The sequence below is a fragment of the Peromyscus maniculatus genome, chromosome 3, assembly GCF_049852395.1.
Source record: "Peromyscus maniculatus bairdii isolate BWxNUB_F1_BW_parent chromosome 3, HU_Pman_BW_mat_3.1, whole genome shotgun sequence".
Taxonomy (NCBI): domain Eukaryota; kingdom Metazoa; phylum Chordata; class Mammalia; order Rodentia; family Cricetidae; genus Peromyscus; species Peromyscus maniculatus.
The window spans coordinates 21,565,557-21,697,765 of NC_134854.1; the positions used below are offsets into that span (position 1 = coordinate 21,565,557).

The window sequence follows — 132,209 nt, forward strand, 5'->3', positions numbered from 1 at the left end:
TTCTTCAGAAAGATGGGAATCTACCTCAATATCTAGCTATACCACTCTTGGGCATATACCCAAAAGATGCTTCATCCTACCACGTAGACACTGGCTCAACCATGTTCATTGCTGCTCTATTCATAATAGCCAGAAACCGGAAACTATCTAGATATTCCTCAATATAAAAATGGATAAAGAATTGGTACATTTACACAATGGAGTACTATTCAGGTGTTTAGAAAAGGATAAAATCATGAAAATCATGTACATAAATGGATGAAACTAGAAAAAGTATCATCCTGAGTGTAGTAACCCAGACCCAGGAAGATTAATATGGCATGCTGTAGTGAGCTTTCTTGTAGGGCAATCTTTGGACTGGCAGCCTACAAATAATGACCCAGACTTTTATTATTATTTATGAGACTTATTATTATGAAAGTTTGGCCTTAGCTTATTCTTTTTTGCAACTAACTAGCTCATAACTTAATTAACCCATTTTTTAAAATCTACTTTCTTCTTCATGGCTCGGTTACCTCCTCTTAGTATGATACATCCAATTTATTCCGAGTCTACTGGCAAAATTGTGCACTTAGATACCTCTTCCCCATTTTTCTCTCTCTTCTGCCTAGATATTGGCCATTTAGCTCTTTATTTAACTAATCAGAAGGTACCTGAGACAGAGACACATTTTTTACAGTATAAACACGTATTCTAAAACTATTTATTCACTTAAATGTGAAGATTAGCTGTTAAATTAATGATAACCAAGCTACAATCCACAGAACCACAAATGTTAGGTATAGAGTAAGGGACTTGGGGTGGGGATATAAATCTCCCTAGGAAATGTTATAGGATAGATAATTATGGATGTATGGAAGGATAGAACTGGAACAGGAGGATCAAGTAGAGAGAAGGCAAGAGTAGGACAAGGGCAGGAATATGGGGAGATACAGTTAAAATTCAGAGCTGTTTGAGAGATAGTGTGGAAAAATAATACAGCATAAGCTTCCATATATATATATATATATATATATATATATATATATATATATATATATAAAATGTGATCTAAAGGAAATTGACAAATAATGGGGGAGACAAGAGCTCCAACTGGACATGTCTTGTGACCAAATGTAGCTTCCAGTACCTAGGATTGGGTTACCTCTAATTGGGTTGTTTCATGAGACACATCCAAAAGTGTCTCATGAAAACCTCTAAACAACTCAGGCTATTGACAAATCTGTAAGTTTCTCTCCACAAACTGACAACAAGGACCCATTGCTGAAGACAACACCTATACACCTCATTGAACATGGAGAAGTACAGCCAGTGCTTCCAGAGAGCCTTCACCCCTATGTTTTAGAATCTTTGGTAGAGAAAGGTACCCTGCATGCTACCAAAGGAAAAGCATAAACATCAACCCAGCCACAAACCTTTGATCTACAATGGTGTCCTGCCTGCAAGATATTCTAGGGCAATGATGGCACAAAGCTTATTGTAGTAACCAATGAATATCTAATTTGGCTTAAGGCATACTCCATAAGACAGAACCCATATCCAACAGTGCTTGGGTAATCAAGAACCTGAGGCTAGATAGTTCAGGGACCTAGGTTAAAACCAAAAACTACTGTACTTAAAAGAAAAAAAAAAAAACCAAAACAAAGCAAACAGAAAGAACATAGCAATAAAATGAGTCCCAATGACATTGTGTTATACTCATAGGTCAGCCATCATCAGAGAAGCTTCCCTCTGCAGCAGATGGGAACAAACACAGAGACCACAGCCAGATACTTTGCAAAGTGTAATTGACTTTGGAACGCTCAGCCCTACACAGGATGTCTCCATCAAATTTCTCCCCTCAGAGCTTAGGGAATGATATGGAAATAGAGGCAGAAATAATCTAAGAGCCAGAGCAGATGAAGAAGACCAAGAAAACAAGGCCCTCTACATCAACAGTATTGGCACACATCTGAACTCACAGAGACTGAGGCAGCATGCACAGGAACTGCACTGATTTGTACAAAATGGAGTTTTAGAGCTGAAAGGAAAAGTGGACATATGCTCCCATTCCTAACCCAGAAACAATCTCCAGTTGATAATCACTTGCAAATGATTGATAACCATTTGCAAATGAAATCTTAATTTCCTCCAAGGGAGTCTCATTGGGGAAACAAACTCTTTAGGGCATGCCCAAAAGTAGATGGCCAGGCCAACAGAAAACAAACTCAATGGCATCTTTGGAAGTGCCTTGTCTCGTAATGTCATGTCAGGGATTTTCCTTTTTTTTTTTTTTTTAATATCTTGTTATTTTTAAATTTTATTTCACATACACACACACACACACACACACACACACACACACACACACACACAAATAAACATATGTATTTACCCTATATGTCCTTTGCACAGTGAGTGTTTTTATGGGATTCCTGAGTGTGAAGATGAGTTGTTCTTCAGCTGTTTTCCTTCTGTTTGCTTTGTCCAAGTCTCGTGTGTTAGTTTATCTTATTATATTATAGTAATTATATTATAGTATATTATATATTATACCTTAGAAGTCTGTTTCTTTTCTAATAAGAAAATGAAAGGGGATAGATCCAGATGAGAGGGGAGGTGGGGAGAAACAGGTAATAGTAGAAGCAAGAGAAAAAAAAACAAAGTCTTTAGAGAGAAAATAAAAATAATTTAAAAATAAGCCATGTAAAGATAAAAGTCACACACAGAGTCTGGATTATATTCTCTTTCAGTTTTTTAACTGCAGAGAGACATTTGATTGTAAAAGCTGCTGAGTTAAATATATATATATATATATATATATATATATATATATATATATATATATATATATATACTTTAAAGGTATCTTGATTTCAAAATTTATGTCTAAGGATATGTTGCTTTAGAAAAGAGGTTCTGCATTTGTTTCCACAGAAGATGAGAACCTAAGGATTGCTTCCTGGCTAATATGGTTTGATCAAGGAAGACCCCCTGAGAGGTCTCCAGATGATCCAACATCCAGAACAGCTTCAAGGCAACTGGCTCAGAGAATACAGCATCACAGACTACTCCAGTCAGGAATTGATCATCATCCTAAAATTTTCTTTGTGTTTCCATAAGACTACCAGCACCCACAATCAGTGGGAAGTAGCCTAGAAAACTACACCCATATTCCCAAAAACTGGATTATGGATATTTGTCTTTGTTTAGGACATTGATTACAAATTGTTATTCGTCATAGTCAATCTCTTTCTAAAAGAACAAAGGGGGATATGATATAGAAATGTAGGATATAGATGTGATAGGATAAAAGGGTAGATTATTGAATCTACTTTTAAATAGCAACAACTTGTTTGAAATATTTTACATTGCTATGGATTTTAGTTTATTAATAAAAATTTAAAGTTAATTTTGTTACACTATATGTATATTTCTACTCTTGTTTAAGGTATTATGTTTGTGCAGCTCATTTAAAATTGTAATGTATAATTAAGAAATACAGATTAATAATTAGTCATCTATGATAATCAAACTTCTAGTCATGTTAGTTAAGTTTTCTAGATGTACATAGATATATTTCAATTAGGTAAATAATCTTCAAATACTTTAAATATCTACAGAATGTGGCATTTGAAATGTTTTAAAAACTTAGACTTTTTGGACAGTGAGACATGTCTGCTCCTTGGCAGCACCAATTTACTTCAAAGAAGGTGGGCATTGAAGACACATCATATGGAGTTTATCTTCTTCTTGGCAGAACTGGCCATTTGGGCAAGAAACTGTTCTTATCTGTACTGTTTAATGAAATGTTGTATAAACTGGACATTCAGGAACCATAGGAAAATGACCACTGAATTTGCCAAAACAAGGTGAAATGGTCCTTCAGGTTCCTGCTTTGCATAGGAGACTGCCAGACAGTCTTCAGGACACAGGGAGAAGCAACTGAGAGACTCTAGGCCTATAGGCTGAAGATGCATCCATCCCCAACACTGCAGAGGAACTTTGAATGACTGTCCAGGAAGCCAGCTGTCTCTGTCACTTCTAGATTTTTGGAAGTTGCTTACAATACTCTTCCTGTTTACTTAGGTAATATTATATCCTTCTGAGGTCTTTGATGAAGTTGAAGACTAGATAGTTATAATTATAATTTTCCTTGGTTATGATAAAAGACAAGTTGGATATGAATCCTTAGACTCACAAATAAAAGATACATAGAATATTTTTTTTAATTTTGCCAAATACAAATAGACTAGATGTTGTAACTGTAATTCTTGCTTGATAACTGTTCTATTATATGTAATTTTACTAGGTTAAAGTTAAAACCTTCCTTTTGTTTAGACAGAAAAGGGAAAGTGCTGTGGAATGTTTTTTATGCTGTGAATATGTGCTGCTCTGATTGGTTGATAAGTAAAGCCATTTGGCATATGGCAAGGCAGCTTAGAGGCAGGAGGGAAATCCAACCAGAGAGACAGGAAGAAGGTGGAGGGAGATGCCAGCCATCACTGAAGAAACAACATGCCAACAGACTGGTAAGCCACAACCACGAGACAACTTATAGATTAATAGAAATGGGTTAATTTAAGATAAGAGCTAGCTATCAAGAAGCCTGCCATGACCATAGTTTAAAAATAATATAAGCCTCTGTGTGTTTACTTGGGTCTGAGTGGCCTTGGAACTGGGCAGGACACAGGAAAACTTCCAACTATAAGGGTGCCTTGTCCAATTATCATCAGAAAGGTTTCTTCCAGCAGCAAATGGGAGTAGAGACCCACAGTCAGACATTATGTGGAGAGAAAGAGTCTGAATTGGAGGTCTCCATTTGGTCTCTCCTCTCTGAGATCAGGAACCCCATGGAAGAGGGGAGGAAAGACTGTAGGCATCAGAGCAGATGGAAGACACCAGGAGAACACAGCCCACTGAACCAACTAAGCAGGGCTCACGTGGACTCACGAAGACTAAAGCAGCAAGCACGGGTCTACAGCAGGCACTTTGCATACATGTAATGGCTAACAGTGGGAGTGAGTTTGCCTCTGATGCCTTTGCCTGCTCTTGAGACGTTTCCTCCTTTTGTGTTGCCTTGTCCAGCCTCAGTATGAGGGCTTTTGCCTTGTCTTGTGTGTAGCAGGATTCTTAAAGGTACTTATTAATAAAATCAAACCCGAGGCGAGTTATTGGGGTCCATGCTGGTAGATCAGAGAGGCAGAACAAGCGACAGCTATCTCACCTCGCTGGATCCTCAGCTGGTCTTGCTTCCTCCGACTGGAAGCTTCTGTGTCCTCATCCCAATGGCTCTCAGCTGAACTACTGCTCAAAAGCCTGAAAGCTTAACCAGCCAAAATCTTCTAGTTTCTGGTCCTCACGCCTTATATATCTTTCTGCTTTCTACCACCACTCCCTGGGATTAAAGGCTGGCTTTCTGGGATTAAAGGCGTGTGTCACCATGCTTGGCTATTTCCAATGTGGCCTTGAACTCACAGAGATCCAGAGGGATTTCTATCTCTGGAATGTTAGGATTAAAGGTGTGAGTGCCACCATTTTCTAGCCTTTGTATCTAGTGGCTGTCTGTTCTCTGACCCCAGATAAATTTATTAGAGTACACAATATTTTGGGGAACACAATACCACCACATTTCCTCTCTTTTTGTCTAAAATTAAAGAAAGCTTATAACTAATACAAGAAAAACTATCTTCAATAAGTATATGCAATATACAGTCAAGATTACATTAACAATGTCTAGTCCATTAACATTTGACAGATCCAGATAAAAACTCCATTATATATATTAACAATGTCCAGTCCAGTAACATCTGATAAACTCAGACTAAAAAATTTTCATTACTTATCTTTTTTTTTTTTTTTTTTTTTTTTTTTTTGGTTTTTCGAGACAGGGTTTCTCTGTGTAGCTTTGCGCCTTTCCTGGGACTCACTTGGTAGTCCAGGCTGGCCTCGAACTCACAGAGATCCGCCTGGCTCTGCCTCCCGAGTGCTGGGATTAAAGGCGTGCGCCACCACCGCCCTCATTACTTATCTTATTTAAAACAAGTAGTTGCTTTTTAAAAGTAGATTCCATAATCTCCCTTTTTATCTTATCACTTGTATTTTGTTTTGTCCTGTTTAGCTGTTGTCTCTTGGAGGCCTGATCTCTTCTTAAGAGGAAATGGAGGGGGAGTTGATCTGGGGGAGTAGAGGAGTTGGGGCCAGGGGCTGAGGAGTGGAGGAAGGGGAAAATGTGGTCAGGATGTATTGTATGAGAGACAAATCTATTTTCAATAAAAGCAAAACAAAACAGTACTATACAAACTATTCCATATGATGGAAAATGGACTGTTTGGGTTATTTTTCTATTACTATAAGACACCATGACTAAGGCAGTTTATAGAAGAAAGAGTTTATTTGGGGTTCATCTGTTAAGAGGGTTAGAGTCCATGACCATCATGGTGAGGAACATGGGAATATGGCATCAAGTAGACACAGCACAGTATTAGTGCAGTAGCTGAGAGCTTGCAACTTGAGTCACAACCACAAAGCAGATAGCTAACAAGGAGTGAAGTAGACTTTGGAAGCCTCAATGCCTGCTCCCCTCACTCCCACCCCGTGACACATCTCCTCCAATAAGGCCACACATCCTAATTCTTCCCATGCAGTTTCATCAAATGGGGACCAAGTATTCAAATATATGAGCCTATGGGGGTATTCTCATGCAAACCATCACATTATACTCCTTGACTCCCATAGGCTTGTGGCCATATCATAACGCAAAATACATTTAGTCCAAATTCAAATGTCCCCATAGTCTTTCACAGCCTCAAGGAGTTTTTAAATTCCAAGGTCCAATGTTTCTTCTGATACTCAAAGCAATGTTTTAATGGTAAGCCTCTGTAAAATCAAAAAGCAATTATATACTTCCAACATACAATGTCACAGAATATACACTACCATTCCAAAAGGAGGAAAGGGGACATAAGGAGAAAACACTGGACCAAACCAAGACCAAAGCCCAGCAGGGGAAATTTTGAATTCTGTAGCTCCGTGTCTGATGTCAAAGGGCTTAGATGGCTTACCCCTGGCAGCTTTGAGAACTACAATTCACTTCTCTCTCTCTTAGGCTGGTTCCATTCTCCATCTGCAGCTCTCTTTGGCACACATCCCATGGCTCTGGCACCTCTAATATCTTGGGGTCTACAATCCAGGTTTCACTTTAACAACTTCATGCAATAGCCTCTCGGGGCCTCCATGCAATAACTCGCCTACTACATGCCTGGCCTGAACAGCTTTCCTTAAGTGCAGAGGAAGAGTCCACAATCCCTTTGCTTGTGTATCTTTCATGACTCTAGAGCAGTGGTTCTCAACCCTCCTAATGCTGTGACCCTTTAGTACAGTTCCTCATGTTATAGTGACCCCCCCACCACAAAATTATTTTGTTACTACTTCACAACTGTAATTTTGCCACTGTTATGAATCATGAAGTAAATATCCGATATGCAGGATATACAAACCCCACGGGGGTCATGACCCACAGGCTGAGAACCACTGCCCTAAAGCGGGAACCATGCAGACAACACTGCCAAGTATCACTGCCTGCTTGGGAGTGAGTCTGCATACTCCTTGAATCACATTTGCATAAACTTTCCTTTGTCGCTGCTTTTTTGTATCATAACTCTTAGGCATTTCCTTTCTACTAGCTGCAAGGTTAGCTGGGTAGAATTCGTCCCCATATTCCATCTCACATCAGACTTTTCCTTATCTCTTTCAATTCAAGCCTTGGCTTTAACCTTAAATCTCCTGGTGCTCCTTTTCACTTCAAACTGTAAATTTTGTTTTTCTTTTTGCCCCACTTGCTCCCTTTCATTACAGAACTTAATGAGAATAATTACTAATAACCCTGGGACACAATCAATATTCAATTATCTTGAAATCCCCTTTGCCAACAAAATTAGTCCAAAACTTTTCAATTTAGCCTCAGGCAGATGCTTAGGACCAGGGCAAAAAGTAATCATATTCTTACCCAAGGATCACAATGGTCTCTAGCCCAGTTGCTAGTATTGTTCTCAGTGAAACCTCTAAAGCTGGGTATGGTGGTTTGAATAATAAAGGTCTACCGTAGGCTCATATCTATAAATGCTTGGCCAGCAGCTGGTGGAACTGTTTGGGAAGGATTAGGAGGCATGGCCTTATTGAAGGGGGTATGCCACCGGGTATGAGTTTGAGGTTTCAAAAGCCCATGCCAGCCAGATCCAGTCTTGTTCTCAACTACTACTCTAGTGCTATGCCTGCCTGCTGCCATGCTGCCCGTATGAGCAAGTATCATTATGTGAATGACAGTGAGAAGCACTGACATTTAAAAATTGTTGATTGGCAGAAAAATGAGTTTCCTTGCTAGTTTCCCATATCCCCACTGCTCTTAATGTTTTTTTCTTCCTCACTATTATTTTATATATTTTGTTAGTAAATCACAAATTTCTAAGTAAAATTGATATTAAAGATCAAAGTTGTAACAGAAGACTATTAATTGGTGGCTACTTTCTGAGTTTCAGTGTTGCAGCTGATTTTCTGGGGTATTCTGGGTGGATGACACTGGTTTAGTGATGTGTGTTGTGGTAGTTTGAATGAAAATGGCCTCCATAGGCCCATAGGGAGTGACACTATTAGATGTGGCCTTGTTGAAGTAGGCGTGGCTTTTTGGAGGAAGTGTGTCATTGGGGATGGGCTTTGTGGTTTCAGAAGCTTAAGCCAGGGCTAGTGTCACTGTGTCTTCCTGCTGCCTGTGGATCCAGATGCAGAACTCTCAGCTACCTCTCTAGCACCATGTCTGCCTACTGCTACCATGCTTCCCACCATAATAATAATGGACTAAACCTCTGAACTGTAAACCAGCTCCAATTAAATGTTTTCCTTTATAGGATTTGCTGTGGTCATGGCATCTCTTTACAGCAATACAAACTATAACTAAAATAAAAGTGGGTACAAGGGACTGGGATATTGTTGTTATAGGCCAGACCATGCTTTCATTTGGAGGAATATGGAGCACTTTGGGACTTTAGACTAGAAAAGTGGTTGACTACTTTAAGAGCGGCTTAATGGGCCATACTAGTAGGAACATCGAAGACAGTGGTACTGAGGGTGATTTGAACTGTGGGGGCCTAGCTCAAGGGGTTTCAGAGGAAAAGGATTTTAATATGTGGCCTAGAGACTGTTCTTGTTTTTTGGTGTGTGTGTGTGTGTGTGTGTGTGTGTGTGTGTGTGTGTGTGTGAATAATATGGCTACTTTCTGCCTTTGTCCAAAAAATCTGCCTGAGGCTAAATTGAAGAGTTTTAGATTAATTGTATTTGCAGTTGAGATTTCAAAACTGCTTAGTGTGGACTGTGTCATGTTATTAGTGGCCAAGCTTATGCATAGCTATGATGAAAAGGAGCAAGCTGAGCAAGGAAAAATACAAAATGTATAGTTTGAAGAGAAAAGGGACACCAGGGAGTGTAAACAGATTTTTAAAAGCTTGATGCTAAGTTCAATAAAGGGAGTGGTGACCTCAGATCAAGACCCCATCCAACTAAGCTTCCAACTTTGTGAAAGGGAGTTAAAGAAAAGTTGAAAGGAATTAAAGAAAAGCTTAGGATTTGGTGTGGTAGTGAACTCAGTTAATTCCAGCACTCAGAAGGGAGAGGCTGGTGGATCTCTGAGCTCAAGGCCAGCCTGGTCTACAGAGCAAATTCCAGGACAGCTAAGCTTAGGCAGTGAAGGAAACCACTGAAAACAGAAAGTTGTTGAAGATGTAATCAAATGAGGGGGCCATGTTCCAGTCCCAGCAAGCAGCAGAACTTGGCAGCTTTGGCCACATGGTTCTGCCTTTAGAGTTAAGGATTGAAGAAAGGGGTTATGGAATCTCCTCCCACAGCTAAAGAAAGCTGCTGACACCCAGGTATGTGTCTGGGGTGTCCCTGCATGGAGGCCTAGAGAGGTCATTGTGTGAATCTGTGAAGGTAAAGCCTAATTGCCTCGAAGACCCCAAGATGTTGGAGATGCCAGAGCTACAGGATACCTGCCAAGGAGAGCTGCTAATAGGGGGTGGAACCAGTCCAGGAGAAGGAAGTGTGTTGCAGTAACAAAGCTGAAAGGAGTTGGTGATCTGGAGAGTTTTGACATCGGACATGGAGATGCAGAATTTGGAGTTTCCCAGCTGGTTTTCAGTTTTGCTTTGTGGTCCAGTATATTTTCACTATGCTCCCTTTCCTCCCTTTTAGAATGGATATATATATATATATCCTGTGCCATTGTATGTTGGACACATGTGATCTGGTTTTTTATTTTGATTACAGGGTTTTACAGTTAAGAAAGAGACTAAATGAGTCTCAGAAGAGACTGTGAACTTTGAAACATTGTTGAGACTATGATAGACTGTGGGGACTTCCAAAGTCGGACTAAATGCATTCTGCATTATGATATGGCTACAAGCCTATGGGTGCCAGGGAATGGAATGTGGTAGGTTCACAGAGAGTCACACTATTAGGAGGTGTGGCCTTGTTGAAGTAGGTGTGGCCTTGTTGAAGGAAGTATGGGGGTGGGCTTTGAGGTTTCAGAAGCCCAAGACAGGCCTAGTGCCTCACTGTCTCTTCCTGCTAGAGGTTCCAAATGTAGAACTCTCAACTTCCTCTCTAGTACCATGTCTGCCTGTGTGCCACCATAATTTCTGCCATGATAATAATGGACTAAACCTCTGAACTTTAATCCAGCCCCAATTAAATGTTTTCCTTTATAAGAGTTGCCATAGTCACAGTGTCTCTTCATAGCAGTAGAAACCCTACCTAAGACAGGTGTCTTCTTTATACTACCTCACCCTCCCCACCTCACCCACTGGTTAATCCTACATTGGACTTCTCCTATCTCTTCACCTTCCACTTTCTCTTCATTGCCTTTTTCTCTTAATTGATGTTCTCAAATCTGAATTATTCTAGGCAAAATTCATATTAAAAATAAAGCTTGTTATATGGCTAGAGTCACTATTAATTGATGACTGACTTTATATTATAAAGTTTTGAAGCTGGGATAAATCAATCAGTTTATTGGGGGCAGTCTGAGAATGGTATTTATACTGGGTTGTAGCTGACCTCATCACATCGTCAATTCATTTCAATTCCTCACCGTCCTCGCTCTCTCCATTTCCGTATACTCCTTAGTCTCCTGTGCTTCCTATCTTCCATGATCCTTGTACTTACTGGCTCATCTTCTTAAACTCTATTAATAAATCTTAAAATTTGCAAGCAAAATTGTCATTGCCTAATGAATTTTACTTAATTATGTCATTAGAGTCACATGTGGCTTTAACTTTTATGTTAAATTTTTGGCAGGTAGAATATATAGGCTGCATGATCGATGTGTTCATAAATTACTCCCATCCAAAATTCTTCCCACTCACTCACTCACTATCTTGTCCCATTCCTCATCCCCTAAGTTTTACCTGCTTACACCCCCTATTACCCTTCCCTCTCAACCTGTTACTAAACTTCCAGGAAATATTTATATTAAGTACAAACTTTTTATGTCACTTACTGGAGTCAATTACTGTTAATCAATTTTATGTCAACTTTATAAAAAAAATCTAGGGTGTGTATGTGTGAGATGTGTTTGTGTGTGAGTTTGGGCACATACATTCTGGGGATTTGAACTTATGTCCTCATGATTCCAGAGTAAGGTCTTTACCCTTTCCATCATCTGTCCAGTCCCTGTGTTGATTTTTTGTTATCCTGGAGTATCCTGAGTGTTTTACTGTGTATGGCTGATGTAGCCTTTATACATTACCCATCCTAAATTCAATCTTCTCTTGCTTTTCCCCCATCTTCTAGCTTTTGTTGTTGTTGTTATTTTTTTTTCCAGATAGGGTTTCCCTGTGTAGCTTTGGAGCCTGTCCTGGAACTCACTCTGTAGACCAGGCTGTCCTCAAACTCAGAGATCTGCCTACCTCTGTCTCCCAAGTGCTGGGATTAAAGGTGTGAGCCATCATTGTCTGGCTGCCTCTCCCCCATCTTCCTGTGATGCCCCTACTCTGTCTCTCCAGTGAAAAGATCAATAATTTTTTTCTTACATCACTGAAGTTTATTACTAGGTTTATTATTACATATTAATATTATACTGCTGGAATATATTGGTTTTTGGGGCATTCTGGTACATGATTGATACTGCATTGTGTGTAACTGATATCTTCTTTATGTACCACCCCTCATCTCACACTCGTCCCTTGCTACATATCCCATCCCCCCTTTATGTGTATCTACCCCCCCATCACATATCTACCCCCCCATCACATATCTACCCCCCCATCACATTCTCCACTGTCCTGCTGTCTTTTACTATTGAGAAAACTGAAGTATTCAAAGGAAATTGATATTAAAATGAATTTACTGTTTCATTAGTTACTATTTTTGATAGATTTATTGTTGTATGTTGTTTTTCAGATGTCATAGATTGAGTCATTCGTCCTTGGTTGTGTGATTGTCATATTTGTTATGCATCCCCATCCTCTTCCCACCGCCCACCTTTCCAATTCTCATTTTTCCCACCCCTACACTCCTTCCTCTCTTCCACTTATTAATTATTTAAAAGTATCAAGTTATATTAATATTAAATATGAAGTCATTATTGATGACTATTGTTAATATGTTAATAGTTTACAACTGCAATATACTTATTTTTTTTGGAGGTTGTGAGTATATAATTGATCTGGACTGTGATTGATGTGTTCTTTATGCCCTCACATCTTAAAGTCACACCCAGCCCCACCTTTCCCATCCAATCCCATCTCACTTTCTCCACTCTCTTCTTTCTTTCCCTCCCCCACCTCCCCTCCCTTCCCCCCATTATACTATCCTCTTCACTCTAATCAATAAGCCTCAACTATTCTAAGTAATATTGAGACAAAAGATAAAAATTTATTATGTCACAGGAGAAACTATGATGTTTTTTTTATTCATGCTTGATAATGTATAATAATCCCAATCAGTTAAAATTCTGGGGTATTCTGGGTGTATCTTGATCCTGGGTTGTGCGATTGACATTTTCTTAACTATAACGACCCTCTCCTCAACTCACCCCATTCTTCATCTTCTCTCATTACTTCACTACTCCCCTCTACTCTCCTCAGTGTCCCTCCATCTCCACTCTATTCCATTTAATAGTGTTTTATGATTACCAATTCACTATTAATTGCTGGCCTCATTATATCTGCTAATATTTTGCAGCTGGAATACAGTTGATGATCCCTTGGGTGTTCCCAGCATGTAAGTGATAGTGAGTTATGTGATTGATATTCTTTATGCACCATCCCAAACCACACCCAACCCCAATCTCTCTTCTTCCCCTTTAATCTCCCTCATTCACCCTTTCCCCTGCCCCCAAATGTTCCCCTATCCTCCCTCCCTCTCCATTTATTTTGTATGGGGAGGGAGGAACACCACTGTCCGGCTCTGAGCTTATGGGGGTCAAAGGTCAACTTGTAGTCACTGGTCTTCTCCTTCCACCTCGTGAGTTCCAGAGATCCAATTCAGGTTGTCTGGCTTGGCAGCAAGGACCTTTATCAGCAGATCCATCTTACTGGCCCCCCAATTCCACTTAAATAAGTAAATCCTAATTATTTCAAATACTATTAGTACTGAGGTTTACTGTGTCTATGGACTATTATTTGGTGACTTTATTACTATGGATACTAATGTTTTGCATCTGGAACACATTAGTTGATTTCTTGGGTTATTCTGGGCATATCATTGCTACAGAGTTGTGTGTGCATGACTGATGTGTTCCCTGTATACCACCCCTCTGTTTATACACCACCCCTTCCTACTGGACTACTAACCCTACACCTTGACTCTTCCTTCAGTTCCTCCTCCCCCACCCCAATGAACAAATCTCAAGAACTCCAATCATATTGAATTACACCAGTGTTATGTCACTGGAGTTATCATTAATTGGTGGGTTTATATGTTAGCCTTTTGCAGCTAGAATATATTTATCTGCTGGGGTATTCTTTGTGTATTATTAGATCCTGTGATTGATGCATTCTTCATACAAAACCCCATCCCAAATTGATTCAACTTGTACCCCTCTTGCCCCCACTTCCCATCGCCCACTCTGCCTTGTGATCCTATTTGCCCACCCCCACCCCTGCCACTTGTAAATCTCAGCCCACCCCCCGCCACTTGTAAATCTCAGCCGTTCCAAGAAATACTAAGGTTGTTGTGTTCCTGTAATCACTATCAATTGCTTGCTTCCTTACATATGTATTTTATAAGTGGAATAAATTGGTTTCCTGTGGTAGTCTGGGAATATCATTGATAAGAGTCTATGTGATTGGTATGATGCGTTCCACCATGTAAACCTTAACCTTCCTGCTCCATCTTCCATTCTTCTTCCCTTTCATTCTCCCAGGTCCCTCCCTCTATGATATATTAATAAATCTCAAGTATTTCAAGTCATACATGCATACATGATTATGTCATTGGAGTTGCTGTGAGGTGATTACTTTATTTGGCTAATGTCACAGCTGGAATGAATTAGTTGATATCCTGGGGTATTCTGGGTATATCACTGATGATGAACTGTGTGACTGGTGTGTTGTTTATATGCCACCCCCATCCCCAACTTTTTCCCCAACCCCCATCCCCCACCCTGTCTTTTCCCATTTGACCCCTCCCCAACCCCTTCACTTCCTAGCTCCCACCTCTGTCACTTGGACCCATCCACCACTCCTCCCTCCATTCTTGATGATGGTGGGCGCTGAAATGATCAGGACACAATTTGCCTTAACCACTAAGTCTTTATTGAATTTTTATTGTAACATCAATACAGAGAAATATAGTAAAGCGATTACAGTAATATTGTGTGAGGGGTGGGATTGGGAAGGGGAAGGGAAGAAGGGGTGGGCTAGGGAGGGGAGGGGAGGGGAGGAGGGCTACTGACAGGGAAAGAACAAGCACTTTTATTCATCACATTCTTACAAGTTCCATGAATATTTATCATTCAGCATTACAAGTTTTATTCCAACAACAGATTCAATGATACCTATCATCTGGTAACTCTCAAGATGTTACTCACAATCTACCCCTGGAGTTAATTCCTATGGCTTTGAACTTTCACTAGAATGTTATCCATGTCCAATTCACTTACAAATGTTGATTTCCCTGTAGTTCCCTCTGAGCAGAATCTTAAAGGTATAATTGTAGGGAGGGGTAAGAGTGACAAATAAGTACACGTGTCCACTTGTTGTTGTATCTTATCCTATCTTATCTTATCCTATCTTATCTTATCCTAACTTATCCTAACTTATCTTATCCTAACTTATCCTAACTTATCTTATCCTAACTTATCCTAACTTATCTTATCCTAACTTATCCTAACTTATCTTATCCTAACTTATCCTAACTTACCCACCCACCTAAAATTACTTAATAGTCCCTCCCAACCCCAAATTCTTAATGATTATGTATCCCCAATTACTTAACTGTCTATAGAAAAAAAAGAAAAACAATGCAATGTTCAAAACCAACTCAGAAATGTTCTACAATCTGAAACAATCAAAAGCGTCCATTCCCATCAGATGCGTGTTCCCTCTCCAGCTGAATATGTAGCATGGTTCCTGCAGACTCTTCTCTTCCGCAGGTGGTCCTTCATGACTTCTCAGGCCTCTCCAACAGGGTGCTCTCTGTTGCCAATCTCGGTACTGTGTGGGATGCGGGATGTCAATGACGTGTGACAGCCAGATCAGTTCAGGAGTCCAAGAGGTACCTGCAGACTTAAACACAACTCTGGACTGCACCATACAGATGCCCATGTCAAATCAGTATCTCAGCCAAATGCCTCCTGGTTCAAACTAAACTGACCCTTCATGATGACCTTCATGACCAGCAATAGGAACTCTCACATCCCCTTCATCATTAATTAATGAAAAATAAAAATTTGGGCCCACAGCCAATTAGTCAATTTTGTCTGCTTGTATGCTCCTCCTTTTCCAACTTATCTTCCCTTCCTAATAAATGAATAAAGGCATTTTTGTTGGAAATGCCAAATAAAAGGGAAAAAAAGGAACAATTAATGTAAATTTGATCAACAGAAGCAAAATAAAAGGAAACTTAACAACTTAACTAAATAAAAGGAAACTTAACAACCTAAGAAAATAAAAGGAAACTTAACAAAATTTCAGTATTATAGAGTAAATTGAAGATTACTTATCCTTAATGCCTAACACCTATAGATAGTATATACTGGAATAGAGCATAGAACACACCGCCGAAAAGTCATTGGCAAGCTTTAAAAAACACTCCAATGTGTGTCAGGGATGTTGTCTGTGAGCTGTGAGCCCACACCAGCATGCTCTCCCTGACTGTCGTGGTCAACTTCCAGATGTCTGCTTGCACTAGCGGCTAATGTCCGTGTGTCTATGCCAGGGCTGCAGATGATGACCCATTTCTAGGCACTCTGCAGCTTGAAGATCAAATCAATTAAAATGGATGAAGGATGGAACTGAGTTCTGAGGTAAACTGAAGTGACGCTTCACAAAAATCAGAAGCACAAATGCACCATTTAAAAGTAATTACTGTAAAACACAATGATTGACAAGCTTTCTGATCCAATTGAACAAGAATCAATAGCCAATTAGGTTTCTTCTTAGAGTTTGTGAATTTTAAAGGCCCAATTGATAGAATTTTCTGAAAGCACAGTCAATACTTGAGAATAACATACTTAAAAAAACAACAACTACTAAACTAAGCATGCAAGGGTAAGGGTGAGAGGATGATGATGCAAAACTTCACCATGAAGAAAAAAAAAAAAAGTGTCCCACTGCTCAAACTGTGTTTGGCCCTGGAGACTGGGCTGGAACATGCGCTCCTTCAGGCCTGCCTCTTTCATCTCCTCGCATGGAAGCAAAATGGAGTCTCAGCAGGCAGGGGGGCCTGACAGATCGTGCAGCAGGGTTAATGGCAGTGGTAGAAAATCACACACAAAGAGTTAAGACAAATAGTTCAAGGGCGGTGCAGCAGGAGAATCACGGAAGCCTTTCCACACTGCACCAGAAAGTTCGGCTTCCTTCATAAGGCGCTCTAGGGTATGGGCAAGTCGTGTCCTGTTCCTCTTCCTCCTCCTCTTCTTCTCCCCCTCTGTAAGAAATCAGTTTGTCCTGTGTCAGCCCTGTGTGCCTTTCTTTGTGCCTCAGGTGGCCTGAAGATCCAGCAGCACACAGTCACTGAGAAGCTGCACAGGATGAATTTGAGGGTAGAGACTCCAAGGGACACGACAGGTTATTTACAAGGAACTGTAGGATGGAGGTGGTGGAGGTGGCGGCGGCGGCGGTGGCGGCGGCTGCGGGGGAGGATACTGAGGTACCGGATGAATGTGATGGTGGTGCCAATGTGGGCACCAGGTGATCACCACAGGCACGAGGATCATTCTTCCGTGTATATCTCGCCCCACTGGGTACCATGCAAATGTCACGTGATGACCTGCGAGGGTAGCATAGGCAGGAATCGGGTGGTATCCAGGAATATGAGGGACAAATTCACCGTAGCTTGCCAGGTGTGCGTGGTCCCCCAAGTTTGGAAGAGTCATGCGGTGGTACTGATTTTGGATCATGCAGTTGTGTTGTGGAGCCGCGCCGTCGTGTTGCGCCGCGCCGTTGTCGTCGTCGTCTTCTTCGTCGTCATGTTGGGTTGCACTGTCATGTTGGGCCGCGCTGTTGTGCTGAGCCGCGCAGCTCTGGTGTTGAGCTCTGCAATTGCTGTAGGTGACTTGGAGTTTCCACCCTCTCTTCACTTGCAGGACCTGGGCTCCATTGGGAGCGACGGTGGGAGTCATGAGGCCATTCTTCACGTTCCTGTCCACGAATTCTCGCAGGGCAGCCATTTCAGGTTCAGACAATGAGTACACGTGTCCGCTGGGGATGCTGTGCGCTCCAGGGATCATCTCGATGTGGGGGTCAACCAGCCGGTGACCAGGGTAGACATGCTCATCCACAGGCGTGTACACGTTATGGACGTAGTAATACCTCACCGGGTAGAGGACGTGGAACACTCGGTATCCATCCGTGTGGTAGAAGAACGGTGGGTGCGGTGGGTAGATGACTGGTAGCAGCACAGCAGGAGGGATCTGAGAGTACATCCGGCATCGAAATCGGCAGTAATCAGAGTTGAAGACAATGGAGCGCGTGCTCCAGGTAATGTGAGGGTCGTGTGTGCTCAGCCAACGAACTCCCAGTACAATCGGAAAGAACGGGGACTGAGTCACATCGAAAGACAGTATTTCTCTGTGGTCACCCAGGTCCACAATCAGGTGGTGCGTTTCCAGAACAATTGGGCCCGAGGCTATAGGATGCCCATCAATCGCTTCCACCATGATTGGCCATTCTTTGATCCTCAGAGGAATGCCGTGTTGGATGACGTAGTCTTGATCGATGAAGTTTCCTGATGCTCCAGAATCAATCATAGCCCGGACAAACAGGGTATGTCTCCCCGGGATATGGATCTGGAGCATCACTTGAAAGTGGGTCGTCACAGCCTCGGGGGGTGGGGACCTTGTTCGCTGCGGCCCGGTCGCTGAAGGTCCCTCTACAGCGGGGCCGGGGAGTTTCCCTGCGGCGCATTCTTGGAGGCCTTCGCAGGACAGTTATCCGCGTAGTGGCCTCCGCTGCCGCAATACAGGCATAAGTTCAGTTTGCGCCGTCTTTCTTTTTCCTCCTGGGACAGGCGCATGCGGGCGCCGCCCACGGGCTCAGTGGGATCGGTCTGCTCGGCTTGAGCTGTGGCCCCCTCCTCGCACGAGGCGGCTCCGGCCTGGGCGTCGTCATCATCTTCATCTTCAGTGTCGTCATCAAATTCCCCGTCAGCGGCGGCTGAGGCGGCGGCTGCGACGGCGGCGGCAGCGGCGGCGGCGGCGGCGGCGTCACGGGCCATTCTTCTCTCGATGTAAATGCAGAGGTTGATCAGCTCGGTCAGGGTGTCTGGGATCTCCTCGTGGGCGAGCTCCTCGTGCATGGCGTCGCTGAGGCCCTCGAGGAACTGGTCGATGAGGGCAGGCTCAGTCCAGTCCAGCTCCAGGGCAAGCATGTGGAATTCGTTGCCGTAGTCGGCCACCGAGTCCGGGCCCTGGCGCAGACGTCTGATCCGGCGTTTGGCAGCTTCACGCCTCTCAGGGTCTTCAAAGACAAGCTTCAGCTCCAGCATGAAGGCCTCGTAGTTGTGCATCAGGTAAGTGTACCTGTCCAGCTTGGCAGTGGCCCAGCGGGCGGCGCGGCCGATCAGCATGCTTGTCACGAAGCACACCCGGCTTCGATCGTCGGCCAGAGCTCTGGTGCCCTTCTCCAGGAAGGCCCGGCACTGGGACAGGAACTGGTTCAGCATTTCGGCGTTGCCATCGAACTTGAAGGGGAGGTCGTCGAGGCAGTCGTCGCCGAACAGCAGTGCCGGGGAAGGGGCTGCGGTAGCACCCTGGAGCTCTTCTTCTTCTTCTTCGCCCTCTCCGGGCACCTGGATCTGAACTTGCTCCGGCTCCGGCTCTGGCTCCTCCTCCTCCTGGGGCAGGTAGCGGAGTCTGTTGTTGGCCGACGGGAGCCAGTACACGTGGTACCGGCGGCGGTCCTCCCACTGGTCCTCGCCGTTGCCGTTGTCTCCATTGTGCTGTGCGCGGCGGCGGCGGCGGCGGCCCAGGATGGACACAGGGCTGCTGGGTCTGTTGTTGTTGTTGTTGTCGTTGGGGGGAGGGGGGGGAGGGGGGGGCGGGCAGTCGGAACCACCTGCCGCAGCCATGGTGGCGGGAGGGGACCTCCCAGGTGTCGCTTCACTCTGGGGAGGAAGCCCAGGACCCTGGGCCCCTCGCTGTTGTCGGCGTCTCCTCCTGTTCCTGTAAATGACAACAAAAGCATACACTCAACATACACATTCACAGCAGTCTCTAGAAACAAGGGTTTAACTTTTCAAATATCCCTTGATAATTATCAGTTGATAATTAGTCGACAACACACGCCCTCCAAAGAGGATGAAGTAATCGTTCACGAAATAATCAAAAGCACACTACTTCTTGATGTCCAGACATCCAAATGACCCTTCTCCTAAAAAAAAAGTCACCTGCTCCTCATAATTACTACATGACCTTCATCAACAGCACCCTCATCTTCATAAACTATAAAGGAAAGGGGATAACAGTAAACAAGTCCTTTTATATTGGAGGGTCCAAGTCAAAGATAAATAGGACATGAATTATGCAAAATAACTTCTAAATTATGCAAAATGATCCCAACACCATCCGTTTTACTAATAAGGATGTTAGGGAAAAGTAACTAATACGTAATCAATAAGAAAGGACACACACAAGAGGTGGGTATTAGAACCAGTGTGTGTACTCATCAGCTCTGAAAAACATCAAGTAGACTTGGCCACATGTCACAACAGAGGTCACCCTTAACATTAAAGGTCTAATTATCAAGTCAAACAACCAACCACCATCACAAAGCCAAGACTGTCTAATTGCTTTTGTGACCACAAGTTAACTTCCTCAGAATCCTCTCTGGGGCAGAAATGGCATTGAACAGTACATGGGGATGTCAGTTTACCTTATTAGGCAATCATTAAACAAATATTAATTGATGCCTCCTAGGAAGAAATGGGCTATACAATAGGACATCTTTTTTAATGATGCCTGATAATAGTACAATTCAAATTTGTTGTGCCTTAATTAAATAAATCACTGAATTATAACCATTAACTGATTATTAATAAGGTTATTAATTAAAAAACAAAACAAAAAGGGCCCACCCAAGGGCTTGTAAAATGAAGGTGGGATGGGCCTGGACTCCTAGGGGAGTGGATGGGGCGGGGGAGGGGTTTAAATGTTTTCATTATGAGTGCAGTGATAACTATAGCACAGTATCTGCCTGTGTACTTCCTAAAAAAGGGTTAAATGCAATCAGAGTGATTAATAATCATGTATTTGTAAGGATCTCAAATTTGGAAAATTAAAATAATTGTAGTAAAGAATAAGACATTAAAGTTTTACAAACTTTGTAATTGGACAGTCTAGTAAACTTTTTTTTTTTTTTGGTTTTTCGAGACAGGGTTTCTCTGTGTAGCTTTGCGCCTTTCCTGGAGCTCACTTGGTAGCCCAGGCTGGCCTCGAACTCACAGAGATCCGCCTGCCTCCGCCTCCCGAGTGCTGGGATTAAAGGCGTGCGCCACCAACGCCCGGCTAGTAAACTTTTTAAAAAGTTTAACTAAGTTTATTAAAGTTAAAAAAACTTTTAAAAAGTTTGGACTTACAGACAACTTCTAAGTTTAAAGGCTAAAACTTAAGAAAGTTTTAAAAAACTTTGTAATTGGACAGTCTATCAAACTTTTTAAAAAGTTTAAGTTTACTGGAGTTTAAAAAACTTTTTTTAAAAGTTTGAACTTACTAACAACTTTTGAGTTTAAAGCTTAAAACTTTAGAAAGTTTTAAAGTTCTGTTTTTGAAAGTTTAAACTTTCAAAAAGTTTAAAACTTATTAATAGTTACAAACTTTTAATTTAAAAAGTTCAATAAAAGTTTAAGGACATAAAGTTTAAAACTTTTGAACAAACAAAAGTTTAAAAATAAGTTGTTCTTCTCTGACCAATCAAGGCACAAATGGGCCCTCATTAAATTCCATGAAACAAAAAAAGATAAAAATTTGTTAATTAGAAAATTAGATGGAAAGCAGCTAATATTTCAATCAACAGACTTTTAAAAAATGGAGGAAAACTGTCATCCCACATGGCACCTGTTCATTACCCTTGTCCAGTCCCCCTGCTTTACTACCCCACCCCCACCTCCCACCCCACCCCACCCCTTTTTCCCCACCCCGCCCCCCACCCCGCCCATCTTTCAGGCCCCTCCCTTGCCATAACCCCCGCAGCCATTTCCCTTTGCTGTTCCTGTGGCCTCTCCAATGAGGAGAGCACACAGGGTTCTTAAAGGGCAGGGATTAGTGTGCCATTTTAATAGTTTTAACACTTCTTCTTAATCACTTTAATAACAGGCTACCAAAGCTAACAATAACTGATAATAGTCAAGTTTTTAAAAAGTTAGAAGATGCCTTGACTTCTTTAGAGACAAGTGTACTGGTAACAAAGACCATAGTCAAAACAATGCAATATTTTTTAATTAAATTGTTTTAATCTCTCATTAAAAATCAATTAATAAGCACTAGTCAGATGACTAAAGTGTGACTTCTGTCATCTAGAAAATAATCATTTCAAAACAGAAATTAAAAACTTCCATAAAATGGTCTCAGCATGGCTTGGTGCAGCCTGACCCAGGTCAGGAAGGTACACAATCTATCAGGGTGGGCTTTACTGAAGCCAGGTCTGGTGGGCAGTAACACCTATAAAAGGCAATTACAGGACAGCAATTGCATTAGGAAATGAGCAATCAATACATTGTTTGTATTGATATTTTATAAACAATATAATATTTTGCAATATAAGTAAGATAATTTAGAGACTGGAGTTAAGGAAATGGGGGTGGGGCTGTGCCCATGTAAGTTGGGGAAGCGTGCCCCTCCCACCTGGATTTTCAGGGGTTTGCTTTTGTTTTTTAATAAGACAGTACTGATTAAACACATTAAAGGCCCCATGTGGCCTGTGAGGTCACCATTTTAAGATTTGTGACCACAATTGATGGGAGGGTAAGAAGCATGTGGACTTCCTTTTAATTTGACTTAAAACTGTGGCTCCCCCAATTCCCTCTTAAGGGGGGGGGGATTAGGAGTGGGGGTTGCTGAGACTCCCATTCCTGAAAACTGAAAGGTCACACTGCATAAGCCAAGCTACCTGAGGTGCCATCTTCATAGGATAAATAAGTACATCTGATTAATTATTAACTCTTAACAATGACTTCTTCAAACCTCTTTTTTAATTCCCCCAATACATCAAAGGACAATAATAGTAAATAAAATCATATAAAGTGTCTCATTAGGAAATGAAACACAATTAAGCAACTTAGTTGCTTTAAATTTTTAAATGTCCTTTTCTTAGTATCATATGAATTATGTGAAATGCAAATTCTAATTTGCATATATTTATTTCCAATGGTTTGAACCTCTTTAATATGCAAATAAAATTCCCAAAGCAAAGCAAATTTCAAGCTGTAATTATAAGCACCTATTTCCCATGGACAGTTATACTTTAGGGGAGGGGCACTAAGAAGGTGAGAGTTTCGGGGAGCAAGAGTCCCCCCCATTTCTCCCCCTTAAAACATCCTGGCTCATAGTTTGTAATGTATGGAACCAGTTTTTTCTTTTTTTAATTTCTTCATTAATTAAGAGATTTCTATTTGGCTTTTCTGTAAATTACAGATGTTTAATTAAGCCAGTTGAAATAATCTATGTTTTGCAATGTAACCACTCTGTGACATCACACAAATTTTAAATGTCAATATGTAGCATTAATAATCCACTTGTCCCAAATTTAAACTAGCTTTTTATGAAAAAAGCTAATTACTTGGGACAGCAAATAATTAGCTTTTTATGAAAAAAGCTAATTACTTGGAATAACAAATAATTAGCTTTTTATGAAAAAAGCTAATTACTTGGAATAACAAATAATTAGCTTTTTATGAAAAAAGCTAATTATTTGGAAACTATAATTTTGTTTCACATTATAATTACAGCTTACTTTGCTGGAGTTCAAAAATACACTTAAAAAAAAGTTTTAAATGTAAGAGAGAGGTGGGCAACAGCCCAGCTCAGGCCAGTAAAGCACCACAGGAGAAAGGACCACAAACTCAAAAAAGCCTGAAGGCCAGCAGCAAGACAATGAACAATTTACTCTGGCCAAGAGCACACCTTTAATGAATGCCTACTAAGTGCCAAGCACCACTTATTATATGTAGGCAGGCCAGCCAGAGCTAATCACCTAGAATTTTTAAGGAAAAAACAACTCAGAAAACAACTGTCTCCTCCCTTAGAGGCTCATCCAAAACAACAATGCCACTTCAAACTCCTAAGAAACACAGTTCAAGCTGCTTCTGTTTTTATATCCAATCATTTCCAGTAAGTCCAAGGGTGTCTTGGGCCAATAATTAAATATGAAAATATTTTAAATTTAATTTTTAATAAAATAAATAATTGGCTTAAATGCTTCAAGGCATCAGCCAAGGTCTTCTTAGAAGTTCTCATATCCCACTATCAGATTTAATTGTGGGATCATTTTATTTAATAATGCAAGGCACTTATTAAAAGTGCTTATGCATGCCAGGTATATTTATTATTGTTGTTAATTATTCTTATTATTCTTATATTTACTAGACACCTGTGGACAAAAAGCAAAACCGCGCAACAGAGAACCCGCAGGGAGGCGGGGCTGTACAGCCAGGCTCAGACTGTGTGGCGCAGTTGCGCAGTGGAGGCAAACCTGAAGGGAGGGGCTGGGGGCCATACTGCGCAGGCGCAGGCTGGCTGAGGGGAGGCGGGGCTCTGGGGCTCTTCAGTGGAGAAGCTCTGGGAGGGGCTGAGCATTAAGAGAGGCGGGCCTGGGGCGGGGCCTGGGCAGGCCACCTCAGAGGAGGTAGGCCTTGGGGGTGGGGCCTGGGGCGGGGCTGGGCAGGCCACGTCAGAGGAGGCGGGCCTGGGGCAGGGCTGGGCAGGTCACCGCAGAGGAGGCGGGCCTTGGGCGGGGCCTTGGGCGGGGCTGGGCAGGCCACGTCAGAGGAGGCGGGCCTTGGGCGGGGCTGGGCAGGCCACGTCAGAGGAGGCAGGCCTTGGGCGGGGCCTTGGGCGGGGCTGGGCAGGCCACGTCAGAGGAGGCGGGCCTTGGGCAGGGCTGGGCAGGCCACCTCAGAGGAGGCGGGCCTTGGGCGGGGCTGGGCAGGCCACGTCAGAGGAGGCGGGCCTTGGGCGGGGCTAAGCAGGCTGGCTCTAAGGCGTCAGCACTTGGGAGGTTGGGCCTGTGGAAGCATGTTCTGGAAAGGCGCGCGCCACGCGGGGCGCGGGCGAGGCGCTAGGCCTCCGAGTGGACACTGCAGAGAAGGCAGGCTAGATGGGAGGGGCAGGTCTGAGACTGGCTGCTACAGGGCTGCAGAGTGACTGCACTCCTCCCCCCGCCTCCCCCACCTCCCCCCACCTCCCCAGACCCCTCCCACCAGCTTCCAACAACCAGATTCCTTCCATGCAGCAGGAGCAAGCCTCCCCCTCCCCTCGGCCTCGTACCCACCCCGCAAATCAGACAGTTTCCACAAACTGTTGCTGGGCACCAATCTGCGCCACCAAGTCAATTGCACCGTCACGTCAATCAATCACCACTAGACAAGGCAGTCCGTTCTGCCATCTTCAAAATCCACCCCCCACCCCCCCACCACTCAACTGCCCGAGCAGGAATGGCGTCAACACTAATTTTTGCCGCCCAGGGCTCCATTTTGTCTAATACCACCATCATGCAGCTAGCCGTCCTTCGGGAAAACGGAACGGAGCCGTTCCAAAAGGCGCAAGGGTTTTGTCCCCCCACCCTCCGAGGAGAGAGTTGTACTTTCTCGTCCTTCCAAAGCCACTTTTTCTGGAGCTCAAGGGTCTGGCTTTTTTGGCTCTGCGGCAGTTTGTAGCGCATTTCTAAATTCATTTTTCTTGCGCTTTTGCATTTGGTTACTCTCCTGCACTCAGAATTTAGTGCGTGAAGCACGGATCAGTTCGCGGATCGCCGTATTTCGGCCGCGTTTGCCGCGCTTGAAGCGCCCGTTTCGTACAGAAGCGCATGAAGCGCCCATTAGTACAGCAGAGGCGCATGAAGCGCCCATTAGTACAGCGAGGCGCATGAAGCGCCTCTTAGTACAGTGAAGCGCATTAAGCGCCTATTAGTAATACCGAAGCGCATGAAGCGCCCATCAGTTGGTAGCGCATGAAGCGCCTATTAGTATTTCGCGGCGCATGAAGCGCCCGTCTGCAGCAGCGCAACTGAAGCGCTTCTCCGTTTGCAGCGCAGTGAAGCGCCCAAGAGTTGCAGAGCCGTCACTTTGCAGCGCGTTTGAGGAGCACATCGCAGTTCGGTCCGTAGCTCATGTGCGTCTGCAGCTCATCGCTGTCCGCAGCTCATGCGTCTACTGACCAATTCGGGACGCGAGTCGTGCAAAGCGAAGCCGTGAAGACTTGCTTTCCACGCTCGCGTCTCGGGATCCGGCCACTGAAGGCGTGAAAAAAAAAGATTTGCGAGGAGATATTCCGGGGCGCTACTTCATCTCCCGCAGCTCCCGAGTATACGGGGGGTATGCGTGTGATCGTTTTTTAAAAAAAAAAAAATCCTCACCGCATACTCACCACGCGAGGACTCCTCTGCGAAGACGGGAAGGGCGATGGGGTCTCACACCTGGCCGGGCGAAGGTCCACTGGTGACCGCGGTCCGGAGATTCTCCGGACCGCGGACCGCGCAGCGGACCTCGGCGACGCTCGGTGGACCTTCTCCGGTGGTTGGCTTCCTCGGGTCGGAGTCGGGATTCTTCTTCTTCTCCTCCTTCGACACACACCAACCGAAGTTGGAAACGCGTGTGCCGAGAGCCCGGACCGCTCGCCTTATATAGTCTGTTCCGAAGAGGGGGGCGCCAAATCCCAGCGTGCTCCGCGGGCTTGCGGGGGCGGAGGGGGTGCGTGGGCGGGCGCCCGGGGGGATGGGTGGGGGGTGCAGCCCGCGCTGCGCTGGCCCGCCGCTAGGGGGAGCATGGGCCCGGGTGGGGGGTGCATGAATCCGATGCTGAACTGGCCAAGCTGGGAGGAAAGAAGAAAGGGAGGGGAGGGGAGAAGCCGGCCTAGGCAGGCCAAGAATGCTATTATTCTGGTGGTGGGCGCTGGGAGACCCCTGTGCTTGGACGGGAAAGGGTCGGGGGACACGCAGGATGAGCCCCGCGACCAGTGGCACGTTCTTACTGACAGGTTAGTGGTCTGCGCGCGACACTGGAGGTTCGGGGGCCCACAGGCCGCCGCCTCCCCCTCCCCCACTCGGGTTCCGGGGTACCAGGGCGTGCCCAGAGGGTGCGAGCCCCTCTCTCTGCACGATGCCCCCACAGCACCCCTCTCTCGGGGCACCCCGAAGCCCACCTCCTGGCACCGGTGGGTCCCTCCCCAGGCTTGACCTCTGGCCTTTTCTTTCTTTCTGCACCCCCACGGCCCCTCCCTGTCCTGCAGGGCAGGAATTCATCTCCAGTTTCCACTGCGGGCACCCCTCCCTGCCCCCACCCTGGTGGAGGACACATCTTCTGATCCCTGAAGCAGAGACCTGGGGGTCATCGCCCCTTGGGGTGGGGGGCTTTACCCCACAATTGAGACTCCTTGGCCTAGATGCGAGCCAAAGGACATGGCTGACCAGCTGCTTTCTCTCGCACACAAAGATGTACAAATCTTTTCTCCCTTTCTGGGATCTGATTGAGAGAGAGAGACCACCAAAATATGACATTTAAAAGGCTGAATCCCCCCTTCTTTTTAAGCATATTTCCCGGGGGCGCAAACCTGGTTTTTCTTGGGTTTTACCAAACAGGGAAGTAGAATCATGAAATGCTGGGAGCCAAACGGTATTCGGGCCGGGGTCAACCATGGCTGGGGGCCAGGGAGGCTGCACACAGCACCCATTGCCCTACTAAATGCAGTCTGAGGGGAAAGCAGGAACAATTGAAAACAGCTGGGGATGCTTCCCGCGTTCTTGGCGGGCTTTGGCGGTTTCAGCTACGGACTGATGGTGGTGATTACAAGGTTTACGGGGAGACCTCGGCTTTCTCCCCGCGTCGCGTCGTTACATTTTTCTAAATCTTGTGCGTGAATGACTGTTTTGGGGTGCGGTAACTGCACGCTTAAACCTTTGAAACAGGTTGCTGAGACTGGGCTCCAAACATTTGCTTGACTTGGTTACATATAAACCTGTGATTTTTCTTTAACGTAGGGAAATTCGCAAAGGGAGAAAACACTCAAATACTGAAGAGAAAGGAGGCGCAATAAAACCTTAATGTGGATTCCCACCTAAGCTGCGCAAAATGTTAGGCGCGGAGAAAATGGACAATCTGTTGCTAATCTTTGTCCAAAGTTAAAGTTAAAAGAAAAATCCGATTGTCTACAACTGAGTTGGATTTATTCACCACAGATGAAACGTATTTGTCTTTCAAGACTAAAACTCGGCGTATTTCAGGAAGAGTCCTGCAGCTTTTTTCCTTAAAGGAAAAAGCGAGACTTTGACCCATTGTGTACCACAAGATGGAAGGGACCCTGCGCTATACAAAGCATTAATGTTTTTAGCATTAAGCAAAAATTCATTCATTTACTGGGAACCTACTTATTAGAAATTAAGTGTTGAGCCCCAGCAACAGAAATGAATTAGTGCGGATTTCCAGCAGGGAAAGGTTTTTTTTTTTTCTTTTTAGGAAGTTAGGTGAACACAATCGTGTTTTTTTGAATTTAAAAATGTTTATCCTCTTCTGTAAGACAGACTAATTCCAGGATTTAAAAAAAATGTTTATTTAACAGTCGCTGTTCTGTTGACGACGGGACTGTCAGATTCTTAGCAATTGTTTCTCATCCAAAGTTAATTTACCTAGCTGTTCACTGATAACACTGCTTTTTAAAAAGTGAGATTTATAGCAAGCATAGGTAAAAAAAAAAAATAAAGAAAGAAAGAAAACTCAAGTGAAAAAAAATCACCTAAGTCTTTCAAGGCTTGAACTAATTTGATTTTTCATTTCAAAATTTGAACCCGGTGTTTTTGGCTTAAAAAGTAAAAAAGGCTTTGTATTTTTATAATAATAGTAAGTCTGCTCATTGTCCAAATTCCAGAGAGAGCCTCAATAAAGGCAATCAAGATCACCTGTGACTCCGTCGCCTGGCTGTGGTGCGGCAGACTACCTCTGTGCTTACAGACGTATCTAAAGAATACATTTTTATCTACAGGGTTGCGTATATTTTTTTCTCAAAATTAAATATTGGATCAAATTAATTTTCTCCATGTTTTCTTTCCAAGCAAGTAAGTTTTGAGCATCAAATAACATTCATTTTACAGTTTTCTTTAAAAGAAATAATATTAAATTAATATTTTCTGATTGATGCATATGAACAGCCATAACACCCGAGCACTTCAAACCAACAAGCCAAGCAGAGACTCCCCGACCTCAGGATTCTCACATGTAGCTGTAATTCTGTTCAATATCCTTGAGGCTTTTATGTTCTACATATGAAAAAAATTTCACTTTGCTTCAAATCATAATTTTCCCAGGGAAAAAGCAATAACAGATGTTTAGGTAAAACTTTCTTGCTATCTGAAGGAACAAAACAATAGTGGACTGAACAGACATAAAAAAAATAGATACTTTAGATTTTTGTTGTTGTTGTTGTTGTTACCAAAACAAACTTGAAAAACCAGCCTGTCCTAATTCTGATAGAAAGACTCGTAAACACTCTTGATGTGTACTATTCAGGTGCATTTTAGATTTTCTAAGATGTTTTTCCCCCGTGTGGGTTATCTCGTGCCAGCTTGTCGCAAGGGTCAGTGTGAAGCGTGTGCCGTGTTACTATGCATTATTTACTTCACTAGGTACTGGCTGTCCTTTGTATCTGAACAGTTGATCCATTTTTCTAAGAGTTTCCTCTGGAGCTATCAATCTCTTGCCTTACCACCGTGTTTAGTTTTCAGCGGGGTGGGTAAAGTCCTTTAGCACCACGTAGGATTTTGACATCGCACATAATATTTCTTCTGTTTGTACATTTTACCTATTTTATGGCAATTTGCCCTGTATCTGTGAAGCTGTTGATTTATATCTTATATTTAGAGTAAGTTCTAGAGGAGTGAGGAATTTCTGTTTCAAAGCAAAGGGAGAATTTTCACCAGTCAAATAGTAGACTTCCTATTTGGACATTTTACCCTTTTTAATGAGAAATTGATATGGATGCGAACTTGTGGATTTGCTGCCCGTAGTTGGCTTAGCTTCTAGGATAGTAGGAGAAAATTATTTTTAAACAAGATGAAATTTTCATTTGTCTAAAGAGTGACTAGGTTTTGAATTGCTCATTTTATTGTTATTGCCATAAATCTAGCAGCTATTGGTTTACTTTTGTAGCATATTTTCTAGTCAGGGGAGAAAATTATATTTCTAAGCCAAATGGAATTTTCACTTGTCTCACAGACTTTGCAAACAGCAATGATCAGCACCATAAGAACGGGCTGGATATAAGCTGAGAGAGAAAGATCGCCTATGTCCAGCTTTTCACACTAGTGTTCATTGATGAAAGTCACCCCCCAAAGACAAGGTTGAAACAGGGAAGAAATCCTGGCTTGTGGAAAATGTTTCAAGTCAAATACTGAGATTGTTTGTGGATCTAAGTGCAGTATTTACACATCCTGTTTTTCTCTACAATTAGTCCACAATTATTGTTTCTTTTCTTTTTTCCTAACTAATTGTCCATAGGCTCATACCCTACCGGATCCTTTTTCTTCAAGCTTACCCCTCCACAGTCTCTATTCTAAATATCTAAATGTATATTCCATTTATTTATCTTATTTCCTAGTCTGAGTGTGGAACAGGACCCTAGGTAATCAGATGATACCGGTTTGTCTGTCCGGGCTCTTGGGCTGGAAAGAATCTTTACACTTTGCTCTGTTTTAGTCTCTATACTGTTTTCCCATATTTCTTAACTTTTCTAACAGGCAGGCAGGCAGGCAGGCAGAGGGATGGATGGGCACACACACACACACACACACACACACACACACACACACACACATGTTCACCCGTGTGCGCATATCATCCAGACTTTTTTCTAAACTTCAGAATTCAGTTTTCTAGTCTGCTCTTTTCCTTATTATCAGACTATTAAGTCTAAATAGCAATGCAATATTGAAAAGGAAAGAAGACGGGGAGAAAGAGAGAAAGCGAGGAAGCTAGGCTGATGTTTTTAGGTATCAACAAGTCCTATCAGAGACTGTTTTTTCTGCTTAGAGTTTTCCGGTTGGAAAGAGATTCTCAATGGTCTAAAGCCATTTCACATGGACTGCTTCCAAGCCAAATTCTCTGTACATGATTTTCATTGGTAATTTTTTTAAAAAGACATGTAACTGTAGTAAAGACAGCAATGAATTAAGCAATAATAACAATAAACCCCAAACAATCTCCACAGCCTGTCATAAACGTTTTCACTGGTATTCTTTCCTTCCTGGGTTTTACTCGGTGTGTATGCGTTTTTTCACAGACTTGTACTTTAAAGCTGTGTGGATCCTTTACACTTTATTTTGAAAGATAAATGAATCTTGCTTTAAGGGAAGCAGTTTGCAGGCTGTAGGCTGATGTGAGAGATGGTGTTCAGATTAATTAGCAGGATTGGTGTGTGAGCCGGAGACTAGCTGGGACCAGCGCCGGCCAGATGTGTATAGGTGACTGGGTCTGAAGAAGAGAGGAACCCAGGTAGGGTCATAAACCCTTGCCCTGGATCTGCACTGGTTTAACATTGGCACAAATGATTTTGACAGAGATCTAGAAGGCTTGCTTTACAGTTCATGGATGGCTGGAAAAGGGATAGCTGTTGCAATAGATAACAGAATTTAGAGTTAAATAGCATTTAAGTCCAGCCCGGTGCTGTGCTGCAGGCAACCAGTGCACCTTAATTCACTGATGTGGCGACAAGCGGGGAAGATCAGCATGAAGCGACGGCATGATGTGACTTACAGAAATAAAAATCCAAGTTAGACCGTGGGATTAACTGTAATGTCCGTACATCATAAAAATTAATAGGACCCTGCTCTAATCAAGCACATCTGGAGTATTGTGTTCATTTCTGGCTGTCAGTTTGAAGAGAGATGTTGACACATTAGACAACTTGCAGAGCAGTCTGTGGGGTTGGTGAGGATCTGGCAGCTCTGTCCTAGAGGGTATCCTCAAAGGGTCTGGAAATGTTAAGTTGGAGTAGAGGAAAAATAGAAATAAACTCCCTTCTGTTTGCTTCAGAGAGCGGAACCAGCATCAGTGAAAGAAAGGGCAGCTAGAGTCAGCTCAAGACCCTCCTAACAGTGCAGCCGGACAGAGAATCAGCTCCACTGTTCTTGACAGCATCAGAAACATTCACCTTTTTTGCAGTGGGGAGTTTGAAGACCACTGGAACATTTTGGTGTAGCCACTATACAAACTTGTCATGGAAACCTTTTTCTCCTCTGATAACAAAAAAAAGAACGATCCTATATGTTGCAAGTTCATGCTTCTCTCCTCTGCATTGCAAACTTGAGAAAACTAAGAAGGGCCAAGACTGTTTCTCCCTCCACCAAGTGCCCTTGTCCTAACTAGCTTCCCAAGTCACTTTCTTTTCTTTCTGCCCTGGCTCCCGGGGCGGCTTGCTTGGTTCAAGCAGACTTCTGCTTAATGGTGGTGGATGCTTGGGACTTCAGGGTCGTTACCTAGCAGGCAAGATACTGGCCATTGCCCCAAGATAGCTTGGTGCCTGCCTTCCTCTTCCTCAGAGGAATGTGGGACAGGGCTCTCTACTGTAACCCTCTTTCCCTCTGTGGTATCACTTCAAGTTGGTTTGTTTTTTTTGTTTGTTTGTTTTTTTGTTTTTTCAGTAACACGGTAAAATCTTAAGTATCAAAAGTAGCTTCCAGCCTGTGACTTTTGAACCACTTATCAGGATGAGCATGGTTCCTGACTGCCTCGGGAGCACATTCTTGCTGAGTCAAACATGTCTTGGGGCAGATTTTTCTTGGTGTCTGTGCATCTGCCTGTTGATTGTTTATTTTGATAGCCATATCTAACTTGGAAGACGTGATTGTTCAAAATGAATTCAGGAGGTTAGAGGACTCCCATCCGGGACCTCTGTTTTTGAGCAGCATTTTCTGACTTCATAGAATCTGAATTCAATACTTGGGACCTTGCAAGCCCTGGACGGCTCTGGGAGAGAAGTGAAGAAAAGGGAGGCAGTCCTGTGTCCCTTGCTAATCACCTCCGTCCTGCCTTCCCTGCGCCCCAGGCCCGGGACTTCCTCCCCACTGCAGTGGCCAGGAGCCGGCCGGCCGCCGAACCACCCTGATCCTCACCACATGGAGTGGATTTTTGCTGTCAAACAGCGTTCTTCTCTTTTTCACTCATTTTGTAACGCTGCCATACACTTCGGTGAGGTTGTAATGACACACACAGCCGCTTGCGGTGGCTGTCTTCCCAGGTGCCGGGGACGCCAGCCACAGGCATTCTCTGGCCCAGCTCCTGTTTCCGGGAGAGAAACTCTCAAAAGTGAGGTTCTGGCACGTCCAAGCTTCCCTGATCCGCGGGCGGCGACTTGCAATTCCTTGAGTGCAGTGCTTGCCCATGTCCCTGAACTGCAAAGTAATAATCCCAATGTTGAGGCTTTAAAGCTTGGTTATCCTGGGCAATGACTAGGTTGCTTCCGAACGTTTGTTGCTGGTGTGATTATTGTTACACTCTCAGAAGCATTGGTGTGTTAGTGAAGGCTGTGCCATTCTCTTCTTAGGTCTCTCTGGTGAGGGTTTTTTGTTTTGTTTTTTGTTTTAATCTTCACTTAGGAATTTTAATGTAATTTATGTCAGTGGTTTAAATGTATTTCATTATTTAAAAAATCATCTTTCACATGGCTCACTTTCTACCTAATTACCTTAGGCTAGTCAGATATTTAGAGTAGATCCTTGGCAGCCTGTACCACGGGCATCCCCACAGCATCTGTCGTGACATGGAAGGACAGAGTTTCTTTTCAGATCAGTGGAACGGCTGGTTTCAGAACTGTTTGGGAGATGGGCAGCTTGGGTGTAAATTCCTTCCCATTCTTTGCCTTTCCCCTCATTCATCCGGTCACCACTTTGATTATTATGGAGATAGGGGTTCACTCTGAATTTGAAAGAGATCACAGTTAATTTTCCTAGAGCAGTTATAGCGGGGTGTTTCAGTCCCCCCCCCTTTTTTCAGCGGTATGCAAAGAAATATAGCTTCTGTTTTACCTTTGTATGCATAAGCAGAGGAAACATTAGCTCTAAGATTTTTGTTTTCTCCCTTTAACAAATCCGCGTTTCTCACTAGGCAGTAAAAGGATACCGCTTTTCTCTCCCAAGCAACAGTTAATCAATGTAGCACCTTTGACATCCTTTATTTTCAGTGGTTACCCAGTTGATTCTAATCAAAGACCGGCGCTGCAGTAGGCTGTTAGATAGCTTATCAGAGTCTGAATTATACATTTCATTTTTGTGGTCTAGCAGTTTTCCTTATGAATGTTTAGCCTACATATAAACTGGTAAAAGTGCTCAGAGATACAGACGTGGATGTTTATTATGGTTGATAGTAATGATGAAAAACTAGAAAAACCCTTGGTAATGTTAATGAATGAATAATTATTTTATACTTTCTTTAGGGGTGCATTGGGTATTTTTGAGACACTGTGACAGATTCTGGGAAATCGGTGGTCCGGCTATACAGCTTTTTACACTATTGAATGACAAAGAGGAATCAAGCTTTTTTTTTTTTTTCCTTTCTTCAGGATTAATCTTTGTGAAGATTAATCAAACAATTACACACAAGACTGTACTCTTTGGAACTAAGCTAAATGCTGCAAACACTAGCAGAGGGTTTGACTGGCCTGGAAGAAGGGTGGAAGATTTTTTTCCCCCCAGGAAACATTCAGATGTGAAGGGGAGTAAATGCTAGGGATGTGACTCAGGAAAGGTGTGAAGGAGACCGGGGCTCTGCTGGGGTTCTGGGGCAGCCAGAGCATGGTAAATAAAAAGTGCTGTGCAAAGAGATGGGCGAGGACAGTACCCGGGGGCCGAGGAGCCCTCTTTCCCGACCTAGTGGACCACCTTAAAGAGGTTCATCTTTGTAGTTAAACCAAGGGGAAGTCTCAGAGGGGGGTTAAGCAGGACAAGACCAGATTTGCATTTCAAAAAGAGTACTCTAACTGCTGTGTGAAGAGAAGGTTAGGCGAGTCTGAATAGATTGCCACTGTGTAAACCCAGGTTGGAGATAGTGACCTTGCAGGCTAATGTAGGGTAGGAAAGTGAAGAGAGAAGGAACACTTTGAAGGGTAGGTAACATTTGACTGAGGGGATCAGATTGAATTTGGGGTTGTTTGCCAGGAGGTTATGATGGCTACATTTCTGTCATCGGCCCCATGGTCTCTGTAATGCCTGACGGGGGTCTGATTGGAAAAGCGAGCTCTCTGGTCTAAGTTTGGTCCGGTTGGATTCACGGTGACAGTCAATAAATTATGATTGAGCCACAAGACGGAAAACCTTGCAGTTTTAACATGTAGACAGGTGCAAGTATGCTCTAAGAGAAAAACAGGGAATCACATGTATGGTAGAACATGGTATATTTATGTCTGTATACAAATATATGTTCCATGTGAATAAAATATAGAAAGATGCAAAGACAGTTAAGAATACATACTGTAGCCAGTGAGTGGCCTTGGTAGGATGACAATAGGGGTGTGAGAAGGTACTTTTAGAAAATATCGCTTCCTGACGAAACTGTTTGAACGCATTGTAGTTAGAAAGCATGGCTCCTATAATATAGACAATTAATGACAATTTCAAGCAAACACTTGATGTAAGGCTGTTTCTCCTTTAGATGCTTCCTAACTGGGAAGAGAGTGTAACACGGTTGTGTTTTGAGTGGGAATAGAAATCTTTCCTGCCGCTTCACTTCCGCACCCCAGTGGCTCCTACAAAACCACTGCTTTTTAATCCCTTTCCACTAGATCGCACTCGTACTCTGGCTTTCGCGTAGCCGGTTTGTGTTGTGCTTTTCACCAGCCATCTTCACGTGAAAACAATCCTACCTCTTTCACATGAGGATGTAAGACGGCAATGATGCGTACAGCCACTGCGTGTATTTTACATGTCTTTTGTTAAAGGTCCCAGTGTGTTCCCTCTGCGCAGCGCATGGTACTGTGTAGCAGAGAAAGGGCTACAACTTTTCTTCTAAGTTACTTGAGCAAGGACACAAACCTTAGCTAGAGACCTCTGGTCTCAACTACTCTTTCAAATCTTACAATTTAATTTTCAGCCGGTCTTGGAATTGTGATTACTGCAAAACCGAACCGTGTGCACATGGCGGGCTGTTTTCCCCTGTGGTTGCATTCTTTCCTCAGAAAAAATTACCTAAGGGTTCAGGAGATCTCAGGGAAGATGCAAATGGAATTCACATTACATCTGCTTTCTTCAGGGTAAACGGCGACTCTCAGTCGCCAGAACTCCCTGACTAAGGGTCATGCCTGAGGACATGCCTGGTTACCGGGAGGCAGTGGGGTAGAGTTTGACGAGGCTGAGGTCACTAGGCTTTTAAAAGCGTGTTTTTTGAGGTGCCTCTAGAATGTTCCTTAGCCCATCATAGAAATATGATTAAATTTCATGCGTCATGGTTGTAGAAAAAAATGAGAGTACCATATAATGCCAGCTGAAGTGATAATTTTTCATTAAAGATCAAAAGTATAAATATATATAAAAAAACGTTTAAAGAAGCCCAAATATTTCTTCAGATTAGTTGAAAATAAATCACTTGTGGATTTATCACTTTGTGCTAACTTTCCTTGTAAAAGTTTTATGTGCATTCTCTCATTCAGTGCTGACGGTGCCTCTGTGATGTGAGTTCTGCTCTGTTCCTACCCCTACCAGAGGAAGAAACTGAGGCACAGAAACACTGAATAACCACTGGGGGGAAAAGCCAGCGTTTGAGTCCAGCTGGTCTCCCTTCAGAAGTTCTCACCCCGAGCACTGCCTCTTCCCTTTCTGCAGTCCGTTTATTTCTCTTCAGTGGCTCATAATTTATCTCACTTCACACTGATAAAACTCCTAGTCAACTGGAATCATTAAATAGCTGCCCAGCTTCTGCTCGCATTTGTTTTTGTTTTTGCAGTTCTCCCTCCCAAGTCCTGCTGCAGCAGACACTTCTCCTAGGAATAATTGCCTTTCTGGCACCTGTTAGCGGCTTAGGAGACAGGCTCACAGGAGCCTCTTCTCCGCTTCATTCCTACCAACATGATGGCTTCCTTCTGCCGATGAACTGTGTTGTGTTTTGTTTTTGTTTTGATGCAAAAGTACACCGGCTTAATTTCTCCCTCACAGCCGATGCACCGTCTTGTCACGATTTCTAATGCAGGGATCGGGCAATGCATTTTTTTTTTTCTCAGAAGCAAAATAAACTGTAGTTGATGTGCTAGCGATAATAAGGGTATCTGAGATGAGAACATGCCATTTACACGTTGCATTCTTGCTTAAAACGATCTTGAGGTAGGGTTGGTAAGTAGGTAACAGTGACTTTGCCGTCAGCCACAGAGTGGGTTCAAAATCCAGTCCCGCCACTTACGAAGCATGTGACTGGTGGCAACTATCATCCTTTCCTAAGACTTCTTATCCTTAGTGTGAAATGGAACTGATACTACCTATTTCAGGTAGTTAATGCAAGGATGAAGTCAGTTGATCTGTGTCAACACTTCCGTTCAGGGTCTAGCTAGCATTGCACTGAAAATATGGGTGCTGATAGGAAGCAGCTATCAGTTGATCTTTGTACAAAGGAAGAAAAAAGAAAACAATAGGAACAGTTTAGGAAGCAGTTTTCTAAGTAGTAAGAAAGTGGCGTAAGAGAAGGGAAGAGGGCCTGGCGGGATGGCTCAGTGGGTTAAGGTGCTTGCTGCTAGACATGAAAGCCGAGGATCCGAGTTCAATCCCCGGAACCCACATACAGTTGAAAAGAGAGATTTGGCTCCACAGGGTTTTCCTTTGATATCCAAACGTGCACCGTGGCATGTGTACCCACATACATCACACACACACACACACACACACACACACACACACACACACACACGATAATAGTAAATGTTTTTAAAAGGGGGAGAAAGGGGTCTTGAAGGGAGTTGGAGAAGGGAAGACTGAGGGATGTGAGCTCCACAGTCAACTTCAGCAAAGTCTCCTTAGAGATGAAAACAGCTAGCTAAAGCAGGGGCCCGAGAGAGGCTCGATAAGGCTTGATCGTTCACTTGTAAGGTGAGTGTGCTAATCAGATTACATTTCATTTGGCACATCCTGCTGTTTACTTGGACAGTGATGTCTGAGCAAGTTATTATTTATTATTTCTGTCCCTTGTCGTTCTGATTAGCTCATCAGCAATCAGTCACTATTCAGAGCTCTTCAATTGCTTGTATTAAACAGCAACCCCCAACTCCCCTAGTCTGCAAATTACCCAGGTTGGGGAAAGAGCAATAATCTCTCTTCAGAGACTGCTTGCTCCTGGCCAGATGAAAACTTATTATGCTGTTACAAGCCTCCAAATGAATCAGAAAATCTTAAGACAAACTTTAAGTATTATATGGTTTCTTGAGAACCCGGGGGCATGCCAGCTACCTTCAGATTCATTGGGCTCTGATTATTTTGGAGGGGAAGCATTGAAGAGTTGGCTGTGTTGTGGACACCGATAGCCCAGCAGATTGTGTGAGCTGTTACTGACTTGATGCTGTGTAAAGGCAGAATCCATGCCGCTCTTCGCCTTTCCGCTCTTTAGTTAGAGCAAAGCAGCCCTGGAAGTGTAACGGCGACAAATGATCACGGAGCCCTTCCTGTAACGATTTCTGAAGACAGTGTATAACCTTTGCGCTTTGTCCAATAACTGCTCTATTCAGGCTGGCGTTATTTTACACGTTAGATTTAATCTTGAAAAGTTGTGTACAGGAAAAGTATTTTTTAAACTCTGAGTCGTAGTTTTTAAAAGATTTTTTTTTTCTCACAGGAAATCAAATGCTTTAGTTTTCTAATGAAAATAAAGCTACCAAACATTAGTTTTATGTTCTGTTTTCAGTGAGTAGTCTCCATTTGTCAGCGTACAGATCACAGTGATTTATTTTACACAAGAAATTAGTTAAGTGCTTCTGTGATGTTGAGCAAAAATTAAAAACAAATAATTATTTCCATATTATTGAGATTTCTCTGTAAGGTGTGTTTGGGACTTGAGTGTCTAAGCAACCACATTGTCTGTGGTATCCTGTCTCGCCGTTAATAACATTGCTTGGCGAACAGAGCATAATTGTTATCCTTTTATTTACATTTATCAGGTTTCAGTTTTATGAGGTCAGTCAATTAGTACATGAATTAATATGAACTTTAAAAAATGAGTATGCATGGATCAGTGCGGTAGCTCCATGATAAAGGTGCTTTTCCATGAAGTGCGATGACCTGAGTTCTGTCCCTGGAGTCCAAATGAGATAGAAGGAGAGGATTGATTGTATAAAGTTACATGTAACATAGCATGCTTAGTCCCATACACAGGTATCTGTCACACACACACACACACACACACACACACACACACACACACACCCCACTCACACACCACTCACACACATACACACCGCTCCCACACACTCACCACTATATTATAAACAGACACTTTAAAAGAAAGACTTGGTTTCCTCTTACATTAAAAAAAGAAAAAAAAATTCTCAAAGCTTTGCTGCCCTTAAGATGCAGCAGCATGTATGAGATGTATGCCGCTGTTTTGTCGTGACTTAATCCTTGGCAATTGGGGCACTAATCAGATTTTCAAAAATATCTTGTGAAAGATAACGAGGCTGTCTCTAGCGAGGACCCAGAAAGTATGGAAACGATACCTTAGTTTACCAGACACGGACACAGAGTGACTGCAGAGCTTATGCTAGGCTAGTCAAGTTCTGAAAACAAGAGTATAAGAACAAAACCTCACTGACTTAGAGTTATGCGAATAAATCCTTTGAATCAGTCATAAAATACAGCATGTGTGGTTCTGTGTGTGAACTCTGAGCAGTGATTCTTACGTACAGCGTAGTCTGAGGAACGCTGCCCTAGAATGGAGGAAGGAATCAACCCAGTGCTGCTATCTGGTCTCTCAACCCAGGCTTACTTTGTGGATGACTCACTACCCCATCCACAGAGAAGTGACAAGCTCCAGGGCGTCTGCTTGCTGGATTTACTACCTTGTGCCTAAAGATTAAGCCTCTGTAATCTTCAAACACATTGATAGATTCACTTGGGTTTGTGAGGATTGAGTGAGACAGTCAGTACGTGAAAGATCTTGACTCAGGGTCTGGCAGTGTGAAACGGTAAAATCTAAATGCTGCTGCAAAGTAGAGCAGAATTTGGCATCTGCTTCCTGCATCTGTAGGGTGGGCTTCTTCACCATCCAGCAGTGACGCAGATGTTCTGCCCGTTAAGATAGATTAGCCGGGGGTAAAAACGTAGGGGTTTCCAGTGCTGGGTCACTCTTGCTTTGGTACATGCAAGCAGATCGGACTCCTATCTCATATTTTTTCATGTTATGTCAGTCTTCTAGACTTCATAATTGTTCATGAGAATCACATGATGAAATTGTGTAGCCCATCTGCCTAGACTTTCTTTTATAGAGTCTTGGCTATGTGCTGTGTTTATATTTGCTATAAACCGTTTGGGGTACATGGGGCATTTATTCTAAAGGGGATGCCTAGGTGTATAACCAGCCATACTACCTTTAAAACCCAATGATGACAGTACTGTAAAGTACTGCCTGGGCCCTGGGACATTGTCAGCATATTTGGATTTTGTTTAAAATGGCAGTTATTGGGAATGCCTACCATGTGTTTCCTCTAGCTTTAGAAATCCATCATTTCAGTTATAGAACAAATCAACTACTTCATAGGGAAGTCACTCATGAGATGAGCCGTTTAGTAGATAAAGCTAGTTCACTTAAGTTTACATAGTTTCAAACGGAATGCCAGTCCAGTAGTTGCCTCGTTAGAGTCTAGAGTCTCTGACTTTTACTTCCCATGAGACTTCATGCTTGTTAGGTGGTTTGTTTTAATGACCTAGGTTTTTGCGGGGGGTTTGTTCTTTTTGTTTGTTTATTTTCAAACAAGGAATCTGTCCTTGATTTCCTTGCAGGTAACAACCTGCATGTCCAGGGATCAAAGGCATGTGTCACCACAGCCAGCTAGACCCTAGATTTTGAATTCCATTCCTCACCGCCCCCCTTTTATACTGGTACTTGATATTTCTCATTTAGTTTGTTAAATATTTTACTGAAAAGTCGATGTGAAAAGAAAATGCATTCATAATCTCTGACTTCATGGTTTCCAGGTGTTTTAGCATCAGTTTTGCCGGACTCTACAGAATGGTTTTGTTTTCAGTTGTCCTTTCTCATCAGGAAGTATTTTCTTTATGTGGCTGTCTCTGTCCCCAACAGTTCTACTTTTCCTCGACTTCTGTCCCAATGATTATGCTCTTGTTTTTTCCTTCCTTCCTTTCTTTCTTTTTTTTTTTTTTGTTAATTTTTTAAAGATTTATTTACTTACTAAATGTACATTGGGGTTTTTGCCTGCATGTATGTCGGTGTGAGGGTGTCAGAGCCCCTGGAACTGGAATTACAGACTGTTGTGAACTGCCATGTGGGTGCTGGGACTTGAACCCCGGTCCTTCTGGAAGAGCAGCCAGTGCTCTTAACCACTGAGCCATCTCTCCAGCGCCTATGCTCCTTGTCTTTATCTCCGTTCTCTCTCTTTCTTTCTCCTCACGTGCTTGCTAGAGCTTGTGTGTAGAAGGAACCTCAGTTTACCTTACTAGCCTGACTCCACGTTTCTCCCCTCTGCCCTCCGTCATTTGCTCACTGCTTCCTCGTACTGACTGCTGCTGCTCTCACGGAGGGACTGTGCCTGCAGCTTCTACGTCTTGATCCCTGTACTTTGTTTCCTTCTTTCACAGCTTTACTAGAACTCCATTGTCAGTCGGTCACAAGGAACTGGCCTGTGTTTGAAAGAGAGTAGTCTTTTTCCTAAAGTTCTCATCCTGTGGCCATTTTGTAGCACGTGAGGATGTGGACTGGACCCTCATCCTTTATGTCTCCTCTCACTGCAGTATGAGGCGTTTCAGATTCAGTTGTCCAACCTGTGACACCCCTGCGTCCTCTTTGTGGAGTCATTCTCTGATTTTGATATATGTGTGTAGGTTAACACATTCTACTTTGACTATCCCTGCCTATTCTGTGCAGTCTATCTTAGTCATTTCTTTTTTAGTTTTTAAATGTGTGTGTGTGTGTGTGTGTGTGTGTGTGTGTGTGTGTGTGTGTGTGTGTGCGCATGCATGCATTCTTGGGTTATGTGTGGATGTGCACCACCTATATGCAGGTGCCCGAGGAGATGAGAAGAAAGCACCAGACCCCCTTGGAGGGCTAGATCATGATCTACCTGAGTTGGATGCTAGGATCCAAGCCAGTGTCTTGTTTGAGGGCAGTAAGTGTTCTTAACCATTGAGTCACCTCAGCCCCTGTGTGTTCTTTCTTAACTGCATTTTGGGTTTTGGAGAAAGGACAGATGCATGGGGTAAATCCTCAGGGATTTTGCAGCTGTGCTCAACCCAGAGGCAACTGCTCTGAGAAGGTGAGAAGAGGGAGGGGAGAGGAGAGAGCTAGTGTTGTCAGAAACATGGAGGCGAAATCCATGCAGTCTGAAAGGTGAGGGTGAACACGGGAAACGCGGTGGGAAGATGGGCAGTCGGGGTGAAGAGAACCAGGCTGGACTGTGTACGTGCTCCAGATCACCTCGTGGTTCAGAGTCCAGATGTGTTCCCTGGGGGCATGGTGTCTTTAAGAGTTGCACTGGGACTTCAGCTTTTGCTATCAGTTCTATTGAGAAATGACTTCAAGTCTGCACCTGGGGAAGCCCCTTTACATTCGTTTATGAACCAAAGCTGTAGCCCTCTCTTCTTGGTGGGGTTCACCTGGATGTCCATTTGGTACCCTAAATTTAAGAGACCCTGAGTTCGATTCTCATCTTTCTCCTGAAGTTAACCTTTCATCTGGGCTTACTGATGTATCTCTGGCCGGTATCATTCTAGACCAAGCCTTCAAAGCCACCTGTGATTCTCCTTTATCTTTGTATCCTGAGGTTTGAGAAGTATTCAGCATTATCTCCTTCGGGTCTTGTGGCTGGCGCCTCTTTGTCTTTCCCGTAGCTTTGAACTGACCATTGTGATAGTCTCTGTGTATCCCTGGACCCTATCTAATCCTGCTCATCGCTGCCACTTTAATATTTCCAAACTCAACCCTGGGTGGATGTAATGAAGAATGCCCGACCAGAGATAATTGTCTCCCCTCCAGTCTTCCGGTGTATCTCTGGACCCTGTCTAATCCTGCTCATCGCTGCCACTTTAATATTTCCAAACTCAACTCTGGGTTGATGTAATGCAGAATTCCTAGCCAGAGATAATTGTCACCCCCTCCAGTCTTCCTGCGGCCCGTGTGCTTTTGGCCACCTGCAAATATCATTGATGTCATTTCATAATCAATATTTCTGGATAGAGGTTACCATTCAATCCTCACAGATTGTGAGCTCCTTGTGGGGCAGGAACGATGTCTTGTTTACTTGTAGATTCCCCATATTGGCAGGTAATAAGTTTGCTAGTTGGAACTCAGCAGCTGCTTTGACCAGATGTGATCTGAGCAAGTTAACAGTATCTGTGATAGTCATTTTGAATTTGACATTAATTTCATTTCTTTGTGTGCATTTGTTTTATTCTGAAAAGCTTTTTTATTAAGCTGTGCTGGTGGCATAAATGGAACAGTTAACTGGAAGACCAAACAAGCCCACAGTTTTATTATCAGCAGAAAAACGGCTGCTGGGAAGGAAGATGGTGAGTGTTTAGGCTGTACACGTAATTCTCCATGTGGGAGCCAGTGCTCGCTTCCAGTGTTCTGTGTCAGTCCTGTGTCAATGAGTGTTTAATACGTTAATTTGGAAAAATAAAATTTTGTTTTCCTAATCGTCTAAAAAGACTTCTGATCCTCCTGTATTCTTAACCCATTATTTTCCTTTAAAAAAAAAATAACTAAAAATCACTCTTGTTTTTAACCTATGCCCCATATCCAGTCTCTATAATGCCACTTATAGAAATTGTCCAAGTGTGCTTATTATAACAGTTTATTTAAAACATTGAATAACATTAAGAAGTACAATTAACAATATCACTTTGAAACAGCCTTTATGTAAACTTAGAAAAATGGCCATAAATATTTCATCTAATTTTAGGTGATTTGATTGTAAACCAAATTGATGGGGTTTTTTGCTATTAAATAATTACTTGGTACTTGATTTCTATTAGAAAGATGGGTTCCCCCTTGAATGATGAGTTCATCCTTGTACATTTTTCTATCTCTAAATGTGTCCATTAGCCACATTGCATGACCTTTGAAAGAGTGCATTTATTTAGGGCAAAAGTCTACCTTAGTATTAGGTTTGTTTAGAATATCAGTTACTATTGTAAATTTTCACTTCATATTTTTTGTTTATTCATCTCTAAGATCTTTTTTGTTCCCAAATATTGGCTGTATGAGGTTATGAAGATTATCTAAATAATAGACCTGGTTTCTATAACTTTGGGGGCCACCAACATGTTTGCATAATAATGCTAGTATTAAAATATTTTGAAAAGAGCAAATTCATATCATAAAATGTCCTTCCTGTAAGATAAAAAAATAAAGGAGTTTCTCCATGTATCTTTGAAGTTGAGGTCACTAACATTTTTATAACTGGTACCCAACTATTCAGCACCTGCAATCTTCATCCTCTACATCTGTTTCATAGTAGGACAAAGTTTCCCAGTATCGCCTCTGTCTTTTGAAACAAACATCTGTGTATTTTAAAGAAATCTCATTGCTCATATCTATGTGAAGATAACACTTTTATAGCAGTAACTTCCCGTGAAAAGATGCCAGGCATTTGTTTAAAAAAATAACAAAAAACACCAGAGTACTCATTCTGGAACTGCATATGGTTCTTCTTCCCACGTCCTCTCTAGTTGTCTCCTGTGGATTCTCCCACAAGTCCTTCCAAATCCTCACTCTGATAACCCTTATTATTTTGTTTGTTTGGCATGGCCCTTCTTGCTGTGTCTTTCTAGTTATGGGTCTGATATGTGTGTCTTCCGTTGCTCTGGTTAGCAGTGTACCTTCTCCTCTGTTCTTTCCAAAGGAATGGAGCCTTCCTTGGCTTCTGATACACCCATGCAATCCCCAAAGATTCTTCCTTTAAACTTCACAGAATTTTGTATAAATTATAGTCATCTTTTCCTTTTTCACTCTTCCTCTTGTTTTAAACTGTGATTCTTAGGGCTTCTGTCCTCTCTCACATACCCCTCTGGTCCTTGTTTGATTTGCCAGAAGTGTTCTGTCTAACAAGCTGTTAGCTCCAGCCGAGTTTCAGACTCTAAAGGACTGGGTACGGGAGATAGGAGCTGTCCTCCTAAGTCTGAGCTTCTAGCTGGAGATGCCTCCTCCTCCTCCTCTAAACCACTCAGCAGGCTTTTTCCTACCTGAGTTTGTTAAAGTTTGTGTGTATGTAAACTCGCCTTTTTTGGTTCTGCAGTGTGATTAAGAGAACTCTCTGAAATGAGAAACTTAGATTCTCTGATCAAATTCTGGTTCTTTATAAATCACAGAGAAATTATTAACCACGTTAAGGAGTTATGCAGCTCCTAACAGCAATCTTATTGTAGCAGAAGCATTAACTAGCAAATGTGTTAACTTGTATTTTGTGTTGTTGGGTTGATAAACTTCATGGCTCCACTGTTAGTCCTGATCTGTGCTTGTGAGACAAACATTTCGTCTCTCTGAGTTCAGCTTTGTCACCTGTACAGTAAAATGGAGGGCTTATCAATTCCATGCCAGTCCTGGCTTGAACAGGAGGCTAAGGCTGTGTCTTGGTCAGGAGTGCTTTGATCTGTCTTTTAATAAAGATATTTGCATGCCTAGACAGCATGACATCTAAAACCCTTTTCAACTTTTGGCGTTCTCCGAGTCCCGTGTTCTATTGATCACCCTTATAACAATAGTGTGCACCTTTTTCATATTGACATTTAAGCCACACAAACACACAGGCAAAAGGGAAAAATATATTTGATTAGATAATAACCAAGATTATTCCAATTTAGGAAAATTGAAATTAGTAACTTAAGTTAGGAGGGAAAATTTTCGTGAAGAAATTCTTCTGCCTTTTTGTAGAAAAAGATCCAAGCCATGATTTCTGCCTCACATGAACAGAAGCGCCTGTATCTTAGGCAAAGGAGGCAATCTAATGCTGTCCTTAGAATGAATCCTGCAGCTTAGGCACGGGCTATTTGTGACTGCAAGAAAAACAACAGCTGCCTACCTCCAAATGAATGGCCCGCCGGCCTTTGATACCCTGAGGTGAACGGCTGACAGCAGAGAAACGCTTTCAATTGAAAGCCAACATTTATAAAGCTGAATTGATCAAACCTAGCATAAATCTCAACGAGGGGTTAAAAAAAAAAAAAGGGAGAAAATACATTGTGTACCTGGTTGGATATTAAGATCTCTTAAAATATTTTTCTACAGTAATTACCTGGTTTAATAATTAAATTTCAATTGAATGGTGTAATAACTTGTTAAAAATGAATTAGGAAGGAATTCATAAATTTATTAAGCCCTGCAAATGCTGAGATGAGTTATCTTGATTCAGAGAGCCGAAGGGATTCACCGTGCGGTCTGTTCCGATGCGGTGAGTGGCGGCTCCTTGCAGTGCTGCTGTGTGTACAGGGCTCTGAGTCTCAGAGAGACTGTTAAGCCCCTTAAAGCTGTAACATGGAAAAAAATGAAGTCTCATTTCCCTCGTTAGTACTTAAAATGTTTGATTTTCAGGATACTCATGCCTAGTTGCTTAGGTCACATTTTGCTTTTTAAACTTGTATTAAGATAGGTGCCTGCTCAGTGCCTTCTTTATAGCTTCAGTATCTTGAAAAATCTTCTTCATAATTTTTATATAACTTTTTCCAGGTAGTACTTTCCATTAAGATAATGCTGTGAGCAGTTGGATATATATATATATATATATATATATATATATATATATATATATATAGTCTTATTTAAATAATTGTCTCCAAAGTACCTTTTTGATACTTTCCCAATGACTGGCCACAAAAGGCACATGGCCACAAAAGGCACACTGATAAAATTAGATGCTTTTAGAAATACACTTTTAATTTCTTATATGAAAGCTATTCATTATAGTATCTTGGTACTTTTCAGGTTGGTTAGGTTACTCCTGCTAAGAGTTATATTTAATCCATAAATCTTGGTTTAAATTATGCAGTCTGTTTCCCACATAGCAAGCATGAAGTTATTTCACATAACACCTTATGTTCATTTTGATTTGACAGCTCATGTTTACATAACATCTGGATTGAATTAAGACTTTCAATTGTACACTTATTTATTTCTGAATGTATTATATTGTACAGAGTTTATGCTGCTTTTGCCTCAAGGAATGACACCATCCAGAGTACCGTAAGAGAGTCCATTCACAGGCATACAGCATCAGCTAAGAACCAGGAAATACACCACAAAAGGGTCCTTGGGCAGCTAATGCTTCAAATGCAGGCTTCTGGTTTTTCACATGGAGCAGAGCACTGCACACACTGAAACGGCACGTATCTTCTCTTAATTTAGCACGCAGTCCTACCTCATTTGCTAGTCTGGTTTTTAAACCTGCAGTAGGTTAATCATGGCAAACTTAAAAGGCTAGAGGAGCTGCTATAGAAAACATACTGAGAGCAATGAGAAATGAGCCGGGTGGTGGCGGCGGCGGCGGCGGCGGCGGCGGCGGCGGCGGCGGCGGCGGCGGCGGCGGCGGCGGTGGCGGTGGTGGTGGTGGCAGCGGCGGCGCACGCCTTTAATCCCAGCACTCGGGAGGCAGAGGCAGGCAGATCTCTGTGAGGTTGAGGCCAGCCTGGTCTCCAAAGCGAGTTACAGGAAAGGCGCAAAGCTACACAGAGAAACCCCGTCTCGAAAAAAAAAAAAAAAGAGAGAGAGAGAGAGAAATGACAGCTGACAACTCGTCTGCCAAGGGAGACAACAGAATCCATAAAACACACAACCTTAAAATGCATTGGCCTGCTGGGACCCGCTCTTGTGGTCTGTAAATGACAGGCAACCAAACAGTCCATACAGCCCCCTCTGTAATAGAGCCGTGTGCAGTAACTGATGTGAGAAATGATGATCTTAGAACATTACAAAAGCGGATCAGCCACTGCTACCTTGGGAGCATCAGCCCTCTACATGCTCCATTGCTGAACCCCGGTAATCTGAGATTTTACTCCATCCTTGTAAACCCTAACAGTGAGAAAAGGACAATGTAAGTGGTTGGTATAAAGCTATCAATTTGTTGGTAAATCATGTGTAAATGAGACTTACACATAATTGGTATCTAATGAAGGCTACTTGGACACGCTTACTGACAATAATTTATGACATTCTTCTCAAAGACTGCATAAGGGAGACAGCTGTAAGATTAAATGTAGCTGGAACTTTCCAACCTCACACTAATGTCTATTTTATCTTTATGGCTCTGTCCTTGTTCTTAGTGACGCAGAAAAAGGTCCGGAATGTGTCCTTTGGACTCTTTGTAAAGATGGGACGGTATGTGTGTCTGTTTACGTTTCAGTACCAGCAATTGTGAAGATCTGTTAGAGCCTCTTCAGCAGCATAATCTTTCAAACTTCAGTGTTTGTGAAGTATATCCATGTTTGCTTTTGTTTTTAAGGTAATTGTAAGGCAGCACACTGATGCACACACTTAACCTTTTCCTTCACACAGAGAGAAAATTTCTAACAGATTCTTAGCAAAGGAAGACGGGCACAATTTAGCTAGCGTGAGGTCCCACTTTATTGCTACTGCTGTCAAGACCTATTATTTGATTCTTGGCTATCTACTGTCACATAATATAGAGTTGTTGAAATGCCCTGACCTTTTCTATATTCCCTGTGACTAAACATGCAAAGAATACTTCCGTGAATAAGATTTTGGTTGCATGGTAATGAGAGACATAGGAGCTTAGGGAGGGTGAAATATTGACATTATTTCCAGCTCTTCTTTATTCAGCCATGAGTTTGTTTTTTTTTTAATTAAATTCTATTGCTTATGGCAATGTATTTTCGAAAGTTTTAGTCTTTATCACCTTAGCCATCTTTTCTGTTTGACAGTGATACTTTTAATTTTCCACGGGTCGAACTTCTGCTTTAATTGTTTTGCCCACGAATGTTGCTAGATTTGCAGGGATTTAGCTACATACTGGTTTTCAGTTTTATTTGTTTCCAGTGGCATGTTTGCAGAGGTAATGGATTTGCAGCTGTACAAAATTGCAGAATCATGCGAGACACAGAGAAGCCAGACCCTGTGGCCTCGGCTTGATTAGCACAGTGCTGTCCACATGTATATTGTGGAGTTGATCAGATCTTCGTGCTGTGGCTTCTTGGGGGGTTTACATTTCATTTTCCATACTCATTATTAAGAAAAATAATGTATATCAAGTTTGTTGTTTGTGGATAGGCACCTGTGAATGCAGCAGACGTTAACTCCAAGAAGCAGTCTCTACGGGTGTTTGTGCAGACCCCATGAATATTATTGACATAGCTCATGTTTAGAAGAACAACAGCCCAGAGCTTCAAATTCTCTATGTCATTTTGCTTTTGAAAAGAAGCATAGGTGTAAATACTGCCCAAATAGCCTCTTGTAACAAAGGCGTAGGGAAAGGGCTCTTCTCTGAAAATGTTGTGTGGGTGCCCATAATTTAAACCCATTGTAAAGAAAGGAAGTGATATTTTCACAAACAAAACATAGTGGCTTAGTCATTTTCCATATCTAGATGATGAATATGTCACACATCTGTATCATGTTTTTCTCCAGTGAATGGCATACTATACTTAAAGTGAAGTAGGCTTTACTGTAGAGTTGCCAAGGCAACTGACCAGCAAGGGTACAGTTCAACAGATTGCAGAACGGCAGTTGCGTACACAAGAATAAAGAAAATGTGCATGTCATCTTAAAGCCTGAGAGGGCCATGGTGAATTGTGGCTTAACTATTGCAGAAATGGTTTTGTTTCTTTGTTTGTTTTGTGGGGGCAGAATCCCAGGTGCTCTATACTAGTCATGGTGGGGTGATATGGAATGATAGGTACCCTTTAATGGGTTCGTGTTAGGCTCTGTGAGGGCTATTTAGAAAATCGAATTATTTCAGTGTTGTTTAACGGGAGAAACATGTCCTTTTGCCTCACAAGCTGACATATATCACTTTGCGTAGCAAACACTAAAAGAGCCTATTACTTTATGATGGAAATGGAGGACAGTAATCTACAGAATACTATATCTTAAATTAAGTGTCATATATGTTTAGCTCCCTAGCGTGAGAACTGTGTCTGTCTCTGCATTGCTTCGTATTCGAATGTATTCATTCATTCCACAGGCATCAGTAAACCTATTTAAATATGCTGAACTCTCCTCAAGGCATTAAAAAAATGACAAGGAAAATAAAACTCAGTATTGCATGGCATGGTGTTTTCATCGCTAGGAAGATTAATAAATCAGATCAGTTCAGAAGAGATTCATTTAGATCATTCTGAATATTCCTGTGATTTAGACATAAGGTTGAGATCTGGAATTTTAACAACTGTCATATCGAGGAAAATTACTTCTCAGAAGCAGTTTGAAACTCTCTACCATTTGATTCTTTTCTTCCCAGCTTTGTTTTCTTCTGACATAAACCCCAGGATTGTACACATTTGGCTTAATTACTTCCTTTATAGGTTCCTCACAATATCCCACTCACGCATCTTGCATGTTTTCATTGCTGAATGCCCAAATACTCTGTCTCTGTCTTGTAAACAACTACTCTATTAATTTTTTCCCAGATCTTTCCAAAGTCAACCCACCCTTCATGATATTGCCCGAACAGCTTATATGTCTGGGGTAAGACCTAGTTAAGAAGATGTTGGTCTCCTAAACTGGATGGTGGCCATGTGGGAAGCAGGGGTTGAGTCTCAGTGGTCTTCACATTTTTGACACCATCTGATACTTAGGATACATTGTGTTATTGAGCTGGATCAAAGAAATTCAGATTTTCATGTTTTCCATCCTTACAATTTTTCTCTGATTCAGTGATTATTATTTGGAATGTGACCATTTCTCCAGGTGAGTACATAGTCCTTGAGTAGAAGCTGGCAACTAGAACACCAAGGGAGAAAACTACATACTTCGGTGCCAAACACATCAGTGTCTTCCTACAAACCTGGCTGAACCATCTTGCAGCTTTTATTTATTTATTTGGTTGCATAGCCTTTTTGGTTGTGGTTACTTTCTTTTGAGATAGGATCTTGCTCTGTAATCCAGGCTACCCTGAACTTATTTCTATAACCAAGGCTTGTCTTAAACCCAAAACAATCCTCATATAGATCTCTTGAGTGATAGAATTACAGGCATGAGCCACCACATCTGGCTGCTCCATAGACTTCGAAGTTGTGTTTTTAGTAGTCAAGTTATGGATACATGAAACTACAAACCAAATGTTTTAGTTCACTCTTCTTTTTTTAGGGGCAGCTCTCTACAGAACAGAGGAACAAGTTTTCTCAGAGGGGGAAAAATTTTGTGGGAGTTCTTCTTATTCTTTTTTTTCAATACTAAAAACTCTACTTTCAGTAATCTGGCTGTCTAGGGCTTTTAGCAAGTTGTGAGCCTGGTGTGAGCAGTCTTGGGGTTCCTGAGGTTAATTACCACATTTACAGATCCATCAGTGACTAAGGGAAAGAACGGGGCTGATAGGGTTTACCTGTCTAAAAATTGCAGCTGCTGGCCAGTCATGAAGCTAGAATCCCAAAAGACATTGCAGAGGTGACAAGGGATGATGGCTTTAATGTGCTGGTGGAGATGATGATATCAGAGGAAAAACAAGAGGTAGAAACTAATCAGACCAATTTAGCCATTTTCGTGCACTGGAATCTTATGTCCCAAGTCATAGTGAATCATGAAATTGGTCTCATTTTGCCTAAAGAATGATTTGTCCAGAATTGTGTTGTGTAATTGTTGCTGCTAACTTAGGAGGTATCATAATGGAATAGATTATGCTATTTTAATTATTAGATGCCAAAATCAGGAGACATGAAATAAAGTAATTGTTTCTTTTTTTTTTTTTTTCTTTTTTTTTTTTGGTTTTTCGAGACAGGGTTTCTCTGTGTAGCTTTGCGCCTTTCCTGGAGCTCACTTGGTAGCCCAGGCTGGCCTCGAACTCACAGAGATCCGCCTGGCTCTGCCTCCCGAGTGCTGGGATTAAAGGCGTGCGCCACCAACGCCCGGCTTAAAGTAATTGTTTCTAAGAAAGGTTTTAGTAATGCATGGAGAAAGTTGCCAGCACATCTTCCTAAGTATAAATGAGTTGCTGTCTATTCTAGTGAGAGTTATTAGACTGCCTTGCCTCTGCTTGGAAAGCAATAGTATTTATTATTTAAAAGTACTCTATGTATTTGCTTTTTAAAAAGAGAAAAGGAAAAACCTGTAGTAATTATAAAGTTTGCAGGTTTTTATTATATGTGTTTTGTTGGTAATATTTTTTGAACAAAAATAAATCATCAAAATGATATTTATGTCTTTATGCTTAATGGCAATTAAAAATACTAAATGTAATGTATGTCATTTTACTTGTGCGGTATTTTAATGGTTTCTGAATACAAGTCGGAAGAGTTTTCTTCTGCTTTGTCCTAAAATTGCTTCGCTTTCAATCAAATAAGCACTAACGGTTCCCTCGTGTGTTGTTTGGTTTTCTCAGCAGTCCCTGCATAGTGAGCCCCCTCTCTAGCCGATGCTGTTATCAAGGGTAGTTCTCACTCTTGTCTGTCTCTTTGCTTTCAGTGTTCACTCTTTTCTCAAAGGTGCACTCCGATCGGAACGTATACCCGTCTGCAGGGGTCCTCTTTGTTCATGTGTTGGAGAGAGAGTATTTTAAGGGTGAATTTCCACCTTATCCGAAGCCTGGTAGGTTCTCTGCAGGAGGGAAGAAGGGTTAAATATTTCTTTTTGTTCAATGTGCACAACCTGCGTGATATGAAATCAAACACAATTAACAGTGTTTAAAATGATTTGGATCTGTGAAAAATTAGTTGTTGTAGGATCTTTCTCATTTTACGATGAGAAATTTAATTATAAAAGGAAATAATTTTTTGAATTTTAGAGAGTGCATATTTCTTAAGTTTCAGTCTTGAGTGTTATGTCCCTGCCTGGCACATGACCTGCCATTAGTCACACAAAAATAATTGCAGCTGTACCCGATTCTGATTTTCTATACTCTGACTTAGTTTCGTACATAGTGTAGTGATTTTTTTTTTTTTAGAAAACTATACATTTGTTGTGTAAGAGAATGAAATAAGGTATTAAATAACTGTTTTTAAAAAGCGATTTTACTTTATGAGACAGTTTGATAAAGTTCATAATAATGCAATGATGATTTATTTTCCTTTGAAGTAATAACAATTATTAAAATATTCACTATTCTTTTAAATGTTATTTTGAATTATCACAAGTACTGTCACATTAATGAAGATACAGAAAGAATAGCAAGAGAAAACATTAAGCTATAACTCTTAAGTAACAAAAATGACTTCTGAAAATTACATTTTGGAAGAATACATGTTTAATATTAGAATTAATATAAATATTCTTTTGTAGGTTATATGACGAATAGTAGCTTATCTGATATTAATAAAATGACAGTAGACCTGTTTTTAATAGTGAAAAGAGTCTTCTTACTTTTAAAGTGTTTTCTTATGGGATGTTTCAGTTTTAGAAAACTATGGCTAAGCCGTTTGGACAGCAGTTGTTACATATAAGAAAAGTAAATAACTACGACACATTATGATACATTCATAATTATTTGACCACTCATGAATGTTATTCCGAAGTGCATGAAGTGAATGCTTCTTATTAACAGATAAATGCATTTGGGGAGATATTTATGAACAATACTTGTTGTCTTACTGGTGAAACTGTCCTAAAGTATTATCCTCAAAATAGTACCAAGAAATTTGTTAAAATCTACTACTTTTATTAATTAGATCTCAAGACCAATTCAACAACCAAAAGGATATTTTTCAGCATGTGCATAACTAAAGTCAAAATTTCCAGATGAATTTTTTTTTCATTTGTGTATTCCGTTTGCTACAAATGTCAAAAAAAATTTTTTTTTCAGGTGGAATGTTTTGATTGAAAGCACCAAGGAAGCATGTATGAAAATAATTGTTGTATGTCTTAATTCTGTGTTCCTTATCTAGGTGAAGTTAGTAATGATCCCATAACATTTAACACAAATTTAATGGGTTACCCAGACAGACCTGGATGGCTTCGATACATCCAAAGGACACCATACAGTGATGGGGTTCTGTATGGGTCTCCAACAGCTGAAAACGTGGGGAAACCAACTATCATCGAGGTAATTTATTTTGAATGAGCAATATTATGGGTTTTTGTTTTATCATTTGTTTTAAATGTTGAAATTAAAGTTACATGGAAGTGATTTTTAAGATTTTTTAACATAGAAATATACTTGCTAATGTTTTGACATATAGTATTCTTCTCTATAAAGTTTGCTGTTTCAACATTTATATTAAAAATGATAAACTAAACTACTGAAAAATCAAATGATTAAAAGAAATAAATTAACATAAAGTCTATGTAATAAGATAAATGCATACTTAAGACATTTAGTTGTTCTATATTTTAAAAAATATTTCATTTAAAAAAATATTTCAGTTGTGTGTGTGTGTGTGTGTGTGTGTGTGTGTGTGTGTGTGTGTGTGTGTGTATGTGTGCCTTGATGCATTTCTGGAGGTCAGAGAACAGCTGTTAAGAGTCTCTCCTTCCACTCTGTGTGTCCTGAGGATCACACTTAGGTCTTCGGACTTGGCAGTGAGTACATTTACCCACTGAGCCAAATTGCCAAGTCACATCTATATTTTTTATTCAAATTTCATGCTTATTGAAATAAAGTCACTCACTAGACATCTTAATTACCAAACATTGTGAAAGGTGACTAGGGTTAGAAGGATGAATGGCAGATGCATTCAGCCATGCATTATGGTCTAGGGGCTGAAGATCTGGGAGAGAAACACATGCCTACCCAATGCTGTGGGAACTGCTATCATCAGAAGCTGCTCAGGCATCCATTTCACACAGTCAGGGAAGCCTTCCTGAGGGAAGGAAGCAGCCCTTCAAGAATTTGAAAATAGGGTTTGGGCTCTCACTTAGTGATAGAGAAGGTAGCAGGCATGTGCAAGTTCATCTCCAGAACTGGAACAAAACAAAACAAACAATAAAAGCACACCCCACCCCACCCCCAAATCCAAACAAATCAGGGAAGTGTGAAAAAGTATATGATCTCAGAGAGCTATATATGTGGTTAGAAGTTAGGGTACATTCCAGGGGACAGATGATAGGAGCACAAGTTATCAGTGTTGCTAAGGTAACCCTCCCGAGGGCTGTGTAAGCTGTGATGATAGAGTTAGCCTGTACTCTGAAAGCCATTGGGGTGTTATAATTCACCAGTTTTTTTTTCTAGTATCAACATACCTATAAGACATGAGAAGTTAAAACCCATAACAGCAATGATAATGGTAATTTAAATCAAATTAATATTTCCTTTAAAAGTTATAATTAAAAGATAAAACTGTTTCACTGTTGACATGGGTACTGGGAACCAAACTTAAGTCTTCTGCAAGAGCAGGAAGTGCTTTTAACTGATGAGACATCTCTCCAGTCCCTCTGTTGAGCTCTTTTTAACTAAAGAATCAAAGTGATCTTCCTTAACCTGATAATTTTTCCCAAAAGAATAGCAAACATCATTTTCAGTGGGGAAACATTAGAGAAATTTCACTTAAATTCTGGAACAAAACAAGAATGACATCCTCTATATTTTATTGTAGGATATATTGGAAGTCATAGCTAGTGAAAGGAAGAACATGAAATCAAATCCCCAATGATTTGAAAGAAAGAAATTGAATGGTCAATAGTATGAAGTCTATGGACTATTAAAATATTATGAAAGGCTAGCAATAAGCTGTAGGAGAAATATAAACGTGGTTCCATTTCTGCACATGAATAAAAAGTATTGAGAAAATAGATCTTTCAAAGAGGCATGTATTTTCAATAGAGACAAAAATTATAAGGTACCAGGAATAAATATAACACAAAGAATGTAAAATTTGCATAAATAAATGGTAATTTCAATAATAGGAAATAGTGTGATAATGGCATAATTTCTATAGATTCAGTTCAATGCCAATATAGTTTTCAGTGGATTTTTGAAAATAGAACTTGACTGTTTCTTACATGTATGGGGAGGGTTATATGCTAGAAACAACTAAGCCCTAATGAAGAAGAAAGCAAAGGAGGTTTCTGTTCTCTTGCAGGCTTCCAGATTTCCATCAACCCAAGGTCATTAGTACAGAGTTGCAGTGACACAGAGATGGACAGATGGGCCGAAGGGCTGAGTAGCAAGGACAGCAACAGGCCACACAAGGAGCAGTGATAGTTGTTTGAAGAGTTGGTGCCACAGGTCATTGAGAAGAGGAAGGTCTATTTCTTAACTAGTGCTCAGAAAAATTGTTAGCCATTTGAATTAGATCCTTCATACCAACCGTAGAGTTAGAGCCTTCATATTAAACTCCAAGCACAAATCTAGGTAGATGAGGTCTTAAATGTGAAAAAGAAAAGACTGAATTATTATATTAAAATACAGAAGACTCTCTTACTGACTTGGGGAGAAGAATAAATTTCTTAAATATCAACTGCATATTTAATGAGAGAAAATATGTAATTTTCACTATTATATTTGTGAACTAGTCATCAAAAGAGATTCTTTAAGAAATAAGCCATAAAACAAGGGAAGATACTGTCATTGCATGTGCCTGACTATAGGGTACCTGAAATTGAAAAGAAATCCTCAATTCAATAAGAAGAAGATATTTTACTGAAGAGGACACACAAATACCCATGAACCCAAGTAAGGTGTCTATTCTTACCAGTAATGAGGGACATATATATTCAGATAATCATGAGAATTCTACCATCATTGCATGAAAAACACTGCAGGTGAATGTGGGGATTGACATGACCACTGTGGGTTGTGTCACATGAGCGAATATTAGTGTACTATATTACTAAGCAGTCCCACTTCTCAGTATCTACCCCAACAAGCAACTTGCAAAAACTCACCTGAAGGCATGTACGGACACACTCCTTGAGCATTGTTCATAAAGCAGAGCACTGGAAACTCGACTCAAAAGGCGGTTGGCAAGAGCTAGGTGCATACATCATGTTGTGTTTATATGGTAAATATTATGAGCAAAAATGAACTGAGGCTTGTCCAGCAGTATGGATAAAGTTTTAAACAAAATGTTGAACTGGGAGGTGGGGAGATGAACCACAAGACTATATATGTGGGTGGCATTTAGATTACTGGTTTCATAGTGTTCAAAAGCAAGCAAAACTAAGCAATATGTTTTAAGTCTACATGTTTTTGTAATAAGTAAATGAGACCTTAAGAAAAATAGGTAAATGAAATCTTCATCTCGTTAAGTAAATGGGATTTTAAACCACATCCATAATTTCAACTACTGCTTGAAGAACTGTCAAGATGTTCTTAAGACATTAAATGTTATGAATCTGTGTCAAATAAGATGCTTAAAAAGTACCAATGACTACTTAACACAACCTTTTATAGAATGCACATATATCTGTGTAGTGTAAAAAGCATAGGATCTTAATATATTCTTCTATTAATTTAGTCAAGTTTTATATGTCTTAAACCATTATTTAATTATATCAGTCTATGAATTCAGTAACAATATATTTGAAATATTTAGATTATAAACATGTGAAATTGGTTAGGCATTATTTTAGAAACAGAGGATCAAAAATAAAGCATCCCCCCTCATGCTTTGAAGTGCTTCATGTCTTTGCAGTAAGTAAAATTTGATTGAGGTCATTACAGTACTTAAATGTCTTATTAGAAGTGAGAAAAAGCATACTATTTTGGTATAGCTGTTAAGATTAAACATTAGATATACATTCAGATAATAAAAATTTTCCTCTTAATATAAAATATTCTTCACTTCCCCCAGTAACCTGTGATTTTAAAAAAAAATGAAGCTGGAGTTTACAAATTTTACAGTAATGAAATTTGTGACAAATAAGGAAGGCTATTATTATTAATTTATAATACTCATTATCTTTTCTGAGCCCAAATCTCCCTATAATAACACATTGGAGAAGATCAGTCATCTTTTCTTCCACTGAAAATATGATTATGATTATTTGGAGGGGGGAGTAAGGCAAATTAACTAATTAGTATATATTAATTGTGTAAATTAATGAGTAAAGGCTAAACTTTTAAATCACAAAAATTCCCAAGTACAACTTATTTTTTTAACTTCTTCCTTTGCTTTCTTAGAAAAATACCTCCTACTTAGTTTGGTAGCTGGCATCCCTGGTGGTCTAGTGGTTAGGATTCGGCACTCTCTCCTTCTTAGCTTGGTAGCTAGTATTAAGGTCATGGTTTGATGTGCGCCCCGCTGCTCATGTGTCTGCCAGGAAGAAAGTGGCAGCCCCAATGGAATTTTGACAAGTTGGAGAGAGAGAAACTCCTTTAACTCTGTGGGTTAGTGTGCTGTTCAGAACAAATATTGCCAAAGGTTCGAAATTATTTATCCCCCACTTCCGAATCTTGCTGATTTAACTCTCAGTATTCCTGACGATTGTACCCTACCTCTCTCTAAGTTCCTGTTGATATGTAAACATCTCGGGTGCTTGTTGAGTGCACAAGGGTCTCTGTCCTAGTAGCCGGAGCCAGTTTTCTCCCAATCTTCTGTTTTGATGTCACCTACAGCTGCAGTCACCACCAGAAACCTAGTGCCGGGACTCTTAAGAGTTTGACACAGTCATTTGGTTTTGTTGAGGTACTCCAGATGTGTCTGCACCATTTAGTGCCTGTTACAAAGTTAATTATCCTTCGAGTTCTGAAGCCATGGCCTTTGCTTTGTTTGTCTCTGGTAGTCCTTTCCGAGTTGACTTCGATGTAAGCTCACTGACCCTGCAAGTGTTTACTAACATTTGACTGTATGAAAAGGCTGGTTTGTGGTTTTTGAGCATGCGCCCTAAGTTTTATAGACTATGATCTTACTGCTTTACTCATCATGAGGTGTATGTACATCCTGAAAGGTTATTTATGACAAATCTTTTGACCGATTGTTGTGCAGTGGAGCACTAAATGCAACATTGGTGTGCTTGGTTCTTAAATTCAGTTTACTAGCACAACCATACATTCTTAGGGTTTTGGTTTTTTGGGGGTGTGTGTGTGTTTTGTTTTAATCTTAGTCTATCACCAGCACGTCACTCATAATAATTCATCCATCTTCTAGTGACCCATCTATACTACCTTCTGTGTCTAATGGCTTTCTACGAAGGAATCTTTCTCTATTTAACTTTTTGTTTTAGCATGTTAAATAGACCTGGCTAATTAATTATTTTCCTACAATACTGCTTAAAGTCCTGGGTTCTTACTGCCCAGGGAAAGGAATTGTCTCGATATATCAACAAATAATAAAAATGGAAAGAACAATGATTTGTTTTCATTTTGTCTTTAATGAGTTGCATTTTACAAAGCATTTCACTTTCTAAACATGATTTTCCTTTTCTAATAGATAACTGCCTACAACAGACGTACCTTTGAGACTGCAAGACATAATTTGATAATTAATATAATGTCAGCAGAAGGTAAGCATGGAAAATATGTCGATGATCACTTCTTATTTACAAGAAGGATTTCATTGTGTTTATAAACATGAAATATAATTGTTGATTATAAAGCACCACATCCCTACTATAACTGATGAAATAGTAAAATGTAGGAAAGAAAACCAAGCCATTTCTAACTTTTTATAAAAGTGGTGTACTGTGCTGACGAACTGAGGCTGGCTCGTCACCAGATGCTGATGATGTCTTCAAGCCTTGCTGCATCAGTGCTGAAGTACTAAGATGCACCTGCTTCCAAGTCTGCTCTAAAGCCTGTGAGTTAAGCCCAAGAACACAGAGTCATTATCAGCTCCTTTTATATTTAACTTTGGTGTAATTGTAAGTAGTAGTTTAGCTGCATGTGAAGATAAGCTGTGATTGGGGGACTTGGGGTACATAGTTTGCTAATTAGATAGTTGGGGTGCACAGTTTGCTAATTAGATAAATTTGCCCTTTGTGTCACAAATGTTAGAATCCACCAACAATTTAGAGTAACATGCTCAAACTCTAAGTGATTTCTTGAGGATTTTGAAGGTTGGGGACACAGGAAATATAAAAATTATGCTTATATTTTAGCAAAGACCAGGAAATGTGTTTAACACTTAAAATGTTTTAGCGAGGCTACCAACTTGAGATTGGGGGGACAGGGGAAGGGACCGTGGGAAGATAGCTGGGAGGGCTTAGAGAGAGGAAAGGGGAAAAATATTACCATCCCATACCCAAAACTTGAGGGATCATCGTCATCATCATGATCATCATCATCATTATTTTGAGTTTTCAAGATAGGGTTTCTCTGTATAGTCCTGGCTGTCCTGGAACTTGCTCTGTGCACCAGGCTGACCTCAAACTCACAGAGATACATCTATTGAAGCTTAAATGTTAAAAAAGAAAGAGAAAATATTTTAGGTACCATTAGAAAATTATAAGATAATCTTCTCTATACGTCTGTTAGTAAAGGCACTAACAGGAGGGAGCTGTTACAGTTCTTTTCCTCTGAAAAAGAGAAAAATAATAGTATATTCTTGATGGGGAATTACTGTTCCTGTTTATTGGTAGAAAATAGGCAAACAGCATTTTGCCAGAAACTAGTATTTTGAAATTCATAATAACTCAGTAAAGCTGAGTTAAAAGTTGCCTTTAGACTTTTTAAAAGAAAGAATTAAGTTCAAGATCAGCAATATGTACCTGGAAAGACTGCTCAAAGACTTGAATGGCCTTTAGTGGGTCTTCCCTTAAGTATTTTAATAGTACCAACTGCAGACGACTATGCCAGGTTAAAAATGCCAGTGCTGTTAATATATGATAACAAGTGCAAGGTCTAGTTCTATGGCCCTAGACATAGCATTCCCTCTCCACACTCCCACCCTCTACATGATTTTTAGGAATCCATAGATTAGGGAGACTGATTCTCGACTTCATTAGGGTTGGATAGTTGTATCTAGTTTAAGCTGTTCCTGTAGAATTGAGAACTCTTTAAGTGGGCAGAGTCATTGTCTTTTCCTTCCCATTCGTGGATTCATGGTTGGGGTCACATATTTACACCACGGTGGCTTTGGGCTCTTGGACCTTGTAATTATAGTCTCAAGAGACCGTCTTTGTCAGACATGACAGATTGGAAGAGAGCCTGGTCTGCAGTTGGACCTTTCTCTTTCTTGAGTCTGGTCTCTGCTGTAGAACGTGAACATTCAGAGCCTGTTGTAGGTGTTAATGTCACGTGGGGGTCCATATTCATGTGCTTGCTTCCTGATGTAAGAATGCTACACAACTGGAGGGTCAAAAGCAAGCGTTGGCAGCTGCTTATCTGCACCAAGTAGTTAGAAGCCGTGTTAGTGAGGGGGAGGAGAAGATTGGAGAAGTCTTCTCTGGAGTTCAGGCAGATCTGCTCAACTTCTTTTCTACGTAGGGTTCAGTGACCCCAAATGCTTTGAAAACCACTAAACTAAAAAAGTCACACATTTGTCCTTGCCAGTCTAGACAAGGTTCATATGTACTTGAGAATGGACGTCTTTGAACATGGCCTTCACGCATGCTGTTTGCCCCAGATAAAGTTTAGAAAAAGGAATAACAACGTTGTAAATCAGGGTAATCATGCTCAGCCCAGCTCTTTGGCCAGCTGTCTTCTACTCTGAGTGACCTAATGGGAAATTAGTCATGTAGCCTCCACAGCATGGTGCTCAAAGAGAGTACATAAAGTGAATCCCTAAATTGGGGTTAGCACCTCAGAGCCCTGCCACCAATCTGCTGGCCTACTGTTCTCTTGGCCTCTTTGATTTCCAAATATAGCAAGTATGGGATTTCCCCAGAGTTAGAAAGCTCCTGTGACTCATCCCAGAGAGACCTGGCAGTAGTTCCTGGCCCAGTAGACAGCAGTCAAGCTGCACAGTCCAGAACTTGGGAGGGATACGGTAGCAACCCCAAGGCCTTGCAGTAGATCTCAGAAAGAGAACCGCTAAGTGGGGCTGAATGGATCAGAAGAGTCTACGAGTGGTGGGGTCCCGGGGTGGGAGAGAGTGGAGAGCGGTGGAGTGGAGGCTGGTTTTGTGGAAACCTGAAAGTAAAAATATTTAGGGAAAAGAGTAATTGTATACATCTGGCCTATCCAAGACTATATTTGCTATTATTTATAAATATTATATCATTTACCACTGAGAAACTCTTCTTCATGGTTCATTTGTGTGACTGTTTCCAGGCATGGGGGAAAGTGTCAAAGATTAAGCTACTGTCGTATGTAAAGAGGAAATGCATTTGTATAAACTGAAAATTCATCTGCAAGAAAGAGAATGAAGAGATCCTATTTTAGAAGACTACATGTAGGCTATGCACTGAATAAATCTAGCCAAACTAGTGCCTTCAGGAGAGGGGAAAGAGTTTTCTGTGAGTAGGGCCTTACAGAGCTGTGGCTTCAGAAGTGGTCACCACTTGCTACACAGCTCTGAAGAAAACCCTGCAGCTGGTGCTGGCTCCCTCACTGAAACTCCGGTGTCTTGTGTCCATAAATATCAAAGAGTCTTCCAAGAAATGAGGTCATTAAGATGTCAGGTGCTTATTCTGTGTTTTTATTTTCCATTAATTAAACAAGAGTAGATTAATTTACAAACTCATGATTTTGTTTAAATAAATTAGAGAATGTACATAATATAATTAGTATTGGAGACGTTAAATCTGTTTGGAACTCAGAAATATTCATATAACCAACCTTTTCATGTTAAAATAGGGGCTAAAGTTTTAATGTTTTATAAGTTTTTGCCATATGTTCAAAGTCTGCAGAGCACATTATAGACACAGTCTCTAACTTAGAGAAAAATTAGATGAGATAAATTGAAATTATTGCATCTTTCTGAGCATCTCTAATCTTCCACTTAAAAGTATGGGGGAGGGGGCTACAAGAACCTGCAGACATTCCCACTCTTATAATCCACATGAGTCTCTTCATTTGCCCTGGTTATAAATAGTTTTTAAGTTAACTCTTATTATTGCAGAAATAGTATTGTGTAAGAAGAAAACATTTTAATTTTAAGAGACCAATCAGGGAAAATGTCAGCAATTTCAGATAACACTTGAGAAACTGAAATTTTTTTTTTTTTTTTTTTTTTTTTGGTTTTTCGAGACAGGGTTTCTCTGTGTTGCTTTGCACCTTTTCTGGAACTCACTTTGTAGACCAGGCAGGCATCGAAGTCACAGAGATTTGCCTGTCTCTGCCTCCCGAGTGCTGGGATTAAAGGCGAGCGCCACCACTGCCCGGCAAGAGAAACTGAAATATTTTTATTTAGTTAATGTTTCTTATATTAACAGACTGAATTTTATATTAGGTTTATTTAAAGTATATTTTAAAAAATTTTGTTCATTTGTTTTTTGTTTTTCAAGACAGGGTTTCTTTGTGTAGTCCTGGCTGTTCTGGAACTAACTCTGTAGACCAGGCTGGCCTCGAACTCCTGCTGCTTCTGCCTCCTGAGTGCTGGGATTAAAGGAGTGTGCCACCACCACTGGCTTAAAATTTTTAAAGAAGAATTTTAGTGAATGTTTTGGAAGAAAAAAAAGCTCACTAAAACACTTAACTGTGAAACTGTACAAGAACTTTTTTATTTTCTGAAACATTTAGTACACAATAATCCAAATAGAATCATTGTAAATTTTAGAATTCTCACCAGCTATATAATCAGTATCATAGAAAAAAAAAAAGCAATGATTTTTAGCATGTTCCAAACAATATCAGAAATATTGTAAATTAAAAACACAGGCTTAGTCAGTCTTTTCTTTCTTCTTCCTTTATCTGGCTAAATTCTATAATTATAAATTACCTCCATGAACCATGGATTTTATTATATTGTACATATAGTTCAGTGTCTAATGTATATTATGTTCTTAGACACATCATCAATTACAGAGAAGCCTTTGAAGTCACAGTAATCCCTCAGTACCTACCAGTGTTGATTCCTAGATCCCCTTGGATACCCAAATCAGAGAACTCTTAAGTCCCCTATATAATATGTTCAGGTCATATGTAAAAACTATTTTATGTAAATAAAAAACTTTTAAATAATAAGTATTTTTTACATATGACCTGTAATATGCTTCCATATGTGAATCATCTCTAGATTACGTATTATACCTATGCAATGTATGTTCTATATAAACAGTTGACATATTGTTTAGGGATTAATGATGAAAAAGTTTATAAGTTTATATCTGTTGAGTACAGACATAATTTTGTTGTTGTTATTGAGACAGGGTCTCACTATTCAGTCCTGGTTGTCCTGAAACTCACTATGTAGACCAGGTTGGCCTTCAACTCAACAGAGATCTGCCTGCTCTGCCTCCTGAGTGCTCTACCACTGCCCTCCAATCAGACATATTTTTAAGAACAATTTGGGGTCACAGTTTGTTTACTCTAAGCATCTGAACCCATTCAGATGGAGAATTGACTGCTCTGTATTGCTATCTGCTGCCAGGACTATAACAGAACTCCACAAAGCTCAAATTGCTCTTTTAATTTAAGAGATTGCTTCATTAAAGATATGCATATCCCTTTTCATCAACACTAGAGTTCCCGTTGCCTTATCAAGCAGAATTCTTCATCAAAAATATGAATGTGGAAGAAATGTTGGCCAGTGAGGTTCTTGGAGACTTTCTCGGGGCTGTAAAAAATGTGTGGCAACCGGAGCGCCTCAACGCTATAAACATCACGTCGGCCCTAGACAGAGGTGGCAGGGTGCCGCTTCCTATTAATGACATGAAGGAGGGGTAAGAGAACTTTGATCTCGTTGCCTTAAATGTGGATTTTTAAGTATGGTGACTTTATCAAACTTATTATAGATGGAAGATAGCCTATTGCATTTTTCTTTTTAATAAGAAATAGATATTATGAAGATATGGACATATAAGCAATTTTCTATATTGACAAAGAGATAGTATCAATGGTTCCTTCAATCACAGTACCCAGGTCCTGTGAATCTAATTGTAGATCAGGATGGACATCATAAATTATAGCACTAAGCCTTTTGTACCTTCAGAGACAAGCTGATTATTTTAGGGCCGTGCATTTCAAAGGAAATTGATGCCCAGTTCTCAGCTGGAGGACTCACCGCCTGCTGGAGCTTTATTCTAGGAAACTATTTCTTCGCCTTTCACATTCTTTCCACCATGTGTTGGTCGCTGATGGCTGAAGTGGATTTGAAATCCATTCCTGTGACACTAGAGCCAAAAATTTGGCCTTGTCACTCACAAGCTGGGTGACATTGCACAAATGTGGAACCCCTCTGTGCCTCAACTTCCTTTTCTGTTCCTGTGGGGATGACATTCTCTCTCAAGGTTCTTACAGGGATTAAATGAGACAGTGCATTTGAGATGCATATGTCAGCTCTTAAGCAGTACAGAGTGTGACCTGTGTGAGTAAAAACACTCCTGTTGGGTCCGTTGAAAGCATCAGTTTCGATATCACACCCAACTTCCATCTTTAAACTCCTTATCTGTAGGTCGATGGAGAATTGCTTCTCACTCAATCCTATGAAAGTGCAGTACGTGGAATAAATCAGTTTGCACAACATATCCCCCTCCAACTCTCCCTTCTCCCATAATGCTGGTAACACTTCTATGCGGGCCCTATCTAGAATTAACTAGGATAACTGGATTCAGAAGAATCAGATTTCAGGGCAGCTTAATGGAGAACTTGTTTGGAAATAACAGAAAAGCTCACAAATACACATAAATGAAGTCTGAGAGGGTAGGCAGGAGCGGGGTGGGGGAAGCGGTGGTCTGTGAAGTTCAGCTTAAAATTTCAGAATTAAGTTTTATCTGGAATGTTATAGCCCTGGATTTTGAAGTCAGTCAAGCACACATAGAAGTGCTCTGAGGAAAATGGCGGGCTTATCTCTTCTCGAGTGCTGGTTGGCTTTTTATATGAAACGTAACTCTGGAGCTTAACTTTTCACTGTGGAGTTCCAATGTGGATCTCTTTCCCAGTGAGTAAATTAAAAAGCATAACTGTGGAACAAGTTGAGCGGGGGAGCCCCCCTGAAAACCCTCTTCCAACTCACCCCTTTTTCAGCAGTTCCCTGAATGTGTTCCAAGATGGTTGTTAAAACAACAGCCAGAAAGAGTTCGGAAGCAGCAGCATGAGCCTCCGGGTACCAATGGCCATACTTCCTCTGGCTTACCCCTCCTCCAGTCGGTAGTGCAGACCCTGATTTTCAGATGTGAACTGAACTAATGGTTGAATAAGCCACTCTCTAAACCAGACACCAACCCAAAGCAGAGCTTTCCAACTGTACCGAGCTTGAGAATGACTGGTTAAGTATTATTTAAAATGTAGATAATAGGTTAGTGGCCTCTGGTACCCTCTAGAGATTTTGAGGTTTTGAGCTGGGCCTGAGCATGTGACTCTAAATTAAGAACAGAATTTTGGCCCTCCAAGTCCTTGTTGAGAGTTCAGTCATTAGCTAACTGACCCGCAACACCTGCTTGAAGGCAAAATCCACTGTCAGCTATTTAAGAGAGCCCGCCCTGTGGCACTTATTTAGACTCTTGTCTCAGATCCCTGCCCAACTTGAAATGCTTTCCATGAGCTTTAATTTAATGTTAAGCCTTAACCTTTGCAAAGTATGCATAGGAGAAGTCTTTTAAAATAGTGTTTCTATAAATTGTGCCTGGTGCCAGCTCTGTCCCTCTAGAGTCTCCATGGAAGGCCCAGTGAAATAAGACCCTACTTGAGTTACAATTGCAGGAGAAAAGTGTGTCCCTAGGAATGATTTGTATATTTTCTTTAGTTGTTATATAAAGTTAAGATAACAAAAGTTTCTTTATCCACATTGCCATATGAGGATAAGTAAATTCCACACTTTTCTCAGCTCTATGCCTTTCTTTCTCTTTATTGATATATAGTGTGTATATATATATTTCACTTAATACTCTTTTAAATGATGTATGCAGTGCATATGTAATTCACTTAATACATTCTAAAATGATACATAGTGTATATATGTAATTCACTTAATATATTTTTTGCCTTTGCATTTAAAAAGTCATGCACTCTAAATATATGTAAAATGAAATATTGAAAATATAAACAAGGAAGGGTAGATATGGCCAAAGAATTTCAGATATTGCTTTTCTATAATCTTATTTTAAAATAATGTGTATGCATTCATAATAGTAATTAAGAAACTAATAAATGTGTTCTCTTAATACTTAATATAAATTGTGCTCCAAGATTTAGAGGAAAAAAATAAAGATCTTCATGAAATTACCATTTTTTTTTTTTAACTCATGGCAACCACAATCTACTAACGACATTTGTGTTTTCTCTGCTTGGTATGTGTAGTGGCATCACCAACAGGGGACCTAGAGTGGCTCTTAGTAGTAGACCCTTTTATGCCCATCTGTGGCCAGAGGTGCCATTCAATTCCAGGCAACAGAGCCCCTTCTGCAGCATCCTAGCTCATCCTTCATGATGAGCATCTTCGCAGCTCTACAGACCCTGCTGACAGCTTTCAAACTTCTTCTAAATCAAACAGAAAACAATTATAAAGATTTACTTCAAAGTGAGTAAGCTTCTGCAAAGGAAGGCTGAGCCCTCTGAAAAGAATCATTTTCACTTGCCAGATTCATAACCCCAAAGCCTCTGTGCATGGATTTGGTGTTGCTTTTGCTCCTGACATAGAGCCAAAGGCTGAGGACTCCTAGATGTATTTAGCCTGGGCTAAAGCTGGGGGAAGAAGAGCAGGGTCGTATTTCAGGCTAGGCATATGGTAGCTGCCAACCCCGGGTGAGTGATGTGGTGTAAATGGTGACTATGAAGGGAATGATGGGGTGTGAGGATTAAAGAATATACTCACTTTTCATAAGAGATTGTCAAACCTATTTCCTCTGGTGACCAAAGCGTGCAGATCTAACCTCAATCAGTGGCAGAGAAACTGTCTTCATTTGTTCTCTGCATCATTTCATAAAATACTCTTTCTAACTGGCTGGGTTTTGCCTGTGTCAGAAGCCTCAGTGAGAAGTGAGGAGGAGAATGTAAGTCAGTGGCTGCCAGATACTGTGGTAATGGAAAGTCATGATGCTGGGCCAGGGTGCTCAGCTCTGAAATTACCCTCATCTTTTCCCTTCTCGGTGAGAGAGAAAGAGAGAGAATGAGCCAAAGGTGGTCATTCCTTAGGAGCCGTTCACCTTCTTCCTTTGAGACAGGGTCACACTGGCATGAGGCTTGCTGATTAGACTGGGCTGGGTGGACAGTGAGCCCCAGGATTTCACATGTCTGTACTTCCCCAACATTGTGATAATTATGAAGCTTCCAAAGGCTGAACCATGAAAGACATTATAGTCTATGGAAGTTGGGTGGGTATTATCCTGAAGCAAAGGGATCTTTGCAGAAAATGGTTGATAGGAAAGCTTCTGTGTTAGGCTTATCACATACAGTGTAGAGTAAAATGAGACAGAATGAAGGAGTGTTTATAGATGTGCAGATTTTAGATGGCTCAAGGGCATCATCCATGAAACGTGGGCCATCGTAAATCCACACAGCATCTCTACTCCTCCCTCAGTCTCCCTTTAATTTATACCAATTCTCACAGAAGTTACAATAATCCTGTCTTCAGGTCTCTGAGAAGTAACCATACCCTTCTTTTTATTATTAAGAAGATAATATATTTTTAACTGTTTTTTTTTCTTTTTCTATTTTTAATATGAGGAAGTTCACTACAAACTCAAAACTCTAGATTAAAATGCAATTATTAATCTCTTTATAATTTTGATTTCTGGGCTTTACTTAGTCATTTGGTTATATATCTTATAAACAGTTTTATAAATCTTTAATTTTACATCTTTTTTTTAGTTAATTGAAATTGTATACAGAAAAAGGAGTGGGTTGAGAGGCACCTCAGAAGACGGTGCTGCCTCCCTGGAGAGCTCACATTCCTGGGTGACATGTAACATGCATGGATATATTCTCAAGTTGGTTTGTGTTTCTTCTGGGCACAAGATCAGGAGTCAAATGTATCCCATGAGTAGCACAATTATGGAAAATATGTATTCATCGTAATCACTGTCTTGCTGTTTTGAATACAGTTATTTTCCTGTTTGTTGATTCCTCACATCAAATGTTTAAATGCCTCAACAAGCACATTCTACTCAAGGGAAATTGAGGTGTTCAAAATTGTAATAAAACTGTTTATAAGGAGTTTTATCCAGAGTACAAAAGCTCCTGGCATTTTGAAGCATAATACTTTATAGTCATCTAGAGTAGCGGTTCTCAACCTGTGAGTCATGACCCCCATTGGGGTCACGTATCAGATGTCCTGCATATCAGATATTTTCACTATGATTCATAACACTAGCAAAATCACAGTTGTGGAGTAACAGTGGAATAGTTTTATGATTGGGGGTCACCACAACATGAGGCACTGTATTAAAGGGTTGCAGCATTGGGGAGATTGAGAACTACTGACCTAGAGCTTTGTCCTGACAATATGTGCCCATCTCAACTGTTTAGACACATTTGAAAACATATGGTTGGGTTCAAGATAACAATTATCTTCATTTTAATTGATAAGAATTTTTTTTAATATATATCCAAAAGATACCTAAATGAAAACATCATGAGAGACATAATTTTTTCATGTACAGCATTGAGTTGGTATTAAGTATGGTCTCATATAAGATTATATATTAGAAAGAGCCAATGTGTCCAAAGTTGCTTATTTTACAAAAGAAGCAACAAATACACCTTTTGACCTAGGAGACAAGTCTACTGTCTATGACTACTCATCATGGCATTTGTATTCTGTTTGTGTTTTTAACTGATAAATGCTTTCCATCTGCTCAGTTATTCACTGAGCAAGTAGGCTTGCAGAGGACAATGGCAAAGATCAGGTTTAAGAACATTTACAGGGCTGTTGCTTTGCCCCCATGTAGGGTGTGTGCGGCTCAAACTAAAATGGTATCAGTGAGATGGGACCAAGTGACACTTGTGTTTGCGAGTTATTTCAGGGCAACTGTCAGCAGCTGATGATGGATTGAGCTGTGAGAGAAGGAGCCGAGTCAAAGATGATGGTGCTGGAGTTCATGACTTGAGCATCTGGGGTTGCCAATCACGAGGAGAAGGAGATAGAAGGAGGAACAGGTGGAGGTGGGGTGGGGTCAAGATGAGCTCAGTTCAGAACATATCAAGTTTGAGGAGTTTATGGATCGTCCTAGTAGAGATGAAAGTAACTTGGCACAGTGGCAACTGCCATAAAAATGTTTCCACTTCTAGGCATGTCTTTTAAGACAGCAACAGTAAGGAAAATACACAGAGATAGGCTTTACGATCTTATTTATAACATCAAAAAATTAGAAGCAACTGCATGTCCAACTCTAAAATAATTGCTGAATAAATCATGTGCACTTAAAAAATTACATTGCCATAAAACCATAATTACAAAGACTACAATATGGAAAATGCTCATGACACATTAAGTGCAGAAGCAGGATACAAAATTAAATTTTAGAGATGATTGCAATTAGGTTAAAATATATGCATTTGAAAAATATTCTGCAAGGTACATTGGAAAATGAAAATAGTTATCATGGTAATATAAATGAGTTCTTTTTTATATTCCAAGTTTTCTATAATGTTTTTATATTGCTTTTATAATTTAAGAGAAAAACACATTTCAAAGTACCAAAACTTTTTATGCTTATTTATATTAACTTCAGCTGAATTAATCTAAAATCTTACTAATTGTAAATGCAAATCACTGTCATGTTTGAGCAAGATGGCTCTTAACAGTTGTGAGAAACACATCCATTTGTCTCTGTTTATGAAAATACTTTGCAGTTATCAAGAAAAAGAATGTACGGTGTTGGGCAGGCAGTTAATAAGGGGATGGAGATTGGTTTGTGTGAAGCAGGAAGGCAGTGATTCATAAACATAATATATCACGGAACACTTGACTTTTCCAGTGATTTCTTACATCTACTTTTGTTCTAAATTTTCCTTTGATCTTTAACTTAGTGCATTCTTTATTCTTTATTCCCCCAAAGGCATATAGTTGGTGTTTTTAACTTGTCTCTTCTGTGAAACTTCAGCCCTAATGAAAATTGATATAAAAAAATAGATTTGTACAGCCATATGGCAGACAGTTGTCATCTCATATGTGGCCGTGACATCATGCTTTCATTGACACAGTTTTGAATTTTTATATCATGTTTTGGTTTATTTCACATTAAAATACAATAGCATTAAGCCAGGAGTGGTGGCTCATGTCTATAACCTTGCTACTTAGGTGGTTGAGGCAGGAGGATTGCTGTGAGTTTTTAGCCAATCTGGGCCACATAGTGGGTTTATAGTAAGTCCATATTATAACAATGAGATCCTATCTGTCTCAGAAATTAAGTAAATAACATCTTTATTAAGGTAGAATTCACATATCACACAGTTAACCCATTCAGAATGGATGACCATTACATAAACTTGAGGTAAATTTTACCATCTTGGAGTTCTCCACTCCCGCCCCTGTCCGCATCAGTAGTCACCACCAACAGCCTTAGTTCTTGACAAACTCTAGTTTACTTGGCTATTTCTTTGCATTTACCTTTCCTTGTGCATTCCACATAAATGAAATGGTGCAGTATGTGGTTGTTGTGGTTGGCTTTTTCATCGTTTAATATATTGGTTTCAAGTTTTATCCATTGTAGAAAAATATTTCGTTGTGTCTTATTAGTGAGTAAGACAATATTCTGCGGCTGTGGTCATTTGTTTGCTCATAAGTTGACAAGCCTTTGGATTATTTTCACATTTTTACTATTAGAAATACTACTGCTGTGAAATCCAGCTATACATTTTGCACAGAGATCTGCTTTCATTTCTCCTAGGCATATCCATGGGAATAGAATTCCTGAGTCATCTGGTGACCCTGTATGTAACCTTTGGAGGAACTGTTAAGCTGTCTTCCCGAAGCCTTGAGCCGGTTCACATTCCCAGCAGCAGACTAGGAGGGTTTTGATTCTTCTGCATTCTTCCTAGCACCAGCTTTCATCTTGCTTTCTGATTATCATCATTTTAGCAGGAATTAAGTGGTATCTCCTTGTGGATTTGATGTCTCTCTCACTAGGGGCCAATGATGTTGAGTCTCTTTCCATATACTTTTTACATGCAATGCAACAAAACAATTCTTTTTCAAATTTTCTTTGAAGATATGGCTCTTCAGATCCTTGACCATTTTTTAACTGGGTTATTTGTCTTTTTAAGATGTGAGATTCCTTTACATACTCTGGATGTAAGTGACTTATCAGACATGCAATTTGTAAATACCCCCCTTTGTAACTTATCTTGACTTTCTTGTTGTTGCTCTTTGAAGCATGAAATGTTTTAATTTTGATAAAGCTCAGCTTATCTAGTTTTTGCTGTCACTGCTGGAGCTTTTGATGTCAAAGCTAAAAAAACCATTGCCGAATCCAAGGCCACAAGGATTTATTCCTATTTTCTTCTTAGGGTTAATAGCTGTAATTCTTGCATTTAAGTCACCGTATGCCTTTTTAAATAAACTACTTCTAGAGAATTTTTAACTTCATAGAAACAAAGAGAAAGGACAGAGATGCTGTGTATGCCATTGTTCCCACACCTGTAGCTCCTCCAGTTATCATCATCATCTTTTGCCAAAGTGGTCAAGTTGTTACTGTTGATGGACAGGACTGATGTATCATCAGCCACAGTCCATTGCTTCCATGGAGGTTCATTGTTGGTGGTGTACATTGTATGGGTTTGGACAAATTGCATATGGCATCTATACACTTTATGGCATATCACACTGTGTGGTTTCACTGCCCTGAAAATCATCTGTGTTCCCCTCTTCATCTTTCTTTTGTCTCTGCCCTCTAGCAGCTATCTTTTTAGTCTCCCCAGAGTTTTCGTTATCTGGAATGCCATACAAGTTCATATAGTTGGTCTAGTACTGCGTGTCCCCTTTTTATATTCTTTCATTTAGTAACATGCACTTAAGTTTCTTTTGCTTAATAGCTCATTCCTCTGTGTGTGTGTGTGTGTGTGTGTGTGTGTGTGTGTGTGTGTGCGTGCGCGCGTGCGCTGAATAATATTTCATTTTTCTGGATGTACCACAGTTAACCATTCCTCCCACTGAAAGATATACAGATTGCTTCTGTCCTTGGCAATTATAAATAAAGATTCTTTGTTCTTTATTTAAAAAGTGTTTTTGTGTAGGTCTAAGTGCTGGATCCTTTTGTTAGTAGCTGGGCCATTAGGTAAAATATGCTTAATGTTGTAAGAAAATGTCAGGCTGTCTTCACATTGGCTGTACCACACTGTGTTACTTCATTCAGGAAAGTTCCAGCTTCTCCTTGTGTTCCAGAGTTTATTTCCGGTCTCTCAATGCTGCTGTAGTCAGTTTTTCCCCAATAATATGTGATATGGGACACCTTTCATATTTATTTGCTCTCTGTATATTTTCCTTGCTAAATTATCTATTAAGGTTTTTCTTCTTTTGAAATTAATTTTATTTATTTATTTACTTAAAAAAATTTTTTTGAGACAGTCTCAAACTGGTCTTGCACTCATTAGCTGGGAATGGTTTTGGATTCCTGATCCTCTCGTCTTCACTGCCTGGATTGCAGGATTACAGATGTATACTGCCATGCCCAGTTTATAAGGTGCTAGAGACTGAACCCAGGATTTTGTACATGCTAGGCAAACACTCTGCCAAGTGAGCCATCTCCCCCAACCCTGGGAAACCTTTAAGTCAGTTTCATTTTATTATTGGTTTATGTTTGATAGCAGTTTTTATGACATAAGAGGTCAACAGATGTTTCCACCCAGGCTCTGGACAGTTTCCTTGAAAGTTTGTTTACTAGGGGAGAAAATTTAAATTTGTTTATTTTATCAATTCCTTTATTTCATGAATTATACCCTTAGCGCCTTGTTCTAGAAAGTCATCTAGTGTTTCTCCGTGTTACTTTCTTAGAATTGTGTAGTTTTGCAGTTTGTACTTAGGTTTGTGACTGATTTGGAGGTAACACTTGTGACGATTACAAGGTATATATGAAGACTCAATTGTAGTTTTTTTTTCTTTTTAAATGTATACATGATTGTTCCAGCACCATCTGTTGAGAAGACTGATGTTAGTGTGTGTGTTCCTCATTACAGGTCAGTGAACTGTAAGTTATACAGGTCTTTTCTAGGTCTTCTCTGGGTCTTCAACTTACAGAGGTCTCTTCTAGGCTCTCCTTGGCTCCACTTCCTTGTCCGGCCCTTCACTACAGCTACATTGTTTTGATTGCTTTGCTTCATTGAAAGTCTTGGAGTGGGTTAGTTCAGTCCTCTACCTTTGCTCTTCTGTTTCAATATTATGTTTGATGTTCTGAGTCTTTTGTTTCTCTGTAAGATTTAGAACCAACCAGTTTGTCAATATTCACAGAACAAATCACTGGGCTTTTGATTGGCATTTCGTTGAGATTATGAATTAATTTGGAAAGAACTATCATTTTCACAATACTGAGTCTTCCTATTGGTAAACAAAATTGCTCTCCATTAATTTTGTTTTCTTATTTCTTTCATCAGGTTTTGTTTTTCTCGTATATAGTTTGAATGTACTTTTAAAGATTTGTTTAGTTTATTTTTGTTAGGTTCTAATGTCAAGGGGATGTGCTTTTGTTTCAAGATCCATCTGTGCTGGTACATAGGAAAACAATTTTCAGTGCATTTGCCTGTGTGTTCTGCTGTATTCTGTAAACTTACTGTAATGAATGTTCTGAGAGGCATTTGTGCATTATTTTGGATCTTGTCATCTGTGAACAGATGTTTTTATTTCTTCCAAATCAGCATACCTTGTATTTCTTTTTCCTCTTTGACTACTTTAGTTAGAACTTCCAGTACAGTATTGACATGGGAAATCTTTGAGTATTTTTTTTCTATTCATCATTAGCTGGTTTTGATTCTAAAAGATGATCCACTAGTCTACAGTTCATGGGCCTCCAATAGTGTAGCCAGTCATCTCTGCACTTCTTCCCATCATGATCTTGATGCCCCTCGCCTGCAGAATCCCTCCTCTCTCTCATAGATTGGATTCCCAGAGCTCAGCCTGGCGCCTGGCCATGGATCTCTGCATCTGCCTCCATCAGTCACTGGACAAAGGCTCTATGATGATAGTTAGGGTATTCGCTAAACTGGTCACCAGAGTAGGACCACTGCCAGCAATCCAAGGTGGTGTCATCCTTATGGGTTCCTGAGAGCTAGGCCCTCTGGATACGGAAGATGGTTGTTTGGCTTGAACTGTTTGGGGAGCACCCAGGCAGGGGGACCAGGATCTATCCCTGGTGCATAGGCAGGCTTCTGGGAATGCGGTGCCTATGGTGTGACACCTCACACAGCCTTGGTGCAGTGGTAAGGGGCTTGGACCTGCCTAGGCTCAGTGTGCCGGGCTCTACTGACCCCCCATGGGAGACCTTGATTTGGGGGATGTGGGGATGTGGGGTGGCTTGGGAGGGAGGGCTGGGAAGAGGGAGGAGGTGGGATCTGTGGGTGGTATGTAGAGTGAGTAGAAAATTTCTTAATAAAGAAAAAAACACTTTCAAAGTTAAAACAAAACAAAAACAAACAAAAAACATGATCCATATTGAGATTAGGAAGTTCCCTCCATTCTTTTATCATTCATGAATGTTTGATTTTGCTAAATGATATTTCTTAATCTATTAATAAGATGATTCTCTGTGCAATTCACTGATGTGATAAATTAATTTATTTTCATAGCCGGGATAAATTCTACATGGCCCCCTTTTATAATTTTATTTATACATTGTTAGATTCAATTTGCTGGGTTTTTTTTTTCTTCATTTTGTTTGGGTTTTTATATATACTCTGAAACTTACTGGGTGGTGAGTGAGACTAGCCTCAGACTTCTGGTTCCCCTGCCTCTGCCTCGCAAGTGCTAGATTTTTGGCACCATCTAGAAAATGCTCTCTTGGCTTTTGTATTCTGAATGACTTTGCAGGAAACTAACATTATTCCCTTAAAAGTGTGGGGAAGTCTGACTGCAGTGTGTGGGTCTGCTGTCCCCACACTGAGGGCTGGTTCCTGATGACTTTCCGTGGGGGATGGTGGTCTCCCCCACTTGTTCCCTTTTTCCTAGTTAGGTGAGACGGATCTCCCCATAATTACTCATGTGCACAATCGGATTTTACGTATGGAGATGATCGTGGTATCCCTTGATTTATTGTGCCATGAACTCTCTTGTAATGTGCACTATTTATTTTTGATATGAACAACTTGTATACCCCCATTTGCCTGTTTATCATTTTTAAAAAAACTTCCTTTTCATTCTTTGATTTTCCTCTTCAGTCTTGTTTCCAACTCATTCATTTCTTCTCTGATTTTTATTGTTGCTTTTTATTTGTGTACTTCAGATTTAATTTGCCTACTTGTTTTGTTTTGCTTTTGTTTCCTAAAATGGAAGTTTACGTGACTAATTTTAAATCTTTCTCTTTTCTAATATATGCATTCAACGCTATACATTTCCCTCTAAGAACTGACTGCTTTGGCTATAGCCCCCCCAAATTTGGAAAAATTATGACATTCTTTATAGTTATCTCAAAATATTGTAAGATTGTTCTTTGAGGGTTTTTTTGTTATTGTTTGTTTGTTTAACTCACGTTATGTAGACCAGTGTTGCTGGGTCTGGTTCAGACTCTGTTCGTTTTTTTTTCAAGCTGTGATATTTGGACTGATGCTGTGTAAAAGGAACTGCTGTAAGTTAAGAGGTCGTTAAGATGTGGGACTAGAAGAGGTTTCTCCGGCTTTGGAAATCAGTCTCAGTTTTAAGTGAGCCTGTGCCTGGGAGCTGAGAGCATTGTGGGGTTGAGTGGTCGCCACAGCGGTGGAATTGAGTGTTTCCCGTCTCGGGTCTGCTGGGCTCCTCCATGAGTCCCCGCGGTTGAGGCGCTGCACTGTTTCTCCTGAAGGCAGACCTTTTTCAGAACGGAATTGTTCCTTCCCCTCTTTTTTGCCAACAGCACAAACAAACACATTGTGTTTCCCGAAGACGTGGACCCAGGTCTGCTAGTGAGAGCGCACATAAATGCGGGGTCCTTGATGACCAGACTGCCGGGGAGTTTGTGACTCTCGGGTTTCTCTACACTGACCCTCCAGCAGCTCTGTAACTGCAGCTAAGCTTTCCGCTTGCACCACCTCACAGTCCCCTCGGGCTGGCAGACTTCTTTTCCAGGAGGCTTTGATTCTCTGTATTCATCTGTTGGTCTCTCCAAGTCCCAGAGCATCAGTTTTCTCTATGGCCTTATTTATCTTATGGGCCTAAAAATTGTTCTTTTTTTTTTCAGTTTGTTTATTTTTTTGTTTGTTTGTTTGTTTGTTTAATGGTAGAATATGGTGGTGATTGCCAACCTCCTGTGCTAGCTAGACCAAAACCAGAAGTCTTTTTTGATCAGTTTTGAGTTAACTTGGTTTTTATGGCATGAGATTGTGGTGGTGAGACTTAAAATTTTCTTCATTTTCATGTGGATACCTAATTGTTCTAAGACCATTTATTGTAAATATTATTCAGCTTCCATCAGACTTGTTACAAGAAACAACATTTACAAGATTTACTAAATATGAGAGTTGATTTCTAGATTTTGGGTTCTATTTTATTGATTTGTATGTCTAACTCCATGTAGTACACACTATATCTTTATGTTGTAGCTTTGAGTACATTTGCAAACCTTCACTGTTCCTCTTCCAAATTTGTTTTGTTTACTCAAAATTTTCTTTTTTAGCTTTCTTGGACTTTATGAGTCTTGAGATCAGGTGTTTTTTTTCCCCCAAAGACAGCTGGAGCCTTGATAGCCTTATCAGATTTTATAAGTAGCTAATTCTCGAATCTTTTCTGTTTTCTCCTTTTCTCTGGAAAGTTGATAAGATCCCTGTCTGAGACTGTCCTTGTCACAGCTGCCTCTGTGGCTGCTTCATTGTGAACATCCTCTTTCTCAATTCGGTGGACTTTTTTCCCCATAATTCTAAGGGCATTCTTCAAGAAAATATGTTTGCCTCCTTTGGTGCCCAAACAACAGTTTTCTCTTAGGTGAACTTCTTAGCAGAGGGGTCTGTGTGCTCAAAACACTGACAGAAATGTCCAGTTGAATAATGAAGTCAAAAGAGAGCGTGGCTGCTCACAGGGGTAATGTCATAATTGCATTATGATGAAATCAAATGAAGAGCCATTACTTACAACTATTATTTTAGTGATAGGGTTATTTTCTTAACAAATTTATCTGTAAGTAGTCGACCAAATATAATAATCAGGGCATATAGCACGTAGCTGGTTTGAATGCAATAAAAAGGATGAAATATAACTTCTAGACATTCACATAGGATGGAAAGGGTCCTGGATACACCTAAGCACTCAGTAAATATTGGTTGAATAAAGGAATGGACAGCAGGAGGCCCTCCATGAACTGCTGCTTTGAAAGCCTAACTCCCACCTCAGAGATGGTTCTGGTTAATCCCTCAATTCAAAAGGATAAGTCTTGTTTTCAGGGGTAAATTGTTTTTTGTTTGTTTTTTCAGTGTTTTCAATTTTCTTAAAGGATAACTTGAGAGTTTCACATTTTTGCAGCGTTTATGTCATGGTTGGTGCCGATGTTGCATTTTCTTCTTGTTTACGAGAAGTTGAAAATCCACAGAATCAGTTGAGATGCAGTCAAGAAATGGAGCCTGTGATCACATGCGATAAAAAGTTTCGAACTCAATTTTACATTGACTGGTGCAAAATTTCACTGGTGAGTTTTTTTTTTCTTTTTTTAAATTTCGATTTTGCAAATGTAATTAGGAGTCTTGTGTCTGGACATAACATCTGACTAGAGCCTGAACTGCTGTTGGGATTAAATCCTCGGTTTTCTTTGTCAACTGTGTGGACTTCCTTGTTTTTAAGGATTTGGTAAATTAGATGATGGTACATCCACTTAAGAAAGAGTCCCACCACCTTTGTACTCCACACTTGATTAGTTGCTGAGGCTGAATTAGCTCGTGGGTGGTCCAGATGAAGCTCTTGGACAAGCAGGAGGCTGTGAACTCAGCATACACTGGGAAGCCAGTGTGGGGTGAGTGGAATGCGCCGCCCTGGCTCACTGTGAGGGAAAGGACTACAGTGAAGAGTGCAGGTGAAGCTGTGTTCTGCTGTGACCCAGGCTTCCACAAACTCAGGTGACAGAGCTCAGCAGACAGGAGTGTTTCTGAGGGAAGACAGTATTTTGCCCACAGCCTTAAAAATAAATGTATCAACATTTGAAGTTTGTTTGTTTTTTTTAAAAAAAAAAACTACCTTAATTTTTTTTTTATTGATTAAATTTGTTCTATGACAGTTGCAAACATGTTTTGAATTTGAATGCTAAAAAATGTAAGTGGTCTGACACGCTTATGTGTAAGAGATGTATAATATTCCTGTTTATCCACAGTGCCTGTCTTCTTTGTATCTCTATGCAATATTTTGGGCTTATTGAGATTCTTTAATTCTCTGTGACCTTTAATTCTTTGGTGACCTTTAGGTTTAACTTCTGTCACTTTTTATGATTGATGGCGAGTGATTTCGATCTAAGTTTAAAACTGACGTCTGAACAAAGCTGCTGACACATAAACACAACTGTCATCCCATGTCTTAGGGAGGCGGCTGCAGGCGGCCTCCCGGGCCCCGGGCCGGCCAGAGAACACATTACTCACGTTGTTGCGCTGCTCGGCGTTCCCTGTGGCTTCTTGCCCTGTGTGCTTTTTCTCCTGTCTTTTGTATCTTGGAAAAATTATACCCGTTCTTTGCCTTCCTAAATCACATAAAATTACTTTTCTTTTAAACTGTGGTTTATGTACAATCTTGGGTAAATATTAGCACTGCAGAGCGCAATAATTCAGTCATGGTGCTAATCATCTGAGGCTGTGAGGGAGCAGCTGGGACCATGCCTGCCACACACTCCTCTCTCCCCAACCAGGCGACAGCAGGCCCTGCCAGCCGCATTCTCTTCGGGGCTGTGCTCTTACGTGAATTTATGTTTAGCAGCACTGTCCAACTTGCAGAAGTTAAAAATTATTTCCCTTTTGAAAGTTTTGAGGGCAAGGCTTTTATAACTGGAAAGTTTGGGAATTTTCATCTTAATTTTACATGTATATATTTATTTCTGTGCCATGTCATTCCACAAAAATATTTCTTAACAATTCTTAGTATTTAAGGAGGCTCCAGTGAAGGAGTTACTGGGCTGGGTGTGGTGGTGCATGTATGTCATCCCAGCACTCTGTGAGTTTGAGGCCAGCCTGTTCTATATAGGAGCTCCAGGCCAGCTGAAACTACATCCTGCCTAAAAATAAAATAAAATAAAATAAAATAAAGATAAACATAAATAACACAGTCTTACAACAAACATAAAAAATATTTTTGAATGGTAAAAGCAGGACCTAATTTAAAAAAAAAAAAGCATAAGATTATGTTGGACAACCAGTTTCCTAATAGCAAGAATAAAAAGCCAGGAAATTGAGTTATTTAGTTATTGTTTGGAAGAAGGCTGTGTGCCGATTCCTCTGCAGGTACTAAAGGCTTGGCTGGCGTGACAGAAAACCAAGCTCAGTTTTCCAGCAGAGGATGCTGAATAAAGCCGAAAATAATTCTCCCAACATTTTTTTTTAATCACCAAATGAAACAGATTTCACGTGGCTACCTTTTTAATGCCCTTCAATAAAAACCTCAGTAGAATTAAACGTAGCACAATGAAGGCAGATCAGTAAATACAAGATGAGCGACCATGCCGCCGGCCGGCCGAGTGCATGCACGCCGTGATCTGGAATAGAATGTAGTAGTGCTACACCGTTGGAGGGGGCTGTCTTCTGCTCTTTTTACTAAAATTAATGTCAGCCAAATAGAAGGAAGATTGAGTAGTACCCTGGAAATTGTCTTTTCTTTTTCCTATTCCAGTAACCTTACAAACCTTCCTCGTGTACTGGTTCATTGGCCAGTTTGTTAACATTTGCACTAGAAGCTGATCACAAGAAACTTATTTTTAGTGGTCTTAAGGCCTTCTGCTGTGCAGTAAACAAGCAGACACATGCACACACACATCTCATGGCTGCACGTGTGTATGTGTCTGTGTTGCAAGAAGGCTAGGACAAATAGACTCCGATAAAGCCTTGACTGCCTTCATCCGCTCTTTCCCTAGCACCGATAAAGAACAACACACCAGGATGGTAAAGTAATTGGGAAACTAATTGGCTTTTGAAGGTAATTTGTCAAAGACTGTTTTGGTGTGTCTGGATCTTAAAAGCTCCTGTTTGTGGCTATTAATTTGATGTGTACTTATTTTCTTTTGTATCAGGTTGATAAAACAAAGCAAGTGTCCACCTATCAGGAAGTGGTTCGTGGTGAGGGGATCTTGCCTGATGGTGGGGAGTACAAGCCCCCTTCTGACTCTTTGAAAAGCAGAGACTATTACACGGATTTCCTCGTCACACTGGCCGTACCGTCGGCGGTAGCATTAGTGCTCTTCCTAATACTCGCTTATATCATGTGCTGCCGACGGGAAGGAGTGTGAGTACTTTCAAACACTAGTAACGACCTGACAAGCCTGTTAAGACAACGACATAGACGATCCCATTAAAAGCAGAGTTGTTGCATCTAGTTCATAAAACACACTGGAAATGAAGTGAAATTGGGTTCAAGTCAAACAGCAGTACTTTTCCCCTTTAAAATGAATTCAAGTAGTTGTGAGTCTAGCAAACCAAATTAGGGGCCAAAATGACTTTATTCAGAAATGATTAAGGCTAGATATAAATTCATGATGGAAAAACAGTATCAAGAATAATTGAGACTAGACACCGTGGTTATGCGAGCCATCTTGTGTGAGCAGAGACAGGAGTCTATTGACATGGTAATTGCATTTAAATAAATAAATTGTCTTAGTCAGTGTGATGAAAAGTGATGGTCAGAATTCTTCTTGAAGTCATTCTGCTGTCAAACAGGGTGACACAATCTAAATGTTTAAAATATATTAAAAAAAATAACCCAGGAGTAAATTAATGAAAATAAGGTATCATTTGAGTAATGAGTCTTCCCTTCATGAATAGTTAGTACTTTCAGGACATCTATGTCAATTAAGATAATCTCCTGAGATTACTTGGAAGTCAGGGTAACAAAGCAAAGGCTCAAAAACTCATAAAGCAGCAAGTAACAAATTCTCCATTCTTCATCTAGCCTGATTTCATTATGTCATAGACTTTATTTCAATCAAGAGCTTGACTCTTAATCTCCATTTTTTCCATTTTCTGTGTGTTTCTCATCAGTATTCCATCGCTGTCTGTGTACTCATTCTAGCAATATTGTAAACCTGCTGGCAAATGCTGCCTGGTTGCATTTGAGTCACAGCATCAGCATCTCCCCATCACACAAGGTCCCATGAGCATATAGTCTTAATGTTCCAAATATCAATGCTATTATTTAATTCATAAATTTTGTTTTGTTTCTAGGGAAAAGAGAAACATGCAAACCCCAGAGTAAGTGTCTTCTTTCCTGTTATTTTCTTTCTCATTGTTTCCGTCACTTCTTGGTTTCCCATCATGCTCCGTCGTACATGTGTCTCACGCTTTCTTTTCATTCACCATCATTCATAGTTGACTTCACAAACGTGAAAGCTGCTTTCTAAATAGAGAAGTTTAGGATGGGCAGACACTAAAATTAAAAAGGGCTCAAAACCTAAGGTAACCTAGATAAAAATTAAACCTAAACTATTTCAGATTCAGAATATTAACATGTCATTGATATCATGTGATTTCCCAATTTGCATTTCTATAAACCAGAGGACAGGTGACAAGGCCTTTCATACACGTTTTCCTGAGTCTACAATAATAACCTTCCATAAAATGAAACTCCTGTGAGTATTTATAAATACTGCCCCACCGGAAGCAATAATATAAAAGCTATCATGATTTTATCTTAATCATAGAAAATAAATAGGTAACTAGTTTATGACTTGGGCTGTAATATTAACGTAGTAGCTGAGTTTGACTTGAGACTTATATAAAGGTGTGTGAGATGTATGTTTTTCTGAGCTAGTTTGAAGGATACCTCCAAAGCAATAATGTCTTCTTTTTAAAGAAAGTGTCTTTTTCAAACTGATACTCATTAGGCTAATACATCATTTTAAATGTGTTGTTTTATTTCTTCTTTTATGTAGCATCCAACTTGTCCATCACAGTTCTATTCAGAAATCTACCAAGGAGCTTCGTGACATGTCCAAAAACAGAGAGATTGCATGGCCCCTGTCTACACTGCCCGTGTTTCACCCTGTGACTGGGGAAATCATCCCTCCCCTGCACACAGACAACTACGACAGCACCAACATGCCGCTGATGCAGACACAGCAGTAAGTATCCATGTGGAGGCACAGTTGTCAGCATGCATGGGTGTTTTACTAGGATCTGTCAAAACCATAGCGTTTAGCTGTTACTGGTTTGGTTTATGTATTATTGGAGGACACCATACCAAAATATCATGACTTGACCTGACATAAATGTAGGAGAATCATTTTCCAGATGTTTTTCATTGGTAATAAAAATGTATCAACATTAATATGTGAGAAATTGACACTAATAATAATCCATATGTTTGTCCTAAGAAGAACTCATTGTTAAAAGATAGGTATAGACTAAAGCATGGCCATCACATTGTTCCTAAGAGGCAATGGGTTTGATTTTTTTTTTAACTACCACAGAACTATAATCAAAACTATTTTTTCTGTATAAAAGATGTGTGTGTGTGTGTGTGTGTGTGTGTGTGTGTGTGTGTGTGTGTGTGTGTGTGTCTGTACATCAAAACAAGCAGCTCCGATTTGGGCTTTGAACTTATTATTATTATTATTATTATTACTATCATTATCATTATTATCATTATTAAGGCAGGGTTTCATGTAGCCCAGGCTGGGCTTGAACTTCTGGTTCTGCTTTGGCTTCCTGAGTGCTGGAAGTACAGGCATGTGTCACCATGTCCAGATGAACATACGCTCAGTTAGAGCAAATCGCTCATACATCGAAGACAATGGTCAGGAAGCCATGAGGTGCCTTAAAGAATAGGTGTGGGGAAGGAAGGTGAGGGATTTTATATGCTTAGAAAGTAGATTTTGATAGATGAAGTGCTAAGTGCATCTGTCATTTATTCCCTTAGAATATAGCTCTCTTTTTTCCTTGTTTACCTTATATTAGAATGGGTTAAATTGAGATGCCCCAAGAACTAGAAGCCACAGTTGTATTTTTGTGTTCATTCCTATTTTTAAAGTGAATAGTATGGATATGCAGAAAAATCTCTCTGTCCTTCTGTCCCTTACTCCTTCACACATACAGAGAGAGAGAGAGAGAGAGAGAGAGAGAGAGAGAGAGAGAATCATACTGGACACAAATATTTTTTCCATTGAAAGTCCTTATTTATCATAATGTAAAATGTATGTGCTAAATAAGATCAAACAGTAATCCCATGGAACAGTGTAAACAGCCTGGCTCCATGCATTTACCCAAAACACTCTGAAAATCTAACGCAATTGTAAATATTTTCTTAAGTTTCTATCTACTTAGAGTTGGTTGTATAAGCTAAGGCTGTGTGTGTGTGTGTGTGTGTGTGTGTGTGTGTGTGTGTGTGACTAATTCAAGTCCTTCAGCGTTGGTCAAACTTTGCATACATTTGAATTCAGGATTTTAGAAATAATTTATTATATTAGTGATGTGCATATATAAGCTTCACAATATTTAATGTAGAGAATGTATGTACATTCATGTTCTCTTTATAAAGGCTAGTGGCCTATTTTTATAGGTTTATCTAAGACACCATTTCCTAGAATTAGGGACAGATAGAAAAATCAGTAGTTTTAAGAATATTGTAATAATTTACAGCTTATCCATCTATTTAATTTTTAGATGAAAATTGAGAATAATCTTATTCATTCTCAGAATCATATTTGGTACTTAAGTACTGTTTCTTACATTGTGTAGAGGGTTCATAGTTTTCAAAACGTGAAGTTATTACATATTCTTGAAAACAAGATTTTTGTTTGTTTTTACATTTATTATTTTGGGGAGGGCTGCATGCCATAGTGCTCATGGGTGTTTAGGGACAACTTCGAGGGGCTGATTGTCTCTTTCCGCTGTGTGGGTCCTAGGAGTCTATCACAGGTCACTAGCCTTTGTAGCAAGTACCTTTATCTGCTGGGCTGTCTCACTGGATACTTCTTGAACCTGTGGGGAACGGTCAGAGTGGCTAACTCTCCAGAGAGCACAGGTCTGGGAGTGTTTCTGGTAATGGCGTCACGATATGGAAAACTTTAGACTACAGCAGGAGTTACTTGCTATGGTGAGTTTGAGAGCTTGGGTATACATCATGCAGTTAGCCTAGTGTTAGTGCCGTGTAAGTGAGGAGGGAGAGACTGCTGCACTTTTAATGATACCCCTTCCAGTCATGTGTGTTGAGAATAACACATATTTATTTCCTGGAAAAATGGTGACTTTCCTGTGCCAGAATTTTACACTGTTGCTACTGATATATAAATTCTTTTTATATATCAGTATATAAAAATTTCTGTCTAGTTTATAAGTGTCTGCTTCTCTCAGGCCTTCCCAGAGCCTGTCAAGACTACCATTATGCTGATCTGCTCTTTGCAAATACAATAGGTTATTACACTGAACTTGCAACAATTTCAACATATATGTGTTTTGAAGTCCAGAAACCCTTTGTATTATTCCTATTTCTGCTAATGGAAAACCTCCATTAAGTGGCACTTCTATATAAATAGGGTCCATAGATAATTGATGATGTTCACAGTGATTGTTCTGAGGCACTGTGGGATCATCAAGTGCGCCTGACTCATCAGAGGAAAATTAAATTACATTCGGTGTCGCTTCGGTGTTGAGTGTATATTATCTGTCTTTTATTCTTGGAAATGGATAATATGTGCACGGTCTCTATGGTAACTCCCTATAAGCCAGAATATGTGATTAACCTCATTTTCTAACTATGCCTGATAATAGGGAATTTATTGTGTTAGATTCATCAACACTTTTTTATTACAAAAATTCAACTTTTACACTTTAACTGAAAATCATTGCTTTTTTAAAAAAGCTTTATTTTGGTATCAAGTAGACACATAAATATTTTGGTCCTCTGGATGGAGCTGAGTTTTGAAGATGAAAATGAGACATTTATTGAGGCGTATGGTCCTCCTAGCCAGGTGTGGGCTTGGACGCTGCTGCTTCTTCGTGTTGCTCATTAGCCTTTTGTGAAAAGGCTAACATTTCAGCCTCACACATCCGAGAGTACTAAACTTACCATTGGTAAAGAATTTGATCTGCTACAGGATTTCATGTTTATTCCTTGGATTTGATAGCAGAGATAGTCAGGCAAAGTGATGGCTTAAACACTTATATGAACTTAGAAGTGAGACTTGGGAACATTCGAAGCTTTCCTTCAAGGCCGCACAGAAATTAATTTGGTATTTTAGACAAGTCAATCCACTTGAGAGGTATAGAGTGCTCACAACAGCTGTGTAACTAAAGGCTGCCACTGTTATTACTTACATAGAAATATTTTCTTTTTTTGGCATAATACTTTACAGGGCTCCAGACTAACACCATAAATTATCCAGTAAAAAAAATAAATAAATAAGCATGATCATTTGTGTGTGACAAATTTAAGACACCAACAACAGACAAAGATAAATGAGGTCAGTGTGGAGATTAGTTACCAATTCTGATGTCTGCTTTCGACAGACAGTGTGTGGTCATTGACCTCAAAGGTATTTCTGAGCCATTGCAGGCACAGGGACATTAAAAGAGGAAGAAAAGCAGTAGGCTCAGTAGAAATGGGAGGCATGGCACATGCTTTGAAAAGGGGGTACATTTAGTACACGGTTCCTTTTTCTTTTCAAATTGCAGAGACAATATGACCAGGTGATAAAATCTTCACATGATGTAGATAGAGATGGAAGATCAGTTTAATATATATATATATATATATATATATAATTTATATATAAGTCTGGAACGATCTTGGAGGTACAAGGAGGTTGCAAAGAAAATGGAGAGTCTACCATTACTTTCAGTCAGTTTCTCTCATTAGCATCTCGTGGTACTGTGTGCACCCATGGCCATAGTGAGGTTCTTTTTTTTTTTTTTTTTTTTTTTTTACTTTTTTTTTTTTATTATTATTATTATTTTACAACACCATTCAGTTCCACATAATAGCCACAGAATCCCCTGTTCTCCCCCTCTCGCCCACCCCTCCCCCCAGCCCACCCCCCATTCCCACCTCCTCCAGATCAAGGTCTCCCCCGAGGACCGGGGTTGACCTGGTAGACTCAGTCCAGGCAGGTCCATTCCCCCCTCCCAGACCGAGCCAAGTGTCCCTGCATAAGTCCCAGGATTCAAACAGCCAACTCATGCAACGAGCCCAGGACCTGGCACCAATGCACAGCTGCCTCCCAAACAGATCAAGCCAACTGACTGTCTCACCCGTTCAGGTGGCCTGATCCAGTTGGGGGCCCCTCAGCCTTTGGTTCATAGATCCTGTGCTTCCATTCATTTGGTTATTTGTCCCGGTGCTTTATCCAACCTTGGCTTCAACAATTCTCGCTCATATAAATCCTCTTCTTACTCACTAATTAGACTCCCAGTGCTCCACCAGGGGCCCAGCCGTGGATGTCTGCCTTCAGATTCCTCAGTCCTTGGATGGGGTTTATGGCACCACTATTTGGGTGTCTGGCCATCCCATCACCAGAGTAGGTCAGTTCCTGCCGTCTCGCGACCATTGCCAGCAGTCTTTTGAGGGGGTATCTTTGTGGATCTCCGTGGGCCTCCCTAGCTCTCTGCTTCCTCCCCTTCTCACCTTCTCATGTGGTCTTCATTTACCATGGTCTCCTATTCCTTGTTCTCCCTCTCTTTTCTTGATCCAGCTAGGATCTCCCACTCTTTCCCTCGACTGTCGCCCTTCATTGTTCCCACTCATGACCAGGCTATTCATGTAGATCTTGTCCATTTCTCCGTGTCTTTTTTTGGGGTCCCGTTTTCCAGGTAGCCTCACTGGTGATGTGAGTAGCAGTCTAGTCATCCTTGTTCCACATCTAGCATCTTCCTATGAGTGAGTACATACCATATTTGTCTTTCTGAGTCTGGGTTACCTCACTCAGGATGATTTTTTCTAGATCCATCCATTTGCCTGCAAACCGTGTGATGTCGTTGTTTTTCTCTGCTGAGTAGTATTCCATTGTGTATATGTGCCACAATTTATTTATCCATTCTTCAGTTGAAGGGCATCTAGGTTGTTTCCAGGTTTTGGCTATTACAAACAATGCTGATATGAACATAGCTGAGCAAGTGCTCTTGTGGTATGATTGAGCATTCCTTGGGTATATGCCCAGGAGTGGTATAGCTGGATCTTGGGGGAGATTGATTCCCAATTTTCTAAGAAAGCGCCATAGTGAGGTTCTTAACAATGGTGCTTCGCTGTTGCCTAGACTGCAGACATTTGTTAGACTTCACTAGTTTTCCAGTCATGTCCTTTTTCTCTTCCAACATTTTCTTAAGGGCATAGTAGTCACCATGTTTCCTTAGTGCCCTCTGCTCTGGGCAGTTTCTTAGACCTGTCTGATTGCCTTGATAGTGAGGACAAGCACTAGCTAAGTCAGGCTTACTAATCCTTCCTTTGTTGTCTGTGTCTCTCAATGCATACATTTCTATTGATGCCCTCCCCCCACCGCCATTGGCAGTTTCCTTAATACAAATCAAATTTTAAAATAATTCTTAAGTGTGAATTGCCTTGACCCAAAGAGTCATTGAAATTGAGGTGATGTGTTTAACTAGAGGCTTAACCAAAACTTTAGAAGATACTCGGCATAGCTGCAAGATGAAGTTCTGAGTCATAGAATTTTATGTCCTTAAGTTGAAGACAATCGAACACCATCTCCAAACCATGGTGCTCAGAATCTCTTGGAGCTTTTCCAGTGTGGAGCTCAGCCCTGAGTCAGGGCTTTGGAGGCTGGTAGAAGCACACATGGTAAGAGCAAGACCATCACTGAGAATCCCCATTTCACAGCTTAGAGAATTGCAAAGCCTCTTGGGTCATCCTAACGGGGTGCAGTTAGAGTGTAGGTGGTACATACACTCTTCCACCCAAACTTTTTTCTAAGTTCCCCCAAAGGGCATGTTTGGAAGTATGAAATAGGACTGGATTTTATCTATAAAGTTTGGGTGCAGTTAAACATTTGGACTTTTCATCAAATTCTTCAACTGCTTGAAGGAAATGCTGTGGGGAAGTGAGCGATTAGTACTGACTTGAAAACAGTAGCCAAATGAGAGAGAAAAATGCTGAATCTTGAAAAACTAAAAATAAATAAAGGAATGAAATACTTTAGGGGCTGTAGTCAATATCTGGTTTTATGCCTTGAGAAGCGCATTGACTGGAAGATCCCAAATACTGAGTTTTCTAGAGAAACACTGATGTATTTTGAAGTGTCTAGAAGCTATGTTACCCTTCAGGGGGATGATCTCCTTCCTTATTCTTTTTGTAACAAGCTCCATAGCCCCTGACCTTTTCTAGGTGAAGCATTTTCCCAGAGGGCCCTTATGTAATGGACAACATGAGAAAATGCCCCATACACTTTCCTGTGACATTTTTAACTGGCTATGCAAAAATTGTCCTTATCCATTGAACTAAACCTAACATCTAATCCAGGATAATTGAGTGCCCCTTAAACAGGAGGTAGGCTCTACTCAAATCTTTTTTTGCAAATCAACAACTCTAAGAGTGCAATTAAGTCTTATAATTAAAGCTAGTAAACTAATTTTAGCTTTTATTTGAGTGTTTTCCATTTGTCTTCTCTTCAGCATTAATGAAAACCAACTTTTCAAGGTAAAATTCCACATATAAAAAATTAAGTTTTAATGAAAGTTAACTGTCAGTTGAACCTGACTGTTCCCATAGACCAAGGCCACAGTGTTCCTATTGACAAGAACCATCAGCTGCCGAGGATATTGCAGAGCCATTTATTTACAAAATTTTTAATTCTGTAAGTATACACTATAAGTGGTGGGCTCATTGTTGTTTGGTGGATTTAGGTCCTGTTGGTTTCTCTTGCGTTAGGTTAAAGCTATAATGAATTTGCTTCTGGACTTAAGCAAGCAAAAGGGAAAAACTGAAAAAAATTGGATGGAGGAGTCTTCCTCTTTTATGTATCCTATAGAATATAGACTGGATTTTAATTAAAATGAAGGTTTTTACATTTAAAACTACAACAGTGTTTCTAGGTTTGGTGTATCCTTCCCTTCTGTCCTCTTCAAACTTTTTGATTTCTCAGTAAAAAGAGTTGTAGGTCCGTCATTTCAAAGGGGAAAATGAAGTTTTTTTCTGAAATAATAGGCAAATTTCCCAAATAATGTAACTACTGCTTCTTGCTAAGTATTATTTTAAAAAACATCTGCACACTGAATGCCATTTTCTTTCCATTCTGTGCTCTTATGTAAGTCACTTTGTTTTTTGAGTCTTCAAGCAAGTAACAACATAATCGGTTGATAATCGTCCCCCTTCCTCATAGAATGACTCTACAGGATAGCCAACGATGTAAATTACCTTGAAACCATTGTACAAATAATGAAGAATTGTGTTCGCTCCAAAATCACTTATTTACTAATTTGCAAATTATTACCTTTGCTTTCCTAAAGAATGAAGCTTGTGCAATGACTAATTTGCACAATTTTCTATTTAGACGCAGGTAATTAATGGCAATAAAATTGGGAAATAATTAATGCTAATAATTTAGAGAATTACAGTTTTTCTTAGATTTCTATATAATGCTACAGTTTACATATTATAACCTTTCCATAAGTCCATTAAAAACTTAATTACTCTAAATACTCTTATGACTTTATAAAGGTCCTTTCTTTGAAGGATTATAGGTTCTCTGTTTGAAGTCAGCCCCACTCTCCCGTCTAATTGCTTTTAGTGGTCTGTTTTCTGCAAAGATGGACATGTTCCCACACCCCACACTGCTCTGTCTTCGTCACAGCTCCAGTAGAGTCAGTTGTAGGCATATTATTCAGTATTCCTGCCGCAGTGCTTTTGTGAGCACCCTCCTACTCTAGGTGGCACACGTGATCTCATAGAGACCAGGTGGGCCAGGCTGGCCTCTGATCCAAGATCCCACTCCCCACCTCAGTTTCCTACATGTTCACACACAGGTAAGAATGCTCACAAGTAGCTCAACTTTGTTGTTGTTATTTAACCTCTTTGCACACAGGAGGTTTTTATATATACATGTCATCTAAAGTTTCATTTGCAGGTTCAGGAAATCATGTACATCATTCAGTCAGATTCAGTGTTGGTTGTTTGAAACCCCCAGACTAATTCAACTATAAAATGGCCCTTTCATGTACCTTTTCCAAATTTCCTATAAGTGTATATGTTCTTTAACCAACAATTTCTCATCAGCCACCCAAGACCATTGTGATTGTAAGTTTGGAAGTATAGCTGAAGAAAATATTCAGGAAAAACAGCCATTGATTGTCTTTGACCACTGGTTTTTAAACAACATTCCATCGAAGAATGTGCTGAGAGGCCCAACAAGGGTGTGGAGTTACAGGTGGCCTTCTCCAAACACTGATTTTGAATTTAGGGTACCCTTCATCCACAGCTTATGGGAAATTGCTGTCTTTGACTGTGTGTGTCAGAACACTCAGACCCTGGGCTTTTCCCTCTTTCCTCTGTGATTTTTGTCAAAGTCTGTTGGTTTAATTTGTTGTTAGACTAGGTGTGCCTGGAGCTAATGGAGAATGAGGAAGTGTATACAGAATGTAGGGAAGTGTAGCGCAGTTTCAAATGTAGAACAGACCCATGTCAGTTACGCCTGAGGATCTGCAATGAAGCTCATCCACGCTCATCCCAAGGGCCCATGTAATTGCATTTTGACTTGTGTAATAAAGGTCTTGGCTTTTCCATTGTTAAATGCACAGCTCATCTCTTCATGGTTTCTAAATCAATTTTTCTACCTTTGTGACCAAAACCAATATAAATACATTGTATGAACTTCTGAAAGAACAAACCAAAAAAAAAAAATTTCCCTAAACCCTGTGAGCATAAGTACAGCTAAAACCTAATAGCAAAAGAGGATGTAATCATTGGGATAAATTATCAAATAGTTTCCTTAACTTGAGTGAGAGTGGATTTTGTTATTTCCTTAGCAATGCATTTTTAAGTGGGACCTGATTTATTTTAATCACTAAAAGGCATTTAGAAGAGATTAGGAGTTTAGGCTAGGCATGCTTCTTTAATCCCAGCACTCAACTGAGGCAGGCCTGTGTCTGTGAGTAGGAGGCTAGCCTGATCTACAAAACAAGTAAGAACCTGTTCAAACAAACAAACAAACAAAACATTGGAAGCTTTAAACAGTACTTACCTAGCAGGTGCTGTGTTCACTTCTATCATTATGTATGTTTTTCTTCTTTACTCTGTGGTGTGTGTGTGTGTGTGTGTGTGTGTGTGTGTGTGTGTGTGTGTGTGTGTGTGTGTGTGTTCAGGCTCAAGGTTGACATAGGACATTTTTTTTTTGAGACAGGGTTTCTCTATGCAGCCTTGGCTGTTGTGGAGCTCACTCTGTAGACCAGGCTGACTTCAATCTGCCTGCCTCTGCCTCCCGAGTGCTGGGATTAAAGGCGTGTGCAACTGCCATCTGGCTGGGACATCTTTTTTTAATTCCTTAGGTTGAGGCAGGATGTTCCTTGGTGCTTATTGTTGGGTAGGCTCTGGATCATGGCTGGCCAATTTGCTTCCCACATTCCTGGTCTCCAGCCCCTGCCTCCAGGTCCTGGATTCTAGGAGGACTGACATACTCATCCAGCAATTTATACGGGATTCTGGGGATCTGAACTCTGGTCCTTGTGTTTTTGTGGCAAATACTTGACCCACTAAGCCATCTGTCTCTCCAGCCCCTTTATTTGGAACATAAGACAGGAATGATTCAGATCAGCGGTTTTCAAACTCTTGGTTTCTAGACACATTTTAGGGCTGCATGTGAGGCAAGGGGTGCAAAGCAGGCAGGCTTCCTGCTTTCTTTGTTCACTTTTGGTACATCAGAGTTCTGTGTGTGATTTCAGCACTGCTAAAGAGAAACAAAAAGCTTGGACAGTCCTTACCACATAGAATAGGTTGACTCTGGGCTTTATTCCACCTACAACCTAAATTGTATATTTTCATGAACTAATAACAATATGAAAATTTGACATAGAATTTATACATCTACACATTAATAAATACGTACATATTACCTGAGTCTTTGTAAGTATCTCATTCCTGCCTATAGCCATTCAAAAATTTGCGTGTTTCTCTTCTCTTAGAGTTATTAACAAAATAGGATGGTTCTTACTAATAAGGCAATTTGGGGCAACAAAATAGCTTATGCAGAGAATTATAGTGGCAGTCAGCACATGTTTGAATGCATACTAAATGGCCTAATTATCATCAATTTAGGGGTGCTTAGAGAGTGAAAACATGTAGGAGAGGTCCTTTTTATTTTTACTTTCTGCATGTATCTCTGTGTGGTGCATGTATATGCATGTTCACATATGTGGGTGCATGAAGAATGCATGTGTGCACGTGGAGACTCAAGGTTGATGTCAGGAATCTTCCTTAAGAACTCCCATCTTTTCCACTGAGGCCGAGTCTCTCAGTTGAAACTAGGACCTGCTGATCCCTAGACTAATAACCTCCCTCCTCACCAGAGGTAACCCCTTGTCTCTGTCTCCCTAGTGTTGGAATTATGAGCAAGCTGACACCCACCTGGCATTTATGGGGAGGCTGGGAATCTGAATTCTGATCCTTATGCTTGTCCAGCAAGTGATTAATCTACTGAGCTATCTCCCAGGTCCCAAAGAGGTGGTTCCTAAGATGTTATTTTTTAAATTAAAATAATACTTCAACATTTAATGCATTCATATGGAATCTTTTACTCATAAGAGTAATATGTATCTGCTCTGTGCAATATAAATATATATGTATGTATATGTGTGTATATATATATATGTATGTATATATATATATATATATATATATATATATATGCCAATGAGAGATGATTCGTGGCTAAAGGACCTGCTACCTAGCATAAGTGACCTGCATTCAATCCTTATGACCCATATGATGGAAGGAGAAACTGACATCTGCAAGTTGACTTCTGACCACACCCGTGCCATGGCACACGTGCAGAGACACAAATACACACAGACACACTTTTTGTAAGGAGCGTGTATCTGCTGTAATAAACTTAGAGTTGGCTTTGCAAAGACAAATGCGGGCTCATTGAGTATTTTTCAAACAGGTTTTGTTTCAAACAGATGAGGTTCTCGTGTAGGGGCAGGTTTAGCCATCTTCTCTTTCTTTCTTTCTTTCTTTCTTTCTTTCTTTCTTTCTTTCTTTCTTTCTTTCTTTCTTTCTTTTTTTTGTGTGTGTGGAGGAACAGATAGTTTTCTGACTGCCTAAGACATACTAAAGAAACCAAAAATTTAATTTGCTGATAGATATAAGGAAATATTGAGGTGTTGGTTACAGATTTGTGTCTTGTGAGATCATCTGACAGCAGTGAACGTAGTAGATTGTAAGGGAGGAAGAATAGGAACATGAAGTACATCAGACCTGTCAGAAACTCCAAAAGAGAAATGAAGGTATAGAAGAAGGGAACGGATTAACCAAGATGAGAAATATCCTGAGATCCCAGCTGATTGACTGACTTTGGGAATGGAAGGAAAGAGAAAGGTCAAGGGTGACTCCTGCATTCCCACTGGTCCAGTTGGGAAAATGGACTTTCTTGGGATGAAGATAAAAAAACACATGTTTGGGATAATGAATAAAGATGGTGATATGCTTTAAAAGCTGTTCCAGTGTGCTGGTGGTGATGATGATGATGATGATGATGATATGTGTACATACATATACACATTTATGCATGCATAGATACATACCTGTTCTATGATCTAGACCTAGTTTGAAACTGAACAGAACAATAATTCAGTTGCTGGAATCATTGTTTTTAGCTGTGGGACTTTGGGACTCTAAGGCTATTTCCTCATGTAACAAGAAGAAAAAAGAAAAACCTTATGTCTTAGAGTTGTGAGGGAGGTTAATACAGTGTGGTGAGCATTTCATGAGCATTATCAGGGACTGCTATTTATCTTCCTTGGACTTCAGTCTCCTCATGTCTGAGCTCCTGAGAGTGAGGCTGAGAACATCATCTGGGTCCTGTCTCTCCATGCAGGTTTCCATCTCAATGTGACTTTGTTCTCTCTTTACAAGTGTAAAAACACACTTTTACTCAATAGTGTTAATCATTTCCAGGAACTTGCCACACCAGACTCAGATTCCTCAACAGCAGACTACAGGTGAGTACTAAAACGCTAATTTGATGATTATGAATGAAGCTAATATATTAAAAGATAATCATAGTACTATATAATTGATGACACTTTTATCTTCATCAAGGAAGGAAAAACAGTTATATCATTCCCTAATTAGACTTAGAACCTCAGAATAATAGCTTAGATTATTGCATAAATTGTCATCAGAATGACAAAGGGTAAGTGGTCTCAAAGCAGTAGCATCCATGGAGGTCCTGTCTAATTAAGGAAGACTGAATTCAGCTCCCCTTCTATGGGGGTTGGAGGGTGCTCCCTATTCTTCTCCTTGAAATAAAAGGTTTTTAGCTTGGACGGACCCAGGATTTGTCTCAGTAAGTGAGCAGGTTGAAACTGACTCTCACAAAGGGAAGCCTTTGTGACTAATCACTGAGCCTTCGGGGCGATCAATGAGAAATGGTTGGTCTGGTTTTAGAGCCGCTTTAAAAGGCCATTCGAACATGACCAGTGACGACAAGATGGTGGACAATTCTCCCTGGGGCTGTTATGTTTCCCCAAAACTTGCTTTCTTTAAGTTTGTTTCTTTCAAGTGCCCCTCAGAATTTTCCACAGCCAATTATTTCATTCATCCCTCACTTATTCACAATTGTCTCCTAATTAGTGGATGATTCCTAGTTCTAATTGCCAGGCAACCAGTAATGCCTTTGTTCCTCCTTTGGAAAAGCAAGAGAAGGTCTAAAAATGTAAGTTGAGTGTGGAATTCTAAGTATGAATAGTGGCTTTGTGGTAGGAAAGCCATTAAGTGAGTCTCCAAAAAATGTCAGCCACATGTGGAAATGTGTTGGATATTTTCATTCAGAATTATCTTCTCTATTACTGCTTTCGGGGATTTAAGGAGATTTTCGTTTGACAACTTTTCAAAGATTTGAGGCAAGTATAATAAAGTTTTTTTTAATCAGATTTTAATTATAAGATGATGTTTATCAGAATTGTTCCTACAGTTTTGATTGCTTGTTTTAATTAAATGCTAATGTGATCCAAGCAGACCGTTCAATATATTGATGGGTGGTGCTGCTCTGTAAACATTGAAAAGATTGATGAAGAAACCAACTTAGCTATAAATATGTGTTGCTGAAAGAGGACAGTTTTTGAATTCTTTAGCCCTGCTAGTTCCATGCTGTCTTTGTAAAGAGGAGAAAACTGAAAGGAACATGACAGGTGCAGGAAGGCGCCGCATCTTCCTCTCCAGCCACCACGGCCTGCCCCTCCTGGATGTCTGCTTTCTGCTTCTTGCTTATAATGAGTGGAAGTCAAATCATCTCTAGGAAACTTGTAAATATTTTTGGAGACTTGTAAAAATCTAGATTTTTTTTTTTAATCTATGTGCCTAGTAGGAGAGAGAATAGACGTCTTGAATAGGTGCTCTTGGGGATGGTGTTAGTAGATGGTGGCACTTGTTTGATATTTTGGGGTGCTGCTTCCCCTGTCCCTGATGGAAGGAGCATTTAGAGCTGAGTACACGTGATAAGAAAAGGCTTCCCCTTGGATGACTTTGGCTGCTCAACCTCATTTTCAAATTTGTTTTTTTAAAAAGGTTTTGGGGAGCAGGCATTTTTGTTGAGAAAGATTTCATCCTTCTCGTTAGGACTGACCTTCCCCCCTCTTGTTTTCTTATGTTTTCTGCACTTTGGCTCGTGTTACTGATTAAAGGGCACTGTCTTATCTTGTGTGCTCTGTGATTGTCTCCTCAGTCGGAGGAGGGTCGGAGAGTCAAGGGAGAGAGACCACCCTAGCATTTTGTATAGCTCTGAGAGACTGCTGTTTCTGCCTCTCATACATTTAAAACTAAGTGGAGCTAGGCCTTGTGGGTAGGGAGCTAAGGGACAGTTAGATCCTTTATTCTTGTTGTATTCATAAAAATACATAAAAAATGTTTTTCTCGGCTTCCAATTTATTCTGTCCCATCTGCAAATGCATGGGTATCAGACCGATCATGTATTTTCATGAGTACAGTTGAGCTGTTCTGTTCCCTCACCCTGCTTATCCTAGCACCATGTGGAGGGGCTAATCTGTGCGTGATTATTATGAAACAGTGCCAGGGTTTTTCTTTATGAAAGGGAGGCACTCAGGTCATGTCCTAGAGAGCAGGTAATTTTATCTGTAGTTGCCTGCATGGACTTCATCAGCTGAAAGGAGATTAGCAGCTTGTTTCACGTGGTTAGTTGTTTCTTTTTAAATTCTCATCCGAAGTTTAGCAAGTGACCTGGCTGCTGAGGCTGCGTTGTTGGGCTGAGTCCTGGCTGTGATAATAGAGCCGTTAAGGGCAGACAATAGCACTGCCTTTGGTCTAGGGCCAAGACAGGAGGCTTGGTGTTCTTTCAGGCGCTCTTTTTCTCTGCCCTTCCAGTCCACGTGGTATCTTTTAAGCCACCACTAAAAGGTACAGTCCTACATCCCACAGTCAACCCCATTCTGCTAGTTTATTGTGGGAGAAATTTTCAAGCTATAACTTTGGAGAAAATAAAACAGTGCAGCCTGGTTCAGGAAAAGGGGTGCTAATTCAGAATTAATCCCCTCCTTTCTTCCTTTCTTCCTCCCTTCCTCCCTCCCTCACCTCCTTTAAAACAAAACAGAGAAAAATAAGGTAATATGATTATTTTAAATTGATAGAAAAATTCTCCTTGCAATCTAGGTTTTCATATATGTATGTATGGTATATGTATGTGTGTGTCCTGTATACAACATGAAAGTAGAAATCTGTTGGGGACAATGAAGGGGGAAAGTGATGTGAAGAGAACCTGAAGGAAAAAAGGAGAAAATGAAAAAATGGTGATAAACAGCCAAATATGAGCAACAGCCGAGATACACGTGTGAGGAGGTATAACAAAACTCACCATGTTTTACATTAACTAGAAAGTTTAGTCATAATACAAACACTGTACACATTTTAAAAGAGAGGCTTTCTTGTAATAATTTCCTGTGTTCCAAATCTAGATGGACCGTGTTCTGCATACTCACGCTCATATTGTCATCTTGGTTGCAGGTAAATGGTATCCCTGAAGAAAGAAAACTGACTGAAGCGATGAGTTTATAATCAGCAACACCACAATTGTGTCTCATTGTCTTTCTCTCCAATAATGCATGAGCTTTTCTGACAGCAGTTATGCATGTTGACTGTATTAAGTATATACCAAATACTACAACCTATGTTTCATTTACTAATGTATTTTTTTTGTACTTAAAGCATTTTTGAAAATTTATAAGACATCAATGACTTTATATTTGTTACAATAAAAAGTGATCTTTAAAATAAATATTAATGAAGCCTAATGTGCAGTAAAATTTTCTTCAGAGATGTATTTGATTGCCTCCTGTGTAGTAGAAATCTATTCATTGCTAGGAGCAGGGTTATTCAATGAGATTTTTATTAAGTGCTTCTTATGAATTTATAAATTGTGTTCCAAGTGAGCAAGCCATTTAAATGATGCTTCAACTCCTGTGGACCGTAGAGCCTGTGGCTTCATATTGTATTTCATAGAGTACTTTAGAGCAAGTATGGTGTTTGGGGATGTAGAATAGAACATGTCCATTTTATGTAGGGCGGCCCAGGGTGTATACTTGGCTTTCTAATTGGATGTTTGCAAGCCAGGGCTGTTCCACACAGAGAGAACAATTGCTAATAGGGCTGTAAATTAGCCCCGCAGTGTCCACTATGGGAAATTTCATGTTCCAGGCTTGGCACTTTCCTCTTCCAATTTTGTTCTGTTTCATGACTCCAACGCTGTTGGGTTATTATGGATATCAGCTACGGGCCTTTTCAAATAATGTATTCTTACAGAAGACTTTTAACATTAGTAACTGAACTAAGTCCTAGTAAAGATAAGGTAAGTTCATATAAGATTTTCCAAATAATTCCTTTTTACTTTGGACCGTTAATTTTCAGATCTTGCATCTTTGAGTGTTAAGACAATTGCTATGGTGTTTAGGGTTAGCTGTTTAGTTGACATGTATTGTTTTATCTGGCAACCAGATTGAATTTCCTTTGGAAAAAATATACCTGTTCATTTGGGGAAACACTTCTCCTACATGATAAATATTCCACATTGACTCTGCCTTGTTTCCAGGGATTAGCTGGGAATGAACATTTGATCTGACTGAGTCATAGTGTTTTGTTCCCCTGAATCCATGAGCTGATCATGTGATACAAGTCAGTCAGAGCCCTCTCGGATTTTGGAAAGACCTATCATTTTAAGGTGACTAAGCTGAGAAGCCAGGAGACAAGGACCAACATGGCTATAGTCATAGAAGCTACTGCAGCTTTTCCTAGGGATGGACTAGCTGTAAAACATTTTGTTTCTCTATTCTGGGCCAGTTTCTGGTTACCTAGTAAATAGTCAGATGTCACCTAAATGATATCTAAATACCATTGCAAAATCCAAAGCACCCCCCTCTTTATTGTGTATGACAAATTATCTTCCATGTAGAGGGAATACTCCAGCATGTCACTGAATTACCTCCCTGCTCTCCTCAGATCTTTCTAGGACTTGGTACATGGGCCTGTGTTGATTTCTGTTTCTTTGTTTTTGAAATTCCAATATAGCTGGCCTGGATCTCACATTCCTCTTGCCTCAGCCTCTCAAGGATCAGGATTGCAAGGATGAAGGAACATGCCAGGCTATTTTATTTCTTAAAGATAGATCTCTTCTAAGACAACCAGTGCATTGCCTCTTGCTGCTCCTCGGGAGTGACCAGCTGGAGACTGCAAGCGTATTGTGTTAGGCTCCCATCCCGAGGAAAGAATGACCGTCCAAGGGTGGGGTTGTGGCACCAGAGACTGGCTTAAACTGCTAGCCCTGCTGCTGAAATCAAAGGGCTCTGCTCACTAAGTGAGCAAGACTAGGATAAGGTATGATCAACAGAATTGTGGCTTGGGAGTCAGTACAGTTACTCATTGATAAAAAATTATGGAGGGATTTGGAAAATGCAGCTGGAGATAACATTGATCTTTGCCCTGACCATTGTCCAAAGTCTTACACCCTGTTGACAGCCTTAATCTCTAAGAATCCACCTGAAAAAGCAATCTTCCCTCTGATGTAGAACTTTAAGGGGAGAAGTCCAAAAGTTTCCTTTCAGTTACTAATAACCTAATGACCCTTTCTTTGAGTGTTTTTATCTTTTCTTTTTAGATAGGCATTCTGCCATACACTGGAGATTCCTGTGCATCCTTGTCGTGAGAAAATGATTGTATGGTGGGTTTGGAGTTAAAAAAAAAAAAAAAACCTTTTCATTTGACTAGAACAAGGCCTATCCTAAAACTGTAGTGTTTTGCATTTGTAGAAAGTCAATTAAACTTGGATTTAGAGTTCAGATGTCCCCAGCCAGTGTGTGTTGTCTGTCCTCTGAAGTGCAGTCACCAAGACAAAAGATTGATTGTCCTTGAGGAAGGCCGTAGATGCAGCAAGACTTCCCACAATTCCACAGATCCCATGTCTACAAAACAGCTCCTTAAAATGGACTAAAGGAGCATGCCCTTGAAAACATTGAACCTACTAACTGTGTTTCCCACTAAACTTCTGTGTAACACGAATCTTAAAAGGTCTTGTAATAAAGAAACCCAGAGCCAGATATTGGGGTGAAAGCTGAAAGATCAGAGAAGCAGCCAGCCAGCCACTAGCTTACCTCTATGAAATCCTCAGCCTCAAAAGACTGAGTTCCTGTTTCCTCATGCCTTATATACTTTTCTGTGTCCTACCATGTTACTTCCTGGGATTAAAGGCGTGTGTCACCACTGCCTGGTTCTGTTTCTCTCTTGTAGCTCTGTGTGGCCTTGAACTCACAGAGATCCAGACACATCTCTGCCTCCAGAGTGATAGGATTAAAGGTGTGTGCCACCACTACCTGGCCTCTATGTCTAATATAGTGGCTGGCTCTGTCCTCTGATCCCCAGGTAAGCTTTATTGGGGTACACAATATATCACCACACTTCTGTTTTTGTTTCTGAGCCTATCACCTGTTCTTGGACATTGGAGGCTACCCATAATTAGTGAGATTGGACCATGAGCAACAGGGAATTATTAACGATGGTTAGAGGTACTACATGTACAAAGGAAAGTAGACACTTCAAAACAGTTATGTTAGAATGTTCATTAAAAGTTTCGCATCTGCAAGTCTGCCCTGATGATAATGAAGAATACAAGGGAAATGTCTTAAGACTGAGTTTGAGCTAAGGTAATAATTAGAAAGTAGTATCTAAGCCAGTACCTTCAAGAACAACTATAGCAAGTAGAAGCCATGTGACCCTGGGGATCCACAGTCCGTGATTTAAACTATCACATTTCATGTTTGACTATCCCAATGGAGAGGTGGATGAAAATATGTTAAACAAAGCAAGAACCTAAGATGGATGTGATATGAAAGCCTCTATGGAACACGTTTACCATTTGCTTGTTATTTTTTTAAATGGCCAATAAATTAATTTGAGTCAGTCAGTGTTCTAAGGATACAGTGGTGACCCTGTATAGACACCAATACTCCTCATGGTGTTTACATTCTAGTAGGAAAGACAGATGCTAATCAAGTAATCAGACACATAGACGCCAAAGTGCCATCATGCAGACAGCTGTGTGTGAAAGTAACTGGGTCTATGAAGCATGCTTATCTCAGGGATTCCTCAGCTGCTCAGCAAGAACAGGGTGCTTCCATGAAGAAGTTCATGATGACCTCAAAAGGCCTGTATAACCTCATGATGAAGAGAAGCAAGAGTCTGAAGCATGCAGATGTCCATATCTAATCTATGCCCTTTAAGCAAAAGACATACCAGTGAGCACCGGGTTTTGTCAGACTCCAGGGTTGCTAGTGTGAGGAACAAATAAGAGATGTTGATGAGGTGTCGGGCAGACCCCAGAGGTCTCTAGGACGAAATTTTATGTGAATTTAAAGGCAGAAAAATTAAAACCTGAAAGATTTTAAGACTAAAAGGTGATGTCATATTTTTTGTTCCTGTACAAGTAATCTAACAGTAGTGTGGTGAACAGTGAGTGGGCTGAGTGGGTGTGGACAGAAGGGTTAGGTCTATTAGACATACAATTGGAGAAATAACAGCTTTGACTAGGAGAGTGTAAGGGGATTCAAGAGCTGCTTAGGAAGTTGAGGGCAGCAGCTGCATTTTGGAAAATGTGTTATGGAACAGGAAGGGGCCGGTTTTGAGAGATGATGGAGGATGGCAAGCAGGGCTGAGAAAATAAGTATGAGTTCTGTCTTATGCATTTGAATTTAAGGTTCTTTTGAGAAAACCAAGAACAGCAGGCAAGTGGATATTTGAATTTAAAGTTTAGAAAAGAGATTAGGGCCTGTGCTGTGAATGGTGAGTGATGGCAGAGGTGGTCATTGAAGCAGTGGGAGCCTATGAAAACCCCATTCTCTGTACGAACATTGCCCAGGTGTTATTCAGCCAAAGAGTGTTATTTTATTTCTCCAAGAGAATAGGATACATGCAGTTCGTGACTGCTTTCAAAAACGTAATAACACAGCACCAGGAAAGGCCTGTTAAAGGAAAACTAATTCTTTCTGGTCAAGAGGATGAAATCTTTGGCCTGGGTAGAGACTTAATATTCCAAGCTATCCAAAACATTTCAAAGTTAACCCAGTTGGGCCCATCAATCCTCTAAGGATCACCCCCAGGAAAGCTGGCTCTCCTTGAGCCATGCTGCAGAGATAGAAGGAATAATTAGCCCTCTAACGAGATAAGGTCCTTTCCCTTCCCCCAGTCCCCACCTCCAGCACAGTCTCTCTGAGCTGCGTCCATATGCTTTGGCTGGGGCCTTCCACCTTTCTGAGCCCTCACTCCTAACGGCTTTTTTGTTCTATCTCTTTATGGTGATGGCCAGAGCCTACGTGTTTTTCGGGGGTGGGGTAGGATGGGGAGGTTTCCTTAACCTTCTTCTAAAGTTCTCCTCCCCACCATGTGGCTGTCTGTCCCCTAGGGAGGTGACCTCCATGCTTTCTTAACTCTTAGCTGCATGGCCTGTTCCTTCACTTCTCCTTTCTCTTCCTCTGGCCAGCTGCTGAGGTTTACAGCTTGCCTGCCTTAGGGCATCTTTTAAACATGATTTTGTCCTCTTAAAAAAATAAACTTAAGCTTTGCCTTTTAAAGTCTTCCTGCCTTTTACTTTTTAATCTGTGGAGAAAAATTAACCCATCCCTGCACCCCTAGATAATATGAATAATACCCATTTACACTCTAAATTGTGCAGAAAAGGATTGAGACAAATAATACTCATTGCTGGTACTTGTTCCAATGAATCTTTCTTCTTCCTTCCTTCCTTCCTTCCTTTCTTTTTATGCAAGCACATAGGTGGCTTCCCTCCTTTGGCTATTTTGAATGTGAAGCACCCTTTTCAGCATGCCCCATCAAGAGGCAAATGTATCTTGTTTGTTAACAGTGAACAGTTAGTTCAATAGGTGTTTCTCAGACTTTGGCACAGTGACAGTCAGTGAAGGTGCTGTGGTTTGTATGCCAAAAATGCCTGCCTGGGAATAAACAAGAGGAAATATGATAATAGTAACCTTAAAGGCATGCAATAAAACAACCAGTATTATCTTTCAAAAGTACCAAGCTCTTAGAGTCCAAGACTGAGGAACTCCAGATTACTGAAGACAATGGGGACAAGACACAGGTAATATGTGATCTCCACCTGAATTCTGGATCAGAAAAGGTACTTTATTGGGACAGTTTATAGAATTGTCCCAACTATAGACAAATTATAGACCTATCAGATAATAGAATTCTATCAAAACTAAATCCCTGATTTTGATACCTAAACAGAGATAATGTAATAGAATATTTTTTAAAAGATTTACACTAGCCGGGTGGTGGTGGTGGTGGTGGTGGCGGCGGCGGCGGCGGCGGCGGCGGCGGCGGCGGCAGCAGCAGCGCACGCCTTTAATCCCAGCACTTGGGAGGCAGAGGCAGGCAGATCTCTGTGAGTTCGAGGCCAGCCTGGGCTACCAAGTGAGTTCCAGGAAAGGCGCAAAGCTACACAGAGAAACCCTGTCTCGAAAAACCAAAAAAAAAAAAAAAAAAAAAAAAAAAAGATTTACACTAAAGGATTTAGAAGCAAAGTAAAATCATGTCTGCATGTCTGCAACTTATCCTCGGCTACCTTACAAACTAAACTAAAGGTAAATGAATGCATGTACAGAAGTGAGGAAGCCAGTGTGGTAAAACATCAACATTTGGTAAATCCAACTATATCTGGATTGTTCACTATATTTAAAGTTTTTGCAACTTTGAAATTACCTCCCAGATAAATTCTTAAAAATAAAACTGTTGATGGCTGGCAACATGACTCAGCAAGTGAAGGTATCTGCTCTCAAGCCTGAAGACCTGAATTTGATTTCTGGCACACACATAATAGAAGGAGAGAACCATTTGCTGAGAGCTGTCCTCTGACTTCCACATGCACACTGTGGCACCTTCATACACACATACTTAAAAAGTCATTTAAAAAATAGTAAAAATAACATAACCAAAATATGAATACCGAGAGAAAGAGCCAGAAGTTCATGGAAAGGCAGACAATCAACTGTTTTTGTGCTGAGGATGCTGAAGGGACAGAAATGGTTTGAACATAGAATTGCTCGAATTTTCTGATCAACTACAAAATGTGAATGTAGGGAAAGGGGGACTCAAGATAACTTCCAGTGCATCTTTGGTTCTTTTACTGTGTTGGTGAAGGCATAAAGGATAATGCAAGGTTATTTTTGAGCATTTTTATCTCTTGTCACAAATACTGGCTCTTTCCTGGGAAAAGAACATGGCACATGTGCCATCTTGGGGGTTTTCAGTGCCATCTGCCAAATTTTTGTCAATGTACTGAAACAAATTTTATGGGCTACAACAGATAGTCAAACATTACCTAGTTACCGTAATGCCTAGGTCAGAGAGTGCACAGTGTTCAAAGGTTCTACCATGGATAAAGATAGTGAAATCCAGGGGGTCTTGTTCAAGTGAATGTGTAACATCTGATATCTTACAAAGACCTCAAGAGCCGTAAACACGTTAGAAAAGTAAATAAGAGTATAACCTAGTTTATCCCTGGCTGTCACTCATTATTATGAGCTCTGAAAATTATGGAAATTTGAAATGACTTAAAGTTGTTTCCTTTTTGTGTGTGTGTTGAGATATCTGAATGTTGAGATCAAGAACTTACAGACCACTGTGGCCATTAAGAAAGAAGAATTCTTCATTTATTGTACATGCCATTCCTACTGAGACATAACAACACATACTGGTGCCTCATCTTGATAGATGACAGCCATGGATTATACTCTTAAGAGCGTTCCTAACAAGAAATCCAATCCATCATGTCCACTCATTACATCAGAATGACTCACAAGCTTGTCGAAATCTACTTTGTGAGAAATTCCAAGTACTTTAAATTTAAAATGAAGCAGGAGGTAGGGTATCCTTCAACAGATTATACTGTGTAGCTCATTTCTTCATGGGCACACAGTTATCTACTGCTACAATTCTGATATGTAAAAAGCCACTCTGAAACTTCAGTGGACTTAAATAGCTTTTTAAAGGTCTTTGTGAGCCATCTATCTAGGTTACATTTAATCAGAAGATGCTTCTGCTATCAGCTGGATCTCCTCTTAGGCCTTGTGTCGGCTGACTATTGAGTGCATTGGTATGTATAGAAGGGCCTCAGCTGAGATGCTCGGGACACTTGATTTCTTCCTTTCCTGCCTGGACGAGGCTGGCAGGATGTGTTCTCTTAGAATGGCAGAGTAGCTAACATGTACAAAGTATACATCTCTCAAATCACTCTTTGTGACTCGTTTGCAAGTCAATGAGCTGAGCCCTAAATCTGAGTGAGTAACGTATATAAGACTATAGGGCAGACCGTAGCTATAGAAATGTTATTGAATGGCACTGTTGATGTAGTCACTTTGCCAGACTGTACATTGGTCTTAAGTATTTAATTCTTCCCACATGCAAATACATAGAGCTGCTGACAAGACCCCCTAACTCTTTTACAAACATAGCAAGTCTTCAACTATAGAATCTCATACTCTGCACTAGGTTCAGATGCTTCTCCTTGGTTGTGTTTCCATTGAAGAGCCATACTAAATCTATGACTATTCTGCCCTCTCTCACATCCTCTCTCACACCCAACATAGAATGATCAGAAAGGGACAAGATTTTTCCTGAAGACACTTTAGTTAGTCAGGAAAGGCATGGAGAACATACAGGCAGACCATGACTAAAAGTAGCCATGTAATCTATTTATTGTTGAGTTTTCACTAGTGACATCCGTAGAAGTTGAGATTTCTACTCAACATCAGATCCAAGAAATCTAAGCCTTCTTGTGGGAGCCCGTTCCGGGGTTCCTCGTGGCTTTACCCAGCAGGTCCGAATAGAGGATGATCAGGACCACGGGCCTGAGTGCAGGTGTCTGAGATGGTCTGCACTTGGCTGTGCTGGGGGAGGAGGTCTTTTGCTCCACCCCTTGGCGTCTCTATAAAAACCCTGGACCAGAGACAGTCGGGGCCCGTTGGAATAGGTTCCAGGCCCTCTCGAGGCTATCCTTTATTTTCTATCTGTTTATCTCCGCAAGATTCTCCGCTATAAATCCTTCTATCTAATATTTCCTGCTGATCGCACTCAAGAAAACTCTGGGAAGCTGTGGGGGTGGTGGGTAAACGCCCCACAGAATGGCGCCATGAACAGGGACTAAAGAAAAAAAGGGACTAAAGAAAGGGGAAAAAAGGGACTAAAGAAAAAAAGGGACAAAAAAAGGGGGGACTAAAGACAAATGAACAGGGACTTAAGACAAAGTAATAGGGACTAAAGATAAAGGAAAATAATAGTTTTATTACAGAGTTTTTGGTGAAAGTGCTGAGTTAGCCCTGCCAGTGGAAAGGCATGCCGGTGTTATGGAATATATATATATTTTTATATATATTTTTTGGGAAGGCAGGCGTTTTATCCTCGAGAGAAAAGGAAAGCGGACTGGAAGGATGTCCGATGCTGCAGCGAAATTCTCTTCTGTCAATTTTCTATCTTCTATCCCTTTCTCAATTTCTATCTGTGATAAGTATAAGATATAGGGTAGTAATATAGTTTAGGAAAAACTTAGAAGTATAAGATTGTGTAGGAAAAAATAAGTAAGGCAACTAGACAGAAAAACTCAATTTTCTAACTTTGGGGGCTTTGAAAGCAAACTGGGGAAAAAATCTTTCTTTGGGCTTTTCGGGTAGTAAAAAAGCTCTTCTTGGAGCTTATGGGGAAGAAAAAGTTTCCTATGGAAGCTTTTGTCCTGGGGACAGCTGAAATGCTAAGTCCAAGCGGCAGGAGAAAGTAATTTCTCCCTGAGGCAAAAATGGGGGTGTAAGAAGTCAAAGTTTAAAGTTGGGAAGTTTTGGGAAAAGTTGGTCTCTCTCCTGGGGAAAAAAAATCTTTCTCTTAAACTCTAAAGCTTTTCTTGAAAAATTTGGGGGGAAAATCTCTCTAAAAAGCCTTAATCTTTCTCTCTTAAGAAACTTAAAAACTAAAGCCTCTAACCTCTCTCAGAAAGAGGAGAGTAGAATCACCTGAAGATATTAGTATGGGGACCACCTGTGATTAGCTCTAAGGGAAAACAACAAATTTAAGACAGCAAAACCTCTAAGTTTTCAAGCTTTAACAATCCTCCCTGCAATGCAGGAGGCTGGGACAAGTTCCTAAAAACCTCTTCTAAGCTCTGTCTCTTCAAGCTAGTAAAAGACAGTGGGTCAGAGTACCCTGAGGGAAACGCTTGGGAGAGTGTGGGTGAAGAGCTACAGAGAGCCCAAAAGGGCTGGAAACTTTACCAGAGAAAAGCAAAAAGCCAAGCTTCACAGTTACAGCCAGCCGAGCTGAGGCATCAAGGGTTTTGTTTCTGAGTGAGCATTTCAGAATGAAAAGGTGCTCCTAATCGCCCTAATGCAAAGATCCCCTGAAGCAATGCAAACTGTTAGCATTGTATCCTCGCTTGTGACCAAAAACCCAGAGGTGACTGGCCAGCGTCTCTGAGTTGGAGTGCATTTCGGGGATACTAGGGTTCCTGCAGTTGTAAACTTCCTGGAGCACAGAGCTGAGGCAGGAAGGTGCAGCACCCAGGGGAAGATTGCTAATGAACAAAACAAAGCTAAAGCCAGTGGGAACGGCACAGTTGTCCACTTTCCTACAAGTCCCGGGTTGTTAGGTCCACAGCTGCAAAAAGAAATCTGAGAAAAAACCTTTCCTATCAGAGAAAGGACCTTTCTGGGAAAACAGTAAATCTGAACTGTGTCTGAAGCAGTTGTGCTGCTGAGTCAGAACGCTGTCTGGGGAAAGAGCCCAGCCAGGGCAGAACAGAACTATCCAGGAGTAAAGCTTTCTTTCTGTCAGAGAAAGCATCTCTTTGAGAAAAGCTTTGTTTCAACTGACTCCCTGAGATGAGGGAGTATAGCCCTGAGGGGTGATTGCCTCTGACATAAGCTCTGTCCTTGAGCACCCAGACAAGCAAACACAACCCATTGGGGGACTGGGCCAGGTGAAGGCCTGATGAGGCAAAGCACCTGTCCAATGGGAGTTTGGAAATGGCAAAAACCTCCCTTGTTAGATTTTCAGTCTGTACGCAAACCACACAGACCCCGAAAACAGAAACGGACAAAAACCCCTACCTTCAGTAGCAGGGAAAGCCGCCACTGTAGTGTCGGAAACTGTTTCTGGGGTAGATGGGATAATCTGAGACCAAACTGAGAACTGTCTGGGAGAAAGACTCTGAAGAAACAGAGGGGACAGATTCCTCCCCAGAAAATGCATGACCTGACAAAGCTGCTAGAGTTTGAGGCAGTTTCGGGGGAGAGAAAAAGCCCCTACCTCCAAAAGCAGCAGAGGTACAGAGCCGCAGACAGATAGCTGAAGCTCTGCATCTGGGGAAGGAAGGAACAAGCAAAATGAGAATAAAATCAGTGGGAGAAAATCTCTCTGAAGGTGCTATGGAAAAGCTCTGTTGTACATGATCTTGTTTTTCACTGACTGGCTAAGACAAACACAAGCCCCGAGGAAAGTTGCTATCAGAAATGCCAGCCTCAATGCTGGCTAATGAGGCAGGTGTGGTTCTGATTCAGGGGCCAGTGTCTGATGAAGTTGAAACACCTGTTAAAGCCAGCTGAGGAGAATAGAAACCTCCCAATGTGCCATAGCTGAAAATGTAAAGTGCTTGTTCAAATCTCCCGTTCCAAAAGCAAAAAACTTTGTTCAAACCTCCCGGGCAAGAATTTGTAAGCAAGTCTGGTAAAAGAGAACCAGTTGACTCTCAAACCCGATAAGAACTATGGGAAATGACTGATATAAGGGACTGATATTATTATGGACTGATATAAGGGAAATGCATTCTGGGAAAGGTAGTTTTTCCGCTAAAGATGGCGACATTGCCCTGAAACACTTTTGTCAGCTCTAAAATTAAAATACAGCTTTTAAAAATAAGGAGGAAAATCGTCAAAGAGTTTAGGTGTCAGTTCCAATGAAAAATTGAAAGGAACTAGGTGCTTCGTGGTTTGGGGCACCGTTGGAAAAATGCCTTATTTACCCTAATAGCTGTGCAAAGTTTTTACGGCAGTTGGATGACAAAAAGCTACCTATAAGAGCAAACAAGTCACTTTAAAATCCTTAAAATACTACCTAATAGCTGTGCAGTTTTTGGTGAAGAGCTTTACAGCAGCTAAATATGGTAATTTCACCCTCAGTGTGAAGTGAAGTTTTTCAGTAGAGCAAACCAAAAGTACTGCTGTGATAGAAACGTTTGAGTTGAAGTTCTTAGGGGAGCCATTATGAATTTGGGTGAAGGGACAGCCTCTAGTTAAAAAACCGTTTACCGCTGACAGTGCATCTCTGCCGGTCTGGAACGGCTGACAGAAATGGCAACTTTAGAGTGTGGCTTCGTCCCGAGAATGTTACAATCCCCTAACAACAAGTATCACAACTCTATAATAACACTCACTAAATCCCAGTGCTTTATAACAAAGCTAACTATAAACTGTAAACTTTAGAAATGATGTACGTACTTCCTGTCTAGTTAAGAGAATCTTTCTAATAGAGATAGTGATAATAATTAAAAGTAAGAAGTAGAAAAATGAAAATAAGATGTGAGTTTGTAGAAAAATTGTCTTGTTAGATCTGTGTTAAGAAATCTTAGGTGTTTTGCTAAGTTAGATATATGCTAATGGTAGCCTATATAAGTTTGTAATATAGATCTATAGAGTTCCTTTAAGAATATAAGCTTGTAAGAAGTATCTAAGGTAGTCTTAAGACATGTAGTAATAAGTTTGTAAGATGCTAGTTGTAAATGTAAGTTTAAATAAGAAATAAGATGGAATGAATATAAGTATATAAGAATTAATAGGAAATATATTTGCTAAAGTAGTTCTATAAAGTATAAATAAGTAGATGTTAATATGTGAGTTTGTAAAAATGTGTAATGTTGAGTGAGTTCATGCTTAAGCACATGTTATGTGGGTTTGTAAAGTGTAAATGTTAAGTGTGAGTCTATTCTTAATGTATATGGTGAAAACACCTGAGACACAGGAGAATAGTGTCCTAGTAGACTGCAAAGTAGGCGGTCTGAATGGTTTCAAAAGCTCCAGAAGCCGCTAAGAAGCTAAGAATGGCGGACGCCAGAACCAGCACAAGGCATCCGCAGCTGAGATCTGTGGAATATCAACGCAGCACAGAAAAACCTGAGCTAACAGCAAAAACGGTGCGGTTTAAAATATTACTATAACTAAAAAGGTCTGTGAGAACAAAAGTTGCAGAGACGCTTGTTTGAACAAAAATTAACTGCAAAAAGTTTTGGTTGAAAAATGTCTCTTCATATTTGGAAGTGAAAGCCTGATACCAGAATTTATTTCCTGTTTGAACTTTTTGAACTTAAAATGAGATAAAATTACAAAAAGATTTTGGTTATGGATTTCTCATATTTGGAAGGCTAGTACCAGAATTGATCATTTGAATTTTAAGACTTAAATGAAACAAACCATAGAGATTTCATTGCAATGGGACAGTTTTGAGTAATGACCTAGGAACGGTTTTCTGGAATTGGGTTAAAAATGGAACTGTTTAAACGAAGAAATGTATTTCTACTTAGAATCAAGATGCAATTTTGTGTATGCGTATATGCTTTATTAACTGGAGATTTATGAATTGTTTTGTGGAACTGTTTATGTAAAAATGGAATTACTTATGGAACTGGTTTTGTGTTACAAATGGAACTGTTCAAACAGATAAGTTTGGGTTCCTCTAACTAGGTTTGAGACTTTGTTTAAAAAATTATAAAGAAAAGGAGGAGTTATGAGATTGAATTATGTTCGCAGAAACCTATTGATATTAATGCACCCTGGCTTTGTGGATTTAAGGAAATGTTTAAGTTTGATGTGAATACATCGAAGTTTTTCCTATGTTCTGTTAACATGAAAATTCAAATGACTGAGTTAAAGTTGTAAGACGGAGAAAATTGTTAACTATATATAGCACCATATGTGCTAATTCTAATGGTTCTGTTAAGAGTTTGCTTTGAGTTGTAAGATTGAAAGAATTGTAACTATGTATAGCAATATTTATGTTAACCTGTTAATGGTGATGATGAAGCTAAGGGATTCTTTAAGTTTGTAGTTGCCTTAAGAGTTTTTGGTTTAGAAAGGGCTTGAGGTAGCTAAGACTGCTGTGGTCACCTTGGACCTAATTCAAAAGAGAAATGCCATCTATATCATCCTCTACTCCCATACTGGGAGGTGTAACAGCTATGGAGATTGCTGTAAGCCATTAATAGTTATTTTTTTATATATTAAGAAGGGGGGACCTGTGGGAGCCCGTTCCGGGGTTCCTCGTGGCTTTACCCAGCAGGTCCGAATAGAGGATGATCAGGACCACGGGCCTGAGTGCAGGTGTCTGAGATGGTCTGCACTTGGCTGTGCTGGGGGAGGAGGTCTTTTGCTCCACCCCTTGGCGTCTCTATAAAAACCCTGGACCAGAGACAGTCGGGGCCCGTTGGAATAGGTTCCAGGCCCTCTCGAGGCTATCCTTTATTTTCTATCTGTTTATCTCCACAAGATTCTCCGCTATAAATCCTTCTATCTAATATTTCCTGCTGCTCGCACTCAAGAAAACTCTGGGAAGCTGTGGGGGTGGTGGGTAAACGCCCCACACCTTCTCTGTCATTTTCTTCATAATTACTCCAACTTGGCAAAAAAAAAAAAAAAGCTGTCAATTCAAAGCTGTGTCTGACAAAACTATCTATTAAACAATGCAGGGAAATTAAGACAGTCCCAGAAAAATAAAAGCTGAGGGAATTTAAATATCATTAGACCTGACTGATGAGATGCTAAAAAGAGTCCTCCAGATGAAGACAGAGGACAGGAACCTGACGCCCTGTGGAGCATTGTCTTCAATGAGGGCGAATCCATGGGTTAATACAAAAGCCAATCCTTTTGTGATGGGTAAATATGAAAGCCAGGCTTTGTCATTCTGACTTGTCGCCAAAGACTTTAAGGTAAATGATTTAAAAGATAAATTACTCTTCCGTACTATGGAGAACTCTATCAGTTACTTTAATCATTGCTATGAAAAAACACCTGACTAAAGCCTGTTAAGGAAGGCAGGTTGATTCTGGCTCAGGGTTTGAGGATAGTGTTCATGGAGGTGGGAAAGCATTCCTGGCAGTACAGGGTGGCTGGTCACATGGCAAGAAAAGAGGGGAAAAGAGGTGACTGCTGGCTCTCTGATCAGTTTGTTTTTTTTTTTTTTTTGTAATAATATTTTTTTTATTTCATTTGCATTGGTGTTTCGCCTGCCTGTGTGTCTGTATGAGGACATCAGATCCCCTGGAGTTACAGATAGTTGCGAGCTGCCATGTGGAATCTGGGAATTGAACCTGGGTCCTTTGGAAGAGCAGCCAGTGCTCTTAACCACTGAGCCATCTCACCAGCCCCCAGTTTGTCTTTTTTATTTAGTCCAGGACCCCAGTGGCATGCAGTGGCCCATATTGAGGGTGGGTGTTTAACAGGAGGCTCTGTTAAACTTCCCTGGAAATGCCCTCACAGACACAGGTCAGAAGCCTCTTACTGGGTTTATTCTAAATGCAACCAAATTGACAATGAAATTAGCACCACATGTTTATAGTGTATAAAATTTTAAACAATGACATCAACAACATAAAAGAAGACAGAGACATAAGTTGGTCTCAGCTTGTGTTTAGAGGCTGGGGTGTTACTGGTAAAGGGCTTTTCTACAGTGTCTATGAAGCCCTGGGTTCAATCTCCAGCCTAGAAAAAATACACAGAAGAGAGAAGTGTGTGTGTGTGTGTGTGTGTGTGTGTGTGTGTGGACTTGGGGGTACAGTGACAGTGTGTATAGAAGGTACACAACACGAAAGGAAGGACCTCAAACTGTCCGCTGGGGGAAAAAATCAACACAAAAGGCAAGAATGAGGAAATGAGGAAGCAAAAAACTTTAGCATGGATGACAGAGCTGACAAACAGCAGAAGTGAGTCTTACTTATCTCACCAGAGGATACCTTTAAGGCAAAAGACGCAATAGTCTAAGGACAGATGTCCTTGTTTTTAAAAAACAACCTCATGCGCCCCAGGCTGGTCTTAAAATTACTATGTAAGGAAGAAAAACCTTAATCTTCTGACCCCCTGCCTCCACTCCAGGCCCGGTGCTAGGACACAGGTGTGCACCACCACACCTGGTCTGTTTGGTGCTTGGAATCAAATCCAGGGCTTGGGCATGCTAGGCAAGCAATATACCAACTAAGCGATAATACCTCCTCAGTTCTGGCAGGTTGATGTTTTAAAATGATCCAGATATATCTAAAGACCTAATTTCATATCCAAATACACTGTAGGTAATCATCTGATTTTTCTTAATTACTATATATTTGTTATACAAAATAATGGACTTCGAGGGCCATCAAGATCATGATGGGGAAATCTACAGAGACAACAGAACTAAGCTAGTGAGAACTCACGAACTTTAGACCAATAGCTGTGGAGCCTCCATGGGACTAGACTAGGTAGGTCCTCTGCATAAGCAAGACAGTTGTGTAGCTTGGTCTATGTAAGGGGCCCCTGGCAGTGGAATCAGGATCTATCCCTGGTGGATGAGCTGGCTTTTTGGAGCCCGGTGCCTATGGTGGGACACCTTGCACAGCCTTGGTGCGCAAGGCCCTGGGTTCGGCCCTCACTTCCGGAAAAAAAAAATGTGGTATGTGTATATGGAGGAGTTTTGTTCCATCACAAAGGACAGAACTATGTCATTTGCAAGAGAATGGAGGTAAATGAAGATTATCATATTAAGCAAAGTAAGTTAGACTCAGAAAGACAAATGTTACATGTTTTTCTTATTTGTAGATTCTAGATTTTATACAGACATTTTAAATCACGTATGCACATAGGACACAAAGCTGGAAATGAGTGTGGGGGGAAAATGGGAGGGGAGAGGCAAGAAAGGGAAGGACGGAGGGCTTCGTCCTGCCTCACTGAACGTACCCGGCTTTGCTGACTCCCCTTTTCAGAGGAGGGGATGGAGGTGGGCTGGGGGAGAAGGCTGGAGAGAGCGGGAGGAAGGATGAGAGGGGGATCTGCGGTTGGTGTGTAAAATGAATAAAAAATTCTTAATAAAGGAAAAAAAAGACAGAAAGCAAGGGCCCCATCATGACATCTGCTGAGTTTATACAATGCCCTTTGCCCAGACCCCCTTACAAACTCATTATCTTTGCTTCCCCTGCAAACTCTGGCCCTCTTCCTCTTATCTACTGACTTTTTTGAAAAGGTCCCAGAGCCATTCAGTGGTGAAGGAAAGCCCCTATCGAATGATGCTAGGAAGATAAGATAACCACAGGCAAACAGTGTGGTTAAAGGCTACTGTGGTGCAATCACACATGCAGGCCTAGGCACCTGGAAGGCTGAGGCAGGGAGACCAGAAGGCTGAGGGCACCTGGGTTATTGAGCAAGACTTTGTCTCAAAAAAAAAAAAAAAAAAAACGTAAAAGGGACAGGAATTTAGTTTAGAGGTCGGTCGGACAATAGTATCGATCTTAAATTGAAAAAGGAGGTCGGGGGCTGGGGGAAGAGAAGAGAGAATGAGATTATATTCTATACCATATTTGAAAAAAAAAATCACAGATTAATGGATAAAGAAAATGTGGTGGGGTTGGGGATTTAGCTCAGTGATAGAGCGCTTGCCTAACAAGCACAAGGCCCTTGGTTCGGTCCTCACTTCCGGAAAAAAAAAATGTGGTATGTGTATATGGAGGAGTTTTGTTCCATCACAAAGGACAGAACTATGTCATTTGCAAGAGAATGGAGGTGAATGAAGATTATCATATTAAGCAAAGTAAGGTAGACTCAGAAAGACAAATGTTACATGTTTTTCTTATTTGTAGATCCTAGATTTTATACAGACATTTTAAATCACGTATGCACATAGGACACAAAGCTGGAAATGAGTGTGGGGGAAAATGGGAGGGGAGAGGCAAGAGAGCGAAGGATGAGGCATGAACGCAGTCAAAGCACACGATACAGCTGAGTGTGATTGTCTTTATGAAACCTGTCACATATATACCAACAAAATTATTAAAAAACAATTCAAAACATAGCAAAGGCTTCAATTTAAATCTATAAACTCAGAAATATGGAAAAACATTGTCTTTGTTAAGATTCACATATCAAAAGCACCATCAAGGAAATGTAGAGCTGCTGAAGAATGGGGAAAATACCAACTCCTTCGTCTGATAAGAGACGTGCACTCTGGGCAAAGAACTACTCTAACTCAGCAACAAGGCCCAATCACCCAGCTCAAAATGAGCAACCTGAATAGACATCTCTCCAAAGGAGAGACATAAATGGCCAGAAAACGTTAAAGACACAAAGTCTGCGATTCAATACATTAACATAGAGTTTAAAATGAAATGGTCATCTCCACTGTTGCTGAAAGGCAACAGCAATCTTCACTCTCACCTCATCCAGTAGAACCCAGTACTTTGAAACAGAACCCAGATGGGTGTTTGCTTAGCAGGACCCGTGTTGTGAGGGAATAGCTGAGATGTTCTGACCCAAGCTGATAACATATGAGTTACCACGACAAGACAACATGATCATCCAACAATGCAAAGGCATCAGGATCAGAAAATAAAAGCAAATAAAAAGCGTGGGCTGAACTATCAATATAAAGATGAAGAAAATATAAACATGCAAGAGAGCCAACTAAACAATTACAAATGAGCAAAAAAAGAATCCTTTTAAAACCGATTAGTACAATGGTATAGAGATTTAATATAAAGATAACACTATATGTAATATATAAATATTATATAATTATATATGCATATGTAATTACTAGTTAGAAGATATGGAAATGTCCTCACTTAAAATAACAGTCCAAACCAAACCAAACAATAAACAACAACAAGAAAAAATCTAGTAATGAGTTTGCCTGGAAAGATTTTATGTAAGTAGAAATTTCAAAATGCCACTGTGATGAAAGAGGCTTGCATAAATAAAAAGGCCTATCATCTCTTAGAACTAAACAAACAAAGAATATTATTTATCCTACATTAGTAAAAATGGTGTGATTTGGATATATTTGTATATGCATGCATATATATATATACATAAATTATGACTAGGATATTTTTGGAAGTAGACTAACTTTGAATTTAATTGGAAAAAAACAAGCATAAAAATTATTAGTAGACCTCTCACTTAAAAAAAATGGAGAAGGATTCTTTCACCAATAACAGAAACATTTTATAGTATATTGTGAGATAAGGAAACTGGAAGCCTCTGTAATTAAAACTGTGGGAAGCTGTTGCACAAATGTAAGTGAAACAATGTGAAAATATGAAAATATGCATATACAATAGTGGTCTAGGTTCATATTACAAGCAACAAGAAGTCAGTTATGGAAAAGATAGACTATTTAAAAATTGGTTCTGGCAACAGAGTGGTCATCTGAAACAAAACTAAATTAGATTCCTAGCACACACTACACAGGTTTAAATGACTGTCAGTTTTCCTTTATTGTCTTCCTTTGTTAAAGAAGAATGGGAAATCCTATTTATTCAAAAATATTCAAATGTAAAAGTCATAAGATGGCAGATTGACACACTCTATTCTTTGAAACAAAATCTTTTCTTGCAGAACAAAACAATAAACAAAAGGCAGACTGAAATAAAGTATATTTTGCATCACTGATAATGAGCTAATCTCCCAATTATATAAAGAATTATTAAGAGTTTGTAAGAAAAAGAACATCAATGGATAAGTAAGTACTTAGATCTAGATGCCTGTGCACCCCACACGAAAATTTATATATTGAAATTTACCCTGGAAAGCATTGGTATAAGAAGGTGGGGACTTCGTGGACTGATAAGGGCATGCAGATGGATTCTTTATGAATGGAGTTTTCAGCCTTACAAGAGTCTAGACCTCGGAGACTTGACTTGCCCCCTACATCATGTGAGGGCACAGGGAGGAGACTGCTGTCTCTGAGGCAGGCATTTGGACCTCATTGACAGGGTCTGTCGTAGACATCCCAGACTCTAAGTGTGAGGAATACATTTCTTGCTTATCAACCACTTGGTCCATAGTCTTTTTGCTATAGCAGCCTCGTGGACTAAGACAGAGGGGAAGTGACAGAAGCAAATTGTTCACATGGAGAGAAATATTAATGACTTTTAAATATAGAACAGAATATGAGGTGATAATGCAGTGTGTTGAGGGAAAGCTATCATGCTGGGAGAGGCCAATGCTGCATGGATATCGGAGGTGTACATTCTCAGGATCCCTAAAGAGGGCAATCTCCCAGAATAAAATTAAAAATGCATATTCCCTAAGATTCTGTAATTCCACATCTGATAATTTCTCTTACACTGATAAACTTAACAGTGGAAAATGAAATGTAAGGAGAGCTACTTGTGCAGTGCTGTTTTTAATATTAGTTGGTTGGAATTGACAGTATCAATAAGTTTGTATGTCACCCATGCCAATGACTTACATCCATACTCTGCAATGATAAAAAATGATAAAGAAGGCCGTGGAAGATGGTTCAAGAGCTCAAGTACTTGTCTTTCTGTTGTGAGGACTTGAGTTCAGTTCCAAGAACCAACACAAAATGTTGGGTAGTGACACATGGACATAAATGATAGTGAGGTGGGAGGCAGACAGGCAGACAACTGGCCAGCTAGTCCAACCTAAGAGACATAGTTCCAAGCCACTGAATGACCGCGTCTCAATAAACGAAAGTAGATGGCATCTGAGAGTTGTCCTTTGACATGCACACACAAACTCTCTTCCTTCTCTCTCCCTCTCTCTCACACACATACACACTCAATCTCTCACACACATACTCACTCAATCTTAACACTCTCTCTCACACACACTCACTCTATCATGTACTCTCTCACAACACACATATACACTCACTCACACACATACTCACTCTCTCACACACACTCTCACATACATACACTCACTCTCACAATCTCTCTCTTTTACACACACACACACACACACACACACACACACACACACTGGAAAGATAGCATTTTGATAGAGAAAGACAGTAAGGAATATTTTTAGGTGAGAATAAGTTCAAAACTCTAGTATGTTAAAAAGGAAAATAGCAATTTTCTTATAGTACATGCAACAAATTTATAAGAACACAGAAAGCTAGTGGATGGGGCTACCTGGAGTTGGAATGTAGCAGTCACAAGAAGGGCACAGATGAGGTAAAATGAAACTTGGTACTGTTTCTTCTTAGTGCTTTTTACTTTTTGAATCATCAAAATCTGTCCCCTTAAAAAACAAATACACAACAAAATGGTTTGTCCTTGAAAGAAGAGAGTGGAGGTCAGGGGCTGGCTTGAGCATGCGTTTCCATCTCTGCTGACTTCACGTGGCTCCTCTGGCATTCTAAAGATGACCAGAATGCCGAGACTCGGGGAGGAATGCCAGCCCTCTGGTGCCTTCTTTCTTATTTAACCCTATGACCCCACTGATGTTTTCAAGGCTCGATTCCTGCCAGAAATGAAGTATGCACTTGCTCCATGTGTGAAATGATGAGCATCACTGCAGTTTAACTTTTTGCTCCCTAATATGTCTGTTCGTACTCACAGCTCTTTTCCAATAATATAAGAACGTGAGGAAAGAGAGAGCTGACCCCTGGCATGGTGGAAGAAGTATATGGAAGGCTCAAGGCAGCAGAAACGAACTAAAAATGAGATGATCACAACATATAAGAGAAAAGTAAATCACAGCATTACTGAGTAATAGAAATAAATAAATAAAGATAGCAGTAGTAAGACCCAAAGTTAAGCTATCAGAATAAACGTGAAAGTGTAAAAATCTCCTCTGGCCAGTATCTGGAATATGGCTGCTTTGTTTGGTCCACTAGGATTGCAAATTTAGGCACAAACTGCTAGGGGATGCAAGGTGACAGAAAGTTTTTCTCTGCATATTGAAAACCTAACCAGAAAGGCCATCGCACTAGCACACTGTGGTGAGTTGAGAAAAATCACTAAGGTCTGGTCAAGCACTTCTACGGGAAAACTTCTGAATTTGCTCTGTTAATCATGGCCAGATGGGGCCCTGAACTTCCAGCTTCTGCTCCACATAGCACAGACTCAGTCATTTTGTTTCATATGATGTTTGAAAAGGTGTAATGGAAAGCCCACTGTAGCACGTTTAGAGAGGAGAGCAGAAAGAAAAAGACAATCAGGGAAATATTCATAGAATGACTAGCTTTGAACAAAGCTGAACAAGCTTCACTGTACCCTCCAAGCTAAACTATTTCTGAAATGGAGACCAAAATGTTGGAATGGAGTGGTGTACTGTCCAATACAAACTTAGATCGAAGCAACCATGAGTTGGAGAATACCTTGTTTTTTTTAAATAAGAATCCTTTATGTGAGGATATTAAAAGTAAGTGCATTAATTTTTCATTTTTTCTCATTTGCTTTTTAATTTTTTAAGGCATTTTTCTTCACTAAGAGAAATATTTCCTTTTTGTGAATATTAAGATCACGTGAACTTTATTTGCTTTTGTTTGTATGCTAAAGCTATTCTTTCTACGCCAGAGATTAAAATTAAATTTTACTTTATCTTCCTCAGTTCTTTGCTTATTAAAATACTATGTTCTCTGTATTATTAATTTTCACATACATATGACTATTCCAGTTTTCCTTCTGGTTTCTGGATGGAGCATGAGAATTTAATTGTAAATTCTGGATTATTGTTATTAACTACAAAGGCTCCTTTATTGTTTCTTGTGGTTGTCATGGAAGTGTGTTGCTCAGAGATGTCTTTTAAAAAGGCTCTATGAGGAAGGCAGTGGACAGATAACCTCTCACTTTGAATCTTGAGATCAGCTTTAGAGTTCATTAGACATCCTGACTGTCTGTGATAGCAATCCCAGCCATGACTAGGCTCAACAAGGTGGGTAAGCCAGCCTATTTGGTTCAGTACTTGGCGTTTCGGATGGACAGTCTTAGTTCTAGGGTCCCCATCACCCCCATCATGCTTTCTCGACACTGCTGTGCCACGAGGTCCTTCTTGTGAGTCACTCTTCCTTCCGGAGCCTGGCATACACACTGTTCTGCATGCAAGTGTCAGAGCTGCGCTGAGGCGCCTCTGATCACCCCTGCTGTGTCTTTTCTCCCCCACACGAGGACTTTCCCTAGCAAATCTCTTGCCCATCTATTTCTGTCTGCTGCCGGGTGACCTAAGCTGGCATGGCTGGCAGCTGGAGCAGTCTAAGAATGTTGGTGGTAAAAATGGAGTAACATCGGAGACCAGAGCACTGTGCTATTGGCAATGAAGAGCCATTACTAAGTAGACTGTGGATCGTGGCTGCCTAGCCTAAGATGATGGCATAATCGCCAAAGCTTTCACTGGTGTTGATTTGATCACATGCCCTGGCTGAGGTAAGAGTCCTTATAAGTGTGGAAATTGAGATGTTTGAAAGTTTTGAGAAGGATAAAGATAGTAGAGATAGTTCTGTAGATGATGTGGAGAAACTGGGGGCAATTACCAGTAGGTTTTAAAGCTGCAGTGTGGCCATTTGGAAACTTCCAGAGAGGGCCTCATATCCTGCAATGGGAAAGCAACACAGCTGAGTAATAACTTGTGGATTTAGCAACTTGAGTGATAGCTCCGGTGATCTTTAAGCACTCAGCCAAGGCAGTTCTGTGACAGTAAGTCAGGACCAATGGAGACTATGTGGGACCCTGAAACGTGGGTTAGCATCACAGAGAGAGCTGTTAACAATGACGGTTATTGGCCTCCAGTGATAGATGCCAGATGGTGGCACAGAACTCTGAGAAGCTACTGTAATCCTCAAGGTCTTAGAGATAGCTCTGGGGTCTTGGTGAGAAGGAGCAGAAGGGACAGCTAATAAAATACAACATTCCTAAGTGAAAAAGGCTGGGAACCACTCTGCTACCGATAAGAAAGCAAGAATGAAGGACTAGAGATTAAGGGCAATAGTTTAGTGCAATGTCACAATGTCTTGTTTAATTTCCAGACCTGGTGTGGGTCAGATCTGGAACCCATTGACCATAAAGATTTCTTCAGTCTTTCCCTCGTACTGGTCTATGAACATTAGACATTCATACAATTGCTGCTGTGAAAAGGGAAACTAATCAGACATTTATTCTGAATCTTTGATATTGATATTTAGAGACGCAAAGTACCATTATAGCCCTGGAGGTGGGGTAGGCCATGCAGGGATTAAGTAAATAAGGCTCTGGCTAAAGTGAGTTTACTAGCTCCGGGAATCTACCCAGTGCTTATCCCCTGAGTTGTAGCAGTAGAATTTACTTACTTGGATACGGGATGTGGTGGTTTGAATAAAAATGGCCCTGTAGGCCCATACTGAGAGGCACTGTAGGTGTGGCCCTGTTGGAGTAGATCTGCCTGCAGATCCAGATGTAGAACTCCCAGCTACCTCTCCAGCACCATGTCTGCCTGCACACCACCATGCTTTCTGCCATGATGATAATGGACTAAACCTCTGGAACTGTAAGCCAACCCTAATTAAATGGTTTCCTTTATAAGAGTTGTCATGGTCATGGTGCCTCTTCACAGCAATAGGGACCCTAACTAAAACATTTAACTTCAATTGGATCCTTCGCCCATGTAAGGAGACCCTGGTAGTACTCACTTCAACTGGCTGTGATGGTAAGTTATAAACAATTCTTATAACTGGGGGTGATGGTAGATATTAGTTTAGCCACTACAATGCCCAAAGGTTTGGGTACATGGTCCCTGCATTTGCCATGTTTCCACGCTGTTAAAATACACCTAATCAACTTGGTTAAATGGAAGGATAATTTGTTTTGGCTTTGGAGTTTCAGCCCATGATTAACTGGATCCATGGCTTGGGGCCTGAGACATAGCAGAATATCACAGTGGTAGGAGCGTAGGATAGAGGAGGGTGCTCTCAGGATGCAGAGAAACAAAAGTCTGAGGACAAGATACAGGCCTTAAGTACATTCTCAAGTGATCTACTTTCTCTAACCAGGTTTTACCACTGAAAGTTTCCAACACCAGTCCAATAATGCTGTTAAATTAGGAATACACCATTGATTAGGTCAGAGCCCTTGTGATCCAATCAGCTCGCAATGATTGCATCTACCAACAGGGAACCACATCTTCACACATGAGCCTTTTGTAGGGGGATGCTTTATAGATAAAGCACAATAGCTCATTATTATAACTCTAGTTAACACTGTGGCACTCAAGATATCACATAGATCCTAAGGAATATCAGTACATACAGCAAACCTAAACAGATAATAACCAAGATCATCTGTGTTGTACTAGACAGGGTTTCGTCACTAGAACAGACTACTAAAGATACATATACTCGTCCACTGGTTTAGTAAATATGTTCCTTCCATTCAGCCAGAAATAGTTTGTATTCACATAGAATAGACAGTATTCATTTGACTGGAGTGTGGTAACGTTCAATCCGTGTTATAAGACAGCCTGAAGAGTTCTGGGTTGTCCATTCATTCCATGCTTGCACTCTCACACTAATATGCTATATTGAGGACAGAATGTTGAAAAGGTGGCACCCCTGCTCAGACTTTGGGAAGACACACTGCTGTGCACTATGGGTAATAACATAGGCCAGGCTTTTCAGCCAAACGTTAGGAGTCCAGAAATGAGTATTGTGCCCAGACATGTCCATCGAAACAAAAAAATACATCACCACTTCCAACATCTTCCACTGCAAGGAAGGAAGAACTCCTTGGGGTTTTTTTCTTTTTAAATTTTAGAGACAACACACTCTTCTCCAAAGACTACTGCTCTGGCCATATGCCAAGTGACAGAAGAGTCAGCCAGCTTTCAGAGCAGCCCTGAATAGGAAAAAGCTTTGCAGAGACAGAACTTTTAATATGGATTTTATTTTTTCATGTTTTCTTTTTTTCCTTTTATTGAAAATAGATTCATTTCTCACATAATATATCCTGATAGGGTTTTTTCCTGATATTCTTCCCAGTTCCTTGCCACCTCCCCTCCCATCCAAATATACTCCCTTCCCCTCTCTCATTAGAAAAGAACAGGCTTCCAAGGGATAATGATAAAATATAACAAAATAAAATATAATAAGATAAAACAAAACTCTCACATAGAAGTTGGACAAGACAAACCTACAGAAGGAAAAGAACCTAAGAGAAGGCATAATCAAGACACAGAATCACCGGCAGTGGTGGCACATGCCTTTAATCCCAGCACTTGGGAGGCAGAGGCAGGTGGATCTCTGTGAGTTCAAGGCCAGCCTGGTCTACAGAGTGAGATCCAGGACAGGCACTAAAACTACACAGAGAAATGCTGTCTTGGAAAAAAAAAGACAGAATCGGAGACACACTGGAGAGAATTTTATTTTTTTAATTAAATTTTATATAAAGAAATTAAAAGTCAAAAGAGAAAGCAAGTAGAAACTAGGGATAGTATTTTCAAAATTAGAAAAACAAATGGTTATCATCTTTACTATACAAAAAAAAACTTACAGATGACTAAGAAAACTTATACACCTTTAGATCACATAAGGATAAGGGAAACGACTTGACATTTTATGGTGAAAACTGTAAATTGCTAATTGTAGTTTGACTTTCCCATTGCCCTACCACTAAGAAGTCACTTTCCTTTAGAGAAGTTTTTACAGAGATGTGACTTTCCAAGAGCTTTTCTTATCATCTCCTAGGAAGGTCTTCCCTGATTCCTGTAAGGAAGCAGCTTCTCTTCAGGATATGTGGGAAGGGGCCAAGGAGCCCAGGGTCTAACTTCTGCACTGAGAAGCCGTTCAGCACCCTGAGCTCTGTACTCACCCCGTCTTTGTGTTGTTACTCTCTGCCCACTTTGTCACAGGTGACACATTACACAGGCACTGACTCAAGCCCCTCTAAGGGTAATAATGTTGGTTCACCAAAGGAAGAGGGTATTCCTTCCAGAGACCAGTATGTCCTGTGTTTCTGGAGGGGCAAGAAAACTAAGCCACAAGGAAGAGAAATTTTCCTGAACTTTCAGGATGCACTGACATACAGGAGCAAGAAGAGAGTAGGCAGGGGTATGAAGATTGTCAGAGAAAAAAGCAAGTAAGCACACGGGAGGGCCCTGTTCTGCTATGAGGGTAAGGATGTGCCACCATCTTGAGGCTGTGGCTTGACATCTGGTCTTCAGGACCACAATCTCCATAAGGGAAATAGTATTGAAGGTTTGGGAGGAAAACGGGCAGAAATACTACTAGAACTTATGGTAACTTCAAGAGAAAAAGAAAGAAAAATAAGATTGATCGAGAAAGAGAGCACTACACAATGAAGAGGTAAGGAGAGCTCCAGCGTTGTTGTTAAGAGAGTGAAGAAGGCAGCCATGAAGACTTGCTACAGAGGCCTGGTATGAGAGCTTGCTGTCCAAGCATGGCCACTAAGGCCAAGTGCATGTGACTGTGCTCCGTTGCTCATTCTGACTGCTGTTTCCTACAGAAACTCCCAAACCATGAGACTGCCTTGTTTCCAGAAAGGATGAGGGCAAGGCAAAACGACATCCTCTGAAACGGACAAGAAAGAACAAGTGGCCAAGACTAAGGACGATATGAATATTAAACACCAAAGTTCTCTGTTCTTTGGGACAGACAGCTTTCCTTCTAGTTCTTATTAGTAAAACTTGAAAGCCAAGACACAGTGTCCATAGATGTTAGCAAAGAAACTAGAGTTAAGTGCTCCAGTATGGCTGGAGTGGAGAAGTTGAACGTTCACGAGAAGAGCTCACTGTGACATAACTGGGGTTCTGAGAATATGGTGGTGATTCCCATGGAGCCTTTTTGCAGGATGAACTATAATGCAGATTATTGGCTTCAAAGTCAAGAGAGATCCAGGTGCTTGGTTAATTTAATTCTGATGCACTGTACGGGTGAATTTTGTCAATTTGACTGGATTGAGAAATGCCTAGGGCATTAGTGAAGTGCCCCTTTGAGTATTATCTGTAAGGGATGTGTTGAGAGATTACCTGAGTGGAGAACACCATCCATTGATTTTTGTTTGTTTGTTTGCTTGCTTGCTTTGTTTGTTTTGAGATAGGGTCAAATTATGCACTGAGTGGCCTTGAACTCACTTTGTAGAACAGTTGGGCCTTAGACTCACAGAGATCTTCCTGTCTCTGCCTCCTTAGTGCTGGTATTAAAGTTATACACTACCACACTCTGCAAAACCCCTCATTTGAATGCGGAAGGCACTTTCCTTGGGCAGGGAGTGAGGGGTGGGTGAAGCCAGCTGTGTGTCTGCGAGCTTCCTGGTCCACTGAATTGTGAGCAAGCAGCCGTCTCCATCCTGCTCACAGGGAACAGGCTAGTCCTTCCCCACCATAATGAGCTGCACCTCAAAGGTGAGTCAGATGAGTCTTTTCCCCTTTAAGCTGCATCGTGTGGGATGTTTGATCACAGGGACAAGAAGAGGAAGCAGCATAGACAGATACATTTTAAAGGACGGGAAGAAGTAACAAAATGCGTATTCTTAATATCCCATTACAAAGCATGTGCTACATCTCAAGCCATAAACAATTTGTATTACTAGGTGGGATTCACTGGTGTCTTTAGCAGGAGCTCACCTACCCCAGGGTACCAGAGAAAAGCATCTTATAAGATATTGGGCAGGAGCGACATCTTTTGGGGAAACTTCAAGTTTAATACTCTCGGGGCAGGCCAAGATTCTCCCTAGGAGGAAAAATAATATTGAATCTCTGTTCTCACACAGACAGATGGGCCATTTAGTTCCCAAATTTCTGCTAAATATAATCTAGTATTAATTAATTTTAGTTTGGAAAAGGTTGAGGGAAGCATGAGAAAACACAGCACTATTAAGAAGAAATGGCCTCTTCTCGCCAGTTCCCAGAAGGATCCATAGAAAGACTGTATTTAGTTTGCTGGTTTCCTGATGTTCTTCCAAGTTAAATTATTTGTGCAATATACATTAAGGCATGTGAATGAAGTGGCCTTCTGTGCAGAATTAGCAACCAACTGGAATCTAGAGACAGCTTGGTATTTCTACACCAACAGAGCCCTCTATATGCTCTGGGCATTAAATTTCTGTCAAATAGTCATGTTCTGTAAATTTACAAGTTGTATTTTTTTCTATTTATGTCTTTTGGCATATTTAAGTTTTAATTTTTCATGTAATGGAATTTAGAATTAAGTTTAAAATTTTCATGTACTGGAACATAGTAATTCTGATTTCAATTTTTGATTTCTTTTCATGGGTCATTTTTCATTTAGAGACAAGATACTCATATTCACACTTGTGTGTGTGTGTGTGTGTGTGTGTGTGTGTGTGTGTGTGTGTGTGTGTTCAATCCATCAGTCAGCTTATATTTGGGCTTGTATAGGAATAGCAATTTAGCACTTTTATCCTCAAAGTTAAACAATTGTTCCAGGATTATACATAGACTCTATCTATCTTTCCTCAGTAATAGGAAGTGATACCGGAGAAGGTTAATCTTCATTACCAACTGGACTGGCTTTGGAATCACCTTGGAAATACACCTCTGCGTGTATCTATGCGAGTATTCTCAGAAAGGTTTGATGGAGGGGGGGGAACCCATGCTAATGTAGGTGGCACCATCCCATGGGCTGGGGTCTTCAACCGAATGAAAAAGAGAAAGTGAACTGAGCCCCAGCATTCATCTGTTTGCTGACAGCACATCGCTGTAGCCAGCTGCGCATGCTCCTGCCACCCTTCCTTGTCTGCTATGGACGACTCAACTCTCCAGCCATGAGTTAGGATAAAGAATTTATTTAGAAAGCAGCCGTTGTCAAGTATTTCATCTTCGCAATGAGAAGATCCCCTAATGTAAACTGTATTTGAATGTCCTTTTAATACAGTCAGCTTTTACATTGATCTTCATGTTTTTTTCGTTTCTTCACACTGACATAATTGCAGTTTAATAATATGATTAAATATCCAATTATGTAAGTCTTATCCTTTCTCATTATTCTATTTAAAGACATTACTGACCATTCTGGTCCAGGTACATACAACCTCTTTATGATTTCATTTTAAATGGTGCCCTCTGAAGGAGTCCTCCTGCCCCAGGTCTCATACATAGATGGGCTATTTGCAACTGCTGGACCACGATTTCAACTCAACACTTCTCCATGGCTGTTTCTATGCACATGAGTAGGACTTAAGATGAGAGGAGAGGGAAGGAGGCAAAAAGAAGTGGTGGTGCTTAGTTTTAGTTTACTGCACCAAAAACATCCATCGTGACTTTCTCCTGAATTACTCCCTCGGACAACAGAGAAGGACCAAGTCGTATTACCAGTAAACCACCAAACTAAAATGGACTTAAGTTTTATGTCTTTGCATGTCATCATTCATTTCAATTTCACTTCACAAGTCCACACACTCTATAATCATACCGACTAGTTAGTAACTGTTAATATTCACCTATATGAAACATTTAAGATTCTGTTAACCCAGCTCATTAATAAGCAATTGCCTTCTAAGGAGCCAGATACTAGGATTTTGAACCACTTGATTACATGAGAACACCCACTGAAAACGAGCAGATAAGATGAACCAGCTCATATTGTTGATGTCTGCACTTGGATGAACTACCAAAGACAATGGCACAAATTATATCATTTACAATGCTTTCCTTGTAAGGTTTCATTCCATCCTACTATGTTGAAGAATATCACAGTGTTTTCTGTTAACTTTATGTTTTCAAAAGCTCATTTTTGGCATGTAATTTTTGTTATAATTAATGTGTAAAATGTTTTGATGTTGTCTTTCACTTGTTATATATGTACATATGGATTTCACAATGTTAACTACATGTTTTAAAATATTTTTAGTCTAAAATTAAGACTTATTTTCAGGCATTTTTTAATACAGTTCATTGATCTATTTACCTTGCATTTGCATAGTCATTTCCTTGTTTTGGCCCTGTTTTTAGTTTGTTTGTTTATTTGTTTATTTTTTGATTTTTCAAGGCAGGGTTTGTCTGTGTATCCCTGACTGTCCTGGAACTCACTCTGTAGACCAGGCTGGCTTCAAACTCAGGGATTCACCTGCCTCTGCCTCCCAAGTGCTGGGAATAAAGGCATGCACCACCACCACCCAGCCATAGTGGTCTTTAAAGTAGTATTCCTTTGACAGTCATTTTTCTGATTGAACATTGGAGAATATTTTTGGTTTTCATAAAAATTCAATTTTAATTAATTAATTTTTTTTTTTTACTTCTGATGGATATTTAAGTTCAAAGAAATGATTTCCTACTGCACGAAGCAACCATAAAAGGCCATGACAAAATAGGGAATGGTAGTAAGCACAGGGGAAAGGACGCTGTCCACTGCAGGGAAGCCGTGCTCAGCTCTTGCTGCAGTTTGCCATTGGGAAGACAAAGGATCCCATGTTAATGCAAACTCCTTACCAGTTCAAAATGTTAGAGCACTGTAATTAACACCATAGAAGCCAACTAAAGTATCACTTCAGCCCTTCCTCTCTGTCCCTAAGAGAAACATTTTCTGAGCTGCCTCATGATTTAGGTCTGCTGGCTTCCCTCAAAAATAGGGTGAGTACTTGGTGTGATTTTGCAGTATTGACTGAGCCATGACCTCAGCAAAGCATATGCTAAGAGAAGCAGCAGTACAGCAGCTGGACACAGCAGTGAATGAAAAGAGAACTGGCTGTCTTCAGAAACCTACGCTCTAAGGGAGTCAGCAAGACAATTCAAATCCAGGACCCACACTGCAAAGCTCAGGTGGAGGTGCATGCCCATAATCCTTGAACAGGAGAGGTGGAGACAGGCTAGTCTAGCCTCATTGGTGAACTCCAGACCAGTGAGAAGTTTCGGGTTTCTCTCAAAACCAAGGACAAAAGGCTCTATCACTTGTGCATACACATGCACATACCCACCTCATGCCACAACAAGAAACCTAAAGCAGAACAGAACAAACAAAACCAAACAAGCTATAGACAGGCAGTAGTCCAGGAGAGACCTGACTCTATTTTGCAACAGTAGTCATCCTGGAGGTGATGACCAGTAGCTGAACTGTGGATGTATTTTTAGAGGAGGCTGACAAGCTTTCCTGACTGTAAGACATGATGTGTATGAGTAAGGGCATCAGAGAAGAATGCCCATTTTTGTTGTTCTGGAGGGAGGTGGTTACCATTTGCCAAGGTGGGGAATGCCTGGGAGGTGTGATTGATGTGGCCAGTAATACGGAAGCTTTGCATGTTGTTTTAATGGTTAGATGTCTTTTAAAACAGATGAACAGGGAAAGCAAATGTATATGAGTTCTAGTTCAGGCAGAATATAAACTTCATAGTCCTCAGCATACAGATGGTATGTCGAGTCATGTGATTGGGTAAGGGGCATTGAGGAGAGGGAATAGAGGTCAGAACTGGGTTTTGGGAAATGCAGTTTAGATGTTGAAGGTGTGAAGATGACCCATAAAACAAGACTGGAGGAATGGCTCCTCAGACAAGAAGGAACCAGAACCAGAAATGGCAGAGGTATTGTGAAGGCAGGTACGTGGGGGTCAGGGAGGACGAGGACGGCAGTGATAGTGGGGTTTGGCAGGGTGGAGGTTCTTCTTATCTGGACAAGAGCAGGTTGGGCTGTAAGAGAAATGAGAGCCCAGCTTTGGGTGTACAAGACAAAAGGAAGAATCCTGTTTTAAGATGGGAGAAATAAAACCCAAATTTCTTAGCTGACAGCTGTGGCTTTCTCTTATCTACTGCACCCCAAGTTGAAAAGAGCACCCCATGTTCACAAGAGGTGAAATCTTCACTCTGGAGTTACAACTTTTACTGAAGTAATGGGGTCTCATAAGATAATGGGATTAGGTGATTGATGTTTAAAGAAAAGAAAGTGTTTGGTCTCACGGAGATGTTTAAATTTGACTTTTTAAAAGAATTAGAGGTAGGCAAGCAAGAAGAATAAGAACAAAGCAGCAGGAGGAGAAAGAACAAACATAGCCTTTCAGGTGCTAGAATTCATACTTTAGAGACCGTGATCATGTGGGGAGTTTGACCATCAGCTAAAAAGAAAAGGCTCAATCTGTCCACGGGAAGTTAAGATAATTAATGCATCTGTAACAGTTCTAGAATGAAAAAAAAGTTTGTGTATTTTGAATAGTATTTTTTATGAGATAAAACTCTTAAACAATTTTCATTATTAGGAAATTCTCTAAAATACAAGTACCACTAGACATTAGTAATTGAAATTGATAAATTTGAAAAATAATTAGCTTTAAAGATTTTGACTGAAATGATATACTTCTAAATAAACACAAAATTATTTCTATTTTTCTTTTAATTATCCTATGTTTAGTGTCTGTGCACCTGTATGCACACACACACACACACACACACACACACACACACACACACACACCTACTTTAGCACATACAGAGAGGTCAGAAGAAAACTTGTGAAAGTTCTATCCTACTGTGTGGGTCCCAGGGATCCTATTCAGGTTCTTAGGGATGGCAGCATCTTACCACTGACCCATCTTACAGTCCCAAGCTTCCTTTTAAAATGTTCCTTTATCTCCTTTTTATTTTCCAAGATTTAGGTAGGTTACTTCTAATTAATCTGTTGGGGACTTTATAATAAATAGCCTCAATTCTTTTGAAAAATAGCTTTTTGTTTATACTGTTTCATGGATATTCCTATCATTCACAACCCTAGAATAAATTTTATTGAATATAAATATTTACCAGTGCTTTAAAAAAATTAATGTCTAAAGTTTCCATCAATCCTTATAAAACTAAGCCAAATACGACCAAACTTAGTATTTACAACTTTTGGAATAATTATCTATAAAATCTTCAGGTAACTAGCAACCCATCAAGATCCTAAAAACAATAAAAAAACAAAGGTGTTAAGTTGGGCAATAGGAAATGGTTATTTCTGTATGTCAAAAACATTAGGGCTTAGCAATTTAATATTGCGCAACACAAAAATGCCAATTTGGTTCTTCTAACATTTGCTTTATTGACAAAAATACTAACTTTCAGAAATGGGGTTCTCTCTGAGGAATCACAAACACTTGTGATAATATTAACTCTCATTTAGTGTCTATTTTGCTGTCCTGGGTTCTGTGGAATCTATGTATCTATGTAGCTATGCATCTATGTACCTACCTACCTACCTTCCTACCTACCTATCATCACCATCCATCATCTAC

General features: G+C 40.5%; 2 protein-coding genes across 11 annotated transcripts; one reads left to right on the forward strand and one right to left on the reverse strand.

Annotated features, from left to right (window-relative positions):
* Positions 1 to 17,164: 17,164 nt before the first annotated feature.
* Peg10 (paternally expressed 10) lies at positions 17,165 to 26,498 on the reverse strand. 2 transcript variants are annotated; one of them, NM_001291365.1, is made up of 2 exons: positions 26,259 to 26,498; positions 17,165 to 19,855 (listed from the first exon to the last, which is right to left on the reverse strand). In NM_001291365.1, the coding sequence occupies exons 1-2, from the start codon at positions 26,261 to 26,263 to the stop codon at positions 18,565 to 18,567; spliced, it is 1,296 nt and encodes a 431-aa protein (NP_001278294.1). In that variant the 5' UTR covers positions 26,264 to 26,498; the 3' UTR covers positions 17,165 to 18,564.
* A 173-nt stretch (positions 26,499 to 26,671) lies between these two features.
* Sgce (sarcoglycan epsilon) lies at positions 26,672 to 98,763 on the forward strand. Of its 9 annotated transcripts, XM_016009480.2 has the most exons (13): positions 26,706 to 26,878; positions 43,482 to 43,589; positions 52,648 to 52,770; positions 54,063 to 54,220; positions 59,487 to 59,559; positions 64,620 to 64,818; positions 78,666 to 78,828; positions 81,400 to 81,611; positions 82,547 to 82,573; positions 83,254 to 83,442; positions 95,433 to 95,476; positions 96,345 to 96,379; positions 98,493 to 98,763. In XM_016009480.2, exons 1-13 carry the CDS (start codon positions 26,770 to 26,772, stop codon positions 98,541 to 98,543), a joined length of 1,491 nt encoding a protein of 496 aa, XP_015864966.1. In that variant the 5' UTR covers positions 26,706 to 26,769; the 3' UTR covers positions 98,544 to 98,763. The 9 variants fall into 9 exon arrangements, with proteins under 9 accessions (XP_006991257.1, XP_015864971.1, XP_076422343.1 ...); XM_016009482.3 differs by lacking the exon at positions 82,547 to 82,573; XM_016009483.2 differs by lacking the exon at positions 96,345 to 96,379 and having other exon boundaries at positions 26,707 to 26,878.
* Positions 98,764 to 132,209: the final 33,446 nt, after the last annotated feature.

What these genes read in the sequence shown, in the direction of transcription:
- Sgce (XM_016009480.2), top strand. Translation starts at nt 26,770, where the DNA reads ATGCTATTATTCTGGTGGTGGGCGCTGGGAGACCCCTGTGCTTGGACG. An exon ending in GGAAACCAACTATCATCGAG is followed by an intron (nt 54,221 to 59,486) that starts GTAATTTATTTT and finishes CTTTTCTAATAG; the next exon opens with ATAACTGCCTACAACAGACG. An exon ending in AGAAACATGCAAACCCCAGA is followed by an intron (nt 82,574 to 83,253) that starts GTAAGTGTCTTC and finishes TCTTTTATGTAG; the next exon opens with CATCCAACTTGTCCATCACA.